Source organism: Chlamydotis macqueenii, chromosome 2, assembly GCF_036417535.1.
Source record: "Chlamydotis macqueenii isolate bChlMac1 chromosome 2, bChlMac1.mat, whole genome shotgun sequence".
In the NCBI taxonomy this organism is placed as follows: Eukaryota; Metazoa; Chordata; class Aves; order Otidiformes; family Otididae; genus Chlamydotis; species Chlamydotis macqueenii.
In genome coordinates, this window is record NC_141557.1 from 2,154,917 (window position 1) to 2,299,095 (window position 144,179).

Here is a 144,179-nt window from a genome sequence, read left to right on the forward strand (position 1 = left end):
TTAAGCAGCAAGTCATGTTGAGGGCCGTCACCATTCAGGGTTTCAGACCCTCAGTAGTATTACTTATTCTGATTACTTGAATGTCATACAACTCCAGACTTCTGGATCCCAAACTCACACATCCCACCCCTCTGCCTTGTGCAGGAGGCCAAATTCTGCTCACCGGTGCCTGTGAGGGCACACCGGAGGTGTGTCTCATTTGAACATGTCTAATACAGGGAATGCACGGTTACTTTGAGTCTTGGAAGCACCTGGAGTCATCCAGATGAGAACTCAGAGCTTGCCAGGGTCACTGGTTCAAATTTTCTGATTTACTGTATTCAGGCTATCAAACTGCATAATTATGTCTCAATCTAAAAAAAACTCTGCTTCTATGTGACAGTGACCAATATACACTTTAGCTGATGGTGGGTAATGTTGATTTCACTCCAAGCTCCTCTAGCTTGACAGAAGTTTAATTCTACATGTAGACTAAACTGAGCATCCAGCTCCGGTCTCAAAATGGGCACTTCCAGAACACGATTTGTCCCTTCCCAAGACAAATGTCTGAGTTGATATGAAGAATCACCAGCCACCAATATGCTGAGGAGATGTCCTTTACAACTACGCTTGATGCATTCCTGTTGCCCGTAGTAGGACACAATGACTTTCCTGTCTACTAAAGCACACAACCAAGCAACGCAACACCAGGAAAGCCACTAGATTAAAAAAGACACGTCTCAGACAATAAGGGCTAACAAAGCAGACATAGGACTCCCTGCAGCGGTCTTGAAATGCTTGTGACTCAATATAGTCGATACACTTCAAGACCACTTAAGAACAATGGCCTTGACTTCATGTCCTCATCTAGGGTGGTAAGAGGCAATAGGAGAATGGTCTACAAACACTTGGAGTGTTTGTTCCTCCCCGGCGGATACTTGTCACTTGGGAAGTACTTCCAGCCTTCCAGGGCATGGATGGGTAACCTTTGAAGTAAAGGTCCCCTTCCCATCTGGAGAGGCACACCAGCACGGCAGCCTCACCAGATTTTTTTGTCGTTAAGCAGTGAACATTGAGCCGGATGATAGGGAGAGGTCATGGCTGTCAGCTTAGAGAATAGGATCAGCGGTAGAACTTAGTCCCTGTCTCCAGGGACAGAATGTGCTTAACTCACATCCTAAAAATGAGAGGAATGGGATAGTCTGTAGTTTCTCCACAAGGAAGTAGACTGAGACAAACACAGACGGCCTGAGCTGGCATGGATCTTCTTGCCCTAGTTTCAGGCATGAGCTCCTCACTTGTCCTTGTGCCAGGGGTTTACGCAGTCCTGGAGGAGCTTGTGGGACAGTGCCCACAACCCAGCTACTGCAGATGGTCCCACTGCCTTGGCCGCAATAGCTGACCCCGCTGTGAGCAAAGGGTAACAAAGAGATGTTCCCATCTCTGAAACATTCAAGGTTGGATGGGGCTCTGAGCAACCTGATCTGGTTGGAGATGTCCCTGCTTCTTGCAGGGGGGTTGGACTGGATGACCTTTAAAGGTCCCTTCCAACCCAAACTGTTCTATGATTCTGTGGACTTCCCTCCTACTTTTGCTCAGGGACCATGATGCAGAAGCACTCTCACCCTGTAGTCCTGGATTTAACCTGTCTCAGCACCCTCTCCTCACCCCAGGGCAGGAATACACATGTCCTTCCTAGCAAAAAAAAAAAAAAAAAGCCATGACATGTCTCAGGCTTTCTGCTGCCTCAAGACAGGATGTGACCACTCTAGAGAGGATCAGAGGACAGCAACCAAGATGAAAAGAGATCTAGAAAGAGAATTTGTGAAGTGAAATGGAGGAACAGCCTCGTTTGGTGTAGGGGAGTCCGAGAGGTGATGGGCTGAATGTATCCACTGGCATTGCTGGGAAAGGGAGGGAATAAACTGCTTGTCTAGAGGGGAGACAACAAGGGGCTCCGAATGCAGTAACACAGGCTGGAGTTAAACATTAGTGTGACCCGTCTGCCAGCCCGGCTGGCGGCAACGTGGACCGGGCTCAAGTGTGAAGAGGTCACCCAGAAAACACCAAGCTGGGTCTCCAAGCCCAGGATCCTGAGGACACAGCGTAATGTCCCTGTGCCCACTGAGCTAAAACTCCCCCACTCACCAAGGCAAATAATTTAGTTCAACAAACCACCACGGTGGTTCCCCTTCTGAACGTCCACCACTTTCCTCTAGCAAATAGTGTTATTTTATTGCTTTCTAAGTGCTCCACGTGAGTTCTGGGGCTGTCAGGTCTGTGGCCAAAGGCAAGACTGGCAGCAACCCAGGGCAACTCATTCATAGCTAGCTAGAATGCTGCCGAATCCCTTAGGAGTGGGATTTGGCTGCACGTTAAAACACCTAAATTTTGGTGTCTACATCTGGAGGCAAATTCAGTTGCCTAACTACAGGTACCCACTGCCATCTAAAATGCTCTGTGGGATGCCCCACCAGCCTCCAGCTGCCACCCAATCTGAATGCTGTCCTCCAAAAAGTCCTGCGCCCTGCAGGCCAGGCTCATGTGGATGTCTCGGATGCCGCAGAGTGTCTTAAAAAGTGGTAAGCATCTACACTGAGGTGACTGATTCAAGCTTTGGGGTCTCCATTTAAGTCAATATCTAAGTTCCCATTAAAATCAGTGGAGATGGGAACTGCGGAGGGGTTCAGGCAACCATGTGCTGGTATCTCTGAATCTCTTGCTCATACCAGCGCCGGGGAGAGAAGCCTGGATTGATGTCAGTTAATGGGGCTCTGCTGCCATGGCACTTGCCACCATCACAAAACACATGGGCGATCACTCAACTGATCTTGGCAGACACCCAGCAGCTGCTTGTCATGTGTCTGGACCCCACCAAGCCACATGGAATGACTCAAATGCACAGAAATGTTACCTGAACTTGCTGGATTCAGCAAAGCCTTTCTTTTCTGGGAGGTTTCTGAGGCCCAGAGGTCCACAAGTGTCAGGCTAACTTGTACATCATTGCCCGATGCCCTCAGATTTGACCTGGAATGAGAAGCAAAATCTGACCTTGGAAGAAGCCACAAAATAGACTCACTGTGATTCTGCATTTGCATCCTTCCCTGCCTGCCAAGGTGGTTATGGGAGCCCTCACCACTGGTGTACGGTTTACTTTATCTCCATGTTACTTTTATTATCTTCATGTTCTGTTTTTTTTTTGATCAATGATGACCTTCTGAAAACGAAATAGTAGGAAAATGTTCCACTTTGTGCACGACAGATGCTGGATGCTCAGATCTCTTTCTTTATGTTGCTCAGAAATCATTATAACACAACACTGGACCATGGAAACCTTCAAGGCCAGGTTGGACCGAGCCCTGAGCAACCTCATCTGGTTGGAGATGTCCCTGGGTTGGACTGGATGGCCTTCAAAGGTCCCTTCCAACCCAAACCATTCTGTGATCCTATGTGCATGAGTCACAGGTTGAATGGTTTGCTCAGGAACATTTGTCCAAGCTTTTTGTGGTTGCATGAAGCTGGTGCGTGTGCATATTTGGAGGAAAGTATCACTGTATGTATGTACATGTATATGAGTGTGTAATTGTTTGCTGCGCACTCTTATCTTCCAGTGCATTTCTGAGGAAAATGTAATTTTCCCAGGAGCCAATTTGGGCCAACCACCCTGTTTGGAAGGAGGACACCATGCAGGTATCTGGATGTGCTTTGTGCCATGCTGTTTGCTTTCAGACGCAGAGAGCATGCTCCAGCTTGTTTTATTTCGTGGCACAGCAATTGCCACAGGGTCCTGGCTCAGACCTCAGGTTGTTGGGCAAACACAGTTCGAAACACCGTACGACATTTTTAAATTGCTGCAGGCGCTCACATGAGACGTACAGGGTTCACCCGAGGTTCCCCCTGCTGCCGATTCCCCATCACCTATCTGCCCCCTTCTCCCCTGTTTCGGTTGTTGCTAAACCTCAATGGGGAGCCAGAGGGAAGCAATCTGCTCTTCCCCCTAGCCTTGCACAGCTGATGGCACTGGACCAGAGAAGCAGAACCTGTCCCATGCCAGAGCACCCCGGGGGATGAAGGGGAGCGCATAGCTGCCAGCAAGCAAGGGCATTTCGGCGCCTGGGAGAGTGTGTGTGTGGGCATGCAAACCGCTCCTGGCCTGTAAATCATTGTCAGCCTCCACACATATTAGGCCATAGTTCAGGGACTAACCAATGAAGCATCCACTCTCAAACATGCCATTGTGCTGGTGATTTACAAGCAGTCGCAGCACAGCACTCCCAAGAGGGTTCCTCACACAAGTTCAGAGAGGTATCAGGATTTGGGGAGCATGAGACGTTTTCAGATGCTCCTGTGGGCAAAAGAAGATTAAGCTTTGTCACATTCAGATGCCTTACACATGGAAAATGCTGGTTTCACCAGCAAAGAAATTATAGAGGGCACCTACATCATCTGTCAAGAGGAAGCCCACCTAACCTCTTGACCACTACATGACTACGCTCTCGTTCTTGCGATTTCTGTGGGTAAGGCATGAGCAAAGCGCAGTATATCATGGTCCATCAGCTCTACACTGTGGGTCTTCTTCAAGTTATCTACTGAGAGATTTTGTGCTCCTTCAGCACAATTTTGATAGTTAATGTGAGCTGGAGCCAGGTAAACAGCAATGTGGATGGAAAACACAGAGATCATCACAGTCAACTTGCATAAGCCTCTCTTAATCCCCTTAACCTTTTTATCAGCCCAGGTCTTCTCTTTCCTCTATTCCCACATTCTTTCTGCATCCCACCTCCAGGCTGAACAAGTGTCTCCCACCCATCTCCTCACAACCTCTATCTTCACCCCTCACTCAAATGGGCGTCTCCTGAGATCCCTACCAACCTGAATCGTTCCATCTTTCTGCAATCAACCTTAATCGCAGTCCTAACCCCAACCCAGTTAGGAAAAGGTTACGACAGGGTTTCCATGCACCGTGATGGTGGCAGGAAGGGTCTGACGTGGGTGTCTCTGTGATCCCACATTCAGGGAAGGGTGCAGCAGTTAGGCTTCCTGCAGAGAGGAGTCTACGTACCCTTCATTCCTCCACTGCGGCATGTTAAAAAGCCAGAAGGCATGTGCAGCTTCCAAGTGCGTGTTTCTGCCGGCCTTTGCTGTTGGGCAGATAAAAGTAATTCTCATCTAGTTTACCCACTCACTTTAAATCCTCAAAAGTATGTAAGACTTGGCCAAGGTTTCTTGGCACTTTCAGTATAGGCTGGACCTAGTCCATCCTTCCTTCAGGTCCTGTCTTGAAGCAAAGCCATTCTGAAATTTGTAAGGGTTCATGAAATTGCAAGTTGCAGCAAAGCCTGGGACTGGCAGGTCAATCCGGAAAGCACTGAAATAGGTCGACAGCAGCAGATGGTTTTATAATGAACGGAGGTTTAGTTGCTGAAGGTGGACTTGATGCTGAAAGTAGCTTCCCTTGTAGTCTGGGCCAGAAGCAACAGTAGGAGTCTAGAACCTGGGAAGAGGCTTTTGGGTGAAGCAGTTGGCCTTGAGAGAAGATGAAGGACAAGAGGACTAATGGAAGAGAAGAATTAGGCTGTTCCTTACAGTGCAAAGTTTGGGTATTTTCTCCCTAAGAAGCCCAAGACTTGAATTTCAAGAGAGAGAGTGGGAGTAAGTTTCTTCTTTTTGGCAACCAGGAAGACTCTTATCTCCAGAAAGTGGAAGGGTTTGTTTGAAATTTCACATTTCCCTTTCTGGAGGAGCAAATGCAGTTCACTCCTCTAGGAAGGGGGGGTTTCCTCAGCTGAACATCTGTGGCGTGCAGATGTTCACAGATGGCATTGATAGGACACCTGGTCTAATAGCTACGTAAGATGTCTATATAAGTGGTGTATGTCCTGGCCATCTTGTCCGGCTGAACTTTCCTTTCTGATGGACACCAGTCCCATGCTCCTCTGTCTTGCTGTGATTTCTGAGCAACAACAGTGGAAACAGGAATATTTCCACCCGTGTGACTGCTGGTGGTCTTGTGAAAATATAGGACTAGAACTCACCTGTGCTGCTGGATTATGGTTGGCTGACTCACATGCCCTGGATTAAAACTGAAATTTGCTGAATTATTCTTTGATGATGGGGTTTTGTTGGGTTTTTTGTTTTGTTTTGGGGGCTTTTTTTTTTTCCCCTCACAGGAAACGAGTAAGAATCCAGAGGTCCGGACAATGAAATCGGCACACTGAATGGTAGCAAGCACGGAAAGCCTTGGGAAAAGCTCAGCTCTGTTCTCTGCTGGCATCTCCCACCTTGGTAGGCTAGGAAAGCCTTGCTTCTCCTCAGGAACCAATGCTACCCTTGGGGAGTTTCTCCAGGCTTTATTGGGAGAACTGGCAGGTTTTTATCATGAGAAAGAAGTGGAGCAACAGACTTGCTTCTGCCTGTCTGCTGGTCTTTTGCAAAAGGAAGAAGGTGAGTTGAGGCATTGACCTTCCTCCTGACAGCGTTTCCTAACCATATGCATTGGAATCCTTCATCCTAGGGACACAGGAACCACCATCCTAAGGGCACTAGGAGAACCTCTTCTGGTGGACCTAAAGGTAGGAGGTGTGGAAATGGCCCCATCTATTGGCCACAAAATTGATCCGGAGCACAGTGACCTTCAAACCATGCTGGAATAATACAAAACTCCTCACCTACCACTGGATAACAGCCCCCAGTTTCCCGCTTCTCCCATGATCTCTGTGGGCTTCTCAAAGCATGGGTCCATCATCTGCCAGACAGAGAGATGTACATCTCCAGTGGTTACCACTTAGCTGCAAGTGTAGAGATAAACAGCAATTAACCTAAAATTGTCCTTGCTGAACAGAATACACTTACTTCAGGTGCTTTTCTCCTTAAGAAAGCAGAGCTTTGGGATGAGAGAGGAAAATAATACTACAGGAAAGAAAAGAAGAGGCAACTTTTTAATACGTTCACAAGCAAAGAATCCACCCTGCAAGTTCTGCGTTCGTTACATAGGAAAAGACGTGAATTTTTGGAGCCTGGGCTCTGCCCAGATGAGGAGAAAGCTGCAGTTGTGTTCCCAATAAGCCAACAACACACTGGGCCCCTGGGAGGGAGCACCTTGGGGAAGGGCTTTATCTCAAATTGAGGAGCATAAGCTGCTGGGATGGATGAGGATGCACCTGTTCCCATACGCAGTTGCATGGAGAACCAGTGCCATCTTCTGGCAAGTAAGACCTCTCCCAGTCCAGCATCAGCAGCGCACGGCCCGGGGATCGCTGGTCAGCCAATGCACACCACCAGATTTTAGGGTCGCCTTGGAGAGGGAGGTCTCCAGAAGATGCACCCACGTTGTTTGTATTTCCACCACACTTAGCCCTGGATTCTGGCTGCATTTTGCCAGGCTGTGTGCAGTTGTAGAATAAAAGGCTATCACTTTTCCTGATCCGTGCAGTATTATGAGATTATATCACAGCGTTGGATTTCTCAGAAACAGTGGAGAGCAGTAACACAGCCTCACTTCAACTTTCACGATAAATGTTCCAGGGACAACTTGTAATTTCAGTCTCATTTTGTCAATCAGCTGTCTCATGGGGGGTTGAGAGTGAGGCTGAAATCTGGGGTGTGAGAAGTTGCTTGGGACCATCCTAAAGTAACTGATCTCACGGGAAGCTGAGGATGAATAGCTGGAAAATAGATTTGTTAAATCACAATCCTTCCTAAAAGTGGGTCCCTCTTACACTGCAGAAGACAACACTATTAATTAATTTAATGACTTTAGCACTCTGCTGAAGGTTGGATGCACCTTTGTGGCTCAGCTCTAGCGTGAGCCAAAGGGACAACTATACGAGCTGAAAAGGCAATAGGTGCCTAACTTCCCCAAATCACCTTCTCCGTGGACAGGACATCTTTTGCTGAGGACAAGAGCAGCCCTATCTGCTCAAGAAATGGCAAACCAATGGACAATGAAATGCTGTCTCCAGCTGCAACCCTAAATTAACTTCATGTGTGTCTACACATAGGCTTTGGGTCTTTGTCTGAGGCGGGCTGGTCGTCATCTTTTCCACAACCCCTTGCAATTGTCCCTTAGGAAGACAGAAAAGCTTTCCAGGAAGTGTGAGCTGTGTCACGGTCACTAGATGGCAGTGACCGTTTACATTTGGCAACTCTTGACAAGTGAGGGCTATCTAAGGATCGGAAGAAATCACTTGGAACGAAGATTTTTCAAAGAGGACATTTTGGTGGGCTACAGGAGCAGATGTTGACTGGTAGCCCACCAGGACAAGCTACCTAGTGAAACAGCAAAGCTCCTTCTTCACCAGTTAATAGCAATTCTGGATCAATGTGTGACATCAAGCCGGAGCTAGGGGCTCCGCACTCTTTCCCCGCTTCTGGCCATGGGTGCCACCAGGAGCAGCAGTAGCTCCAAACCACTGCCAACTTAGACCTGTGGTCTGGATGGGCTCAGCTTTTCACCAGCATAGGACACAGTGATTTCGTGTCCTTTTTGCCTTCTGCAAATCTCACATTTGTAGTCACATTCAGGACACACTTGAGGCTAAGAGTTTGGGAACCATTGACTAAAAGGTTGCAGTGCTATTCCGGACACTACGTGTGAGCTTCTTCTACACTTCTGAAGCCTTTAAAGATGAGTTTTGCTATGCAACACTCACCAGTGGAACTCACTGCTGCAAGATGTTGTGGCAAGGTAGTTGCCAATAATTTATTTCAATAGTAAAATAGATTACACTTTTCTCCTCATTCAAAAACACAGGAGATGTAATAACAATTTAAAAAAAAATAATAAAATTAACATTGTGACAAGGTGAGAAGCATTCCAGGGCAGAAAGCAACCTATTGCTTCTGTGTGTGAGCGGTCTTCCACAAGATTATTACCTAGGCAAGCCCTTAATTGGGCACAGTTTGTCGGAGGCTATTAAGTGAGGTAGACAACTAATCTGATCAATTATGGTTGGTCCAATGGTTGCATTCTCATCATATATATTTATCCCCTGAGGCAGAAAAGCCTGAGGTGATGTAAGGAAACCTTTGAGAATCTGGGCCTTGGGACATGGAGGAACCCATCTCTCCTTGGTTAACCACCACACTGACATCTTTGAAGAGCTGGATCTGAGATGCTGAAGGTAGATCCGAACATCATGCTTTGCCTTTCTATTTGAACACAGAACATTGGTGGAGCCTGGGCGTGTCCTTTCCTGAGTTCATCCTCAGCTTGGTGTCTGGCACGGGTCTTTCCAGCTCTACAAGAGATGAGTTTCCTTTGCGACCTTGAGTGGGCATCCCAAAGTCTCTGACAGTGTGAGTGACTGGGAGAAGAGAAGATGGTGTCCACTGTGTTGTCTGTAGCACCCTGGGGCATGGAAAGGAGGTGGTGGAAGGGAGTCTGCTCCACGTGTGAGGCCTCCTCCAGGGCAGCACGTGAGTACTGCAAGCCCATGGCAGAGGGTGATGCCCTAGAGGCAACCTCAGGAAAGGAAAATAATTTCTTAAAAACAGACTTTTTTTGACAGTTATGGTACATACATTCTATTTGCCAAGCCTGAGATGAAATTTTTAAAGATCATCAGAATCCAATAAATATTGCAAAAAAAACCACTTCTAAGCTATCCCACAGAGTAAGGCTGTAGCAGTGGCCAGGGCTGTAAGGGCCTGCCCTAAGAACAATGAGAATTATTTTTTTTTCACAAAATTTTTCTCAAGATGATTTTCAAGACAGTGGCACATTTTCCTGTCCATCTGACCAAGGAATAACATTCTTAAAAATAAAATTAAAAAAAAAAAGAAGAGATCCACTGATTCGGTTTTGTTGATTTTCTAACTGAATAAAAGGTTAAAATGGTTGGATGAATTGTTTTAGTCTAAATTTTGGGGATGGTCAAATCCACAAGCTTGTAACAGGAGCTGAGACCAGACCTCACTGGGAGTACCCACTGGATGGGAATAGGACAGTGGGTGTTCATCTGGGATGTGGATTTTTTAATTTTGGGTGTAATATCCATTAATATTCTACAATTATCCCTTGTATTCAATGAATGCTCATGTACTGGTACGGTGGGTGTTGGGGGGGAAGAAATATAAATTTATTTGCAAACTCGTCTCCATTTAATCTGTCTCTGTGACCAAGTGCCATCACTTTGGGAACCACAAAGCAGCCTCACAGACAGTAGAAACCAGATCCAGTGCAAGTCGAGGCTGAACATCCTCAAGGGACCTCCAGCGAGGCCCAAAACAGAGACTCCAAATCACGCTGGAGGTGTTATTAAAACACTTCTTCAAAATATAATTCCAAATTATTTGATTTATCAGAGCATAAAACTGCTTTTTCATTTCTTCTGGGATTTTTTTTTTTTCATTTGAATCCTGCTAAGTGCTTGTGCTGTCTTGTGGCAGTGAGTTCCTCAGTTTAATCGTTAGCTATGTATATAAAAGCGTCTGCTTGTGCTGGTTCTAATTTTTTTTGCTTTTAATTCCACTGGGCTGCTATCATGAGTCAGAACGAATTATAGCTTCTTGAGTGATTTCTATCCTGTTCATTATGTTGTACATCTCTTACTCACCGCCTCTCGGCAATGAAACCCTGGTATTTTTAATCTGCTTCTCTTCTTCTCTCTTTCTTTCTCTCTTTTTTCTTTTTTTAAATATTTTGACAGAGGATGATTACAGCTGAGTACAGTTTTCGTGTTTAGGCAACCTCACGAGGTACTCCCAGCATCATTCCCACTTTCTTCCTAGATGTATTCTGATTCCCTTCCTCTTTTTTTTTTTTTTTAGATCATTCCTGTGCAGGGAGCTGTCCATCGAGGAAAATAGCTTTTTTTTTTCAGCACAGTAGTAGTCCGTGGAGAAGCCCTGGGTGGTGACCACCAATCTAGGTTCTTCAAAGGCAGCATCACCTGCTACCTGCTCTGGATGCTATCAGCCAGCCTTGCTTGCCAGATGCTAATCAAACCCTAATTAGCCTAAACCATCTCCAGATTTTTACCACTCTGTTGCCACTTCCTTCTTCCTTCTTCCCTCACCTCCTTTAACAGGAACTGACATTTTCCCTTCTGCACAGATGCTTTTACCTTTCCTTTTCCTTTTTCTTTCTAATTCTTCATCTTTCCATCTCCCTGAAGAGAGTTCAGCATTTTCTTTCTGCTTTTGCTAGTTGTTTTTTTTCTTCTGGACTGAGCTACCAGTTTCTTCCTTAAGCCATGCTCCTCCTGGACCCGGGAAGTCTATCCCATATTTCGTGGTCCATGGTGTTGCAGTAATCCTCTGTCCAAAGGAGATGACAGGCCACCGTTTCACATTCAAGATGATGCAGAAAGTTTGAAAACATTTGAAAAGCTTATTTTACCTTTTGCTGTGTGTTGTCCATGGTCCCTGGGAGGAGATGTGGTGGTGTATCTGGTTAGGGATATCACTGGTGATTAACTTCAGGGACTGAGCAATGACAGCCCTGCTTCATCATGTTGTCCATGGTGGGCAATAGAACACAGAAGGGTTATCAGGCAAACCCTAAAAGACTGAGTTTAAAGTAGGTTCAAATGACATGCAGTGGTGTTTTACGGTGCCAGACTCATGAAAGCATAGTTCCTCTAACCATCCAAGGCAACGCTGCATTTCTCAGTCCACACAGGTCCAAGAGACCTCTCACTTCCTTCAAACTCTATACTGGAATAGGAGAAAGGTTTTAACCTTCTCTTGTCATCCACCTCTCCCTTGAAAAGTTGCTGATGCCCTTTTTTTCAGCTGTAACCTTACACTGGGAAATATCCCCCCATAGCTTTGAACAAGGTCACTGGGGCCTTTGCTTCAGGGCATTTTCCAACTGCTCAACTGAGATGAGAACTTCCTTCTGTCAGCCCTCCTAAAACTCACTGCCTTTTGTATCCGAGGGACCTCCAGAGTTTACCATGTTCAAAATTGTGCAGGAAGTGTCAGGTAGACTTTGGATGGGAGAAGGTATGGCAAAAAGGCATTTTGGACAATGTGGCTTTTTGTCCTCTCCCACCAGCAGCTCCCCTTCCCACTTTCCCTTAACTGGCCACACTAAGCTGGTAGGGACTTGTTGGACGGGCCTTTGAGCAACCTGGTCTAGTGGAAGGTGTCCCTGCCCATGGAAGAAGGGTTGGAACTAAATGATCTTTAAGGTCCCTTCCCACCCAAACCATTCTGATTCTAAGTAGTGCATGAAATGGAGAAAACGCCAGCTATATTTCTCCAGATGCTTGTATCTCCAAATTAAGTTACCAAATATCTCAATATTTAATGGGGATTTTTGTTTTTAATTCTCAGCTTCTGGAGTCATGTTGTTTTGTGCAAACGTACAGCAAGTTTCATGGTGTGCAAAATATTTCAGAAACCATGCTCCTCACCTAATGTAGAAGTTCAGAAACTAGAAAGCAATTCATTACTCCAGATATAATTGATTCCTTGTGAGTTCTGGGTGGAGGAAAGAGAGGCAGAAAGAGCTGACTCCTGCTGTCTGGAGTGCCAATATTTTATTGCTCGATATCTTCTGATTTTGCAGGTTCAGACTTGTGCAGCTTTAACTCCAAGGAGTCCACTGAGGGAAAGAGATATGAAGAGAGGATGAGGAACCATCTCAAGAGAGGACTCAGCAGCCATCAACTGTCTGCAGGGCTTTCCTAGCGGGTGGTGAAGATCTCACTCCTCTCTGGGCAGGAGCAAGACAATATCACCACCATGTCCTATCAGAGCTGGGAGCAGAGTCCATTTACTGGGAACTGCAGGGTTGGAAAATGATGAGCTAAATCCTTCCAGGAGAGCCAAGACTTTTGAACAGACACAAATATACCCAGCACTGTGCAGTGCCCACTTACCATAGGGCCGTGACCACAAGGTACCTCTCCCATCCAGGCCACCGGTCCCTGGGAAGTCCTGCCTGAAGCCACAGAGTCAGGGCCATGAGGAACCGATGGGAGCTCAGTAGCTTCCTAAAAAGAGAAATAACCTGTGTAGTGGACCCCACTGAGAGCTCCAGGATTAAACACTTGCTTTAGTAGGTAAAGGCATTTTCCAAACACTGGACCAGCTCATCCCTGGTGTGACACCAGCAGAGCAATGGCATACGGGTTACCTAGTGCCCCGTGAAGACCGAAGCACTTTTTCTACCTGGCATGACTGCGGAGAAGGAGTATAACTCTTTTTTCTTGGAGAAAAAAAAAAAAAATTGCACAGCTGCCAATGGGGCCAAGCCCTGCGGATTTTACTCCCTTCTTACTCCACGGAGCCAATGGGATTTCTGGGTAGGATGGAAGCCAAGTAGTGCTGTTAGGAGGTAAAGATCTTCGGGCCCTGTGATTTCCTTGCCATTCCCATGAAAAAAAAAAACAACTCCAGCAGAGCCCAGCTCTGCTCTCTTGCAGAATCCAGCCAAACAGAACCCACATTAAGGGAGTTGCTCTACATTCATATTGAAAAGCGGGCGCTTGCCAACCTTACCGTGCCTCAAACTTCTTGTTTTAAACTCCTGAGCGCTGGCCTGGGGAAAGGATTGTGTTGAGGAATATGTTCATGCAGTGCCTGGCACTGGGGGGGTTCTGGCTCAGGACTGGGGTTTGTAAGCAGCTCCTGCAAGACTTGTAAAGCGTCCTAACGCATTTGAAGTCTGGTTTCCTTGGGAAACTTGGTTTAGCTGATTATGTTGTGCGTCTCTATCCGCTCGTTTCCTCCCCTCCAACTTATGAACCCCTCAGCCAATCCCAGCGCAATTTGGCAGAAAGATAAAAGTTTCAGAGAGATTAAGTTGTATGAAAATAAGTGTACAGGTAGGGAAGAAAGACCTTGTTACTTCATTTCCCTCCTTTTCCCCTGGGAGGAAAGGGCTGCGATGTGAGCTCCACCTTTATTAGGCACCAGAGAGCCCACATGGGAAGGAGGAAAGGACAGGGGACACTGAGCATCATTAGCACAGTTTCCCACTGAACTCCTTGCTGCTGAAGCCACTTTGCCTCACATCCTGGGATTGGAAACAACCTTCTAGAGCAGTGTGAGGAATGGGAGTTAATTTTAGTCCTGCAAACCGGAGTGATGCAGTCCCTGCTTTTGCTCCCATATCTCATCACGCTCCAAATGCCCTGGCAGAAATCCCTCCCTAGGGTGTCCATTGGGTCCACACGGCCCCAAACACACATCACTCCATCTGGGATCACAGACCATCCTCAAAGCATCCCGCGGATGTCACAGACCACGCACCAGTCCTCACCATCACTTGCACTCCAGCAAACCAGGCGCAAAGAACCCAACTCGTGGCATTTTGCCCCATTTCAATACGTGGATGCTGGGCAAGAAACCATCTGCAGGTGTCACTCCTGCACATGAAGTAAATGCACCAGAAGAAAATCCGGGACAGGTGACCACCCAGCAACTACATTAAGACATCATAACTTCGACTAATTTGTAAACAGGCTGAAAGAACATCCACCCTCCCTAGAAGGGGGAGAAGTGTCTCTTTAAACCCTGGGGATATGACCTCTTGTCCTCTTTGTTTATAAGAGGGACAGGAGGGGAAGGAAAAAAAAAAAAAAAGGAGGGAGAAAGGGAGAGAAAGTCAGACTTGTTGCTGTGTTAAAACCTCACCACGCCCCCATCAGCTTTTGTGATGAAAATGGTGAGGGACACTCTCCAGTGCCTGGTTTTCTCTCTTTGTCATTCAAGTTTTGCAAAGGACAGCTCCTTTCTGTTTATTTATCAACTTGGATCCCTTGTCAACACCTCACTTGACTGAGGTTTTAGCACCTTGGTGGGGTTTTGTGCTTTTTTTTTTTTTTAACTCTCTCAACCAAATCTGTCGGTTCTTTTTTCCCACTACTTTTGCAAGAATGCATCTTCTCTCTCCATGAGAGTCTCCTACAGCAAAACACCCAACAATCCTCCCTCCGGCCCTGTCCGGCCCTTGCCAGAGAGATTGATTTTTGGCGTGTGTGCCAGATACCATGTCTTATTTCATTATTTCCATGGCAAAGCTCTGACCCAGCTCATCAGCCCCTCGGTGCTCCCCTGTCGCACTCCGCAAAGGACTGGTAACCAGGGCAATGCATCACGACGACTTTGCCATCGTGATATTTCGTATTAAGCTGTTTTAAAATAAACCCAGCGCCAAGCAATCAGAAGATCTAACATAATCTTGATGTCCTACACTTTTAGAAGACCTCTGGAGACCTTGACCAGGGCACTATTGCAATACCAGACAGTGATATGAGTGCCAGTCTAGCAGATGCTCCTGTCCTTTCAAATTGCACCCTACGTCCCCAGTTACTGATTTTAAAGCATCGTAATTAGCCTTGCTACATGGCTGAAGAGAAGCCACTCCAGTCTGAGTAGTTTTTCAGCCCAGTGCTTGTCAGCAGCACAGAGTAATCCCTGTTTAAAATGTATATTGATTTGCAAGCCCAGGACTGAATCCCAACATTCACCTCAAGCGATAGCATCACCTGGGGTTCAAAGAGGAGCGCTACGAGTGACTTCACAAAGGGATAAAATTCTGCTTTCAATGTTAATGTATTTTTTTCTTTTGTTTGCACCTGCAGCTGGAGTGTGGCTAGCGCTTTTAAAAGAAGTTATTTGAACTGTATGTTAGAATGGGATTAGGAAATTTTGACATCAGTGTGTCGACGATTTAGAAAATAACTGTTTCTGTTATTGATCTTTGCATTTCACAAACGCTTAGTTTTCCTCTGTTTTTCTTTAATCTGATATATACTCCCCAAAATATCACTTCTGTAAAGAGGATTGGACGGAGCAGAGTAAAGAAATTACAATTTTAAAGCCAATCCTTATTCTGGGTGTGAATTTGGAGGGAATCTTTCCCCAAAGCCTTGTTCTGCTCCTGTGGTTTCCTTCTGAGACCAGCAACGGTGCATTTGTAGCTGTCTAGGCAATAGTTAATGAAAGGGGGGCAGAAAACAAGGACCCCCAAAGAACATTGCATGCCAGTCATTGAAGCCACTTCACTTCCAAGGACACGAGTACCTTTGGATGTATACCCTTAACAAGTTTTCACCCCCCACCAACATTTTTGATATGGAGACTTGATGAGAAGGGATGTCTCCAGGAAAGGATGCAAGATTTGCTCCCAGGAGCCAAAATACCAGACCCTAAAATGTTTCTGTCAAAGAAAGCAAGTGATTATTATTACTCTCTTGGAAAGATTTCACTGTCCTCAGTTATCAGCATCTAAGCCCGCATCGTCCTCGGAATGGTTCTTTGGACACATAACAGCAGGTTTGGGCCCCTAGAGATCATCAGCCTCCACTGCTGATTAATAGGTTTTTAATCTGAACGTGGCCTAGAGAAATTCCACGTAAGCAAACACACACTGCACACACAGGGCTCAGGTTCTGTACACATTTATTGAATTGAAGTCCTTAGGGGAAAACTTAACACTGAACAGATTCTTCAGTTCCTATTTGGGGTTTTTCCTCTACGAATCTGGAGTTCTCAATGTGTCAGACAAGCAAGACTGTGCCTTACATACCCAGGGAGTGACGTTTTCCTTCAAATGGTCAGTAGGCCTTCAAAATAAATTAGTTTTCCCCAAATCTCATCCTGTGGGGAAGATCCCAACTTATCCTTCACAGCATTCATTTGTCAGAGGATGTTCTCCACCAAGTGACTTCACAACAACCAGGCATCTGCTGGTGGAGGCCACCTGGAAAAGTCTTCCTCACTATCAACAAATGGACCTACCAAGCGGAGCACTGATTCCTCTTGCCACAACCCTGAGGGGCTGTGAGGGGCTCTGGAGAAGATGGTTGAAGGTGATCAACTCAGTAGGTTTAGGAGGAAGGAACAACGAAAGGAAATATTTATCTGAAGGTAGACATGGCACTAACTTCTTGGCTGCTTCTGCTACCTAATAAAACCAGATAGGTGTGTTCAGTTCTCTTCTGTTGTCATCTATTAGAATCATGGAATCTTAAGGTTAGAAGAGACCTCAAAGATCATCAAGTCCAACTGTCAACCTAACACTGCCATGCCTACTAAACCACGTGCTGGAAGACAGGTTAGGGGAAATTTGGGTAAAGCCCATGTTATTTCTAATTGCCACCACCACTCTCAGAAGACACTTTGGCTGCTTATGCACCTACTTTTCACCAGGGCAGAAGGCTAGGGGTGCTGATGTCCCCACCTGCCCTGTGCTGCTGAGTGTGCAGGTGACAAGGAAATTCCTGCATGGTGGCACTGTCCCAGAGCACTGATCCCTCCTGAGCATGCATGGCGGACGCAAGAGAAGAAGTAGCACCCACAATTCATCCTCCCACCTTCCATGGCAAGACCCTACCATCCTTCTGCCCACCAGTCCTCCCTGATATCCCACACAGAGACAAGCCCCTTTCCCATCTTGGGCTCTGCCAGCTCTTCTGCGATGAGGAAAGGAAAGCAGAGCCCTCGTGTTGCAGATCCCTGGGCATGTCTGCATTTTTAATCCACGCTGTTTTCTCTTCAGGTTTGTTCTCCTGCTGTACCACTAGATGGGCCAAAGCTACACCGATGAGAGTCCTACCTCTCCTGCAGAAGACCAGCAAGGCAGGTGTCTGCCCCATCCCTGCAAGCCAGGGGACAGGCAGCTGAGGGACAGCAAATGGAGGGATGGAACAGGGAGAGGTATCAGAGAGCCCCAAGTTTCACCTTCAATCTTGTTGTTAGTCAAGCCCTAGCAGGAGAGGTGTCCTGCCCTAAAGAAGTGACCATCTCAGGGAGAGCAACCCAACCAGGACGTGACCTATGCCAGTGAAATCCCTTGCACAAAGTCATATCACAGACTGGTGGCAAAGGCAAGAGCAGAGCCCCCACCATCAGTTCAAGACCTGGCTTTACCATCTGCAGCCTTTCTAAAGTAGCTCGTTGATGACCAGGACAGAGGCTGGCATAGAAGAAAGATAGCCAGCACCAGTGCCTGCAGGTGAGAACTGGAGGCAGATGCAATATGAGAAAGGAACCCTCTTCAAAACAATGTTTTTCTTCACCCAAGATGAGGTGACAGAAGCTCCTGTGTTTAAAAGTCCAAAGGCTGTGAAAGGACTAGAGGTGATGGTTTTAAAACAGAAGGAGGTAGATTCAGATTAGACACTAGGAAAAAAAAATTGACAACGAGGGTGGTGGCACACTGGCCCAGGTTGCCCAGAGAGGTGGTGGATGCCCCATCCCTGGAAACATTCCAGGCCAAGTTGGCCGGGGCTCTGAGCAACCTGATCTGGTTGGAGATGTCCCTGCTCCTTGCAGGGGGGTTGGACTGGGTGGGCTTTGAAGGTCCCTTCTAACCCAAACCTTTCTGATTCCATGATCACCCGTGACAGATCTGCTCTACCCTGCAAAAAGTCTGGCACACTGCAGTGCAGCTCTTCAGGCACTCTGCCTCCATTAAACTGAAAGCCACGCCATGTGTCTAACCCTTCCTGTCCTCCTGAGGATGTATCTCTACTGGATCTTCTGCTTTCAACCATCCTCCTTGTCTCTCATGGGCACTGTGATCAGAGGATAACACCTTTATACAGAAAGGTTTTGATGGGAAACAAGGAGCAGCCAAAAAGCCCAGTCTGCCACTGGCATAGAATAACCTGGGCAGATAGCAGCCATAGCCAAAGGTCTTTCAGGCAGTGTCAAATGTATGCTTACATCAAGTGTTCTTGCAGCTGAGGACATCTCCTTGCAGCCTAAAGAGCTGAGAAACCCACCCAGCACGTGCTCCTGATTTGTTCATTGCTATCAATGCCTCTTTAGAGCCCACAGAAGAGGCAATGGCCTGCAGGCATCTCACCTAACTTCGGCTATCTGAAGATTAGGCACCAAGTCTCAACTAGAACCCAAAGGGAGAGAAATGCAACTCCAGAAGTAATTCACCCCACCTACCATAGACTATTGACTCCAGTGGGCTGAGTTGCTCAGGTCTCTGCTGCACCATTGACCATGGAGGTGGCCAACTTTGTGCCAGTAGGGTTTATACAGCTGCAGTCAGGCAAGGTGAAACCCACGCTATTAGTATATTTGGCACATTTCTAAAAACCCTCTCCATCTCTGACATTGGACCAGCCTCCAGTTCAGAACAACAGTGATCTTTCTACGGCAACACCAGCTGGTCACAGAGAGACTTGTCTTGAAGAGGGGATGTGAATTTAACAGCAAAATCTCTCTCCTCAGTAGGGCTGCCACTGAATCACATCATGAGCCAGCCATCACTCATTTTCTGCCTTGTTCATCACTGCCATGTGATGAGATCACTATTGACCTACCGTGTCACTATTTATACTGCTGTGACTCCTGGTCAAGACGTACGGATGACACGGATGAGATGAATCTCAGTCTTCAAGGACCTTAAAAGGCATAGAGGTAAAATGACAGAGGGAAGCAGAATGACAGGCTGCAAGTCAACGTGCAAGTGGCAAAGCCAGGCCTCCAGCAACCCCAAGCCCGGGCATCTAGGATCGCAGCATTTATATACTTCCGAAGCACCAGCGGAAGGAGGAAACACAGCATGTTTTGATGTCTGGGTCTCCAGACATCTGTAGCAACACCCACACCCACATGGAGACCACTGTTCAGAGAGTGACATGCAGGGCAGACAGTGAGTAAATTGCAAATGGGGATGATTTACCATCTTCCAGCAAGAACTAGATCCAGTTGCGATTTGCAAAAGCAGATGACGAATCGGATTTTACTAGTGGGAATTCAAATATTAAAGAGGGAAGGGGCAGAACACACTTCTGGCCTCCACCAAAAATAAGCAAAACCTTCTGTCCTACAAGGAGCCTTCCCCAGCTCTATGTTGGCTCTCAGTGAGGGTGATCTCACCCTGCAGCCGTAATGAGTCTTCTCCATCTAGGGCAGAGGGGGAAGCAGAGCAAGAGAAGTGACACAGGGAGTATTTGAGAAGGGTGACGTGCTGCACGGCACCAGTCTTCCCGCCTTCCTGTCTGCCTGGATCCTTCCAAACCTCGTCTCCTTGCCCTTGATCTCTTTACATAGACGCCTCTGTGTTGGAAGCACCCTGGACGTGCCTTTTTTTGAACACAGGCGAGTGCAGCTGTTCCCTCTTGTGACTAACTGTACCGTGAAGCAGTCATATTTCCAAATCCAGCTCTATTTACACACTCAAGTTGGCCCTGAAGATGCCAGCTGGGCCATCCCTATGAGTAAGCAAGATAGGACCAGCCTGCAATGCCTTCAGAAGGCATTCCAACCCCATGACGACGAGGTGTGCTCCATGTCCTCTCATCCCCTTTTCCCCATGCCAGTGTCATACCTGAAGCCACCCACCTCCTTTCACAGCAGGGTTATGGGGGACAAGGAATTGGCCTCATGGCTGTGAGGACTGTCAAGACTTTATTCTCCCATTCAACACTCAGGGTGATGGAACTTCACCTCCTGGGAAAGTCATGAACCAAAACTGCTGTTTACTTTGCCAGTGTAAAGATGGGCACTGTGGAAAATCTGCACACGGCAGGTTGCAGCTCCACCAGGAGTGAGACTTGGTGTCTACCACTGAGGATTCGCAACCCTGCAGCCCGGGCTTCCCTCAGAACTTCTCCGTGGGCATCAATGAGCAATGCCAAGGGCAAAGAAACCAAAGCCATGAGGGCCAGATCCCATCCATCGCGAAGCTTACGGCTGAATGTATGTCCAAATATCTGGGAGAAGGATTGAAAATGATGGACCAGCGTGGATGAGCTTAGAAAAGTTTTAACATCAGGCCCAAAAAACAGCTGTTGAGAGGAAACGCTGCAGATTCGGGCAGCCAAATGCCAGCAGTAAAGCCCGTGGCAGTCTTTTTACTGACTCTAATGGACTGCAAAATCTGGCCCTTGAAGGGCTGTGGTTCAAAGGTGACGTTGATAATAGATAACTAACCTACAGTAGTGTTCCTAGCTATGGGAATAGCTGTTCTACACCCGACGGCCTTTTTATCAGCGCAATTAAAAGCAGTTGGCGTCAGCGTAAGCAGCGGCGCTGCCAGCTGAAGGAATCCGTACGATCCCGCCCGCGTGCGCCTACGACAAAGTGGATTATCTCCATCCTCCCCCAAACAGCAGCTGCAAAGCAACCAGGAAAAGGGAGAGTGGCTGAATTTTGTACCTTCAGGTAAAATTGCCTGGTGCTTCCTGGTGGGAGGGGCAGAGGCTTTGGGGGATGCTGAAATCTCTCCCCAGGAACAAAAGGAGGGGAGATTAGCTGGACCCCTGGAAGGGATGTGTGTCCTGCCCCTTCCCCCCCCTCCATCCCCGGTTTGCCCGGGACCCCCGCGCCCGGACGGGCGCTGGTGTCTGAGGGTCTCTGCATGTGTGCGTGTGTGTTCCAGTCTGCAGTGTGAGCAATTTCACTTGAAAAGACAGAGAAATCCCCTCCTTTGAAAGTCTCAGCGTTTGGTTCTTTCCAGTAATGCTATAATTGGATGGGATTTTCTCTAATACTGAGGGAAAGTCCTTAAGATGATTTTTCACACACCACCCCCTCTCCTCCTTTTCCTCCTCCTACCTTATGCAATAAAACTCTCGTCTCCCTCCCCAGCCTCTGTGGCTCCTCTGGGGTGGGGGATCTGCTGAAGGAGGAGGTGATGGGGGGGGTTGAATTTAATACACTCGATGTAATTGCAGCATCGACATCACGGGGATTTGCCGGGAGAGCCGGAGAGAGAGCATCCGTTCCTCCCCTGGAAGCAAGGGAGAAGCCTGCTCGGATCGACTGGGGCTTGGCTACGCGGGGCGATTAGATCTGGCAGCACTTGCCAGAGCTCACATTTGCAATCACTTGTCATCCAACCCCAAAGAAAATAATCAGGGCCCGACCCCTGCCAAATTCCCAGTGATTTAAATATCCCCGAATGAACTGCATTTCTACTATAATTTCACTAGAATGAATATATCTCTCCATCTAGCTAAACACAAACATATCTTTATATATATGCATATAAAGCTCGCTGTGTGTAAATAGAAATATTCCCTACTAAGGGGAAATACATATGCAATTCTTAATGAGAAAGAAAACACATTTTGATTTAAGCTAATGCAAGGTTGCAAGCCTTCCTCCAACAAAGTCACTAAAAATTGTACCTCTCTTTGTTCCGTCTGAGCCACAGAAATTTTCCAATTCACAAATAAAATTTGAAAAATCAAATAAATAAATAAAATTTCGTCCAGTTCTCTCTCTTTCCTACAAAAAAAAAAAAGGCGACAAAAAAAAACCAGCAAAAAAACCAACAGGCAGCAGCCACAACAACCAAAAAATATATATATAAAAGAGAATCATCGTTATTCCATAGAGGAAATATCTCCTAGCTCATCCAGTGCCTCCATCCCCTCGTTTTCGCCTCTCTGGCCCCCTTTCAGATAACCCGGGCTAAGGGGAAAGCTTGTCAGCTGGGTGACACTTGCTCGCAGATACAGCGAGCTTCCAACAATATCTTCCAGAGGAGCAGCGAATCCAACCGCGTACCCCGTCTCAAGGAGCTACATCTTTATAATAATACTAATAATGTTATTTTTTTTTCTTATTTCCACCCCATCGAAAACCCGCAGATTTTTCGGAACCCCGCGATCCACCCCGGCTCACCCCCCGCCACCGCCCCTGAAAGGAGAGGAATTGTTACAAGACGTAGAGAAAGAAATTTCAAAAAGAAATCAATTACTAGTGCCCTGTGGGGTGGATCTGGAGGATGAAGTCGTTTGCGGCAGCGCCTTCGCAAAGTCTGGGGCTGGGGCTTCTGCAAATGGTGATGATCTGGATGAGCCTTACGGAGATTTGCATGGAAGAAGTGGATTTCTGAGCAGATGTCTTCAGTGGAGCTCTTGGATATCTGGCTGGTTGGACTGGTGGGGAAGGGGTGTGCGTGTCTGTGGGGGTGTGCATGTCTGTGTGTGTGCGTGCACGTCTGGATGTAAATCCTCTTTTTTTTTTTTTTTAAATGAAAAAAAAAGAAGGAAAGGAAAGGAAAAAAAAAAAAGACCCAACTAAAAGTTTCTAGAAAGTTAGTTCAAATGCATCCCGACTCTCACTGTGAGGAAACGGGGACTTAAGAAGAAGACAGAATGGCAAGAAGGAGCAAATCGATAAAATAATAATTTAAAAAAAAAAAAACCTTCACACTTCTTTTTTTTTTTTTTTTTTTTTTGCATTTTAGTAGCTTCGACCCAGGGAGTGAAATCCGGGCAGGTTGTTATAGCTACCCAAATCCACAGGGGTCCCCCCTGTCTATTTAAACCCCCTAAATCTTCCTTCCCCTTTTTAAAACTACATTTTATCCCTTGGCTTGTGGGCCAACGTGCCCCCTAATGAGTATTAAAACACTATCTCCTTGCAATTAGCTCATTCCTGACTTCGCGCTCCTGATTGACAGAACAAGCCAAAGCATCAGAATTCTCCCTTTGGCAATAAGTGCTGATTGGGTCCTTTTTAAGAGAGCTACTTCAAACTTTTTTTTTTTTTTTTTTTTTTTTTAATATTTGCCTTCAGTGTCTTGGCTGAGAGAAGAGTTTTTTACCTCTCTGAGATTTTTTTTTTCCTTGAGAGTAGTAGAGGAAGCAAGAGAGGATTTACCTGGTCGGGTTGAGTTCACTTCATTTGACTTTTTTTTTTAAATTATTGTTATTATTATTATTAAAATAATCATCCTGCCTCAGAAGAAAGGAAGGTTTTTGGCAACTCTGGTTAAAAAAAAAAAAAAAAAGAAAGACAACTTTTCATCAATGGCCTCTTTTGGATATTTCCTGTTTCTTTGTGGGTTGAGTCAGGCTCTGTCAAGTTACCCAATCTGGTGGTAAGTTTTATTCTTCTTCTTTTTTTTTTTTCTCTCATTTTCATTTATTTTTCCCCTCCTCTGTTTTCTCTGCAACCCCTGCGCTTAAGATGACTTGAAATTCTCCTTTCGTTGCCACTCAGCTAAAGAGGTGGGATTGTTCCAGCGCCAGCAAGTTCTTAGAACCTGCATTTCACCTCTTTTATTTATGCATTCACTTTGTTTATTTTGACTGGGTTATACCTGATCTCTCCTTCTCCTACTGTAAAAGAGAGAGAGGGAGCGAGAGCGATCGGAAAGTTATTTTTTTTTTTTTTAGGCGCTTTGATCCTCTCCTGTGAAGAACAAAAGGCGCTGCCTGAATTAAAGAGATAATGATACAAGTTGACATGAGCATTTCAAGGTGATTTCGAGCTAGTCAGGTGGAAGGAAGGGGGGGAAAGGATGAAAACTTTTTTCTTTTTTCCCCTTCGGTTTGAGGAACATTTAGGGAGAAAAGGGGGAGAAAAAAAAAAAGAAAAAGAAAAAAAAAAAAAGGAAAGAGAAAGGAGGTGAGAGGAGACTGAACAACCTGGAAAGGCAGAGCAAGGAGCGGGGCTGGGGGAGATGTGCCCGGCGCTGCCGCGCAAGATCAGCGGGGACTTACGCACCTCCCTTTCCCCCAGGATAACGCACTTTTTTGTCCGGGTTGCAGCTCCTTTTTCCTTTTTTTTTTTTTTTTCTCCTTTTTTTTTCCCCCTTTCTTCGCTTTGCACCCTACGCCTTTAAGAGCCTTTTCTCCCTCTCTCCCACAAAAAGCAAATGGTGCTGGGCAAGGCATGTAACTGCAAGAGCCGCTCTAATTACCCCGCGGAGCTAATTGGGCTGAGGGAGTTAGGAAAGCTCCTGCTCCGCGGGCGAGCGCGTACGAAGCGCGGCGCAGAGCAGAGCCGGGTTTTGCGCGGGGTGAGGAGCGGGCAAAGCGGTGGAGCTCCCCGGGGCTGCGCGGGTGCGGAACCGCTCGGGTAGGGAAAAAAAAAAACGAGGTAGGGAACTGCCCAGCTCCGAGCCCGCGGATGGGGAAGGCGAGCTGCGCGGCCCCAGAAGCTGTTCCGCACCCGGGAAGTGCTGTAAATAACCGAGAAGCGTGCCAAAAAAAAAAAAAAAAAGATAATAAGAATAATTAGTGTTTTTTGAAGTGCGTTTAATGCTGACGAGGGTCCGGGTGGGATCCGCGGAGGGCGAAGCGGGAGCCGCGGGTGCGGAGGTGAGGGTGTTGCAGGCAGCCTCTCCAACTATGTCAGGTATGTCTGAAAGCAGGGAATTCGCTGGGATGGGGAGAAAAAGCAATAAAATGCAAATGTGTTCTTGGGAAGAGAGGCGAGCGAGAGCACCTGGACGGGAGTCATTAAAAAGCAATCTTTTATTCCCAGCCACCATCTAACTTATAATTAGAAACTCCGGTTGCATTCCTGATTGGAGAAGGAAACGCATTCCTTTAATACCAACAGAAATATTCCCTTGGCACCCACCGAGGGGAGAAGGGGGGGGCACAGCGGCCCCCCAGTTCCCCCCAGTTCCCCTCCCAGTCCCCGGAGCTGTGGGAGAGGCGGCTGGAAAGGGGGAAAAGGCCGGGAAGGAGATGACGGAGAGAGGGGCTGGGGATCTCTTCCCCAGCCAGGGCATCAGGTGTGTGCAAGGGGACCGCAGCAGCGACTCTTTTTTTTTTTTTTCCATCCTTTTTTTTTTCTTTTTTTTTTTTCCCCTGTTTTTTTTCCTCGGGTTTTTTTTTTTCTCTGTATTTTTTCCCCCTGTTTTTTCCTTCGTTTTTTTCCCTCTTCCCTCCCCCCCTTTTTTTCCCCTCTCTTCCCCCCCTCTCTTTTTTTTTCACCCCTCTCTTTTTTTTTCACCCCTCTCTTTTTTTTTCACCCCTCTCTTTTTTTTTCACCCCTCTCTTTTTTTTTCACGCCTCTCTTTATTTTTTTCACCCTTCCCCCCCCTCCTTTTTTTTCCCTCCCTCTCTTTTTTTTTTTTTTTTCCCCTGTCTTTTTTTCTCCCTTTCCATCCTTCCCCGGTGCCAACCAGCGGTTTTAGACATTTCTTTCCCAAAGACAGCAAGCCCCCTTAGGCCATGGAAAAGCAAAGGAGGTTTTGATTGGGGTGGGGGAGTCACATTAGCTGTCTAAATTCCCCCCCTTACGCACCACACCCCCCATTCCTCTTTATTTATCCTCAAGCGAAATATAAACCCGCGGCCACCCCCATGGCTGGAGTTGGGGGTCAGCCCTGCAGACGGGCGAGCCGGGGACTGGAGGGTGGCACAAGGGTCCTCCGGACGCACCCGTGCACATACCAAAATCGGGCGTGCAGCTTCTTTTCTCCTCATCAAGGACCACCTGCTTCCAAACTAGTTGATTTGGCAAATCGATCACGCTTCTTCATTTTATCTTAATTTAATTTAGTTCCTTTTTTGTGTGTGTGTGTGGTTTGTTGTTTTTTTTTTTTTTTAAGAGACTGCAGAAAAGGCCAGGATTTTTTTTTTAGCCTGATAGTGCAAGCAACACACATCTCATCTCAACCATCTCTGTTTAAAGCCCCCCCTATATCAGCTCGTAGCAACTTGACCGCTTACAGCAGAAAATCTGTAATTTGCCACCCCCAAATCGTGCCCCTCCACAAATAATAGTTTCCCAATAAAGTGTAAACTCATCCTAAAGCGCGCAGAGCTGTGGGTACTTACGCCGCTTTCAGCTTTGAGACAGTTTGAGCAGAAGCAGGGACTGTGAAACAACACTCTCCTTCAAGTTTTGTTTAATTATTCTCCAAAATGAAAGAAAGTAGGGGAAAATCAAGTGCGTATTTGTCACGGGGAGCAAGCGGGCTTGTGTCTGTTACTGTAATTTCCGTCCACCTCTACACAGAGCTCCGCACTTGGCTGAGCTGTTCAAGCTGCTGATCCCACCATGGCATAGGGGCACCAGTTTAAAACCAGGCCGCCCAGTTCTGGGTGGGCTCCCCGCAGACCCGGGTTCCTGGTAACCTCGGAAAAAGTTCGGTGGAGCGAAAGTGAAAAGATCGCCGGGAGCAGTGATGCTCTCGCGCTCCGTCCACATCCTTTCAGCGACAATGGAGGGGAAAAGCTACAGGAGATCCTTAAAACTAGAAAATTCCCAAATAACATATTTACAGAGAAATAGGCTTTAAAAACAGTGATTTTAAAAGAATAAAAGAAGAGGGCACTCATTCTCATTGGGACTGATGTGGCAAGTTTTTAGGGATTTCTTGTGGCACAGTAACCCCACGGGACCTTCTCCAGCTCTGCTCAACCCAAAGGAGCTGCTGGTAGCAGCAACAGGCTCTTCCACACCCAGGGGACCAAATTATCAGCAAAAATGTGGTGTTCTGTTGTTTTGTTTCTTATTTTTTTTCCCTAATGTTACTGCTATTCATCTTTTGATTTGTTTTAAAAAAAAAAAAAGAAAAGAGAGCGGAGAAAGCGAAGGAAGACTGAGGAAATTCAGGAGCAGAATTCATGGGTGGGTGAGGATTAGATGTCACCTGTCCCCTGTCCTGTTGGGATCTGGGGTCCACGCGGAGTCACGGTGGCAGCACGGACAAAATTAAAACTTTTGCCAGCTAATTTGCACTGACTGGCCGACCGCACATGGAACGGAAAAAGCATTTTGTTTCTTAATCAGTGGCATGAGGGCTAACTCTGTCTGAGGGCAGGAAGAGTGCAGAAAAGATTCAGAAAGGAGAAGGTTTTGGGTCAGGAGGAAAAAACAGCGATAAAAAATTAACACAGAGCTTCAGCGCTGGGGATCTTAACCTCCGGGGGGGGGGGGTACTCAGGGAGATGGTTATGGGAGAAGACCTCTGAGCTGAATTAAAAGAACAGGCAGATCTCTTCACTGTGGGAGAAACCTGCCAGCTGACATCTCAAATGCAGTTCTTCCTGGGGTGCGAGGCAGCTCGGTGCGTGTTGAAGGATGCAGATGGTTAAAGCATGTGGCTGGAGAGGGCCTGGAAGAAGAGGTCTCATGGGAGGAGACAGGCATGAGCTGGGATCTCCTGTGGTGGGATCACTTTGGGCATCAGTGTGTGTCCCTTCTTCTGGCCCACCAGTTGTGGTGGAGCATCCTGTATCACATCCTGAGTGGGGTGGGATGAGGTCGGCCCCGTAACGAACTGGGCCAGGAGATCGCCCATAACCACTACTGGCAGAGCGAATGTAGCGTTACTGGAGCTGCCAGGTTGTATTTGGAAAGTGGACATGACGGACATGTGTTAGGAATATTTTCCTGGCTGTCACTTGTGTTTGCTCTTGGCTGCTTATTACTTATTCCCCAAGACCGGATACAGAAGCTCTATTGCTATTGGTCTACTCATCTATGTCGGATGAAGTTGACCAAAGTCTCTGACGTCCTGCAGTAGTCACTTTACAGTCCGTGAGGGTTGGAGAAAGGGATCTAACAGATCTTTCCATCTCTATTTTTTTTCAATTCAGGAAATGCAAGTGCAGGGGAGCAGGGGGGCGGGAGCCTTGCCAACAGAAAGACAAGTAACTTGGTGGCATTACTCCAGCAATACGCGGGTGCAACACCTGAACGTGTCGCTGACAGGGTTTGATGGCATCACCGCAGCGCACGGATGAAGTCCTGGTTTGTGATCTGATTTGGGTCTCTCTTAGGATCTGTCACTCTCGGGATGGGTGGATCCACTCCTGATTTGCAGTGCGGTGGGTGAAAGGCCAGGTTCTGGATGCCATGAGAAACCAGATTCCCCTTTTGTTGCAAATCGTGGAGAACAAAGCTAAGTCTTGGCAAGCTCTGTCCTTGAGAAAGCAAAGCTCAGGTTTAGCAGAGAGGAACCCTGTTAGGTGAAAGACGAACTCCCTCATTAGCCAGGAGGGAGGCAGAGCTGTAGAAGGTCACCCAAGGGACAACCTGAGCCATATGCCTTGTCACCAGAGCTCCTAAAGCAATCTCTAGAGCTCAGAAATAGGAATTGCGTCTCCCCACTTCTCCTTTGCTCGGTTAGCCGGAGTTGAGGATTTTGACGTTTTCCGAGGCGGTGGCATTCGTTATGGTTCCCTCCACTACTGCAGCGGGTTGCGGTGCGACGTTCGACAGTTGTCCTGCTCCTCTGCAGAGGTGGTTGCATTCCAGCTGGACGCGGTGCAATCCCTGTACGTGCAGCCCTCTCCCACCCTTGCCCCAAGGCTTGGGAATTGTCTTTATAGATGTGTACCCATCTTAGAACAGTCTCTTACCTGGTGCTGTTTTGCCAGGCAGCGTATAATCACGGAATGATGTTTTAGCCTATTCTCAGATATCAACTGGCTCACCAGCTTGGATTTTCCAGAGCAGAGCATGGGTGGTTTGCAGCCAAGCGATAACGGGAGTAGAGGGCAACTGGGTCGAGGGCATCTTGCTGTGTAGATGTGAGTGGTGAGAAACAGCTCTTGCCTGGTCCATGCACAGGGTTTAACATGCAAAGGGTGAAGGAGATGTTTTTCCAATTCCATTTTTTCATGGTAGGACTGAAGAAATGGACTCTAATGGTATTTTTGTTGCTTCTGGCATAGTCCAGACGTGGAGGAGCTGTGCTGGTGAGATAAATGACTGGACCAAGATCACAGAAGAAGCCTTTCTCATGGCAGGAACTGAAAATTTTGCAAGGTCTCAGCAAGAAGCCTCTGTTTCAAACACAGGAAAGGCTGGGACTCTCCCAGACAGCACCATGTGTGCTAAAGAGGAGCTGTCATCTACTCAGATTTTAGACTCGCTTTTCTAAATTGTGTTGTCCTCCTACGTATTGATTTTTTTCTTTCAGTTTTAAGAGGACTTTATTAGACAAGTTAACTTGCAAACCAACAATTTGATATCCAAAGCATTGCACGAAGGCATTGCTTCAGATGAGCAAGCCTTTCCTCACTAATACAAGGAAAACTGAATTATTTTGCTCCCCAGCCCTTTTTGGGTAGCCCCAGAGGCAAAATATGTCCTTTACAGACATTTGAACACCTCTAAGACTTCTCACCTGAAAACCTTTGAGCACCTACTAACACGACTTAAGCTCTGATACATGTCCAGGAAGGGAGAGGATGTTTTTTATTCCAACTTTGCAGGTGGGTGAGCAGAGGCAGAAGAATTTAAAGGCCCTGCCCTGGACCTTGCAAGGAGCCTGCAGCAGGGCTGGGTGTAGCACTGAGACACTTGGTTGTCCGAGGGAAGGCAGGTCTTTTCTTCTTTCTGAAGACCTTCCTGCACAGGCCGCGTGTCCTTGAGTGCTCTTGCAGTGCAGGGTAAAAGAAAAAGTGTTTACTACAGGGGCAGTAGATATTGATTAAGTAGGTGAGTCCTGTTCTCCTCTCAGAGCTCCTGTGCCACCTTGTGAACATGGGATTTCTTCTTCCAGACTCAGCTCTACAGCTAGATCTGTTGCGGGTAGAGTGGTTGGAACAGGGGGATGGCCATACCCCCGCTTTCTGTTGGCCAAAAGACTTTTTGACTGTTCCCTCTAGAAGGTCAGACTGGAAGAGCCTTGACTTTCGCTGTGAGTTTGTGGTCTCTCCTAGGAAGGAAAAGTCAAGGATTGCTGATCGTACCAGGGGAAACGAGGCTGGCTCACTGGTGTCTCCATCCCAGACCTATGGGATCCTTTCTCTGCTTGCATCCCGCTTCCTGTAACTGGGATGAGCCAACTCAACTCCAGCCCTGCAGCAATGCTGCTGCTTTTCCAGACAGGGACCACCAGCCTCTGCACCTCTTCCCGCATAGCTAGTGCTTACCAGGGGTGCAATGCAGCAGGGGAAGGAGGCTAGACCTCGTGAGGAGCAGATGTTTTTGCTTTGCATGTGTGGGAGGGCAAGAAAAGCCTAATGGGACAGTCATGGGTTGATGGCCTGCTTCCCCCTTGCTCAGCATTTATGCTTGCGTTCCTTGAGTGCGTGATTCAAATAGCCCGGCCGCATTTCAAAGGGCTTTATTGGGCATAATGACAGCACTTAACGAGCATTGCACAAGTGTGTCACAGGGGGAATCCTCTGGGCTCTGAGTCAGTAATTCTGGGTTTGGACAGCTGAGATGAACACAGTTGGCTGTGCGATGAGCACATGGTCTCATCCCCAGGGCCTTCTGCGAGCAGGGATGGACCAGCCTTGTTCCCACCAATATCCATGTTGAAATTTCCTTCCTGGAGCAGGACTGGACTCATGGTCTTGCTTTGGATCCCAAAGGAAACCCTATGGGGCAAAAGAGTGCAACTGGGAAGGGGAAAGGTGGAGCGTGCAGGAGGTCTGGAGACCATTGCTGCAAAGGAGAAGGGCTTTCTAGGTTTAGAATAGACACCCACTGTCTTCTGGTGATGTGGAGCTTCGTGCTTTCTGCCCAGTCAGATGGTGGCAGGTGATGATGCCGGTTAAAATCACTGAAATGATTTTGGAAAGGGAAATATCTGAGGGAGAAGTATTGACCAGAGCATGTAAGTCTTGTCCACATGATCAGCTAAGGCTGGATGGGGCACAGCCCCAAGGTTGCAGCAAGAGCTGCACCCATCCTGTCTCACTAAACCCGTCTCTGCTTTGCTGACACCACCGAGAGCCAAATGAAGGTCCAGGGTTCATAAGAGCTAAGACGGTTCTAAGATGGGACTTAATACTGAAAGGAGATGCGTACTCAATAAAGTTTGTAAGGGCAGGAGCCCGCCCATGACATATCCACCAGGGCTTTGCTGGATCTGGCCCAGGGTTGATCTTTCAGAAAAGCCACTCCTGACACTGTCTATGCCGTCAGTTTCCGTCTAGCCTGGGCTAGATGCTTTTCATCCCTCCTGTGCCTTTAAAAGTGGCAAGGTTTGCTTTAAGTCCTGTTACCATTTAGCACAACATGTGAAAATTCATCAGTTCGTCAGTTCACTCCAAATTCTACTGCTGCTTGCAAAAAAAAACAAGGGAAGAAGAAACGATACATTAACTCCCTTGTTCTGAACTCCTAACATAGGGCACTGCTTTTTAAAACAGCCTGTAAACCAGGGCAGAGCATTATGCATCACAAAGATGTTGTTTGTCTCTTTTCCTTGTTTGTCACCTGCATATTCACAGCCCCCTTCCCGCTTGGATGTTGTGATACCCAGAGAACGCTTTGCATTTGTAGAGCCTGGGCCATCAAAGAAGTTCAAGGTGCCTTTGGTCTTCTCCTCACAGTTTCTATTCTAGTGTAAATAATTGTCAGTTATGCTTTATACTGTTGCAGTGATAATTCTTAGCAGAGATGCTGTTACTCTTTCCAACACGGATATTCCTTCACACTTCGTCGGTGTGAAATGCTTTTCTCTTATTGCATCTTCGCACAGTCTCAGACTTCATCAGCAAAGTCAAGTTGTAGCACATGGGCTGGTTCCCGTCTCACATCACAGGCCTCACAAGGCATCCCAGGTGTTTGGGATGGCCATTTCTCCTCTTCCATGAGGCTCTGTAGGCTCAAAGTGTGCTGGAGCAGGTTTTCCTAGAAGGTTTAGGGAGTGCCTTAGGGGTTCCTTGAGCTCAGATCGTGGTAAACTCCCACATTTCTGGCCTGGCCTCATGTCTGTCACAGATTGTGGAAACTCTCCTGATCACCATGCTCTAGTAGTCAGTTTAAGTGTGTCTTCCAGGAAAGACATCTAGTCCAAAAAAGAAGATTCCTGGGTTCTCATCAGATGCCCATGCATAGGTTCTACTTCTAGTTAAGATGCCAAGAGGCATTCTGGTTGTCCTCAGAGGCCTGGCAGAGATTGTATATAGTTCACTGGTGACACACTCCTTTCTCAACAGCAGATGGAAGTCAGTCAAGAAAACCCTACAGAATCTCAGTGGTACTTGAGGCCTATTTGTAGGCAACTGAGCAAAGCTTTGGGATGGAAGTCATTTTACTTGTTATGTGTCTGTGATTTTGATGTCTCCATCCAAGACAGGAGCTCTTGGCTCCTTTCATCCATGGGGAGAAGCGGGCAATTTCGTATGGTGCAATTCATCTCTCAGTCGTTCAGCTGAGCTTGACTGGTTAAATCCTCTGCAAGTATGGAGGAGTTGAGGCAACCTGCTCAGAGACATCTCCAGCACTGTCATCCAGGTTCAACCAGATTATACCCAAGATGGGGAACCTTCTTTGAGAGTTTGCTCATTTGCCAATTTCCTAACTGTTAAAATATGAGCTCTAATTCCCATTGTCTGGCATAATTTCACATGGCTAAAATCAAGCCATGGACTTTTTCTCCACTATTTTGTCATGTTTTAATAAGCTCTTTAGTGCACAGTGCTCGCTGGCATATCAGAATGGGTGTAGCCATGGTATGCTGTTGCAGGAGCACCCACGCCATCCAGGCCAGTACTAAAAACCTCTAGACCACCCCTCTCCTCAGCATCGTCACACCACTGTGTATTTTGTCATATCTCAGCATAGCTGCTGAAAGCCTAAGCAGCTTTTGTGTTTTGCAGCTTTCTCTGTAACACATTTAATCCTGCCTCTAATCCAGAATGTTCTGGAGCACAAACAGATCTTTCTTATCCTCAAACATACCCGGGGTCTTCCACTATCCTGCAACCACATCCACAAGTCATTGACTCAAGCTTGTAATAGAGCTCTGTCTCAAAACTTTAAGCAAAGGTATAAAACGGTTTTCTTGCTTCCCTGTCGTGCCAATTATCTCAGCAGAAGACATAGTCACTCTCTTAAAGCAAGAGTTGTGTCTGTATTTCAGAGAATTCCTCTGACTTTGTTTTACTTTCAGTTCTCTGAAAGCCAACCCTTTTCTCTTTTCTCAGTCTGTGTCTTCTAATTTCACTTTCCAAGTTCCTATTTCCTCTACATCACTGTCAGAAGACACGGTTTTGTGGCAGAGGTTATGCACGTCCATGTTTCCAAGGAAGTCTCTATTATTTGACAAAATTCACCCTGTGGCAGCGAGAAAAGCCCATCCCTGCTGTAGCCAAGCTTGTGACGTGAAGCCAACCAGCACTGAGCAGAGCAGGAGGTTCTTCTGCTTCCCAAAAGGGTGCACCTTGTCTAATAGAGATATTTACTACAGGGTGGGAAGGCAGGAATGAAACTCCTTGAACAGTTGCCAAGCCTACCATTCAGTTTGTCCCTCTGCCCCTTAGAAGAACAACAATAGAGCCTGTTGCTAGACTGTGTTGTGTGGCATGACAGAAAGCAACTCTAAATCCTTTGCAGGCTGAGGGACACACTTAAAGGAGCCTTTCCTTTTTTTTTTTTTTTTTTAATGAGCTTACAGTAGCCAGGAAGAAATGGGACAGTCTAAGCTCTTGCTGGACAGGTAGGACCCCATCCAAAGCCTGGTGAATACTGGGGAAATACCACTCCTGAAAATCCTGGTGAGCGTTGCTTTACATCTTTAGTGACCAAATTACATTTAAAAACCCATCACTTGAAGTCCTGGTGTTGCATTCCACATATGTACAGAAGACCCAAGCAAAAATCCCGTATCTCAGAAGGGTGTTTCAAGGGAATTCTTATGAAGTATCAATTTCTTGCACATTCTGCCATGGGAAGAGCAGTCCAGATGCATTTGTTGTGAAATAATTTGTCTTACCAATCCAGAATAGGAGAGCTGGGTACCTCGTTAGGTCCTGCATACCAGAGGAGTGCTGCCTCTTCCTGTGGATTGGCTTTGTAATGGTGGTGGAAAGCCGCCTTGAAGGCTCTGAGAACAGCACCCATCTGAAGATGTGCAGATGCTAAAGCTGTTTAGAAGTGTGTGCTGATATAGTCCTTTACTTTTTGGCAGCTCAGGGTGGTCTAGCTCGTTCACCAGCTGGCTTGAACAACATCTGCTGATTTTTCTCAAGGTCTGGATACAGTCCCGTTTACAAATAGTGTAAATCTACAGAGAAAGCAAGTGGCAGCCTGATCTCCAGGCCCTGAAAGCTGTTTTGCTGCAGCATTAGCAGATGTGCGGTTTGGTCACCATCTGGAAAGATTTGCTGGTGGAAGGGCTCAGACAAAACAATAAGAGGCTAAGTGGAAAAGGACAGAATAAGTGAAGTGCAAGGCTATTTAGACACACAATTCTTGGTTTATGCCTTAGACTTATTGACTGCATTGCTGCAACTGGATCAATTAACTGATTTTATTGAGCTGCCCCTTGTCAGTGGATTGCAGCGACTGATCCATGCACACCCTTAGCTCCTTCTGAATGTGAGGAAAAGTGGATTAGCTCTCTTGCTTTTATAGAAGTGCGTATTTCTCCTCAAATGCTGTAAAGAGAACAGAAGTTAAGTAGCACAGATTTAGCTGCCTAACTATTAGACACCTTAGGTTAGTTGAGATGCATCCCACTGTGGGTTTGCAATAATAGGTACAACAGCTTCTACCGTCATTAAATCATTTGATCCAGAAATCATCTCATCCATCCTCTTGTGCCTCAGGCTGGATTAAATATACGTAAAGCAGAGCTGTGCAGAAGCAATGGTTCTAAGCAGTAGCTAGCACTGAGTCATTACTAACAAGAATATCATCTGGATAAGGAAGGAGCTTACTGCATCACAGCCTTTTTCTAACAGGACAGGTCATGGATATTAGTGGATTGATTGCAAAACCTAAAAATCATTTACAACAGAAGACCAAGGGCACAGTGGGAACTAGTTTTTGCCTGAAAGAGTATACGGTCCAGACAGATGGGGCAAACAACTGAGTTGAAAGAGAATAGATAAGACACATTAGCAGAAGATTGGGAATCAGACAGGGAAATGCTAATTCAGTGGCCACCGAAAGCCTTGGTGCAACTTGCCCACAGGCATATGGGAAGTCTGTGATAGAAACGAGCATCAAGTCCATCTGTCCTGCTGACGCAATGTGTAGTCTCAGTCTCCTGGTGAATGAAAGACTCAGGCTGAGTTGTAATACAAGGCACTGTGTTGTCAGTACAGCTTTCTAACAACTCCACTAAAATTACAAGTAAATTGTAGTGTTTGTCGGAAGAGTTTCCAAACCGTAGTACAGAAACTAATTCAAGAGTTATATAGTCTAGCATATATTTACAGCCACGGTGTCTGCCACCAACGGTGATGCTAGTGGTGGCTCCTGTTGCCTTTGAGACTGGTGCTCAGACAGAATAAATGGAGAAATTCTGTCCTGCACACAAGCTCCAGAAACAGGGCAATACAGCTTCTTGTTTGGATTCTTGCATGCGAGAACCCAGTTTTGTCCATCTCTAGTACAAGGAGGCAGGGCAATATGGAGACCTTGACTATCTAATTAAACTAGAGATAAATCTAAAGCCCATCCTTAGGACATGGGACATCTGGTCGTATCCCTTCTCTGACCTCCACAAGACCTGGACAGATGGGAATCAGAAAGCTGGAAAACAAGACCATTTTCTAGAGTCTCTGGCAGAGGCAGGCTGCACACATCCCATTTCAACATACAGTATGGGGCCACTGAGCAGAGCCTGAGGTACAGAAGGACAAGTTGTGCTGGAGTTACGTTTGACTACTTAAAAAAAAATAACACCAAACCACTAGGGTGAGGATAGCAGCCGAGGCAGCTGGACACGTGTGAGTCAGTACCACAGAGGCTATGAGTGAAGAGTTTAGGTTTGTTGACTGTATGACAGAGATGTACATAATGCTTACGCACTGCAGCTGTGCTGAGCAGGATTCGTCATACTCCATCTCAGAGCTGGACATCTCATCTGAGGTAGTCATCTAAGCCCCTTTTCTAGTCAATGAATGAAGGCTGACACTTCCTCACTGTGATTCATCAGACCTATCTTTGATGCCAATCTTGGATGCAACGCCTCTCTCTGTAGCAGCCCATCTCTCCATGTTGGTGATCAAGAGAACCAAGATGACTAACCAGGTGCCTAACTTCTGGATGAACAAGGTTAGGTTAAATGCTCTAACTCCATCATGCCTAAATTGTTAGGTTCATCCTACCAACAGCTGTGGGACAAGGAATCTGTATTTCTTCAGAAGTCTATCCTTTTTGGCTTTCTGTGGTGCTAGCCTACAACACAAAGGCTGATTCAAGAACGATACCCTTGCAGAAGCATAATTTGTTTAAGAAATAGTCATTTGGACTGATTTTTATGACCAGTAGTGAGCTGCCAAGTGGAGGTACCATGACAGAGACCACCCTCAAGACCAACCGTGATTCTGAAATTACTGTGGCAAGAGTCACCAACTCACATTGTCTTCCCCTGAGCTTGGGATTTTTATGGTTCTTCTGACCTTGCTGATAAGATCTGCACAAATTTATTCACACACTTGGCTGTCTAGTCCTCAAATTCCCAGACTGTTTCTGTTACTGTGAATAAGGAAGAGTTTGGCTTATCTGAAATTCCCTTGATCTTAAAGATGTCAGGAAAGATGCCTGGAATTTTCTTTGATGCCAGAAGAATATGGTGGCAACAATATAATACAGGAGTGAGAGAAGTGATGTAAATATCTCTCTAAACTGCCTGAATTTCAGGTCTCTACTTAGGTTTTGCTATTAAAACTGTCCGGGTGCGAAGTTAGGCATGAACTCAGCCTTAGGCACTACTATGCTAAGTTAAACTTTATTATTAATATTAGGAGAGAACAGATGGAAATGCCTCAGGTGTAATTTGTGTAGTTTTCAGCCAATGTTGGCCCCCTTCTCTGTGAAATTCAGGCCCTTCCAAAGCATGTTTTACTTGTAGATCTTAAATTGTAAGGGGAGAGCTTGTGCAAGGGGACTGATGGATGTCCTTCAGGGCATGCGCTTTGTGGCTCCGGAGGGGCTGGGGGCAGGGAGGGACTCAAGGAAGAGCTCTCAGAGACCTTGCTCCTCTACTCCATCTCTTACAGCTGGTTTCTGCATGAACCAAGGCTTAAACAATCCTGGAGCCTGTCTGTTTGTCCCCCTAGTGACATTTGAACCTATTACCCTAATAAGCTTCATTTGGAAGAGGTTGTTATAGTTATTGGATACCCACAAGTCTCAGAAAAATGATAGTTAAGTAGAGGAGAGATGTGACCGATGCCCTCCCAGGTGGAGAGGCTGAGATGTGTGTGCATATGTGTGTGTGCATGTGAGTAAGCATGCACGTGTGTGTGTGCGATGTTCCCTGGTCATCGTAAATCCAGATAGAAGGACAGAGAAGTCAGTGCTCACGAGTTTCAGTGCCCACAGAATAATTCCTTCCTTTATGGTTGTTTTTTTTTTTTTTTTCATCCATTCATCTTGTTTCTTCCCCATTCCCTCTCATTTTGTCTATGTATGTGATTTGTGGGAGGAATGACAACATGGAGGGAATGGGCCGTGCCATAAATCCCTTGATATCCATAGTGCATCATATGGCTGAGGAAGAGATGAAGTGAAATAACCTTCTTATTAGGTTCAAGGAGGATGGAGGGCTCCAATTCTTAGAAGGTCCATGCTTCTCAGCCACTATTTAAGGCCCATACCAGGACACCTACCATTGTGTTCCTCATCTGGTAGGTACCTGACAGCACGGCTGTGCATTACAGGCATTTGGCAGAAGGTCACAAGATAGAGTAAATGAGAGTGATGAAGAGTTTGTGAGAACGGTCAGCTTGTGTGTTGTGGGAGCAGGACAGCTGCAGAAATGCTCCCACTTCCCTGGTGAATTGACGTTAACAGCTCCCAGTGATATCTCCTAGAAAAGTCCTGTTAACAACAACTTTGAGGATTCTTTGGAGAGAAGAAGTACCTATTGTGAAGATAGTTATATATATATATAACACATATGCCTATGTATATGTATGTATATGCATAGATAGGTACACACACGTATCCCTCTCCCTAGGTTTAGCTTCTGCTCCAAAGACAAGTCAAACTCAAGGGAAACCTTCCCTTGACTTTAAAAGACTTTGGAGCAATCTCTTTGTCTCCTGTCTTAGACTCTGAGCTCCTTTAGGTCTTGATCCTGCAAGCTGCTTCATATTTTGATTCTGGGCCAGGAAAGCACTGCTTAGTTTTGTGTTTATCCTCAAATATCTGGGCAGTTCTGTTCATTTTCTATGCTCAGGCACCAAGCTCGGTCACACAGGTTGAGATCAAGCCCGAGAGCAGGGAGAGTCTTTCCTGTGTTGGGCTGGTACATAGCACATTATTATATATGCTATCAGGGACATACAGTAATAATGTATGTAAATTACAGGCATATCTCAGTCCCATCTCCTATCCCATTGCAGGAGAGAGAAGGAACCCAGTTAAGGCTTGTATGTATCTGACAACGTGCAGCAAAATTTGGCTAGGAGCTGGATGGGGTTTTGGGGCATGCAAAGGCAGAATTGTAGAAGTTTTGTGTGTATCCTAACGGGCTTCAGCATTTGCAAAATCCATCCATTTATTACCTGTCCTGATCTGCACCCAGGTCTCAGATACTATGGGTATTGAGAGCTTCTGCTCCGAAATCCAGAGATTTTTGGCTGAATCCGCAGTGTTGGCCTAGACTCAATCAATGTAATTGATTTGGTAGTTCTGTGGAACAGTGAGAGACTATTGGCTAGGGTGTGCTGCTGAGATTTGAGAAACTTGAGTTCAAAACTCTGCTTCAAATCAAGCAGAGGAAACTTATGAAGCTCATTTTCCCATACCATGGGTAAGTGCCCTAACCACTGAGTTGCTGACTCCAAGTATAAAGGGGACATTGCGTCCTCCAACTTCACTTTGGGAATGGCACCTTAGGGGATGGGCACATGAACAAATTGCCACCAGGTAAGTTAGGGTGTGATCTAATAAGATGCCAGTTTTTCTGTGGTAACTGCCTGTGTGAATGCTCTTACCCTGCAATAAATACAAGATGGTTCATATATACCAGGGGGTAAGAACGTTCACACGGGTGTTCACATGGCTCACACCCTGGTTTGACTCCCAGTAACTTGGGTCTGTGCCTCTAACCTCAGTACCCCTGAGAATCCATCCTCGAAAAAAAAAAACCAAACTCTTCTGTTTTACAAAAACTCCAAATCTGCCATTTCTAAATTTCAAATTATAGTTATTTTAGTGCATTTTTGTTTTACCATAAGTGATTTGCTGAGCTTGACTCCACTGCGCAGTTTTGGCAGAGAACATTTCCACCTGAGATCCTCGTGGCCAGCTTTAGACAACATGGGCAGATAAGTCTACTGACGCCTCACAAGCTCTGCCTGCCTCATAGTCAGAGACCTTCTGGGCACTGACATAATGTTAATATTCCCATTTCTCACAGCCAACCCCTGAGCCCTGAAGAGGTTTAAACATGTGGATATACAAAGTTAGGCGTATAAAACGCTATTTAGCCATCAGAGAAAAGGTGGTGTGATTGCGAGATGAGCAATGCTTGCAGGTTGCCTTGAGGTCACTGGGTGCTCAGCGCTTTTTCACGTGCTTCGCATAGGCCTGTGAAATAGCCAGAAAGGAAGGCAGCAGCTCTGAGGAGAAGACCTTAATTTAATTTCTTGGCCTACTGGTCTGGGAGCCTTCCAGGGTTCCAGAGGTAGACAACTTTGCCTAGGAGCAGGCTGAACATAATTGTGCACGAGTCCCAGCAACCGAGCAAGGGAAAATGCCTTTAAAACATTCCAGGAACTGGACCCAATGATCCAGTCAGAAAAAAAAAAACACTTGCATATGGGGTGGGACCTTGTCTCATGATGATCCCAAAGGCTGGTTGACTCAAGCTATCTTGAGACATCTTCTTTCAAGTTAGATTGGGAAGATCCAATTCATCCTTGAGGAAGTATTCCACCAACTTGTGACAACTGTTTTGAAAACAAGGCTTTCTCAGAAAGTTTGAGGACACCTTCTGTTTCCTACCATACAAAGAGTTGTATCTATACTCTGTTGGGTGGCAGCAACTCCCCTAACAGACCTCTGGATGGAATTCACTCACTTAATTTTAGCCGTGTAATGCTCAACTATCTGAGCTACTCATCTTACCTCCCTCTAGAAACATGGGCATCTTCTGAAGGCAATTCATCCTTCCTGAGATAGGTATCTTTTTAGTGGATGTGATGAATCACTGTCTGGAGTTGCCTATCTTTCTCCATCCACTCTAGAAACAGCCTAAACATCTAGCTTTTAAACAGCTAAAGTTGGGAGGTATGACTGAGTGCCTCAACGCCCAACAAGTGTTGTTGATGTGATGCCAGTTGGTGTCTGGAAGGTTTCTATCTGCATTTTAAGAGTGGCTGATGAGAAACCTTAAGTGTTTGTCAGGTTCTTGACCTTCCTTGGTGATTTTGACTGGAGATAAGAGGTTAAATACCCAAATCCTCCCTGGTGCAAACAGCACAATTATTTCAATTTAAGCACACAAACTGAAGTAGACACTGCTCTGCAGAATTACTTCAGGAGAAAGAAAAATGTTGCCATTAAAAAAATGAAAACTGAATGGAAAGGCAAGTCTACTCCAAACACCAAAAAGGTCTCAGAAAAAAAAAATGAAAATTACCTCCCTTTCTATGGAAAGTGAGTCTTATATTCTGTCCTGAGGTAGAAGCAGAACCTGCCAGTTTTTAGCTTTGAGGTGAACAGGATGTTAATCAGGCCAAAAACTTAACTAGCTTCAAGAAGACTTTTCAACAGAATTTTTCAAGACAATATTTGCAGAGATTTTCCAGTTTTTCAGGATTATCATAGTTAATGACCTGGCCTTAAGGTGACCTCCGGCTGTTGAAGATCAGAATGAGATTCACGCAAGGAAACAGTGTTCCACAAATGTACTGTGCAGGATACTTACATTTTCTTCTGAAGCAGCTGATTCTGGCCACTCTAGGAAATGGTTGCTGGAATCAGATCTACTAACTCGCATTTTTCTATAAGACTGGAGCATTGTCACCAGCCTGGTGTGCAAAGTGCTAATCCATTTATAGCTGCAATGGGGACACCAAGATCTTTGTAGAGAAAATAGAAGCAATTTGTCTTCACTGCCCTCTTCAGAGGGCAGCTGATGGTTTGTGACTGGCCAATGGCTCAGTATAACTTTGACAAAGTTTTGGAGAAATATTAAGCTGAGTTGCCAACAGCCCTTGCTAACCATGCTGAAAGGTGATTTTAAAACCTCTCCCTCTGAACTTGCTGTTGAATTGTGTGTGTGTGTTTATGGTTGACGAGAAGGTTAGGATTCATCTGAGCAAGCTTCTGCCATCTAAAAATTAAACATCTAGTTTATGGCTTTCATGTAGGCTCCCTTTGTAGGGACTAACTCCCCCAGAAGCCAATTCAGCCCACATATCCTGGACATCTATCTTAACACAGAGCAAGCAATTTACTTTTCTGAGATGCTTATCTCTCTGTTATGAGGACATAGGGGGTCGAGGTGATATAATTAACTGGGTTCCTAACTTTTAGGTGGCTACAGAGAGGTCAGATGAACGCTATTCCAGGTGACCAGCTTTCGTGTGAGCATTAGTTTCTGTTATGAGCATGTGAGAGATTTCAGTCTTGGTGAATCGAGAGTTTTTTGCAAACCTATTGAAGTCCCGCAGCCTTGAGAACCTGTTTAAAGCTGAAATGGTGTGAACTGGCACAGGTCTATAGCCTAGAGGATGGGGACCGCAGCTGACAAATATCACACCAACGGTATTACAGTGCAGAGATGAAATATGAGGTCATTGTGGCTGAGGAAGCTACGGTAGCTGCTTGCACAGTATTATGGCTTGAGAAGTTTGCTAGTACCTACACGTCTTTTCAAAGTCTAATTGTGCTAACGCTATAGCAACCGTAACTCCAGGGAAGTTTGTAACCAAGGTATGAATCTCTGAAAGCTTCCTTCTTGCTTTCCTTCAAACCTCTACAGTGAGCAAGTCTCTGTCTCCAAACTGACTTCATAAGCATAAACCTCGGCATTTTGTTAGGCTTTTGTGAATGTGCATTCAGTTGAGGCAACCTGGAAAAGGAGACATCTCCTCAGAATATCCTGAGCAAATGAGAGAAGTCATCGTAACTGAGAGATGATGAGAGACGCCAATGTAATGTGGCTTTGCAGGGTAAGGATCTGGTCTCCACTGACCTTCAAAGTCCCATGGCAATTTCTTTTTATGATGGCTTTTCCATCCTTACTGTAATGGCAAAAGCAATAACAGTTGAATTTGTGAGTAAATGCAAAGTTTCAGCTTTGAAAAATCTAAACAAAATTGATCTAATTCTTCTGAAGGTGTCAAGAGGGAGGGATAGTCCATCCTTTCTCTTGATGGACTTAGCCAGTTGGGGCTTCTCTGTGCTTCAGGTCTATCTGTGAGGTGAATTTGGCTAGTTTCAGTGAACCATCACTGGTGCCCATTTCACTGCTAGATTGAAGAAAAAATACTTATATAATCGAAGTGTCTGGTTGGGAGTTTGTCACCTGCTGAGTAAGTAGTTTCAAGAGTGTCCTATGGACCACTGGAGGTCTGGGAACCAAGCGGTTCTGTATTCCGTCCTGGGCTTGGTGGGGGACCTGGTCTCCCCTTATGTTGAGATTGCTGCTGAACATGTCTGTCTTCACCTGGGCAGCAGACAACATAGATGGGATGTGGGAAAACAAATGGTCAGTGTCTCTCTTGAAAGACGTGTCTTCTAACTGCAAAGAGGTTGTGTTTCTGACTTAGAGCTAGCTGGACTGTCGCAGTACCTATGAGTAAGGACCTCTGGTGAGCTTTACGTGTTGATTCCTTGTTCAGAAACAAGACTGCTATTAAATTATTTGTAACTTAATTTATTTATACAAAATAAATGCATTTTGTTGTTTTCTGTTAAGCACAACTGTTACAAGGGATGCTGGCCGCCTCTAGTGAAACAGATTTGTTGCTATTTCATACAAGTAGCTCTTAATGTTTTAACCTAGAAAAAGATTCAGAAATTTAGATGTTTTTTTATTGTTACCACTGTTAGATACTTCATTCGTGCAAAATGGAGTGTTTTGGAGGAACATGGACTGACGCTACCATGTCATAGCACCTTCCAGCAGAGAGGGGCATCAGTGTGACTCCTTCCCCTGCTTAATACAAATTTTAGTCAATTTTGTACTGCCTGGGGCCTTAGCAGAAATTAGAATCCGGGTCTAAGAGTTTGCCTGTGTGTGGAAGTTATAGCAAATTAAAGTCGTGATCAAGTTTCTGCGGTGCAACAAGTTACCACACATCAGCTGACCCTTGGTAGCTGTCTGAGTGCTCGCTGCTAGCCTGCAGCAAGTGAGGTAATTAGACTTTGCTTACCCACAATAAAAAAGGGTTAATTTACATCACATTCACGAGCGTTTGCTGTAGGCTAGGAATCCACATGTGTAGGATTGCTGTGGGTCAACTAGCATGTAGCAATTTGAGCTCCACTTGCTTGACCATGAGATTGAGTCCTAAATGGAGATCTGAATTTATCATGCAATGGTGTTTGTGTACTGATTCCTTCAGGAGGCACTCTAGGATGTCCACGTTCAGACATCTGCAACAGAGACATCTTTTTCTGACTCTTTTATCATTGATAAAGAGAGAAATGGATGTATATAGTGAGATATTTTTCTCACCCTAAAGATGTTAAAAAAAATTAAACGAAAATACATTGAATTATGCCTTTAAATTACATATTTCTTTTAATTGCTGAAAAGGAAATATGAATGACTTGCTCAGATGTAGACATCAACACTGCAGATGTCATCAAGCGGACAAATTAATCCCACCTCCCAGTGCACACTGAGGGATCAGTTTTGTTGCAGACCATAAGGGTCTAGTGCCATCTGAGGGACCTCCACCTTCCCCTCCAAAAGGGCTCAAGTCTCCTAAAGGTTCTGTGTCATATCCAATTCTACAAGCATATCTCAGAAACTATGCCCTAAATGTGAAGTGGCTTGTCCCCTTTCAAAGAAGAATTAATTAGTTTTGAGACATTCCAGTGTAGATTATTCAAATGCATGTAGTGTTGACTATTTGTGTTTCGGGGTTTGTGAGGAATAGGTAGCACTTAATATATTTACAATCCAGGTTGCTACGCGATGATGTCTCACGTAGGTAAATCATTAGTGATTTCTATACATGTCCTATAGGCGTATATGATGACTCAGAGAACTGGAGATTCTCTGCAGCATGCAGTTCCTGCCTTCACATGTGCCAAAATAATAGAACTGGTCAAATTCCAAGGTAGCTGGTACCTGAGCCCGCAAGAGATTAACAGAAAGGCTGAGAGTTGAAGGAAATCAGTAGCAATAGCTTGTATGATGCTGCACATTTCCTTCCTTTAACACAGATACTCCTCTTTGTAATCTCACTTTTATGATTCTTTATTTCTGGTACAATTCTGAGCAAAGAAAAGAAGGAGGACTTTAGTCCTATATTGCATGTAGTGAATTTTCGAGCTGAGCAGTAATAGTCCTTGCTAAAAGTTTGGTACAGTTGGTTAAACATAGGTGTCTAAAGCCATTTGAGATTTCCCTGGAGTCCACACGCTGCTCCAGAAGGGTACAGGTCTCCCATAGGTCCCTTGTCATATCTGCCAGACTTCTGTAGGTGTCTTATACAGGGTCTTCCATGTGGAAATACTGAGGCAATTAAATTGATTCCTCAGCTTCGGATTCAGATATTTTCATTTGGGTTTCTGCAGTACAGCCATCAATGCCTAGCTAGTTATCTGAGTCTTGCTACAGTCAGTGGAGATTTAAGGTTCAATACAGTTATGTATGCAGAAGTGTTTTATTGATGGATGTTTATGGATGTTTTGTGTCATTTGAGGTATCCACATGCTTTAGAACGGCAGGATGGAGCCGGGTGGATACTTTAAAGCACCTGTAATGGCACTCAACACATCTATGCTCAAGTAATTTAATTTCACCCTCAGAATTCAATATGTGATAAACCGTGGAAAAAAAAATCAAGATCATTTCAAGTAGGTACATACAATTTCTCCCAAAAAGCAGCTGTTAGCAGGCTTGTTTCAGAATGTCCGTTTCCCAACAAAAAGCAGTATTATGTGAAGTAATGTTACCTAAATTATGTGCAGCAATGAATATTTATCCTGGTAATAGGAACGATAGCTGAGAGGTTTACTAGTCTGGCCATGGAGCTCTTGACTATAACAGTGCATATGGAGAGTCATTGATCATGGTGTCAGTGGGCTGAAATACAAAATAAAAGAATTAATCATCTTCCTGTGCTTTGGTTCAGTTAATTTGGATCAGGCTTAGCCTATATTCAGGGAAGTAGAAATTAACTTTGCCAATGGACGTGTGGTGATGAAGGGAGACCGCAGTTTCTAGTGGTGCTAGTAATCTAGCACCACTCACCAATTTCAAATTAACTTTAAATACTTTTCACTTTCAAGCGTAATCTAGTATTACTGGTTTAGACCTGTGTCTGATTACTTTTGAAGATGAAAATTAAGATGTTAGTCTTACCTAGAAGGATAAGTTGTGGTGTTGCATAGGATAATCTTGATTTTACTACCACAGCAACTGCACTAAAGTTAAAGACAGGTGGGTTGTCAATGCATTTAACTTAATTTGCAATAAAAAAAAAAACAAAACAAAACATCATCTTCAGAGGACTGAATGCGATATAGTTTCTTTGGCTCAACATGTTACCAGCCATCAGCAGCACTGCAATACCTATACATGACCTCAACTCAAGCTAATTTCAAGGCAAAAGGAAGAGACTTAAGCCTATCTGCCTCCCAGTTGGTGTAGGTAAGAGCACTCACATGGACAGTTGCAGCAGCTCTGCTGGCAGGCAGGAACTTGTCAATTACTTGATCTCATTCATTGTGTGCCAATACCTCGCTTCTCATCACCTTGGTGAGTAAACAGAGGGAGGCAGAGCCCCTACCTCCACATTTATGAAAAGCGTTGCCGTGTCAACACACACAACTTCACAGGTAGACCTGAACAGACCAGCTATGCACAGGCACGCATCCTTCAGCCTAAGTGTGAAATGCAAGGTGACGGGAAAGAAGAACCGGCATGATCCAATGTGCTCAGCCCGGGAATTGCGTTGATATGATGATATGGCTCCAGAGAGAGTGCACCTGGACCACTGTATTTCATCCCAAGCTCATGCCAAGAAGATATTGACGAAGTGGAGGGTATTCAAAGAGCTGGAGGGCTGGAAGGACTGGTGCTGATGAGCAAAGATTAGCAAGTACTAATCCAGGCCGAATAATGATATGATAATAGCTCTCAAACATTTGTCAGGTGTATATAGTAAAGGAAAGGAAGGAAGTAGGAATCATTCCAGAGGCTACCGGTGGCCGTAACGAAGAGAAGGAAAGAGAGGGGGATACCAGCTGTATATTAGTCTGAGACCCTAGAACGTCAGAGTGTAGAGGAGTGTTTTTAAAATGATGGAAGTATCATCATTTGACTTTCTCAGCATGCTCCCAGGCAAAATCATGGAGAATTTGTGATGGAGGTTTCTATTTTATGGCCAGGTGGAACCAAGGTAAACCAGTAATGTTTTATGGAATGCAGTGAGAGCTTGTCTTCAGCTGGTGAATCACCATAGGTCCCCTGATTTTGGTGGAGCTGTTGCAGATATTCAAAGACATAGAAGAGGCTACTGAAGAGCTGGAATTCAGGAAATGACTGTATGGAATCCGTAGGCATTAATCTATGTGCTCACCCTGAGGACTTGGAATTCATTTATTTAGATATAAAATGGTGAAATTGCCAATTTGTGACTTTGTGTACCAGCTATAACAAAGTGTGTGATGTCATAATTTCCCATTTACTTCAATAATTTACTGTGACAAAGCTTGTGTACCTTCACAGCATTAAATGTATCATCTAACCAAATAAGTAACTGTATTCAGTTCCCCTAGCAACATCCTTCTATCTAAATTGGAGAAATATGGATTTGATGGGTGGACTGTTCAGTGGATGAGGGACTGGTTGGACAGTCACATTCAGAGTAGTGGTCAATAACTCAATGTCCAGATGGAGACTGGTGACAAGTGATGTCCCTCAGGGATCCCTATTGGGTCCAGTATTGTTTAATATCTTCATCAATTACATAGACAGTGGGATCAAGTGCACCCTCAGCAAGTTTACAGACAACACCAAGCTGAGTGGTGCAGTCACCATACCTGAGGGATAGGATGCTGTCCAGAGAGACATGGACAAGCTTGAGAAGTGGGCTTATGTGAACCTCACGAGGATCAACACGGCCAAGTGCAAGGTCCTGCACCTGGGTTGGAGCCACTCCTGGTATCAATACAGGTGGAGGGATTAAGGGATTGAGAGCAGCCCTGAGAAGGACTTAGGGGTACTGGTGGATGAAAAGCTGGATATAAGCCAGCAATGTGCACTTTCAGCTCAGAAAGCCAACCGCATGCTGGGCTGCATCAAAAGAAGCGTGGCCAGCAGGTTGAGGGAGAGGATTCTGCCCCTCTACTCCACTCTGGTGAGACCCCACCTGGAGTACTGTGTCCGGCTCTGGACCCCCCAGCATAAGAAGGACAAGGAGCAGTTGGAGCAGGTTCAGAGGAGGGCTACAAAAATGACCAGAGGGCTGGAGCACCTCTCCTGTGAGGAAAGGCTGAGACAGTTGGAGAAGGCTCCAGGGAGACCTTGTTGTGGCCTTTCAGTGCTTAAAGGGGGCTACAGGAAAGATGGGGACAAACTTTTTAACAGGGCCTGTTGCAATGGGACAAAGAGTAATGATTTTAAACCAAAAGAGGATAGAATCAGACTTGATATAAGGAAGACAGTTTTTACACTGAGGGTGGTAAAACACTGGCCCAGGTTGCCTAGAGAGGTGGTGGATGCCCCATCCCTGGAAACATTCCAGGCCAGGTTGGAAGGGGCTCTGAGCAACCTGATCTGGTTGGAGATGTCCCTGCTCCTGGCAGGGGGGTTGGGCTGGATGACCTTTAAAGGTCCATTCCAACCCAAACTATTGTATGATTCCACAAAGGGGATTTTTCTCACTTAGTTTATCGTAACTCAAATGTAGTAGGTTGAATTGCCTCCTGAAAGTGCCGTGAAATCTAGTCGGAAATGGATGAGAGGGTGAGACTAGATATCTACAGTTTAGGTGGCTTATGTGAGTGAGATGGGTCCTACCTGAGCTGCAAATGAGCATTTGAGAAGCTCTGAAGTGTATGAGAACAGGTAATAATTTGTCACAAACCCTAAGCTAAAGTCAATGCTTTAGATTTTCATAAGTGAAGATGAAGTGAAGGAGTGATCTCCTGCCACTTGCTAGAATAGGACCTAGATATTCCCCTTGTTTGGATACACCCTCAGTGTGAGATGGTCATTGTCTCAACTTTCAAGTCTTACAGAGTGTGAAAGGGCTGTACCTATAGCAGATGTTAAAGGACTCTCAGGATCAACACTATTTAAGCACTGTGCTACTTCTCTCTTTAACACCCTGCTGATAAGTTGGGCAACCAGCATGCTCATGCAATCAAAGAGTTGGTGTTAAAGAAGAGGCTCCTCACAGGACATCTAGAATGGTCAAAGGAATGCAAATATATGGGGCAAAGAGTCAGAGATTATTGATTGACCTGACAAGATAGAGTTAGAAGAAGGGAATATGTAACTTGCAAACTCATATTTGGGGTCCTCAAGACTGTGCTGAAGTTCCAGTATGCCTTAGCCATGGAGTCGCTGTCAATGCTTGGATCATTGTGTAAATGCACAGGTATGCAGCTGGTAGGAAGGAGGAGGGGTTTTGTCATCGCAGTTGAAGTGGGGTGGGTATCTTTAGAGACAGACTGGCTGCTAAATGCCTTTGAGTCCCGGAGTGCTGCTGTTTGACACCACCTGAGGATCTGTCTTCCCTCAGAGCTGATAGAGATCACTGGGTTTCAGCAGTGTTGTCATGTTACATTATGTACTGCTCCAAAATGCCTTGGGATGAGATTTATACAGAAAGCTGCAGAGGGCAGAGTCTGGATGAATTATGTCTGCAGTGAGTTCCTTCCAGCTGAGACAAGCTCAGGAGCAGAATCTCACACTTCCCATCCAGCTGGCGGCCAAATAGAAGAGCAGATTCCTCCCCACCCCTTCTCCCAGCATTGGCTGGACTTCATGGCTCATGTGTGCGTTGCACAGAGACCCTCGCGGTCCTTAGGCAGTAACTCTATTAGGTGAGTCAAAAATGGAGCCTCCACCCCGTTGGCCGAGCTGTGCTGAACTTGTCTCAGCTGGAAGTCCCTGTTTGCGTATTTTACCATAGCTACTGAAACATGATTGATTCCAGGCTGAGGCGTGACATGCGGGTTCCTAGCTCATATAAGCAAATTTACCTAGTGAATTTGGATTGCCTCCCAGTTGCTGAATTATCCAAGAGAGAGACATTTTTTTTTTCTTCACCTTCTTGATGTGGTATTCCAGGATCTGAGGTGCAGCAGGACCCATGATCTCAGGTACCCACCATTTGGGTCTGAAGTAATCCTTTTGCTCAGTTTTGGCCTATCAATCCAATCTAACTGGCCTAATGCCTCCTCTCCCAGCCCGAGGTAGAGATTGTGTTAGGCACATAGCAGGAATTTTGCCATGCAACAGCATTCCCCAGATTCCTGGGTCATTAAACAGCTCCGAGAAGCTCCAAGGTTATTATCAATTATGCTAGTATCTAGATTAGTCCCTGCTCTGTCCCCTTATCAGTAACAAGAGTCATAAAGTTGGCCTTTGTGATTCTTATCTCCTCACTTTGATCAAATCCCTGAATCTTGATTGAGCGCTAAGTTGATCCTGTCTGCACTGTATGGGTACCCAAGAGCAGTTAGCTGGCAGAGCTACACATGGGGTGTAAAAAGATGACCAAGATCCTGCTTTATTCTGTTCAAAGCCCTGGTAAAGCTCTGAAGTCAACTCTTGTTAGGCAATACTGCTTTCACTGAAACCAGATTGAAGTGATGTGTATACAATGAAGGGAACATGCAAAATGCCTTTCAATTTCCATTCTTCAGGAGCTGAGCTCCTGGGTCAGATGAGGACAGCCGGTTCTGGACTTGTTTCTCCTGGGATAACGTATGTGACAGTTGTGGCCACCTGAATCTGGCCTTTCTCCCAAGAGACAGCCTGACCACATGATGCCTTATGTGTTTCTGTGAAAAAAAAAGAGAAGAAATAGCAGAAAAGGCAACGTGAAGATTGACTTTCTCACAAATTAGGGTGCTCAGCTTGACTTGACTTAGTGGTTTCTTTTCATGCATCCTTTAAAACAGATGCAAACAGAAGCTCCCAACTGTTTTTAAAGGGGAGATGGTACAAGAAGACACTACAACCACTACTGCAACAGTGGTTGAGGAGAGGTAAAGTGAATACGAGAGCTCAGGACTCTTATCTGAGTCCTATTTGTGTGATTGTCTTGAAGATCAATGTCTGCTCAGGACTTTTGCCTTCAGCTCTGTGCATACCAGATCTTAGAGAACCATGGCCTGTTTCTTCTCTTCCTAACTACTTGTGCTTTGCAGGCTGAATTTGGCCTGTTGGCCATCCTTCAAGAAGATACTATAATAGAAAGAATAGGTGAAAACATGCCAGTTAAAATACGTACTGTGCAAAGACACAAACGTGCTGTGTTGGTACTCTCATTTCCTAACTCAGGATATTGTATCATGCTACTGTTTGGGCTCCCCTTCAAGCCAGCTTTAACCGGCTGCAGAGGCAAAGGTTTCCTAGAGGTCTCTTTATTGGAGATCTCTACTCAGGAGCAGTCTTTGGAGTACGTGGATCAGGCTATGGATCAAACCTTCCATCTAATGTAAGTGCCTGGTGTACTCACATTTGTCTATGACTGCTAAAGCATCCTTATAGATCTTTGCCGACCGATGTGAAGAAATAGCACCCTCGGTAAACAAATTTTGAATTAAACCTGTAAGTGGACGATTGCGGTTGGTGAAGTTGAGCTTGAACATAGATTCATTGGAAGTTTTACCTGAAAGGGATTTTGTTGGGCTTTTTTAACTCTTGAAGATTTTCATGTTTTTAAATTATGGAAGTCTTAAAACATTTAAAACAGAACGGCAATTTTTTCAGAGTAGGGTCTAATGTTACAGCATCTAACACAGAAAAACCTGGGTCATGTGTGAGATTACTCACTTTTATTGCATTAAATCTAATCCTTATGAAAACTTTGGTTCAGCCAAACACTTAACCACATGTTTAAACATCTGGGAGGTACTTGCTTATGTCTCGTTAATCCATAGCTCGGCTGGGGCATTGGGTAAATCAGGCACAAATATAATTGACCTAAGAGTGAGGAAGGGAAATTTCCACATTGCCACCATCTGCCCTATCTAGTAAAGTGGGTTGAAAGGCTGAAAATAAAAATCCATCAGCGATCGGGCAAGGCTTTACTAGAACCACAGAAAACAACTGCATTTGGTGTTGCTCCAAAGACTGCAAGGAGAAAACTCTATGGATGAGGTGGGGGGATTCCTACACAGAAATAGAAGTGAAGCCTCTCCCACCCAAAATGGTGTTCATAAGTGCTACAGTGACTTGGAAGTCAAGTTTGCATATTCTATCACACTTAATTAAACACCTGGTTATAGGCAGAGACATGGCGTGCATCTTTGCAGCCTTTCTAGATGAAAACACATTCAGTGATCCATCAGTTGCCTTCTGTTCTTGTGGTTGGCGTGAGACTCAGTTTACCACTACAATATGGCTCATTTATTAACAATCCATCATCTAAGTGTTAATGGTCTTTGTCTTTAATTCCTTAAATACATGGCTATTTTCATGAACGTGTATGGTAATATTATTCCCACTTCACAGATGGGAAGATGAGGCAAACCAAAATGCCTGATTTGCCTCAAGTCCACAGGGGATCTTTGTGCAATGACGTATTGAACCCACAGTCCTCTACCCATGCCTTAATAACTACGCCATCTTCTCTCCTAATTACAGTACGTCACTGATGTAATTGATCCATGTGCACACTAGAAGGATTATTATCTAAAATCTAATGTCAGCTCCACTAAGGACAGGTTCATAAATCACCTAATCTTTTGATGCTGAAGGCTCTCCATCTCAAACAAGAGGGCTGTGAGGTTTCGTTAGTCAGTGGTTGAGAAGTTCCTATCTGTGCTTAATCCAGAGTTGTGAGCCTGAAATTATCATTCTTAAGGTAAAACAAAAAAAAAAAAAACTGGGCAAAATCTGCTGCAGTTCTGATTGGCAGTGTTTGATGATTAAAAACATGATTCATCCAAAAACAACCCACGCCTTTCAGTCTGTTCCCAGAGCTCTGGCGCCAACCAAATTCTGGGTACCGAAGAGACATTTCTGTCCTGTCACAGCAAGCAGCATAGAAATTGCAGCAAGGCAATTCCTTTTCTTCTGCTAGCACAGGGTGTCTTTCACAATGACCACCCAAATTGAGTAGAGTATCACTTACAGGGAGAGTCTGGGGTGCAAAAGCCTTTCCTGAGCAGGATGCTGCAGGACAATGGAATGAAAGGGCCACAGCTCAGATGTTTCCAAACAGCGTTTTTAGTTTAGGACCTTTGCTGATAAGTGATTAGATGCTCTAAACAAAAAGGTGGTGCTAAAAGGATCAACAAGGAAAGTCAGCGCTGAGTGGGAGCAATTTGCTGGTGCGAATCAACATCCTTATTCCTGTAAGGCTGAAGAAGGCTGGTAATTTCAAGGCATAAATCCCTTTAAGACTTGCCACATCCTGGTTTCAGCCAACACTGGGATGGGTTAAAAGCAGGAGGGGCAGCATTGTAAAGCCATGATCTTATCCAACTCTCATCCAACAAGCTATTTATATGGTTGTAGATATATTACATCCCATTGTTTAAGGCAGATCTTGGTACTCAGCCCTTTGAGGGCTTGTGGTGAATGCTCCTCTGATCAGAGAATTTTATAGCACTTGGTGATAGGGGACTTTATGGCCTGAAGCCATGGACCATCTTGGGCCTGATCGTGTCAGATTCCTTACCTAAAACAATAAGGATGTTGAGTCACTACTTGGCCGGGAAGCCTTCAAGGAAATCTGAGTATGATTCTGTCTCTTCAGGACCATTATGACCGTGATATCTGAGAGCTACACCTGGTCACTCCTTCATCAGGTCTAATGACTTGGGTTAGAGCTACGGCATTTAGAAAGATGTTCAACATGGCATTCTCTAAAATTCCTGTAGTCCATATTCAGGCCACTATTCTTGGCCTTTAGAGGAACTTATTGGTGCAGACTATGGCATCTGAGATCAAGAAAGTAATGAATAACTCGGGCCAAAACTCTCTCTCTCTAACTCACTAGAAAGAGGCTTTGGTAATAGTCAAAGCACCTCCTGTATGTGACTAGCTTCAATCCTGTGTCCATTTTCTCCATTGTCTGTAAAGGAAAGAATGGTGTAGCAGCTAGGGACTGGAGAGAGTATGAATCAGCTGTTTCTCTCTCAAACTTAGACGTCTTTCTGCTTCCTCAGGCCTCCTCCAGCTTTTCAGTACATCTTGGCATCTAAGACATAAAGGTGGCTTTAGCTGGACACATCCTGATCCCCCACTTTGTGCTGATGCCCTGTCTGTATCCTACATTTTCACTTCCCCAGTGTTTTAACGTCCTACAGACTTTTACAAAGATGATGTGATGGAGGGTTTTTTAGACCTCTGGTGAGAAAGTTAAATAGCACTGAGATGGTCTCGGGGAGTTTCTGTTGGAAACAGCCCCACCTGATGATGATTGCCTAGCAGAACAATATCGGAGAGCTGTCAGCTATGCATCTGTTGCGTACTGTATTGATCCTATATATTACCACTTTGAAATCTTCATTCACTCTTGTTCTTTATATTCTGACAAGAATGCTGCATCAATAGTATTATTTTTATCACCTATATTTAACAATCTAATTTAAGAATTGGATGAAATTAATTTTCCATATAACTGTGGTTACTACCGCTAATTATGTTACAACTCTTTCATTCTCTGTGGGTTCAGTCTTGTATCCTCCATTTCCCTTTTGGGCCAGATAATAGATTTACAGTTATCCATTTGCTCTTTAACAACACAGTAGGTTCCTAGCCTCTTTGGCATTCTCTTGTTTTCCATCATCACTTTGAGATTTATTACAAATGTTAACAGCAGTTATTCAGAAATATTCTAGATTCCCTTCATTCTTTATCTCCTTGTTTATCTACGTATGGCTAATATATTATTAGGGACTATAAATGTGTGTTTCTGTATGAGTGTTTGAATATCTCTGTATATTCTCTAACACATTAAACAATTATTTTTTGGTCATTCTCATGCTCTTAACACTAGTAGCCATGGATTATTCGCTGATGGCTTGAGCTTCCCTTATCACTTATCTGCCTTACTTAGTCCTAATTTATGTTCACTAGATTCACAGTTTCTCACTCTTCTCACATCATTTTTGAGTGCACCTAGAAATGGAGTGAGTCTGAGATTCATGGGCAGTTCTATGAGCTGACGGATGAAATTTAAACTATCCCTTGGGTGTCCACTTAGTGAATTACATTGACTTTATCTAAATTTTGCATGCCACTCCACCTGGGCAGACTTTTATTTTACCCTTCTTGACCTAGACTGTAGTTCAGTGCTCCCGTGTCACAGTCCAGGTAAAGGCATTCATTCCTTTTTCCTGTATACAGCCAGAAAATATGTGTCTTTTTTTTACTATTTACCAAAAAGAAAAATATTTTAAAAAATTTTAGACCCCTGCCAGCCCCTCTCAGTCACCCTGCTGTCATTTCACACCTCAGCTTTCAAGATCCATCCAATTATTTATGAATAGCAACGCATTAGCGGTTGCCAGTTCCAAGGAAGTTGAAGGGCTCCTCGTCCTAAGCACCACATGCGCGTATAGCGAGAGACAGTCCCTGCCCTGAAGCGCTTCAAATCTAATCTAAAGAGACAGAAAAAAAGGTGGGTGAAATGAAGAATTATTAGTATGGCACGATGTTAGTAACTCCTTACCCCAGATCCCTGGCAGCTTTCCAGCCCCCAAAAGGGACATGAGTGCAGGTATCTCTTCTTCAAGGTAAGAGTAATGTAGGGGTTTTGTGGTGGAAACCTCTCCACCCTACTTTTGCCACCAAGCAGGGGTTTTTTTCTGGCCATTTGATGTACTCGGAGCAGAGCTCTGTCAGTGAAGAGGCAATGGCAGCGATCAGACCTGCACGCAGCTGCTCAAGGCTCTTCCACTGCTGTGTCAAAAAAAAAAAAAAATCCACATTTCTGCAGCTGGGAGATTCAAGGGAGCATTCCCCTTCTCCCTGCCGAGATTTGACATGTGTGGACACAGACAAGGAGCGGGGTTTGCTTAGGCAAGGCACCAGTGCTGACTCCTGCTATTCTGCTAACCACTCTTCATTTTCTACTTACTGCTGCCTCTCATCCTACCTCATTCCTGGCCCCTGTTCTCCATTTCGTTCACCCCTTCGTGTCCTGCCCGAATGCAGACAATGAGCTTTGTACAGCAGGAATCAGCTACCTTAAGGTTTCTCCATCGAGCCCTTAACACAATGGGAGCCCTAATCTTAGACTCAAGTTCAAGGCATAATAGTAATAATTAATGTTGTTATCATTATAATAACAACGATGGAGAGATTTAGAGAAAGCAGGAAAAAAAAATGTTGCTAACAGCAAGAGAAGATTATTCTGATCCTGGAAAGAGGTGTGTATCAGCAACTTTTATTCACGAGATAGTCGTCATCTTCCAGTGTGGGATGATACTAGAGTTTGGGAGCTCTGGTCGCGCTCTGTGATGGACCATACGCTGGGAGTTCTATGAATGGGTCGGTGAAGTTACAAAGAGGTGCAAGAAGCCATTTTCCTAAATGCAGGTGCACAGAAAGATGGGAAATGTGCTTCGGGTATCCGTCCAGGTTCAACAGTAGAGGGTGGCCCAGACCTCAGGCAGAGAGAGGTCAACGTTTGGCCACTTATAGGGTACGTAGTACAGGGTTAACAGCCAACATGGGCATGTAGGGCTTTCTTCCTCCCTCTTATTTCTTCTGAGCACACCAGATAAATAGCTCGAGGTGAAGGCCTGCACATTCTTTATGAAGCAAAACGTGCTGTCGGTGTAAGGAGGCGAATCTGTGGCCCGGGGCACCATGTGCAATGTAATGTGTCTCGAGTCCCTTGCACGGGCTTGTTTGAAATATGTGTCAATAACACCGGCAGCGGCAGAGCGCTGCTCAGAAAGCAAAAGGAGGTTAGCGTGGTGGGGAACGGAGGGGAAAGCAGCTTGGGGTGGAGGGGAGGTAGGTTCCCCCATCCTCCCCCACAAGCCTCCTTAAAGAGCACAAACCTTCCCCTCCTCCCCACCACCAACTCCCTCTCCAGTGGGTGAGATTACCCGCCTTAAAGTGAATACCCAGCAGAAGCCCTTCCAGGAGAGATCCAGTCTATTTGCTTACAAACTCATTTTTCAGCAGAAGGAATAAACCAGCTCTTGTAGGGAGTAGGTGAAGCCTCTAATTATTATTTTTAGGGAAGCAAATGGGAATAGGAAAGATGGGGAGAAACCCTTTAGCAGGGCCTGTTGTGATAGGACGAGGGGTAATGTTTTTAAAATAGAAGGAAGCAGATTCAGACTGGGTAAGAGGAAAAAAGATTTTACCATGAGGGTAGTGGAACACTGGCCCAGGTTGCCCAGAGAGGTGGTTGATGCCCCATCCCTGGAAACATTCCAGGCCAGGTTGGCCGGGGCTCTGAGCAACGTGATCTGGTTGGAGATGCCCCTGCTCCTTGCCAGGGGGTTGGACTGGGTGAGTTTTAAAGGCCCCTCCCAACCCAAACCGTTCTATGATCCTATAAACCAAAACCAGGTTAAAAATTATGGAGGACAGATTGTCTTCCTCTTCTTCCTTCCTATTCTAGATGAGATTCAGGTCTCACTGGTTTCAGTAGAGTCAAAATTAGCACCTGCAAGGCCTGCATCTGGAAAACCATATTCCTTTCGCACAAGTCTCTGTGCCATGGTCTATGATTGCAGCCACTACCACAAGCAGTTGGCTTTGAGAGCACTAGCAGGTCTTACCAGGGAAGGTGGTTAGCCATGGCAGCATGTCCCCAGATTGAACTGGTAGACTCTCCATCTCTGGGTATCTTTGGATCAAGACCTGGTACCTTTCTGAAGGAGGTGATTCAGCTGAACAGCAGCTGCTGGATTTGTTCCAGATGAATCTTGTGTCTGAAATGCAACGGCCAGTGGTATAGAGGAGATGAGCTAATGGGTGGCCTAGCATGGAAACTGTATACATTGATGAATCAACAAAATTACAATGCTGTGGAAGAAAAACCGGTAAGAAAAAAGCTATTCTTTTCTTGAAGAAATCGTGGCAGAATTCCTAGACTTCTGCAATTGTCTCTTACCAGTTCCCCTGCCCCAGCTGAGGAAAGCTATTTCACAAGGGGACAAATGATGGGAATGATCCTGAATCTCCAGTTCAGGATTTCTTGTCTCAGTGAGAGTCTCCCTGTCCTGGTTTAGGCTACTTTGGGAACTGCTGGGCTTGGGTCTCTGTTCCTGCATTTGTTACCCTTCCCATGGAGGGAGTTCCTACTCCACTGCAACCCCCCTTCTCCTCTCGGCAAGTCTCTCTGGAGCTCCTGCAGAAACAGGTCTTTGTTTGGCCAGAAGCTTTGGTACAGGTGAATACAAACCTCCTCTTTATCACCTGACTACATGATACTGAGTTTAAGGTGGGATTAGTCTCACTAAACACCTACAGTGTCAGTAACTTACACCTGAGATATAACTCTTTTACAGCCAGGGGACTCCAGCACATGACTTAACCTCATCTTGAAAAAGATGTCTAAACTCAGCCAAATTTCTTGTGTCCTAATTGTGCCCTTTTCTTTCCATTGGGCATATGGGAAATGTAGGATGGCTAGCCCAGGTCTATGCTGTAGCTTTCTATAGAGTGTGGAGCTGAATCCCACCCAGCTGAGCGGGCTGCATCAAGGCACCTAGTTCTGCCATAGATTCCCAGTGGTACCCAAGACATCCAAGTGTGGCTGGCAGCTACCACCCGGGTCCTACGGAAGAAGATTTGTGCCCTTTTGGGTTGGCAGTTGGGATCCAGGTAGGATCCTCAGGCGTAGCTGGAAGGGTGCGAGATGCCTGTGTGCAGTCAGCCAAACTGACCCTCCCATGTCTTGAAATACCTCCCCAGATTTTGGAGATTTAATCCACCTAGTTCTGAGCTTCTGATTTCTAAATTAGCCAGTATTAGTAGGGAAAAAAAAAAAAAAGATGTAAGAAAGAGTTCCTGGAGGGCACTCAATGTTTCAGGTTGATGCTTGGGTGCACTAGAGCAGAGAAATTTTAAATTGTGCCTCCACAGACAGGGATGTGTCAATAGGTGTGTCTCTGTGTGGGCACGTGCAGGCAGGGAAGGGAACAGAAGGTAGAAAACATCTGATGGTGCATCAAGGGTAGACATGTTCTTATGTTCATGGCTTTCCTTTCATTGCCATTTTCAGCCTTGCAGTTAAAGAGTAGACTGTTTCTTCCAAAGAAAGCTGCTTCTTTGCATTCCTAGTTGGTTATAAACAGGATAATGCCCTGTAGATGAAGTGCTTAAAAACCTTTAAAACCCTGGCATCTTTGTGCTGTCAAATCTCCAGGTGTTCCCGCTTTGTGTAAAATAACCAATCCCTTCTTATTCCTGCTAAGCTCTGAACCTCAATGAGGATTTGTGAAACTGGGTTCCATTAATTCATTAGTCGAGCATTGTACGCAATAATTTGTTGAAAATAGTAAAACTCGGAGTTGTGCAGGGCTTTCTAAGGTAGTAGTTGTAACATCTGCATACCACTTAATATGTTGTTCCTGTAAAAATCCTTGAAAATTGAACTTTCTCTTTTCCAATATGGACAGTTGGAAATGGCTTTATTTCTTAATTAAAAAAAAAAAAGTTGCTAAAATTCTGACTTATTTGTTCAGCTAAATATTTCTGGCCAGTGAAAATATCCCCTTTCCATTTCTACTTTTCAATGTTCTAATGAATGCAGGACTATAGTGAAAAATTACTATGCTAAAAGTTTTTTCAATGTGGGAAATAAACTACTTGTACAGCAACAAGACATTTCAGTTTTTCAAAATAAAAAATAAAACCTTGGCAGGTTAAACCCAACAATGGCACAGGTTCAGTGCTCTGTATACTACCTGTGCATCACAGAAGAAAATCGCAAAAACATGCAAAAAGCTTTGAGGGGCTTAGGCTTTTGAGGATTTCGGCACAATTGCATCCAGAGCTTCAGGTTTAGATTCAGCATTAATGGAAAAGAAATGCAAGAGAATATTCCTGCAGACTTTCTGTCTCTTTCCCTGCTACAATAGGCACCACCAGATATTTAGGCTCTACAGGCATGAGAAAGGCAAAAACTGGAGAGTGAATGGCGAACTCCTGCTGCAGAGGGTTGTGTGGTCCCTGGGGTAACTCAGATTCCTTAGACACGAGCAAAGTTCGCAGGTTCCACACGAGATCCATGGGTAGCTTTGATTTTCTCCGGTGGAGCTTCCTTCCCACAGCCTCCCACTGTTCCTGATCAGATCTCCCGTGAAACCCAATTATGAACATTGTGTAATCCCCCAGATACATCAGTGCGTCAATTCTGCAGGTAAACGAGGAGAAATCCAAGCTGGAAGGAATCCATCTGCTAAGCTGAGTGACCCTGCAGCTTTATTATTATTATTATGAAGAGGAGGGCTCGTCTCTGGTTTCTAAAGTAAACACAGGAGGTATCTTGGCAAAGGAACACGCAGCAGAAAGCTGGGATTGCTTTCCCAAATTCTTGGCCGCTTCCCTCGCTGCATGTCAAAGCTGGTGTCTTTGCCTAATAGTGATCACCCCTCCACGAGCTGATCACTATCTGGCAGCCTGTCTGCATTTCCCCAGCCACTTTCAGAAAGAAATCATTAAGGCTGCGGTGCTGCACAGAGAAGTGCGGCTCCCGGCTGCTGCATCTCTCTGAGAGTCCTTTGGCTGGAGGCTGCTTGCCCCAAGCATTGGGGGGTCATTTATGCTAGCCAACCAGGGAAAATAAGCCCACTGCTACGGCTATTTGCTGTGCACCCCAGGACATGGTTTAGTAGGCATGCTGGTGTTAGGTTGACAGTTGGACTTGATGATCTTGGAGGTGTCTTCCAAACTTAAGATTCTATGATTCACCCAGCATCTTATTTCATCCTCCAAGTCAGAGATTTGTGTTTGTTTCTTCTGTCCCAAGAACAACTCCCTACCCACTTTCTTCTCTCCAAATCCTACCCCTCCTACATGCTTCCTCTCTTTCACCTGAGTTTCTTCCCCATTCATCAGTCTGACCACTGCCAGCCCTTTTTTCGGCTAGGCACTGAGTCACCAATCACACTGAGAAGTTACCAGGCTGGAAAACAGTTATGTGTTTTTTTTCCGAAAAACATCAAGGCACCGCATCTGCTGAGTCACTTGGAGAAGCAGGTCTTCAAGCCACAGCTCCTGGTGTGCAAACACCAAACTCCAGCAAGTTCATGGAGAGGAGCCTGGAAAAGAAAGCTTGATCCTTCTCTGCGTGATCTGGTGATACACACATGGTGCCATAATTCACCAGCCATGTTGCAGGAAATCAGACCAGGTCTGCTGCTTGGTAACTCAAAAGACTGGAAGAGCTTTTTACCCAAATCACCTTTTTTGAGCAAGAGATCTGGAGACCTTTGGAGTGGGTGGCCTGTTGTTTAAGAGTCCACAGAGGATGGCTAAGAAAAACAAGCTGGTTGTGAATAGATTCACATTACATACATATAGAGGGCTTCCCACCTCAAAACCAGATTATAAACCATTGATTTAATGTTAGTTCCTTGCCATAGATCTAAGAAGTTGAGGGATTTTACCTAGCAGCCCAAGAAAATTAAGCTGCCTTATGGCTAAAACATCCCTGCCTGTTCCATTCACATCAGAATAAATTCTGGGCTGAAGGAGATCCAACACCTCCGTTTCAGCAGACAAGAAGTATCCACAAACAATGGTAAAAGTCAGTGCTGTGAAGCAAATTAAATTTTTCTCTTCTTTCCCTGCATCAAGTTTGTTGCTGTTGTTATTCTTTCTGTTGTGAGAGATGATCTTTGAGAGACAATTTTTCTCCCTCTCAAAGTATATACAAATGCCAGGACATACACTGGCATTTTTCCTGTACCTTTGAGCGACTCATCAGTCTGTACCTCCTTAATTTTACTGAGATCTAGCTGAAACATGTCAAGGAGCCATAAGGATTTTTTCCCATGCAAAGTAGTTTCTTTGCAAAAAAAAAAAAAAAAAAAGAAATAAAATCCAGTGGTTCTGTTGCAGCAAAAATTGAAGTTTCATTTTAAAAAACAGTTTTATAAGCAGCAATAAAAGGTCTGAGCTTTTGTCTCATTGCAGTCCTGCAAGAACTGAGCTCTAAATCAGAGCCGACTTTGCTCTGGGTTGGGATGTTCATGGTCTTCCTCTATGTGGATTCTCTGTTGTCTAACAACAGGTCATCTTTTCCTGTAGCCTTTCCAAAATTTATGGAAGGAGACATCCCCTCTGCCCTCTGCTCCTTTCCATTTTTTGTCTAAAAAAGAAAAATATAAACTTGAAAAGCTTCAGTGTATTTTTTGGAGGAAATCTTTTCTTCCTTTTCTTTTTCGCATGTCCCTTTCCCACTTATGTTTGGACCAAGATCCAGATAGATATTCTCCTTAGCCCTAAGTCCATCCTGGCTGCAGAAATGGTCCTCAAAGAGGATGTAAGACATATTCATAATTACATAATGACTTTTGAACAGTTGATTCAGGATTGACCAGTCCTTGAGCCTGTCAGAGGGATTGAATGAGATGAGTCTTGTGACATTTCAGACGAAAGGACAGGCAGATTCTGTGATGAATGGATATATGAAAGGAAGCACAACCATAATTTATTGCAAAGTAGTTAAATGGGATTTTGATGGATAGTGCAACTACATGAAAAGCTCTTTCAGGTTCGGGATCTATTTTTTTTCAGTTCAATAGTTCAAAATGGAAGAGTCTTTTTCATGTTTGGAAGATCAGCATTTGATCAGAAATTCTTTTTTTCTAAAGAAATAAAATATTTCACTTAAGTTTTGAGGTTCTGAGTATTTTAACCCTCCATAAAACTGTATTTTTGCAATGGTCAGAAGATTTAAACTGATTCAGAGTGCTTGGCAAATGTTGCAGACTACATATATATGTGAAAAATACTCAGAAGATTTCAGGGTGAGGGTTTTCATATACATGTATTTTAATGGTAAATAGATTCATGTAAAAAAAAAAAAAATCTCTTCCCAGTCCTAGCTTACAGTTTCAGTAGAGCAGATAAACTAGTGTGAGAGTTTGCTGTTCCTCAGGTGATCAGGGTTTGGACACAGTGACAATATGAAATTACAAAATTCCTGATGCAACCGGAGCTGTGCTCTAGGTCTAAAAAGGAAGCACTGTTTGAGATTACTCAATCAAAACTGCTAATTTGGTATCGATAATTAAAAAAAAAAAAAAAGCACACACGAGTATAACAGAAAGTTCCTTACTGACTGTCTTGGTGCAATAGAAGTCCCTAAAACATGCTCAGTTTTAAATATGTGCTTAAGTCCCATTGATTACAGTGTTAACTTGAAGCGTAGGCTGAAGTGCTTTTCTAAATCAAGGCTTCCTGCATTTTCCTTAACAGTATTTTACAACCAGAACGAAAAGTAGCTGTAGGATTCATTAGAGAGAGAAGATAAAGGAAAAAAGAGAGAGAGAGAGTGCAAAAGGAAGGAAAAACAAAGAGGAGGAAACTTTATGGCTTCGTAAACAGCTGTAAGCAATGTCTCTGGTCGGGTCAGACCGGTCTGAGTTGACAAGGCAGTGTCTCCAATTATACAGCATGCTGTAGCCTGTAAAAATGAAATCAATTTGTTATTTTTCTGGGAGAACATTATAGCGTGAGTTCACACATTTGGTGAGCCTGATGACTCAGTGAAAGCCAAAGAACGAACTCGCAGACGTTGTGTGTGTGTGTGTGTGTGTGCGCACACAACGGAGTGAGGGTTTGTGTGTGTGTTTGGCGTGACCCAGTGCATATTCAAAACACATCCTTGGAGGAAAAGGCAAGAAATATAAGTAACTTGGTGCATTAGAACAGTGGATAGTGAAAATTTTGTTGTTCTTATAGGGTTACCTAAATACCACGATGCCAGCGCTTTCCATCCATGGTTCTCATTTCAAAATTGGCTTCATCACTAAGGAGTTTCAGGATAAAATTCCCCCAAGCATTTAAGCACTTAAGCAATTTAGAAGTCCAAATGCAATCTTCACAAGGATCTGAGGTCTCTGAGCCCAGTCCTCCGAGGTATTTAGCACTGACATGGCCCAGAACAGACCTCAATTCAGGGGGGTGAGCATTAATGAGAGGTTTGAAACCACAACATATAACTTACATTGCTGATCATTTAAAAAAGGTTGAAGTTGGAATGCTTTAGGGATGGGGGGGAACTAGGAGGGTTAAGACTAGCCACACTCCTAATTATTATTGAAATACATTGTAGGAGCCTAAATGTCTTTAAATACTGTAGGCATTTTTCATTGCCTAATATGTTGCCTTCTCTCTTCCCTCCAATCCCTTAATTTAGCACATCTGACCTAGAACATTTGATCCGCTTTCATCCAAAACTTGATTCCGATGCCCAAGGTACAGAAGCATTATACCGGGTGGAAAGCGGCAGGTTCCCTAGCAGGCTCTCTCTCTCTTCTCATTGCGTGGCAAACTCACATGTATGCATACTTTCCATTTGTCATGAAACCCTGATAGGGGTTAGGCTGGGAGAAGTCAGAAGTAAGGCAACAAAGGTGTTTACATGAAACTTTAAATTACTCTTCTTTCATTTGCAAGTAACTGTTGTTCCTCATCCCCGGCAAATTTATCCATCAGCAATATCATTAGATGAGTTCATTATAACCACGAGATTTACAGCTCTCATAAACTGCAGTGTAGGTGGCAGATTAAAATGTTAAGGCTTATACATCTCTAATACCCTCTACTGTGATCCTGGTAAATCTTATAAGATAAAGGGAGCTGGATGGAGGCTGATGTCAGCAGTGAGACCTCCAGGGAGAAGCCCCAGATGTAGGACATGGTACGGAAAAGAATATCAGGGTCACTGTGCCCTGGAGCCAGGCTTGAAAACATGGTTTGAGGGGCCATTATTCTGCTGGATGGGTTGTTTTTCAGATGACACGTCTAACAGAGGCATTAATTGGCTAGGGTAATTAAAGAGTTCCTGAGACTTTTTGCAAGTAACCAGGTTGTTAATACTCATATTCTCTCCTCTTCTGTTCTGTTCTGTAGATCCTAAGGGAAGACAGAGTCAAAGGACCATGTCTTGCACTTAGAGTGGAAGGTGCTGAGTGTTGTGGTGTGCCTTAGTTCCTATGGGAATTCACTGTTCTGGCCAAACCTCAACTCAGATAATTACACTCTTCTTTCTTAGCATCCACTCAAAGTTGCTATAGAGTATGTTGTTTTCCAAATCCAGACCCAGACTACTGTTGGGTGTTATGCTGCCGTGGTCCACGTTAGAGATAACTCCCATCTATCTCTCAGCAAAGACTTTCCTTGGTGTCCTTTTACCTGTATTTCTGAGATTCAGTAAAAAAAAGGGTGAGTTCCCTGGTCCCTACCTCTAGCTCGCTGAAAACAAGGTGTCTAGTTTATGCTCATCACTTTTCCACAGCCAGTGCCGCCTCCTAGGCATCTCCAGTGATTCAGCCCACCTATCTAGGCATCTATCTTAGGATGGGCTGAATTGCCCTCTGGAGATGCTGATCTTGCTCCACGGACTCTAGTAGACAGCTAACTTGGCCAAGATGCCTAACTTTTAAATGGTCAAAGTCGGGTGAGATGAGTCCCACGCTCAGAGATCCTCTGATGAAAGGTGCGAGAGAAATACAATGCTGCATCATCATCACCATCGTTATTATTAATGCAGGACAAGGGTGAGGGAATTATTCATAGGAGAAAAGTTACCTCCATGTCTGCATGTTTGCAGGATCAGACCCAGCCGCAAAGTTATGTACATACTTTCTGGGCTAGAAGAGAAAAAGAATTTAAATATAGCTCCTGTGCTCCATTTAGGATGAAAGAAGAGATATCTAACAAAATAAGTGGAAAGAACAGTTAATTCAATAGGTTTCAGTCTTTTTTTTTTTCCAGACTGGAAGAATAAATTTCTGGAAGGACAGATACGTGCACAGTGAATTTGATCTATCTAACAACACACTTAGATTTCTTAGTTCTTTTTGTAAACTTCTTAGGAATAATCTGTTGGAAGGCCAGATGCTCAGTGACCAAAAGCTGAAGACACTGCAGTCAATGTTACAGACGGTCATAATTTCTGAATTAAGATATGCCACTTCTCTAATTAATGTTAGACTGCTTTGACCTAGGTTTGATTGTTACAGGACAATAGAAAACTAAAAAAAAAACCAACCCAAATCTCAAACTGAAAAATATTCTTCATTATAATCAGTTGCTTGATGTATGTCTTCTAGAGCTAAATTTATTCCTTTGCTGTTCTATGTTAAGGTAGTTTTCAAATTTTCCACTAAAACTTTAATTAAAAATTTCATTATTGTCCACATTTTGTAATTGCTTGGGTTTGGGATAATTTTAGTGTCATAGAAAATCACTTCCATCCAGGAGGGACATTAGTTAGCAGAATTATTTCCCCTTCCATTTCAAATGATGTGGTTTGACAAGTTCCATTACCTTTCTTTCCATTACAAAATTCTTCCAGGTTTTATTTCCATTTTCTTAATAAAACAGAAAAATAATCACACCAAATACTAGAACATCGGTGTTTTTCTGTGAAAAAGAATCCCATTAAGTGAATGTAGATTTTAAAATTTGTCTGCCTGTCCACCCACCTGGACTCCAGGCTGGTGGTTCAACTCTACAGAAGAGTTTCAGGGAGATGCATGCTATAGGAGTGCAAAAGAAGACACAGCAGGGTCAACTACATCTCCTATACCTTGTCCCTAGCTCTGGTTGAAATGTTCTGCTGTATCCTTCCCAGCTTCCGGTTGTCCACGTTAGGTGGGCATAGCTCTTCAGTCATATATGCCACCCTGTGTGGTGAGGGTTTGTGGGAACTGAATCAAGGCTGACTTACAGATCCTGTCCCTCAAGCCTCTTAAACACTCAGGTGCCATTGGCCATTCACAGAAGTCTCCATTTTTTGAAACTTCACAGCTTCCTCGTAGCTCAGTTCTCATCAAATATGTTTTCAAGCATGCTCATGAAGTTAATGCTGCTCAGCTTTGGTAGTGCACCAGAGAGGGCCTAATTCTGATGCTCCAGGATGGAGTAAGGGCTGCCCACTCATCACTTGCAAGCAGCTTCCCTGTGAGCCTTTCTGGCCTAATACGAGGAGGTGTGAGACAACCCTTGATGGGTTTTCCTTATAGCCTGACAGGACCTACGAACACTTCTCCAGCCAGCTTCTTTGTTTCCGTATTTTAGTGTCATAATACCAAGGCTGTGTTCTGAGCATGCACTCTTTTTAGATAGGCAGCTCTGCACAACTTGTCCCTTCTTCATACTGTGGCTGAGATTCATCTTCAAAGAGCTAGATGTGGCAGCATCAAGAGGCAGAGGAAATGGGTAAGAAACGAAAAGAGAGTGAGGTGAACCTCTGGAGATCTGAATGGATTATGAGAAAGGATTTGGAGGAGGTGTGACATTTTCCTGTTGGGGGATCCCATGCAAAGGAGCGGCATAGAAGAAAACCTAGGGCATCTGCAAGCTAACGTAAATCCCCTCTATTATAAGCAGATGGACATCCTTTGACTTAACTTCTGCAGCAGGACTGGCTACCACCTTGCATCTGTGTGAGGTGAAGTTACTGCCATTGCTCAGTGCTCAATATTCAGTGGGGACTTAAGTGCTCTCTGGGTCTTATCCTGGGTCGTTAAACAAGTTACACTCTTGCTGTACAACATTAATAAATGCACTTGTTTCATTTGTGTTGGGGAGCCCAGAAGGGCATCCACTGAGGAAGTTCTCAGCTGCACTAGGAGCCGGCAAAAGGCCTCTCCAAGATGAATAGCAAAATAGAGCTCCTACAGAGTTCAAGAATAACCAAATTCAGGAAGGAGCATGTAGGTGTACGCACCTCTACATGCTACTGTTGATGTGTCAAGGACTTTTGACAGCCATACTGAGAAGGCAGGAACCTTGAAAAGTCGGTAGAGTGGTGCTGTACGGCAAGGTCATCCAGAACTGAAGCCTTCTCTTTTTCTGAAAAAGCCATAAGCATGTATTTCCTGCATATTTCTTCTTCATAAACTAACTGGGGTGTCCATTCCAAGAGGGAGGGTACATGTAATTTATTAAGAAGGTGGCCAGGTACTTATTTACAACGGCTCTGCTGAAGGAGCAGATAGATTGAGATAAGGAAAATGAAGAGCTCTCTAGGTGTGTTGGCAAAGAAAAATTCTTACTGAGGTTGAATTAAACACTTCAGGGCATGCTAGGCTTAAAGATAAGCCAAGAACTTTGGCTGTGGACATAGAGAATAGTGTTTTCATGGCTCCTCCTAACTAATGGGAAGAAAAAGCTAATTGGTTTGAGAAGAATAGCTCTTTGACCCTTTCCCTTGGTTCAAATTTGAGCTGTGCCTGTTCTGGGGATGAGTGTTCACTTGAGTGCTCCAAGTGAAAAAGAAAATTCCTCCACTGAAAAAGAAGAGATTGGTGTCAATGTACCCAGGAAATGTTGGTGCTTAAGAAAGTTGAAGATGGTGCCTGGTTAGATCACAATAGACAACTCTTGGCCCTCTTCTTGACACCACATTTTCAAAATCACCCACGTGCAGAATACAATTCAGAAGCAGATCGTAAGAGAGTGGAAAACGCAACAGTGAGAAAAATGAATGATGGGAGCTATTAGAGAGTTGAGTAACACCGAAATGAGATTCTGATCTTTATAGACTTTCCCAATGTTTTCTAAAGGTTCTGGTTGTTGGGTTGTTGGTGGTTTTTCTTGGGGAGAGGGGAGGGTTGGAAGGTTCATAAGGTTTGTATCTCGTGATCAATAAAAATGACAGGAAAATGAAAGAAGCTGGTTCTCCTAAAGATAAATTTACTTTAGAGAGAGGGAGAAAGCTGGAAGCTGGAAGCAAAGTAAAGACCAAAAGAGGGTGCTCTGATAGATGTTATCACGCTCCAGGGTCTGCAGGTGAGCGAGGAAGAGGACTGTGCTTAGCTCTGTTTAACAGCAGAGGCACTGTTCTTGGCGCGATGTTTTGACATTCCACCCTCTATCTTCAGCTGAAAGTCAAGTGACTACACACTCCTCCATAAAGTGCCAAATTTGCATTACACTGTCTCAGGGCCTGATGACGCCTTGAGAACAAGACTCTTGCTGCAGATTGTCTTTTGCAGATTAAACTTTCCAGACTGTAACATAGATCAAAGCAAGGTGTGACTGTTTCCCTCTTGTATTGAGAAGGGAGCAGTGTGAAATGCAATTAAAAGTATTTCTACACGTTTTGTTTTTTTTTTTATCTTAGATGATCTTCCCAGCAATGGAAACAAATCGTTGAGGGCACCAACCTATAAACTCCTCTTCCTATGGCTGCTGTTTTCTCTCTACCACTGTAGTAACCACCAAAAACCATATAAACAGGCATGAGTTTGCCTATTCACATAGATTAAAGTTCGTGAGACTGGAACCCTAAAACTTCATTCAGGTCCTAATGAAACAGCTCATGAAAGTCCTCCTGGCTTCATAACGTGATGGATGAAGCCTACAGCAGGTTGATTCCATCTCAGTGGATACTTCGTCTTTGGTAGGAACTGGATGGGGTATTTTAGAGGGCTTTGGGAAGGATGCTGGTGACTCTAGTTTATGTAGGAACAAGCTCTACAGATGTTTCCACCAAAGTTAACTTTAGACACTGCAAGTAGCCATCCTGGACTCCTCGTATAGTGAGTGACTGAACTAGTCTCTGAAAGATTAGTCAGGGCAACTAAGTTAGTGCTCTTCTCTGGAGGCTTCGATGAAGACATCTATTTCTACCCATTGTTTATAGAGATAAGGTTCAGCTAACTTACGGCTTAAAGTTAGCATCTGTGAATACCTCCTAGCTCCCAGTCCTCAGGGGGCTGAAGGGGTTGATATCTGATAACGTGGTACCCTAAGACTCGCATTCCCAACAAAGTCACAGGGGCAACACACTCAAAAAGTCCTCTGGAGTCTGAAACAGTGTTTTAGAAGGTGTCTTTAGTCCAAAACTGTGAGCCAGTGTTTTTTATATAAATTAGCGATGAAACAAATATGTTTACAGTGCAGTCAAAGTGAAAACACCCTTTGGCTTGGCACGCGCTCAATTTCACAGGTGCTTTTCTGCCACCCGTTGTTCTCTGACTTAATCTAAAGCTTGATAAAACCCACATCAAGCCACTTATATAGGGAAAACAAGTTAACCAGGTCCTTTCCTTGGTCTTCTCCTATGGGTTCCTGCAGGTTCCTGCAGGAACTTGCCTCCTTCTTACAGCTGAGCCCTTTGTATGGGTTCGATACAGCACTTAGCTTTCCTGAATGGGACTTTTTCAAGGAACTTAGCCATCCCAATCATTAGGTATGATGGCATGATTCATCTGGAGACTTACAGTGCAGACATATCGCACTCAACCAGTCACCTAGGCTGTCCTGATAGTCTAGCCAATACAGTCAATGGAGGCAAGGCCATGATTCACCTCACCCCACAGCAGGCGTCTAAAATGGGGCAGATGAATTGTGCCCTGGAAGGGCCTGTTTCTCTCCACTGACTGATTACAAAAGCAGACTGGGGTGAGTAGATCAGCTGGAGATGTCCATGTTGCAGACATCAGAATGTAGATGAGATGAACACAGTTCCTGGTGAATGTTCCTGCCTTCCTCCTTCTTTTCATACAACAGAAAGAGACAGGCACTTCTGGAGAGCAGTTCATGCTCTTTGTCTCATCTTCCCTCCCTGGGGTAGGATGAATTTTCCTCTAAATTTAAGTGAGATTAATCTTCTCCCAAAAGTGCAACTGTGGTGGAAAGAGTTTAGGATATCAGTTGAAAATCCTTCACTTTCCCAGGCATCTCTTAGCTTGTCCACCTGAAGTTCATTTACTGGAGGGTACATTCTTGACAAGGCTGATTATCTTCGTTCTAGACTTCTACCTAGAGTCTTTTGGGATCCAGAAATGGATGTCTCTATGTCTCACTTGCCTAGAAAAAGACTGATTTGTAAAGCCTGGTCTATGCACAGTTAGCAAAGCCACTGATACGTGGTACCTGGCCACCTGAACGTCCATCTTCTTTTCACTTTTGTCCCTCTTGACCAGGTACCACCAGGAAGGGTGCTAACTGGCTGCAAGGGCCCTTCTCCCATAAAAAGGAGAGACGCTTTGAAACAGTTTTTATCCTAGCCTAGAGAAGTACTAAAGCCAAGCTAATTTTCTTGTGAACTCCAGTAAAAATAGAATTCTTGTACTTTTTTTCAGTCAGAGCAAAAGCGAGTGAAGGCGTATTCCCTGACTGCTGTAATTCAAACACACCAGCCTGTTCCCAAATGAAAACCATGCAGCAAAGTGAATGTAAATAGAAATACACACTGCCCAGGCAGGTTTCTGTTTGTCATTAATTCTGAGCAGAAAAGTCAATCAAGATATTTAATTAGAAGAAAAGGAAATTATACTCTAAAAATCCCTTCAGTTTTAGTAATCAAGGTTATTATTAGAAGCACCAGTAAAAACACTTTAAAAATCTATCTAATTAGGTACATATCTGCAGATCTCTCTGCATAGCTGACTTGTTTGTCTCTAAGGCTTCAACCAACATAATGGTTCACGGACACTCCTTTCAGCTGACTTCCCTTTGGCTGAGCACAGAGTTTGCACTCAAATTTTGTTGGGTTTCTTTTTTTTCTTTTTAATTATTTCACTCTCCTCGCTTTAAGCAAAGCAATTTGCAGATTGATGGTCGAAGCAGACTCTCCGTATCCTTGTGACAGTACAGCAAAGCTAGCATTGTTTTGTGAAAATACAGCCCTACGACTGAAAATTCACAAATTGAAACTGGTATGCAAGTAAAGTGAAAAAATGTGCTAAACTAATATCCAGAAGGATATTTACAGCCATTTAATAATCTTTTTTAAAAACACTTCAACCTGATTAGAAAGCCCAAGCTTTGCAAAGCACACGCTTGAGTTAAGCAGATGTGGAAATGCTTTGCTAAACAGTAGAAAATCTTTTCTAGACTATACTTTCAGGGTTGTTACCAATATGCCAGGCATGGCTCCCAACTTGCATGCACCTGTGCATGAACGTTTGTAGTAACACGGGTACCGTTGTTCACACAGGAGAACAGCACTGATATTGGACCAATGGTAAGCCATAGAAGAGTTTTTCCCTAAGTTGTTCCTGTTCCAGCAGGACTACATTTCCAGCCCCTTTCCTCTATAACACAGGAAATGAAACTGCTTATGGTAGTGAATTTCTGTAGCGCTCCTGCAGCATTTAGCTCAGTGTTAGGTTTTTTAAGTTCTGAATGTCCAAACTGGTTGAGTCTTTAGCTTTAGTTTCAGTGCCCAGAAGTTACCTGGGAAGGTTAAAATATATAGAGCACACTGCTGAATTGTATGATGGTTGTCAATTTTCGATGTTCCCCTTCCAAAGACTTGGAGCATGATGTTTTCTACTGTTAGAGGTATTACTTTGTGTGGCTCTGAAAGTGCTTTTGACTGTCTAATCCCTGGTCTTCCTCAGCTGCCAAAACTTCTTATAAAACCCACCTACTCTTGTATAGGTGTGCTTAGATTTAAAGAAATAAATATGAGTTTGACCATCTGGTTGCAAAGGAAACTAGCTGTATGAGTTGAGCATCTTTGGGAAGAGGCAGCACAACGATGGATTAAGGCTTTCAGAGGATGAAGAAAAGGGAAAGAAGATATTAAAGGTGGAGTTGCTTGCCTTTTTGGGCTTGTAGAGAACTTCAGGAGGAGAGACACAATGTTGTTTTGGGCAAGGATGATGGTGGAAAAGATGTTTTCTAGAGAGAGGAATGCAGAGGAACTGACGATGTTGATTTTCTGTCCCCATTCTTGTGAACCAAGTACAAAGCTGAAAGCCAGCTTTACAGCATCTCTTTTTCCTTGTTTTTTTCCAGGTCCTTGGCAATTGGTCACCAGTATTCCTCCCTGGGGACTCAGCCCATCCTCTGTGGCAGCATCCCAGGACTGGTACCCAAGCAGCTACGCTTCTGTCGGAACTATGTGGAGATCATGCCCAGCGTAGCAGAAGGGGTAAAGATTGGGATCCAAGAATGCCAACACCAGTTTCGAGGGAGGAGGTGGAACTGCACGACTGTCAATGACAGCTTAGCCATCTTTGGGCCCGTGCTAGATAAAGGTGAGTGCAGTGCTACGGGTTTGGTGACAGCAACACCCATGGTGGATAGCAGCAGAGATCTTCAGAAACCTGCTGTGACCCTCCCAGGGTCCCTTTCAACATGAATTGTCCCATGATCCTATGGCCCTTGGAAGGAACACAAAGGATTATTGTGTTTTTAGTGGTCAAGTTGGACATCTGGCTCCTTTTCCGACCCCATGGCGTTTCGTGGCACATTTTCAGCTCTCTGGATGATTGCAGAGGGGAAATGATGGGCTGTTGGGGTGGTTCCTAGGACTGTAATTATCAGATAACATCAATTTTGGTACTGTAATGGGATACAATGATGATCAAAGTCCCGGGGAAATTGCCATGAACAAATGGTTCTGCTTTCATTGGTTATGAATGTGGCAAATTAAGACAGGATGTTAATTCAGGCAACTAATTCTGACACATAATTTATATATATTTATATCCACACTCATTGATATAAGCGGGAGCCCATGAGAACTGTTTTATCCTTCTTTGCCCTTGTAGTATGCCTTTTAAGGTCCAGCCTACTCCTACTGGTCTCAGTAAGCCTGGGTCAAGCTCTGCCTTTCTCTTTAACACAAAGGGGTTCATCCAAGAGACAGACTCGCTTTGCGTTTGCTTCCTGCCCAGATGTTAAGTCCGGGTGCCCTGTGCAGATCTGTGCAGGCACACGTCTGCTTTCTCTTAGGAGAGAACCAGCAGAAAAAGCTTGGAAATCCTTTTTTCTTTCTTTTCTGTCCTTTTTTGTTTTGCAAAAGAGTAACAGTTCCTGACAGTCTGAGAGTTGGACTTACTTTGTTTGGAATAGTGGAGTAGCACTGTTTGACCTCATATGAGGAGGAAGCATCTGGGATAGTTTCAGGGAATCTCCTGAGTTGGTGTACGTAGAAGATCTACACCCACCCTGCGAAGCGTTCTTCCAGTGCTTGCCACCTGGAGACAGGTGTTTTCTCTGGTTTTGCCTTGCTGCATTACTCAGAAGAGACTTGGGCATTTCCTCTTGTGTGAATTTTGAAAAGTAGGAGAGCCAAGAGAGAGTAAAACCTTGATTTGTGTTGTGGCCAGGCCTCCACCAGCAACTATAGCAGTTGAATTAGGCCAGCACAGCCAAACTGAGCATTTTTCCCATACACACAAGCCCACCGTGACTTGCCCAAGAGATGACTGGGCTCAGGCAGTAAGTGAACCAGAGAAGCCAATGTCTTTGCCTCCTCACGAGGCTGGATGTCCTCAAGGACACATGGAGCACCTCAGGCTCCCAGATGGTCTTGGATTAGATGCTCCAGATCTCCTGTAGCAATTATACCCTGTCCATGAGGAAAGCGATCGTCATCTCCTTGCTGCTGAAGGAACCCCGATATCACAAGCCGCCAAATGCTCTTATCTCGCTACGGTGTCGACACAGAGGGTCTGTCCCTGCTTGAGACTGCAGGCTTTTGGTAGATGGGCTGAGAGAGGGAAAGAAGGCTGGGACGATTTCATAACTGAAGAATGTTGTTCCTTGAGGGAGAATCAAACCACCCTTCAGTTTTGCTTCACCTACAGCAGGAGGGGGGAGAAAAAAAAACAGCTCAGTCGCATTCTTGTGCGGCAGATCCCCCAGGGTAGGAACATATTTGAGCTCCTACCCAGAAAGAGAGAAGGAGAAAAGGAGAGAAAGAAGAAAGAAAGAAAGCAAAACTCTGTTTTGCAGCTTGAATTTTAGGTCACACAAAATTTAACTTCAGCTTCTCATCTGAGTCAATAGGGACCCCATTGTCCTTAATCACAAGCCAGCAGAGTCAGTAAAGCAACTTTCTTTTCCCTTATGTGATTATCTACAATTTTTTCACTGAAAATAACCAGTTTTAATGCTTAAGGAAATACTTTCTAGGCCTAAATCTCACTAAGGCTGCCTCACGGTCTGGGCTGCCCTTGCTGCTCTGGTGTCTCATTGCGGATTCAGGGCTAGGCTTGAGCTGTGACTGAGCGGTGCCAAACTGTCACCAGACTCTTGTCCCACTGAGAGCCATATTCTGATATCTCACCTAAATCTGGACTCTTTTCCCCCATCAGCTTGTTTATGGAAAGAAATTCCACATGTTTTAGCTACAACTATATTTATGGGTTGTTTTTCTTTTTTTTTTTTGCATTTCCATAGCCAGGCCTAACGAATCACATAAATAGCAATAGTATTCATGAGCCCAGCTACAAGTGAATTGTGGTGGTCAGGGGATCGACCTGCTGCTATGTGGAGGCAATAATTGACAGGCTTAGTTTTACGTCCCTCTAGCTTTTTGTCACTCAGCATATAGGAAGAGCAGAAGTCCCCCATCCCATCCAGCTTTTCAGTTACTCAGTTTTGCCTGTCCTTGGCTGTGGAACAAATCTTCCCTATTCAAAGGGAAGAGAATTACCTTCCTCCTTGTGCTGTGCTACCCAGATGGGGAACGATTCAGGCATTAGCAGGAGGTGAAATTGCTATGGGACTGGTGGAAGAGGGTTTTTCTCCTTCTTTGTGGTCTTGGGAGCATATGAGCAGCTGTGGAGCTCCATGGAGAAACATTCAGATAGGTGCCACTGTTGGGTTTTTCTTGCAAAGCCCTAGGGAATAGGTGGCTCAGGTACCCTAAATTATTGGGAATGCAAAAAGCAGAAACAGGTCTTCCAGGGAGATCTTATTGCAGCCTTTCAATACTTAGAGGGGGCTTATAAGAAAGACAGGGACAAAATTTTTAGCAGGGCCTGTTGCCACAGGACAGGGGGTAATGGTTTTGAACTAGAAGTAGGTAGATTTAGACTAGATATAAGAAAGAATTTTTTACACTGAGGGTGGTGGAACAGTGGCCCAGGTTGGCCAGAGAGGTGGTGGATGCCTCATCCCTGGAAACATTCCAGGCCAGGTTGGATGAGGCTCTGAGCAACCTGATCTAGTCAGGGATGTCCCTGCTTCTTGCAGGGGGGTTGGACTGGGTGACCTTTGAAGGTCCCTTCCAACCCAAACCATTCTATGATGCTATGATTCTATATAAGGAAAGAAGTGAGCCTGCTTTCTTTTCCTCTACCCAAACCTACCTATCTATTCATCAAATATAAGGACCTACAGTTCATATAATTTCTAGTCTCCTGAAAGTTCAAATCTCATCTACTGAACAGCAGAAAGAACCTCTCACTTGAAATTTTCTGAGAGTCATTTCTAGAGGAAAAAGGTTACTCTTCACCTGTATTGTGTGAAGCAGTGGAGCAGAATGTGACCATAACCACACGACCGTGAGTGATCACCTTAGCCACAGCTCATGCCCAGCCACTTACCTGAGAGTCTGGCAATTTGTAAGGAAGGCAGCTGCTGTATCTTTCAGTTTCTCAAGTACAAGGGAAGATTTTCAAGTTACCTTTAAAGACATACAGGATAAAACCTTGGAGGATGTAGTAGAGGGACATGCCATCACTGGCAACAGAAAGTGAATGCTGCAACCCAACAGGCTTTTTCCATCTCATACTTAAGCGTTATGTGTTGGGAATTGTGTCTTTCACCCTGGTTTTAGCTTTTGTGGACTGAAGACACTGTTCACGTTTAAGTTGTGGTGCATTTCATAGTCTCTCAGCACTGTGCGAGCTCTCTTTGAAACTCCTCTGAACAGGAATATGAACTGAACTCAGGAGAAGTAATTCAATAAAAGCTTATCATGGCCCGGTCTCTTTAAAGGACCTCAGCACATAATTGAGTCAAAATAAAAGTTTCCTCCTTCTCCTCCCCCCATTCAATAAAAGTAAATTACCTCAAAGTATTTAAACCTCCAGTTCGTTTAAATTTTAAAAGGGAGCCCTTGTCTATCTATTTCTTTCACTCACTCCCACCTCCTTCTGCTAAAGACTGACTGGGGCTTTAAACCTGCCAGCTGGACTGAGAAATGGTTAATAGTTATTGTGGAGGAGCAGCTTTTAATGAACTATTGAAGAATGATACATTGATGGAGTAATGGGAGTTTAAGTCGCTCTGTAATGAAACAGGTTCTCAGCGCCGACCCATTGTGGTGTAAATACGGCACATCTCTCCTACTGTTTGGTCGGGACTAAATAGCAGAGGCCAGAGGGGGGTCAGCTTATGGGGTCTCTGCTTTAGTTAATCAATCTGATTGGATTAGGGTCACTGCGATCCCTAATAATGTCAAAGGTTACGCCAAACTGGATTAAATGCTTTGTTGGGGAGGGCTCAGATTCTTTCAGCTTTCGCTGACGGGGCTTGTTTATTAGAGTTTAACACTCGTGCAACCTTGGGAAGCCGCACCGTCCCTTTTTTGTACATCGGGGTGTTTGCCGACGTGCGAGGGGGTTTGAAGGAGCCGGGGCGGGTGCACGTGCATCCCATTGCTTTGTCAAGTGTCTGCGTCCGTCGGATGTGCCCTCTGAAGACATATATCAAATTCCTCACTGGACAAATGAGAACCTAATGGGTGATGCAGAGGCTTGGAGGCATAAATTCGTTCCGGAAATAACTGTTGGCCGTCGACCCTGGTAGAAGGCAAATGACGAGAGCCACAAAAGCAGTCAAGTGACCCACCGTTAGTACCTCCCTGGGTTAACCCCGTTCCTGTCCAGCAAAGAGATTTTTTTTTTTTAATATAGCTCCTGTTTGTGTAATTACCAAGATGAGCATGCATGGAATTAAATATGAAGTAGTCAAGATCACTTGTTTGTTTCATTGTTAAACTGGATAGATGTCTTGCCTTCCAGCACTTCCAACTCAAATCTAGGTGGGATGGGATGGAATGGAGTGGTATCTCCCTGTCATCTTGTCTAGGCAGACCATGAAGACTAAAGAACTACTATTACCTTCACTCATGATGTTCCTGCAGGTGACACTGTCCTATGGCAGAGTGTCCTTCAGAAAATGGTACCAAATAATCTCGTTGAAGGCCACTTGGCAATGGAAAGGGGCAGCAATAATAGTGTGTTATTGGCAGAGAGATGAAATCTGTGGATCTCAAATACCTCTTTCCTCCCCACAGCAGAGCATTCACTGTATGTTTATGGCCTGACAAGACTGTTAGATTATCTAAACAGACTTCTTGCATGATGCAGACTGGAGAATTTCACGTCGACTTCCAGAATGAAACCAAAATCTGGATTTGACTATGATATGTGTTTCCAAAGGACATCTTGCCTTGACATACCACCAAGAAGCAGACGATCTGTCTACCTCCCCTGTTACAAGTCCCCTAATTTCTAGTGTGACATGGCTCTGGTGTTGACAACCAGCCACTGTATTTTTCTTTGCTAGATGCAGAATAACTCTCCCAGAACAGAGCATTTTCTTTGCTGATTATACTTGACAAAAAGTTAAATTTGAGGCCTGCAGAAAAGCAATGGGTCAGCAAAAGTTTGAGTCCTTTATGTCAGACAGCCAGACAGGTTGAGGGAGTTCCATTTGATGATGGGATCCTCTGGGGCATTATTCATCTGATGTATTCTAGACAGTTACAATAAAATTATTCACACTCTGACGTTTCTACATCTCTCCATCAATCACTGATGGAATCCAGGGAGACCAGCTCTTGGTGAGAAGACTCCTGCTCCCAGGGACCACACGAAAGGCAGAGTAGGCATTTGTCTAGCTCATGAGAGATGTGGGATTCAAGTCACATCCAGTTTCATGTGGGATGCTGGGCACTGTTACCTTCACAGCTAGGCTTACTTTGGACTCTATAGCTTTTGGGAGTAAGGCCCATCTCTCTTAAGAAAGCCAAAATGGAGCTGTGTTGGTGGGCTGACTCTTGTCCCTGTTGCTACTGTGGATGAGAATTCTTATCTTGTGTCTAGCAAAATCCATGTGAGTTCTTCCCTGGGTTTAGCAGAAATGGAACAAGACTTTTAAATTCAGTTATAGTACCTGGGAGACACAAGTCTCCTCCACATTTTTTTTCTTGCTGTGTCGTAACAATATAGCTCCACAGGCTCTCTGATAGGGCTGATCTCATCTACCAAAGTTAGATGTCAAAGTCTGAGCTAGTCACCCCAGGCTCCCTTTGTAGTCAGTGGAGAGCAATCGGCATCTCCAGAGAGCAATTCATCTGACCTATCTTAGACACCTATCTCAGGATAACATGAATCATACCAAGATGTTTATTTCTCTCCATTGACTATAGAGGGAGCCTAGGGCTACAGGCTCAGACTTCCATGTGCATTTCTTAGAGGCCCGGTTTGGGGGCAAATAGTTCCCACCCCCTGTCTTTCTCCTGTTAGAAAGCAGCCCTGACATCCAGCCTCCGTTGGAGAGGGCATTTTACTAATGTAAGAACATAGCACTGAAAAAGATCTTCTGGACTACTAAATACAGGCAGTCCCTTGCTGTTTCAGGAATAATCACATCTCATAATGTCTAGCATGCTTTAAAATTAATATGTTTAGCAGATGTTATTGTATTTTCCTGATAGCATTCTAGCATCTCGGTTGTCTCTGCGCCAAATGCTTCCTACCCCCTTCCTCGCTCTAGATCAGACTTCTGCACTTCTGCAATAAAATAAGGCATGAGCAGAAAGCCACAAGATACAGATCCATCCAGGAGGTTAGTTACATGTAGGAGGTACTCTCTGCTCTCTCATGAAACTCTTCCCAAGAGGATCTGATTTCCAACCACACCCCGTCTACCTCTCCGCTAATGGCAATTTGGGCAGCTGCCCTGGTATCAACAACGGAGATCTACAAACTCTACCCTGTAACTATGGGGAAGGAAACTGGAAGGATCAGGATTGAAAATGTGACTATGCAAGCTCCACTCAGCTGTCAAGATGCATAAATACTGCAGGCCAGAGATTTGCCAGCACTGCCGAGAAAAAGACTGGCAGATCCTGGCTCAAGACAGAAGCATCGGTTGTGCTTAGCGTCAGTGTAAATTGAGCTTGGAGCTGGGGAGTGCTGCAGGGGATGAGACCGTCGCAAGTGCCAGCATATTGCTGCACTGCCTGAGTCCGCATTCCAGCCCACAGGTACAAAAAACAACCCGTATCCGTGGTCACAGCGTTTCTGAACGGGCTAGCTCTGTACAGGCAGCAGCACAGTTTGGGGAGGTCTAGGTGATGGTTTGCAGCCCACATCGGTATGGGAAGATTAGCAGCATCCACTGAGCCTTTGCAAGAGCAAAGTGACAACAACAGCAAAGAGAGTGGCTGAGGGAACTTGCCAGCATGATAGTTCCTCAGCCTTTAGGAACAGAACAGCAATGAGGAGGTAGAGGAGCTCCTTCTCTTAACGGTGGGGTTGCTGATAGGGCCAGGTCGCTATCAGAAGGGGTCTCTCCAACCTCTTGTGACTTTAAAGGTGTTCAAGGGCAAGCACTGGGCAGCCCACTGATACAGTAAGATAGCACCCAGAAGACCACGGTTAGCACCACATCTAGCTGCATTTGCATCTCCATCCCCAGTGCAATCAGATGAGGCAACTGGAGGCTGTGCATGGCCTGGGTTTGGTGGAGCCTGGGCTTCTTAGCAAGAGGCCCTGACCTCGTCACCTCTCCACCTGCAAAGTGATCCCAGGATAAAGATTTGGCTCTTGTGCATCTGTACAGTTTTCTGGAGATGAGGCAGCCCATGTAAACAGCTGTAAACAGCCAACACCCAGACGCAGGCTGCAAACCCGGGAGAGCAGTGATGGTGAAAAGGAAATGGCAGCGGTGCCAGGAGCCGATCCTGTTTGCTTTCTGTGCTCCCTCTACCTCCCACTGCACCAACCCTCATCTGTCAGCCCTGACATGGAGATTTTTTCTGGCGACGAAAACATTAGATGGGGGATCGGGGAGGGGAGAAGGAACAAGACAGCCCGTGGCTACAAAACCGGTGGCATCTCTCCCGGCGGCGGGAGGCGCTGGAAACTTCTGCCTCGGGCAGCGCGCACAATGCCACAGGCTGGCAGGGAGCGGGGCTGAGCGGAGTTACAGATTTAGATTTATTTCCTTCCCCCTCCCCTCCCCTTCCTCCCCTTTCCCTGCTGGGTGCATCGCATTCCCCAACTGGGCTCAGGCTGGTTGCAACAAGGAGCTCCCTCTGCCGCATCCCAGAGTGCCAAGTCCAAGCGTGGGAGCTAGTCCTAGACAAAAGGGAACAGCAGAGGGAGCTGATTAGCATCCCTTTGTCCCTGGAGAATCCCAGCCCCAAATGGGCCCTTGGCGAGCAACAGCCGGCACAAACACACACACACACATGGACGGGAGCCAGGGAGGGAAATGGGGACGGCGGACGCTTGGTCGCCTTCATCCTTTGCACTGCAGGGAAGGGGGATGCGGTGGGTTTCACCCCTAAGCACCACTATGGGATGGGTCCTGAGCCAGGGTGCACTGTCCTTGAGTCCGCAAGAGTGGTTTTCACCTATTGAGGCGCTAGACATGCATCTGCCCACGCTTCTCGATACCAAACAGCCAAAACAAGCAAAGTCTTCTGACAAAGAGGGATCCAAGCCCATGAATGTGGCTTTTCTTCCCTGTGAGATGTGTTACGAGCTGGCAGTGCTGAATAGACACAGGGATTTTAAGGCCAGAAGGGGCTGTGGGATCATCTGGTTGGATTCCTGTATAACAAATAGAGAATTTCTTCCTCTTCCTCCCCAAGTAGATGTGACAAGGCAGCAAGAGGAAAACCAGGGTGTATAAAGATACCCTGCATACTTCTTTCTGCACTACAGGCTTGCACGACAGGGAACAGACAGGGCACAGTCAAGTCATTTTTTGGCAGGAGAGGTTGGCATGTTCCCTTCAAAGGTCTGCTGCAGGAGGAAGCGTGCACCTTGATGGATCAACTTCTCTCGTTCCTTGCTCCCTCAGCCCTGTCTTTCAGGGAGCACTTCCTTCACAGGAAGGACTCGTCATCCAAGAAAATCTACAGGATTAACAAAGAGGAAGGGGTCAGCCACCAGGAGGGGGAATGGTCAAAAGGATTGCTATGACTGCGTTTGTGTTTCTTCCGCGGATGTGAATGATTAGGAATGTGCTCATAGGAATGATTAGGAAACAGTTGACTTAAGACTGAGCAACAAGGACAAAGCAGGAATAAGAGGAAAGCAGACTTTTGGGGGCTCAAAAGCCTTGGGAGGTGCAAAGTCACAGAATCAGAGAGTGTCATGGGAGGGAACACCCAGATGAAGTAGGCAGGGAGTTCCACCACACCAGGGAAGGCAGGGGTGCAGCACAGAATTGGCATTTTTTGGAAAAAACAGCATGAAATGGGTGAAGCCAAGGTAACTGAGGACTGTGTGAAGTAGATCCTAAGACGTTAAGCAGAGAAGTGTATGGTACACTGTCTCCTGCTCGTCTCCAACGTGCTCCCATGGGGCACTGAGATGCTTCTAAAGAGTTGCCTACAGCAGATCGCTGTAAGATGGGCTCATAAAAGGGGGCTATAGTTATGTCACAGTATGGATATGCATCCACATGGCTTGAGGTGGAACTCAAGAGTGGGTACATGTCATGGGTGGAGGAATGGAGAGTGTCTTTCACTTTTCATTTCATCTTTACTCATCTCACCTTTCTCAGAGAAGAAAAACAGTTCACAAAGCATACATTTTATTTGACTGGCTTCTCCAGACCCAGTCTGGACCAGTGATGGGGAGCAAGGTAGAAAAGAGAGAGGTTCTGGTTCTGCTTCTGGCTCTGCTTTAGGCAGAGAGACAGCGGTGACGGAGACAGCGGAGTAAGTCCTCCTTCCTCTGCATCTCTGCTTCCCACGGAGTGCACCACAGAAATGACTGGATACTTCAAAGAGAATGATATCAAAGTAGGTCAGATGTAGGGCCCTGCAGCTCTTGCAACATAATTTAGGTCGTTTTATTGGCCTACTTATGACTGCTGCTCTCAAGTTTGATCGACGGGGCTGTAATGCTTCATGGAACGCTTCCTGGTAGGCTGCAGTTTGTTGACTAAGCATCTGGCACAATTTCCTCTCCATTATTTCCAGGTGCTAAATCACATTAAATGATAGCTAATAATTATGGCTTATCCTTTCCTAATCATGCTACTTTCCCAGGGAAGCTGTTGCCACAGGGATGTTGTGGGAGTGTGAATGGGTGGGGAGGGCACAAGGAGATATTTCTATTCACCTGAAGCCATAAAAAAGTTGGAGACCCTTTAGGCTAGGCATGCAGGATCCAGCCTAGGAGACATCATATCTTGTCAAAAATGTATTTATTTATTTTCTGGGCCAGTTTTCCATCAGAAAAGGCAGCTGTATCAAAATGGAGCTGTTTGGAAGGACACTCTCAATTTCAAGGCAAAAATGCACAGCTTTGGCTTTCTTGTTTTGTTTCGCACATTTCAGAGCGTTCCATGCAAGCTCTTGAAAAGAAGTCATTTTACTTCTTTTTGCTTTTGAACGTGATCTTATGTCAAAATAGAAAGTCATTAAACTATCAAGGAAGCGCACTGCTGTACCTTTACTATTTTATAGACTATTGGAGTGTTTTGATATTATTGAAGCTGAAATATTTTATTTTGTCAAACAAAAAAAATCCTGATATTAACAAGATAAAATACTTCAAAAGTCTAAAATATCTGGTTTTCCCAGTGTCTTATCACAAGGAATAATTCAGACTCTCGTATTCACCATCCGATTTTCAACTCTTAAAAATAAAACAAAACAGAATTTCCCATAATATGGCAATTTTATTTTTTTTTGGCCCTCATAACTAGCCTTAGGCATGACATGCTGTCCAAACTCCTTCATTCTGACAGGCTGCCTAAATCCAAACTAACTGAGAGCTAAGCATTAGCAGTGCTCTCCTAAGGACCCTTCTAAATTCATAAAGCAGCTGTACAGCTCTGTAAAACAAGGACTGTAACAGATAGGCCTGAAATTCATCACTTATTCTCCCCTGTTACAAACACTGAGTTTTCTCATGAAGATGCTCCAACAGGAAATTGTACGGATTCTTCTTAGAGAAGAAGCCAAAAGTGGAAAAGTATTTTAGTGCTGTTGGTTTTGATGGAGAAATATGTTTCTGTTCATATAACATTTTCAGTCTGCTTTCCTAACTGCATTTTGGATATAGATTCCTTGACAGATTAATTTGAAGACGTGGATGTATCTTGAGAGAGGTAGATAGGAGCTCTGTGGAGCCCGGCCAGTCTATGTTAGACGTTCGGTCTGTGTACGGCACAGCGGCACTCTGGTGAGATTTGTAATTGAAGTATCATCTGTGCCCAGGAACTGAAATTAGAAATATTCTCTGTATTTATCTCACCTGAGCACAGTGTCTTCTCAATCAAAAGTTCATGTGGAGATCACTTGCACCTGAGCACATCAGAGATGACTTGGTCAGCAGCTGAAGGCAAGACTCTGGCAAAAAACAGGCTTTGTAAAGTTCTGTTTATGGCTTTATCAATTACAACCTTGGTCCAAACACACACCCATATCATGTCACTGATCACTGTGGACCAGGAAAGAGTTGAAGAGGATACAAATGTCTTATCATAAAATCCTTTTTATTTCCATTGAGCAAGACAATGGAGCCTTGCCTTCTTTTGTTGGTTCTCAAGAGGCCAGATGGGCACTGAAGCTTTTGAACTTCTCAGCAGAAAAGCACTACCATGGTTTTCAGTTGCACGTTCCCAATGTTTGTCCAATGTTCCATGTTTCCTAAAGTTCCATGTTTCAGAAACTATATCAAATACTATGAAATAATTTATAATCGAAATGTAAGAATAATCAAATATAAGAGTTAAAAACTTCCCCTAAAACCTTCTCACTTCAACCAAAGCCAACCACTAACCTTCAGAACATTCCTGTCCCGTCACTGATTAATACTTTTGTTCATTATTCATGTTAAGGCTACTGTGACCTTCCAGAAATCTTTACATTAACTTGACATAAAACCAGTAGTTTTTTTCCAGAAAGAATAGTGAATGAAAAGTGAAAAAGGTATTTGTTTGTGGGTTCATTTGTTGTTTTTTTTTTTTTTTAAGGAATCCAAATATATCTCCATTTTTAACCTGCCTTTCAAAGTAGGTACTTTATAAATGGATGATACTCCGCTCGAACAGCCGTACTCACCGTTACAACTCTGGTATAAGGCTATTGCACTTGTACTGGCTACAAAATAATGGTTATTCAAAGTCTGCAGAGTAGGATAGACGCAATTTAAAAATATATGTATCAGCATTACAGTTCTACTGGAAAAGAGACTGTAATCACCAGTGTTGCAACTCAGTGAGGTCACTGCATCAAGCACTCTGAACTATTAACTACACTTCTTTGCCTGTTTTGTGGGGTTGACCACTAATGGGGTTGACCAAAAGCTGGAAGCACACAGGACTTTTCTTGCTTGGTGTGGGTCTTCTGATATTTGAGAGGCTGTGAGGCTGACTGCTAGTTTACTAATCCAGGCTGCACTTTCTCTTGTGAGGCTTATGGCTGCTGATGTTTTAGACTTTCCTTTGGTTCCATTAGCCCTGCCAGAAGAAGAAGGGTATTTTTAATTTAGCCTGGGCAACTGAGTCAGGTAGTCTGGCTTTAAATAACAGAAGAGCTAAGCTTGGTACTGATTGGGATCAGACAGCTTGTGATAAACCCCAGTGTGGGACGGTGGATCTTCTTCACCCTATGAGCCACATGTGATGTACATTAGAAAGTCCAGGGTAGCGGTGTACCAGGACTACATCTGAGGAAGATGGTGGCTCCTCTGGAGCTGGCCTGGGCAAGCAAGCCACATCCTGGAGTAACACAGCCCAGTGATATTGAGCTTCTAGCCCCCATGCAGCATAGCCCTACTGCTAACCAACCACATGCCATAGCCTGGGCAAAGAACCATATGCAAAACGCTGGAGAACCACATGTGATTCAGGAGCTTCTAGGGAGCCACTCCTGCCCTAACAGCTTGAACTTAAACTACTCAGCCAAGCTAATATCCAAACCTGCCTTGAACTTACGCTACTCACCTTGCCTTAAAAACGGTTTTGACCTGACTTCGTCAACTGAGGTTAACCAGCCTGGGTGATGTACACATCTTCTTTGTGTAGGGCTCACCTGCTGGGAGCTCTTCTGTTTTTCTTCTCTGTGTGACTGTGAGAATTTGTAGATCATGGGTATTTTGTTTCTTAAGTTAAATGCATTTACTCAATAGGACTTTGAGCTTCAGGGACTGGCATGTTGCTCTTAACATTAAAATAAGGGCAAACATAGGCCGTGAAATTTGAAGAAACCTTGTAGTTCCTCACCAAGATCTCTTCTCTTAAACAAGATGACATCTCCAGGGTGAAGTGGAAATCCATTCTCCATTTGCTCAACTCTATGCTCAGTCCTGAACACTGCACCAATCCCCAAAATCAGCACCAGCTTTGATGGTGATGCCCATAGTGCCTATACTTATCCAGAACATAAGACCAAACATGTAGGTTAGTAAAAAAGTATGCCAAATTTTCACCATAGCCAAGAAACACATCAGAAAAATTGCACATATTCAAGAAAACTAAGAGGATGGTGGGACTTGGAAGTGATTTATGGGAGATAACATTTCTTACCAGCATTGGTATTGCTCTGCTGAAGAACTGGGCAGTATCTGGGTGCCCAACTTCAGCAAATCCAACTGGTTCCCTGCCTTCCACACCAGGAGGTCCAGCAGTGTCCACAAGAACCGAGCCCTATCGCTGGTCACCGGTGACATACCGGGTGTGGGACCCATGACTGAATTCCTGAAGAGTAATGCTCAGCTCAACAACAACAGTGTGGTCTCCAGGAAAAAGCCAGGAACCAAACCTGATTTCCTCCAGCCCACTGACAGCTTTCCACCCTCCCCAGCTCATACCCATTGTCAGCACATGCAAAGGCTTCATATCCCTTTGCCAGTTGCTTAATCCATTCCTTCCCGCCCCACTGTCAATACAATAATACCCCACTGAGGAGACCCACCTACCAGGAAATCCCCCTTTAACACCCTGCAAAGGAGCAGCCAGATTTATCTCTGCCGTTGTTCTGGAAAACTAAATGAGGACTCATCTGCTCTAATCCCCTCTTAAGATTTCAAGATCAGGCCTGTGTTCCCATATTAGCATATCTAACAGCTCCTACGTGTGCACTGCAAGGCTCCTGCTCCATGGAGGTAAATCACGTACCAACACATGCTTCAGGTACCCTACTATCTCCCTCTGAAGACATAAATGACTGAGCCTTTGCAACAACCTCATAAAAATGCCTGAAACGAAGACTTCGGTTAAATGGGTTCGGAGATCTTCCTGAAGAATGAATCTCATGACTCATCCACAGCCTTCTGCTAAAGAATTTGGGGACCGCTCCTTACACGTGACGCCCAGTGTTTCCATTGGCCTCATTTCTGGCATGTCAGCAACTTCCTTGGTGTAGGTAAGAAATAGGCACTCCAGTTTGCGGAAAATTCTGAGATTTCTGCAGCTCCTTAGCACTGGAATTACAATGAGGCCTTCCAAGACTTTCACAAGTCTTTAAAAGCCTTGAAAAGACCTCAAAAACCTGTAGGTAGATGTCAGCCATGAAGGTTTGGGGTGAACGAGTCTGTTTTGGATGTGAGTAACTGAACATTTTGGTTGTTGTTGTTCTTGAGACTTTGCTATTTCATGCTGAAAGTCTTAAGTTTCTTAGGGAGCACCAGGAGTGTTAGGGAGCACAAGTTTTTGTGGCTTGTGGTGGATGACAGGAGGCTAGGAAGGGGTAGGGAGGCCAAGGGCCACCATCAGTACAGGTGTAGCACCTCGCTGTGAGTCACACAAGACTTTTGTGTCTTCACTGTTATACCACCCATTGTGCACTGCGCACAACACACCCAACCTTGTTGTGGGGAGTTATCCTGAGCAGACTTTTGAACAGAACCACTATTACACAGTTACCTGAAATTGCTGGAGACAGGACTTTCTGACCAAGGTTGTGAATCAGATCTGGATGATGCTAAAATGAAGACTGGGTGATTTGATCTCAGCCTTTTCCCAAGACCCAAACCAAGTTAGTCCTCTTAGGATAAACAAATTCAGATGTTTGCTGTGGTTTTTTGGGACATGGTTTCCATCTAACTCCTTCATTTTGGTAGTCCCTGCCTATCTGGAAGAAGGAAATGCTAATACTAAGCTCCTGAATGACGTTGTCCACTAAGTAGAGACTTGTTGGGCCATGTAATATGCAAGCTCAAGAGTTTTTACTCCTCCCAGCTAGCTTGGGAGAAGCATCTATTCAGAGGGATGCATTTTCAGGCCCATAACCATCAGAAACTTTGTTGTGCCAGCACAAATCCCAATTCCCCTTCCCGTACTCAGTTCTGCAAACCTTTTGCTGGCAAGTCTGGAACTGCACTGAAAACCTGAGCCATTTGCATGATTAAAGGTTGCAGGACCAAGCTGATTAGAAAGATTCAGCAAATTCTCCAATCACAGCATTAGCCCAGATCCACTAGGTAAGGAGCTGGCTCTGGGTACATAGTTGGCTTCTCCTCAGAGTAACTTCCACTAGTTTCCACAGAGAGCTGGAAGTTCTCATCTTCTCTCAGGATTGATCTCTGCACCTGCAGAGCGAATGCCTGTAAATATTGTTGTGGTTTTGGTGGCTTTTTCTTTATAATATCAAAACCTGCTGCTTTGATTGGAGATGGGGGGGGAAATCTGACAGTGTTTTCTGGCACTTAGTCCCTAATTGGAATATTCCCTTTGGGTATTTAAAAAAAAAAATTAAATTGGCCCAGATTTTTTTTTTTTATGAATAACACTTTAATTAAATTTTTACATATTAAATGTACATCAATCGGAATAGTTAGACAAATAGCATGAGTGTTAGTCATGTACAAGCAAAGGGATGAATCAGTATTCAAGACTGCGTATGTTACAGCAGCCTCTCCCTCCGACGCCACATGTGAGATGCTGAAAGGCGAGGAAAATTAACATGAGAGATGGAAGAGGGAGCGTAGGGAAAAAAAAAAAAGCCAGGAGAAAGATGAGGAACCCAGCGGGATTAATAAGGTAAGGGCTCCCTCGCTCACACAGATGTAAGTCACGGAGTCAAGGGACCTGAGCTCTATTCCCAGCTCAGCCACCGAGGTGCCACACAACTTCACAGCATTACTGTGTTTTCCTCTCTGCCTTGCACTTCCACCTCCTCTTTTGATTTGCCCAGGTTAATTTGACAAGTTCTCCTCCATGTCAACTTCAATCGCAGCCGGGAGACTGGGGCTAGACATTAGGAAGAGCGGTCTAACGGTAAGGGTAGTGAAGCATGAGGACAGATTGCCTGGGGAAGGGGTGGGAGCTCCGACCTGGGAGGTTTTCGAGAACAGGTTAGACAAACATCTGTCAGGGATAGTTTAGGCAGAGTGGATCCTGCCTTTGGGCAGAAGGGTGCCAGGTCCAAGTCTGGTATCTATGATTTTAAGGTTTTCTGGAGCAGGGGCTGAGCCTGACAGTGCATCTAGATATCAGTTTCATGCAAAATAAGAAGAAGTGAGGTTTCTCATTAGAAAAATTAAGCCTTTTGTAAGAAAAAGAAAATCTCGTACACCAAGATGCACCCATAATTATGCTGGCTTAACTTTTTTGCTACGCCCACTGGATTAGATAAAGGTTATTCTGACTTACACCAGCCAAAGAGAAGAATCGTGCCCCATGTTGTTCTGCTGATGGCCAAAATATCTTCTTTACTTTACCTGATTTATTCAGTAACTGATTTTCAAAGACATTTCCTAAGGGCTCTTGGCTGTTTTTTTGTTTGGTTTGTTTTTTTTTCCCTGCACTTCACATATCATCTACTCCCACTCACTTCATAGAGCATCAGCAGTGCTGCCGTCGAGGGAGCTTACATTTAACAGCAAGAGAGGAATCTTTAGCAGCTCCCATCCCAAAAGACTGCAGGATGTGTGGCTTTGATTTTGTTGCTGTAAGATAGGCAAGGATGAAAGCGATGTGCAGTGTCAGTAAACCCTTAAGGTACTGGGTTCCACCAGCAGTTTGGCATATGCCTTCCCCTCCCACTAAAATCACCGAAGATGCCGTGGGCAGAACAGGTCATCATTCTTCCTTACCCCCTCCCTGCAAGTTAATATGCTGGATAAGGAGCCGTGCGTCGTTCCCACCAACTCCAAAGTGCACACACCCATAGCTGTGGGGCGTGGATGCTCTTTAACAACCTGCAGCAGAAACTATCGGAGCATTTAGGATGCAAAATCAGGAATAACGTCGTGTCCAGTCGCCCAACATGAAGGGCTGGTGTAAGAGCAAACAGGCATTTGGTGAATTAAAAGCAGTGAGAAATAGAAGTATACGCTGGAATTGCAAGTTTTCTTGCAATCCGGGTAGCAAGGCTCTGGAAAAGCTCCGTAACGTGAAAAAGAAGAGGCACAAGTGCCATAATGAAGTATAGCCTGAGGAAGGGAATGCTTCGTCAGAGTAAACGTTATCATTTGGCTTAAAATGGGTTAACATAGACAAACCCAGAGACAGAGATGAAAGCTGGGTCAAAACCCATAGCACCTGCCTCTTCTTCCCACTCACTCACAGCCCCATCTCTCTTCAGAGAGACTCCGATCCCCACCCGGAGGTTATTCACGTTCTGGGTGCCCATCGTTTTCCTTGCCTGGGAAGGCAAGGCATACACAGTTCAGACTGGAAGGGTTCATCTCCATAGGAGAGAGCATCTCTGCACACTTCCAGCTCCTCTCGCCACGAGGGCTGACGAGCGTGTGGCACGGGGCTGGGCGAGAAAACTGCATCTCTCTAATTAGGTAGGTGGGCGTTATTCCAGCTTAAGAAACCTGGGAAAAATAAGGTAAGCATAAGATTAATGAAATTGGTTTGTCTTATGAATACACATTTTGTCTGGTTGAGGAAGTTATCTGGAGGTGTTTGGTATCCTTTGCTTCTACAGCAGGTTTTCTTTTTTGAGGTAAAGTAGCTATTTCTTGCTGCAACAACTGTGCTGCCATTCTGATTATGGAAGAGATTATGTGGCAGCAGGAGAATTGAGTTTTGACAACTCTGTCTTCAATTTTGAAATCATTTTGAGGTCACTGGTTCAAAAATCGGCACGGTTCAGTGAGGAACAGAAATGTCTGAGAGTTTCTCGGTGGGCCTCAGAAAACCCAGACCATTTCCCTTACCCGGGCTGGATGTTCCAGTTGAAGACAGCTTGCTCCTTGAGTTGGCTCCTCATCGCTGCGGTAAGAACATGTGTCTGCACTGCAGGATGAGAACTGCGTGATGCCCGCTTCACCGGTGTGGGCACGGGCACGTGGGTGGACGGTTGTCCATGACAAGTAGCCCATTCACGTTGGCAAGGTAGACACTGTTTGTGTGTGTGAGAGCTTCACTCTTCTAAATCGTAGGTAGATAAAAGTTATGGCTCTTTTATTGTTGATATTATTTAACCCCTGTCTATCATTTGACAGTGAAGCTGACAGAAAACTTCCATTTATCTCATTTCTGTGGTCTTACTCTGACAAAGAGCTCATGCTCTTTGTCTTATTCTGGGGGTGGCAGATTGCCAGGTGGTCTCCTAGTCCACGATTCACCTTGTATGTTTTCACTTGGCTTCCCAAATCAAACTGATGGCACAGTCCAGCAGAATGACAGAATTACTCTTGTGGTTGCTAAAATGAACTGTCATTAGGACATCTGCCCAGCAAAGGGTGAGCTCTAGTTTGAAAGCATCGTGGTGCAGATCCTTTTCTTCAATTTTTGAGTACTAGGACTCATTTCTCCATGTCTGGGACCAACACCAGGCTGATCACCAGTTCACAAACTTGTTTTAGCCACGCTATCAATGCACAATGGTACATGGATGGATTTTTTTTTTCACTTTTTCTGTTGTGTTTAAGCTTTAAGGCAATGCCTTTCTAAGAAGCATTGGTCACAGCTGGTCAGAAGAGTTCAACCAGTAGTTGGTCTGTTGGTCATAAATAAGAGTTCCTGCAAAGGCTTGGCCATAAAAGGTCTATGCATGACAAAGTTCGGGGTCTGCACCAACTTATCTAGCAGATGTGTTTACAGAAGGTATAACTATTTCTTTCAAAAAAGGGTGGTGTATTTCAGCTCTTGTGGTTACTGTTTTGGTTGGGTCAGCAGGTAGAGTTCTTCGTTTTCCCAGCCTTAGAAGATACTCTCCTTGCCGTAGCGTCCTCACATGCACTCCCTCTGTGATGGACAAGTACTGAACACAACTTTAGACAAGTGTTCAATATATTTAGCTCCCTTTTCCGCTTGCAAATTATACAAAAGCTTCAACCATAATCAGAATATCTGTCATCCGGAGCTTATCTGCTGACTTATAATTGCTTGCAAATCATCATCCAGTCTGTGTCCGGGGCTTTGCAGTTTTCTTATTCCTCTCTGTCTAAACAGATCTGCAGTTCCCATTGCTTTAGCAGCTAGCTGCATTCTCAAGTGCTTGGGGTTACAAAGCAGGGAGATAACGATTGCTCTCCTTTTCACAGTTGGGCAACTGGGGCAAGGGCAGAGCAGATGAGCAGTTGGAAAGTCATCTTGTTTAGATCTGAGCCCCTTATTCCTCAGAAACCACAGATCCAGCCTCCAAAAAAAAAAAAAAAAAAGATTGCCAAAACCTGCTGCAGGGTGAGCAGTTCCCCCAGCACTCAAAACCCCCTCCCTTCTCCAAATTGAGCCTGTGAAGCAAAAACTTCTGCGAGCCGAAAAAAAAAAAAAAAAAAAGCAGCTTAATTGCCTCAAATTGATTCCCTGGTTTTATTAAGATATTTGCCCAGCTCTATTATAGTTAATTATTTGTATTACAGCAGACTGTGAGGCCCCGAGCAGAGATGAGGGCCCCATTGTGCTAAATGCTGTGCGAGAACATCACAACAAAATCGCTCCTTGCCCCAGATAGCTTAGGATTACGGGCAGAGTTACATTGGAAACACACCTCAGCTCACCCAAACACCTTTTAGGAGAGCCTAACGTGGATTCTGAAAGCCAGAAAAAGGGTCCCATCCTGAGAGCCTGGGCTGCTTTTGTGGTGCTTGCTGCCTTCTTGCTGAGATCCAGTGGGAAAAAAAACAAGGGAGAATATTGAGAGGCAGCTAACGGAGGAACCCCCGACTTGGCCAAGGCTTCATGATGGGAAGGGTTGGGAAATAGAGAAGAGGAAAGAAAAGTGGGGGAAACAAAACAGGTTCCTGTGCTGCTTTCCCCTTCGCCTTTCGTTTCTGCTCAGAAGCTCAGCTGCGGGAGGTTCCTGAGGGAGCTCTTTCCCCCGGGGATTTTCAGGCTCATTTTGCAAGCACAAAGCGTTCCTCTCTGTTCGGGTGAGCACTCAGATGAGCACCCGGCTTTCAGCTAGGACCTGGACCTGCTGCCACCGCCTTCCTCCGCTTCCCAGCCCAGGCGAGGAAGAGGAGCAAAAAGGGCAAAAGGGGAACATTACGCTTCTCCTTCCCCCTCCTCCTGCCCCGCTCCGCAGCCAAATCTCTGCGGCTGCACCTCGCCCACGCACATGGGAGATCTTGCTTATCAAGGGGTCAGCACCGGGGGAGCTTTTCCACACCTGCAAATGAGCGGGGAGAGTTTTGAGGCCTTGGCGCCTTGCCGGAGGTGATGCTCGGGGCTGGGAGCGTGGCAGGTTTTGGATGAAGTCCTGATTCCACCGAGGGTCTTGGCTGGACCCTGGGCACGGCTGAGCTCTGGGTGACCCTCTGAGGATGCTCAGGAGGTGCCTTGCAGAAAGGCCGCGCATCTCTGCATCGCCCACCTCTTTCTTACAGCTTTTCCCTGCGTCGCAACCCAGGGCTGAGAAAAAGGCAGCAAAGGACAGCCCAAAACCGAGGGAAAATCCAATTGTTTCCAAACACTAAACTAAGGACTCAAGCAGAGCAGGAACCTCTGGAGATAACGCGGTGTCTGTGTGTGTGTGTCTGTGTGTAAAACGGCCTCGCAGAATCCCCCAGCTTTAGCAGGGCTTTGAAAAAGATCTGGGTGGCGATTCAAAATCCAGGTTACGACCTGTGACCTTCGGATGAGAAATTGTTGCCATTTAGGATGTGTTAGGAGGTCCATCCTTTTCATCAAATGCGTGTTTCTTCTTGCTGCGGGAGGCAATCACACCGGTATATCATTAACTCGCAGAAAAGGAGGCTGTAAAAGAAGTTGATGGGGGACCTTAGCCCACACCCTGCTGGGGTCTGCTCGGAGCACAATATCCCAGCGACCATGAGATTAAGCTAAAGAGAAAAGTGAAAATGCTTTTCACGATTCACACGCCCTTTAGATTGTTTTATTAAACCATTTGAATAGGGATTTCCCTTTCGGCCGACAACGGGGCCCGGCCAATGCATAGTTCTAGGTTGCTATGACTTAGTTGGTGCTGGCTAATCACAAGTGAGGGCAAATTTCATATAAAATATCTCGGGCCATTGTCAACCTAATGCGGCGTGACAGTGCCAGCACAAAGGGGGATTCATTCACCCCAGCAGGTAATAAGGACGATTTGCCATACCAACCAGGCAGTCTCGAGGGGGGCTGTCAAATACGATCAGAGCAGCGAAATGGAGCCTCGCATTCCATTCTCAGGTGGGCGAAGGCGATCCTTTTGTTTGGCCATGTTGCTTCTGATAACAGAATACAATTTTTTTTTTTTTCTTCGCCATATACTATTGACCAGAGGGGCTGTTTTCCATAGCGGTCTTTGGGGCTTGTCTTTTTTTCTTGCCTTTTTTTTTTGGAGGCCAGAAGGAACCTCGATGATTCTTTAACCTGGAACGCACCCTGGAGAATTTCACCCCACTCCTTTTCTGCCTTCCCCTTTCATTAAGGACTCCATCCTGCCACAATGGGCACGCTGTATCTCTGCTAATAACCCCCAATTGGCACACAGCTTCCTTTTGTCTAAAGCCTCCCAGGGACATCGGCCATCGGGGAGACGGCAGGTCGGGGTAATTTGGGGCGGTTCGAAGGGCCGAGAGAGAACCGTGCTGTTTCAGGATTCGAGACGGCGATGAAATATTCAGAAGAAGGCATTTATGGGATGGCGGGAGTGGGGGGATCAGACACCCAGTGTTTCACACATGACCAAGCCAACATAAAGGTAGATAAAACGTGCTTGCATTAAGCAGGGTAGGTAGGGAGGCATACATGGCAATGATTAGATTGATGGAGAGATAGGGCAATAGAGAGATAGAGGGATGTGTGCTTTGCAGGCATCAGGCTTGGGTTACTGATACCAGACTGTCCTGCTGATTTGCCTATCTTGGGGGTCTGGTTACCTGCGATCACCTGGGGTTATTTTGACAGTAGCTAATTAGCGAGAGCATTCCAGCCCTTGACCCACCCTCGGCTTGAAGGGCAGTGGGGAGCACCATCCCTGCTCCCAGCGATACGCACCAGGCTCCCAGGTTTCTCTGGCAGCTGACAATCTGGATCTACCTGTTTTGCGAAGAGCCCGAAAGGTTTGGAAGCACGAGCACCGCACTGGAAGTTGCAGCTCTATTGTGCTGGGTGCAATGATAACCATAAGCAACAAACATAAAAAAAAAAAGTGGAAAAAAAAAAAAAAAGGAAAAAACCCCGCTGTTCAGATGTTTTAGGGGAACTTGGCCTTCAGGATTTTACAAGCTGTGTTAATCCAACCTCCTTCAATCCAGCATTCCCTCTTATCTGTATCGCCTTCATGTTCCCTGGCAGGAATTGCCCATTTAATAATTTCCCTCCAATGATCTGAATCACAGCTAATCTGATCAAATGTCTTTCTAGGGCCTTTCATCTTCCCAGGGATGTGTTGACACTAGCACGCTGGTTCAGAGGAAACAAGAACTCAATCAGAACTTCGTTCAAAACACAGATGGGACCCAAACCTAACCTTTCCTTTAAGATATGCAAAAGTGCGGTTAGCTTCTTGTTATTATGCTTCGCATTTGCATAAGTCTTTGCATTTTGGGGCCTGATTTTTAAAAGGATAAAAAAAAAAAAGTCAAACAAACCCCGGAGCTGGATTTTGATGAGAAACAGTGCAGAATCAGCTGGCCATGGAGTTAGCATGGCTCTCTGTGAAGAAGGGCATAGGCTGTGGCGTCACAAAGCACTTTGTTGTCCAAAGGCTCCTGTGCAATCGTGCTCTTCTGTACAAGATTGATGAGGGTTTATACGGCTCTGGACACATCTTCTCTGCGCAACGCAGAGCTGCTCTTCAAAGTCCTGCAGCTCCTGCTAAGACCCACAATGGTCAATATGAGGTGCTGATAAGAAAGTGGCCATGTCCACACAGCTCAGCACAGAGGCAGCTCAAGGTACTGATGTTGTACTCAAAGACCCTATGGAAAAAGAGTGATCTAAGCATAAGCATCACTCCTAGGGTAATCATGCAGTACTGGCTGAGGAGAAAAGTCCTCCCTTTTGCCCCTCTCCTCGGTAATGTTCTAGGCCTGAAAGGATGCTCAAAGCTCAGGCTATAGGGTGTACGTTGAGATTTCTGTCTCTATCCTATATAGACAGTATGCCAGATGTTATTTGTGGTGTCCATCAATAGTGATCACTATCCGATTGCATCTATGAGTGGTTTTTTATGTGCCATGATACGTGATTTTTTGTCCATTTTTGCAAACCGGGAAACTGAGGCAGAGTTTTGGAGCCACTCATGTCCAGAGAGGGACTTTATGCAGCATTTGTAGCCCACTGGGTGAGGCAGTCACCAGGCTCTGATCTTCCTAAAACCTCCAGAATCTTCTCAGAGTAACAACAACGACTTCCTGACTGATGAGGCTGTGATCGAGCAGAAACCCAGAGTCGGGGAACTTGGCTGCTTGGTGTTTAGACTTGGGAATGACACCAAGAAAAGAAATGAAAGGTTTAAAGAAGCTCAGGATCTCTTCTTAAAGCTTTGACTTTGGAAAGCATGTTCCAATATTCTCAGTATGAATACAGCACATGCTGTCGAATTTGGGAATGTGCTCTGTGGAATGATTCGCCCTCCCATTAGAAGCCTGACTTGTGCCTTCCTCTTAGAGTTCTTGTGTTGAGTGCATCCAAGGCCACAACTTGCTCCTCTCCACCTTCGCTAAGGGTTAGCAGATGCATCTTTGAAAGCAAACAGCAAGTGTGGCACAAAGATCCATTTTTGGGGTAAGGGGGTCATTGAGGAGCTTTCAGTGGCAGGCCAGGAGATGCTGTTGCAGGAGGCCAACATGTTGAGGTTGGTGAGGATGCGTCAGGGGAAATATGAACACTGGAAACAGGAGCCTCTCCAGAGAGGAGCTGGAGGAAGCTTGAGGCTGAGCCAGCCAGCTTATGTAAAAGCCTTTCAGTTGGTTTATCTGAGATGGGATCCTCTATTGCTACAATCGAGAGGAATGTGGTGAAACTGAAGTTCGCCTGCCTCCAAGGCCAGGAAAGCCAGTATTTTGTTTCCAACGTTCCCAGTATTTTCCCCACGAGCGATGTCAGGCTCACAGCAGTCGTGACACCTCTGTGATCCTCCTCCTCCTCTGCGATGGGAACAATGCTTCTTCCCCTCCAGCGCTTGGGCACTGTCTCTGCAGCGTGGATGGATCTGTCAGCCGGCGTGTGCCAAGGGGTTCCCTGTGCTCCTTCTTCGTCTGGTGCTGTGCCAATATTTAATAGTTTTGATTGGCAAACGGTTTTCTTCCTTGTGATCATAAAAAAAAAAAAATTTAACATTTCTTTTCCAACCTTCCCTCCTCCTTTCCCTGGGGAGAAATATGTCCTGTACTCTGAGATATGACCTTTCATTCCTTAGAATCATAGAATCATAGAATGGTTACAGTTGGAAGGGACCTTTAAAGCCCATCCAGTCCAACCCCCCTGCAAGGAGCAGGGACATCTCCAACAAGATCAGGTTGCTCACAGCCCCGTCCAACCTGGCCTGGAACGTTTCCAGGGATGGAAAGTGTAAAAAATGTCTTCCTTGTATCTAGTCTAAATCTACCACCCTCTTTTAGTCTGAAACCATTACCCCTCGTCCTAAAACAACAGGTCCTACTGAAAAGTCTGTTCTCATCTTTCTTGTAAGTCCCCTTTAGTGTGAAGAGCATCGTAAGATGGGGGACATCATCCTCACGTCCTGACGTTCTTGGCTGTGAGGGATCTGCTGGTGGTCAAGTTTATCACAGAGGCTAGCAGGGCTGAAGGGGCTGGACAATCTTCTTCTCCTGGTATCTGGGACAATTGCCTATCCTGCACACAGATTTCAGGGCCAGCAGGCAGTGGGGTTCATGTTCATGTAAGCCAATAGTGATTTCTGCACATGTTTTTCCAGCTCCCATGAGCTCTGACTTACCAGTCCCATTGGATTTCACTTCTGCTATTCAGAAGGTAGCGGTGCCTGCAAGGCTGTCAGTGTCAGCCTAAGGAAACCCACTTCCCCTGAGAGCCACCATCTACTTAACATCTGATGAGGCTTTGGCTTAAGGTAGCTCTGAGAGGTACTCTTCAGAGCTGAGATCCAGCCTGGGCTTCAGTGCAGTTGCAAATACTGAGCAGGCTCTGACTTTTACTTCAGCTCCCGATTCCATCAGGAGGAGCATTTGGTATTGATCTTTTCCGGCCTCCTTCTTTTCCACCCAAAATGGTGCAACACGACCTTTCATTCAAGCCTTTCTGGCTTACCTTTCACCATCAAGGTGTTTATGGGTGACCATCCCCACAAGGGAATGCCACAACTCTCCTCTCATGTCTAGGTAAAAGTGGCTTTGTTGATGGATTCAAGGAGGAAACCACAATGTGTTGATAGCAGCTGGGTAGTCCTCTTTACACTCCAGTCAAAAACAAAATTCACTTCACCTGGAGTAAAAGACTGGGCTTCCAAAACTCCCAAAGCTCCCTTTACAATTTATTCACCATCTTCCTCCATTGAAAAACACCTTTCTCCCCTGCAATCCCTGTGATGTTTAACCTGCAAGAAGGACCCTGACCACAGTAATCAGGGGGAGATGAAGCTGTTAGGACAGGCCTCCAGTGTAAGAGACAGGGCTGTACTAGCTCCAAATACCAGAAACTCTAGTCTGCCACAAGTTTTATTTCCAGTTTCTTGGTTCTTGGGGTTTATTTAGATTTTTTTTTTTTTTTAATCCAGAGTCAATGTAGTGTCAACTGTTGTGCAAATCCCAGCATGAGAGCTGTGGGTTTGTATCCCCTCGGGCCAAGGAGGGAATTTAAACCCTTTCTCACACTCCCTGGGTACATGCCCTACCAGACAAATGTTGGAAAGGTTTTACACCTTCCGCCCCTCAGAGGTGGATGTCTGAGTGTCTGAAAGAGCTGACACAACAGGTAGCTCTCTCTTGTCTTTTAGCTTTGAAAAGCTAAGCTGAGAAAAAACCACCATGCCTGGTCCCTGCAGTCCTGCTAAGCAGATATGATATTTTCTCCATTTTAGCCCACATTGCTAAGTGACTTTCCCAAGACCACTCAAGAAATCTTCAGTGTCAGAAGTTCAAGGCTTGAAGCCACACCATTGCAGTGTCTTTCCTAGCGTGGAACGGGGAGTAGGATCCTCTGTCCAAGAGTAGACATGCTAACGATGGCTGGGAGGAGTGGTTCAGATGTGGGAACTCTTTCCTTCACTATCATATGTCTCCTGGAACAATCTGTGACAATTCTATGACTTTCCATGTTGTTTATACATTGTCCACCCTAAAAAGGCATTAAGACATTGCTTCCCTCCAAGGGCTATGTTTCAGAAAGGATGGTGACAAGGTCCCGGGTAGTAAAGGGCTGTTGTCATGGGAGGTTTGTCTCCACACAGTAGAGCCAGTAGCTGTCCTGGAAACATTGAGGTTCCCTTTGCAAAGGATCTTTCACACCTTCAGGAGGACCATTTAGAAAAGTGTCATGCTGATTGGAAAACGTAGAGCAACGTCCATCTCCACTGCTTGTCTATCTGTTCTCCAGCTGCTGAGGTCTGCTGCCTTCCTCACAAGATGTACAACCTAGAACCACCTCAAGCAAGACATCTTGCTTCCTTCCTTCCTTCCTTCCTCTCTTTCTTTCTCTCTTTCCTTCTTTCTTTCTTTATTTTTAGACTGCACAGATCTCACTGCTTTCTTTTAAAGAGCAGCTGGAAACAGCAGTGCTCCATCTCTAAAATACCACCTAGTTCTTCGAGCTGTGCTCCAGGACACAGGACTTCCAGCTTCAGCTCCCAACACTTCCAAAGTTGGATTGTGTTGCCCTGTCCCAGGAACCTGCCGTTACCACCAGGCTACTGTGCAGGGAAGAAAAGAAAGATGTAGGTTGTCAAGAGTGAGGACAATAGGGCTCAGTACTATGGTACAAAGGTGGTAAAATGGGATGGTATTTTGGTCTTATTTAAGACCAAAATAAACCATTATGTTCTTCCTTCTATATCACCGTAGTCCTTCCTCTCTCATATTTGGGATATCTACCTGACCTAGGGTTAATCATTTAGTCATTCAGAGAAGGAGTCAGGGAAAATAAGTCACTGTCTGGGCAGAAGAACACATGAGAGCAGGTTTCCTATATTAGACAGTCAAGATATTTATGCCATTATTCATTTGCCTTCCTCGTCCCACAACCTGATGATTCTGTTTGGCTCCAACACCTTTTGCCCACTCTCCAGACAGCACTGGATTTAGTGTTGCAGGCTCCTGAGGATATAAGCAGGGTTGTCCTCAGGTGTATGGATAAGGAAGCAGAGGCATGGACTGACTAAAGGATTTGCCCAAAGTCAGGTAAAAAAGCCCCGCAAAAGCAGGAAAGCAAATCTTATGTTACCTCATCCTCAGACCTCTGGATTCTTATACTGATGCTGACCAGCCATGGGTTTTTGCATCTCAAGCTGTTTCTGCTGCTGAGGCAGAGTGGTCAGAGGTCTTCTGCAGGCGACATTCAGGTTCCCAGCTTCACCAACGGGGCTCCTTAGGAAACCATCTCCAGAAGTGACCAGTGACTTGGAGAGCTCTGCATGAGCGGGCGGCTCCAAAGCATCCCTAAATGCCCTCTCTAAGTCTCAGTGCCTTTTTCACTGACAGCCAACCGTCTGCAAAAGGGTCCAGAGAGGGGTACCTTGGAGCACCAGCTCTCCAAGTCTCTAAGAGCCCTGCAGGGAAACTCAGGAGTGGGCAGGAATTAAACAAGCTGAAGCCAGAGCTTGGGTGACCTCGTGTTGCACTGAAAACAAAGTGGTTAAAATGCTCTTAAGTCAACATCCCCATGAGGTATTAGTCCCTATTAACCTCCTCCTGCCAGGTGACTTTCCAGAAGCTCTCTTCAAATCATAACGAGCTGCTTGTCTCCTGCTACCAGAACCACCCAGAGAGGAATGAGGCGACCTGACAAATACACTGCGCTTTTCTGTTATCTTTGCTAAGTCTCTTGCATTTTTATATGGCACCTTAATAACCCCTCATTTCCATTACAAGTGCATGCTTTCCTTCTGCTTATCGGTATCTCTGTACACTCATTCTCCATTCCTGCAGCCACGCCGCCTCCGGCTACAACCCGGGGAGCTCTTCAGAGCTCAGCAGGGTCAGGTCCGTTTCGTCACCGGAGGACAGTCCTGTAACTTAGGAGGTGGGGGGATGTGATTCACGCGAGGGTGCCCTTCCGTCTGCGTCAATATTGAACTCGCTGCCTTCAGTCAGGGGTAGGAGATGTAAACCCAGTGCCCTAATTTCGTGGAGTCATTAAGAGATCGGCTGCAACTTTCTCAAGAGACAAACTCCTAACCTCAGTGCCCCGGGGCCAAATTTCAGCTTCTTTGCTCTGCCTGCCTACATTCCCCGGGTAGTTACCATCAGATACAACGCTATTTTGCTTCCTGTTGTGTGCTGTTAAGTGGTGGCTGCACTCCACCCCGGGGGTGGCTGCATTTCAAAAGCAGGGGAGTGATTGCTTGGTACGCAGGCTGTAAAAGGCATTGGGCTCTTTCTGGGAAGAGGAGAGCTGAGTATAATCCGTTGCTTCTTAAGGCAAATCCTATCAAAACCCTCCTGGAGCTGTAGGCTTTGAGTAAGGGCTAGGGCTAGCGAAGAGTTTAGGTAACGGACCTGGGATTTAGGCAGAAGTGGGTATCTACAACCAAAGCAGTGCTCCTGTAACCCCTTGTTCGGCTGCAGCCAAGTCGTGGAAAATGTAGAAATTCTGCAGACCCTTTGGCTGCGTTGCCTGAAGCTCCCTGGGTTTTGGTGAGCTCTGCACCTGTATACACAGAGAAACACCTCTGTTCTGACCTAACAGCTCCTGCTGATGCCCAAGTGGGATCCACAACCCATGGACTCCTAAGCCAAGGCCACCCTTCTCATCCCCACCCAGGAGAAGGTTTTCTGCACAAACGCTATGGCTGTGGATGCTTTTCAAGGCACAGGGGCTCTCCATGGCACTTGCAAGCATCAGTTCAGCACCTACAGCACCTTCCCAAGTAGCCAAAGGCCTGGATCAGGTCTCTCCTCCTGAGCAGAGGAGGAGGTGATTACCAAAGTGATGAAAGCTAATCTATCTAAGCAATGTGCTTGAGCCAAGATAACTGTCAGATAGAAGGGGGAAGAAGGAGAATGATTGTCTTCTTCTCCTGTCCATGGCATAGCAGCACATCAAAAGGTTTCAAGATTAGCTAGACTACAGTGGGAGGAGGTGGAAGGTGTGTCAGCTGTTCTCTGGTCAAGCATTATACCTTCTACCTTCCTACCAGCGAGTAATGACATTCATCCCACCAGTTGGTTTCTACAAGAAGCCCTTTACAGATCCCAGCAATGGTCATCAATGTTCTTGGAGACACCACACCAAGATCCTCACCCCTGAGGTCTGGTTTCTGGATCCCACCTGGGCTTAGGCAAGTGCAAGATGCCAAGTCTCCAGTCTTGTTAGAATTGGACCCATCTGTTAATGCTCAAAAGCTGAGCTTTCACACAACTCAGGAACTGTGTGGTCATCAGTTGCAGGAAGCTGAGATCCTCCAGGCTGGACAGATGCTGAACAAGAGTTTTTCAAAATCACATTATGAAACTCAGGGTTCCTGCATTTTCCTTTTTGGGTTCTAGCCCTCAGTGACTTGCTAACCTCACGATGCGTATTGACATCATGTTTCAGGACATTGCTCATACCTACGGCTTGTAAGTTCATGCACGGTATTTGATTTGCATATTGTTGTATTTGGTAGTCTTCCCAAAGCAAAGCGGTGCTGCACAAGTTCTTGCTTAAGCCTTCAATCCAGCCGAGACTGCTCTGCAAGCATGCAGTTTTGTTTTCTCCCTGAGAACATGTTGGCTTTTTGGCTTGGCATATTAAACTCTCCTCATGTTAGTAAAGCCTAGAAGCATCTAGAAGGTAAAAATTAAGCCAAAATGCTCAGGGAAAGCTCAGATCAGCAAAATATGGTGCAGAGAAGGTTTGAGTGGTTTTGATGAGGCACCTCGTCAGCTGATGCAAAGCTCAGTAGAAGCTGGCCAACCTGCATCACCTGAAAATGTGACCTTCTGCCTTTATGAATCCATTAGTATTTCAACAGTGTCCTAGCCTAATAATCTGAAAGGTGTCAGAGACAACATGCTTTCTTGGCTAACTGGTCTATAGGCAAGAGGTGAGCTCCTGTGGGGAATGGTACAGGAGGTTAAGGGAGGCCAGCGATCAGAATTGTTGTGTCTTCTTAGAATTGCCTCAAGGGTTTCAGAACAGCCCTATTCATGATAAAAATGCTATTTTACTGAAGCCAAGAAGCATTGCGGTGGTATTTTCTGAGGTGTTGTGTTGAACTCCAGGCTAATTTCTCATGAATGAAGAAACATAATGAGACTAAAACCGGAGAAAAAATATATATATATATATATTTGGTATATTCCTTATTTGCAGTGCAGTTTGAAATGTTTGGTTTTAATTTTGACACACTGTAGAAAAAAAGCACTGGAAACTAAGAGAATCAGGCTAATGTTGCCCTGCCCTTCCTCATCCAACTCCAACTAGGATGAAAGGCTGTAAAGGAAGGTCTCCACAGAAACCAAGGCTCCTCAGTCCTTAACCATGAAATCTTTTTGCTGATCCTCCCCACCATCCTGAGGCAATGGGCAGAAAACGAGAGCTCATTTCCTGTCCCTTTCCTTGGCAGGGGCCTTAGTTTGGCAAGTAAGAAAAATTTTGGATAGATGCAAGATGCCATGCATTGAACAATGTCTCTAAGTGAGCTAAACAGCCTAGGAAAAAGAAGGTGGCCTCAGGATGGGGGGTGGAGACAATGTTTACTTTACATAGTGATGATTGGGGAGTATCTGGCCATCTTGGCATTTTCCTACCTTCTAGCCATCAGCAGCTCTCCCAGTCGAAGAGGAGGAGGTGCTTTACATGGTGCTGGTCCCACCACTATGGATGGAGGTTGTCATTAAGCGTAGACATGCATTTTCCATGTTATGGGAATATGGCCCAAATTCTGTGCATCTGACACCAAAATTGTAGCTTAGGGTATGACTCCAGGGTGCCATTGCCTGCAAAGTGCTGTATAGTATCTTCTATACGGCCTCTGAAACTCAGATTTGCACTGCTTTTTGTTTTGCTGTGACCCCATCCTAAGACCTTACGATGACCTTAGCCAAAATTTCTTGGCTGACCTCAGTGGGTTTGAATCAAGCCTAAACCTGCCTACACAGGAGCTTATTTCCTAGTTCAAGAGAATGTCTTTGCGGTAGGTCCAAGCTGGCTAGAGGAAAGACGAGTGTTTCCTGGCCTGCCGTGACCTTGAACAAGGTGTTCACGGGGCGGATCATAGTCATCCATGGTCCCTTCACTGGCCACTATTCATTGATTTCTCTCTTTCACAGCTACCAGGGAATCAGCCTTTGTCCACGCCATTGCCTCTGCTGGAGTGGCGTTCGCGGTGACCAGATCCTGCGCCGAGGGCTCGGCCACCATCTGCGGCTGTGACACCCGCCACAAAGGCTCTCCCGGGGAAGGCTGGAAATGGGGGGGCTGCAGTGAGGACGTGGAGTTTGGGAGCATGGTGTCTCGGGAATTTGCAGATGCCCGAGAGAACAGACCAGATGCTCGGTCAGCCATGAACAGGCACAACAACGAAGCTGGAAGGACCGTAAGGACATTTAGTTTCACCTTTCTTCATCTCCTTTTCTTACCTACCACAATGAACAGTGGGAGGGAACTGAGGGGAATAACCAAACCTAAATCTGGGCTGGTTTACATCATGAAATGATGATACCTACCTGATAGTTCTTGCCAGGGAGGTGACCTGTGAAAGCTCTATGTAAATTTACCCACCCATATGTAAATGTCTACCTTGGTGTCAGTGTTCAGATGTCTTTATAGAGAATGGGTTAAGACAGACAGGTCTAGGATGAGATTTAATTCCAACTTGAAGGAGTCGTTAGAAATAGCTCAGTTAATGACACCCTGACTGTGCCTGTCCACCTCAACTGCCTGTAGGAAGAAGGTGAGCTGTAAAGCTGGTGATGTCTGTACTGTAGACATCTGAAGTTAAGAGAGATGGACCAGAGTTTATGGGGAGGATTCAGCTTAACCTAAGTAAATGCATTTTAGTATAAACTGAGATATCCTGAAGTATCCAGCCTGTCCTTTGGCTACTACTGGGAAAGACTCTGTGTCTCCTGCAAGTCCTCTGCCCTCTTGGGACTGATGCCTTAGAATCAGAGAATCACAGAATGGTTTGGGTTGGATTGGGTTGGAAGGGACCTTTAAAGGCCATCCAGTCCAACCCCCCTGCCAGGAGCAGGGACATCTCCAACCAGATCAGGTTGCTCAGAGCCCCGTCCAACCTGGCCTGGAATGTTTCCAGGGATGGGGCATCCACCACCTCTCTGGGCAACCTGGGCCAGTGTTCTACCACCCTCATTGTAAAAAACTTTTTCCTTAGACACTCCTGGAGCTCACAAACTGCATTAGTTGCATGTTTTTAGGCCACTGAATCCTAGTTTAAGTGCAACTGTCCATTCCTCTGGGGTCACCACTCTGCTCTGTAGGCCTGAGAGTGGGGAAGAGCAGGAGAGCATTTCCCACCACCCCTCTTCTCAACACTCTTCCATTTATCAGGGAATATTTAAAGAAAATGAGAGGCAATGTGACCCTGGCCCCTCCCAGTTAAACTTGGACCATGCCTCAAAGCCAGCTAATGTGTTTTCATTTCAAAAGGTCACAGAGCAAAATGTATTAAGGGAACTGAAAGCACAAAGTTTTACCCTCATCAGAGTGACTGTCTTCCACACACTGAATCTTTTACATAAGGTGGAACAATCCCATCCAGTAAGAATGTCCGGTAGAGGACATTCTCTTTTTTACACCAAGAGTAGCCCATAAATGCCAGAAGAACGTAATCTATGGGAAACAATTTGTGAAATTCAATCACAAAGCTCCTGCTAATGGAGACCATGCCACAGCTCCTCTGAGATAACAGCATTTTTTTAAAACTTGAGATAGTTCATCCATCAGTAGAAGAAAGATATCTCTCTGTAATCAAAAGAGATTTATATGGTCTTGCTCCCTCAAGAGCAGGCTTTACACATGCTGAGGAGGACATTTGGCTGTGCAGTGAGCTATAGCAAAGCCACCATGGTTGCACTCTGCTAGGAAACAGCTGCCCTCGGGCAGGCTAGAACTTTGGTGTGAGCTCCTCAGGTGGACACCATCAAAACCCAGCAGAGTTATCCCACCTCATACCACAGGAGAGCTGGTCTGACACAGGGAATACAACCTTCCAAAATGAAATACCATCGGAAACAAAAATTGTTCACAATGGAGATGACCACAAGCAATAATGTGGTTTCCTCCAGCACAGGCCCAAATTATTCCAGGTACGCCAAAGTATTGTGCATTGCTGGTGGCTGTTGCTGGGAGAGATAATGAGATGAAGGGAATTCTGGAGAAGCTAGGTAGAGTGGAAAGAGGAGATTTACCTTAAAGTGAGAATCCTTGGAAAAATTGAGCTTTGAGCAAACACCTCTATGATCACAGGCCTGCAGAGGTTTTTTTTTATTGTAAGTCCTGTTGCTTGACATTGATTTATTCTTGGACATTTTAAAGATGTCAATGACTAGAGAGCAGATGTCACACCATTATCTGAAACCCTTCAGTTTTATAAGCCACTAGTGTTTTCCATTCTCACCGGCACTCATAGGGTAGCTCTTCCATGACTCCGTGCTCAAGACTTTCCAGCTAAACCTGAGCCATAGGCGATGTTTCATATTAGTTCCCATAGGAATTAAAATCCTACCAGCAGGCCAGAAGCTTTGATTAAGTTCAGCATGATTATATGAACCAAACATTTTGTGGTTCTCTCTTATTGCTAATTACAACCTCCTTTGTGGCGGGTGATACTCCGTAAATAACACAGGAAAGCACCTGGTGAACACCAAGGTGCTGATTCATGGCAAATCTTTTGGACTCAGGCTGGCACTAGTCTGTTCACGTACCCAGAAATTTGCTGATCAGTCTGAAAATGCAGATTATCAAGTTGCATAAGGCTGTCTCCCACCTCAGAATACTGGAGGGCAACACCTCTAGAAATCTTTAGACTAATTTCATAAGAGGTAAAAGAAGATAGTAAACTTCTGGGATCAATAATCACCTTTCCATTTATTTCAAGACAGTGTTTTATGTTGAAGTCTAAGCCTTTCAAAATCAAAAATTGGGGTCCCACTTTTTTCTTTGAAATGGTTTTAGGAAAATGACGTCTGGCTTAAAATTGAAAATACATTGCTTCTCAGGTTTCTGAACATAGCGACAAGGAAGGCTAGAATCTTATTTGCTTAATGAAAACATATATAAAAGATAGAATTCCAGACTAAACTGTTAGGTTGTTTCATCCTTTAATTTCCAATGGAATAGCTGTATATTTCACTTTTGAAAACATTGTTTTAGAATATTTCTCTCTCCTTTGCTTCTCTGCCTTGGTGTGTCTGAATTGTGTTCCTGGGTGACAGGACTGCAATATTCACCCATGAACGTTGATAAGAGAGAAGCCGGTACACACAGAAATCACTTCAACCCTTAGTGAAAGCTCGTGGTAGATGCTTACGGTTGGACTGGGCATCAGAGGTAGTTACTGAAAACAATAAAGTTACAGAGGTTTTATCTGCCTTAGAAGCAGCATCTGTGCAGGGCATTGGCTGGAGGATAAGGTGATTTTTGTCCACAAGTGTGTAAATATATATGTGAAAACACTGTCATTCTTTAGGAAATCCTGGCTAAATAGCAGAATGCAATATGTGTTTTGATTGCAGGCTAACGTCTTCCTTCTTCTTTGCCTTTCCTCTCCTCTTTTTCAGTCTATTATTGAACTCATGCATCTTAAGTGCAAATGTCACGGCCTCTCAGGCAGCTGCGAAGTGAAGACCTGCTGGTGGTCTCAGCCAGACTTCAGGGTCATCGGTGACTACCTCAAGGACAAGTACGACAGCGCTTCTGAAATGGTGGTGGAAAAACATCGAGAATCCCGTGGCTGGGTTGAGACCCTTAGGCCCAAGTACAACTTCTTCAAGGCGCCAACTGAGAAGGACCTGGTTTACTATGAGAACTCACCAAACTTTTGTGAGCCCAACCCTGAGACAGGTTCCTTTGGGACCCGTGACAGGATCTGTAATGTCACTTCCCATGGGATTGATGGTTGTGACCTTTTGTGCTGTGGCCGTGGACACAACACGAGGACTGAGAAACGTAAGGAGAAGTGTCATTGTATCTTCCACTGGTGCTGCTACGTCCGCTGCCAGGAGTGCATACGAGTCTACGATGTCCACACATGCAAATAAAGGAGGCAAAACCCTTCACTGGGCTCCAAGTGGAGAAACGGTTTCGAGCCTACTTCCTCTGAGGTTGCAGACATGAGAGAAGTCTACTTTTTTGATATTGAAAGAATAAAAACTTTTAAAAAGGCTAAAACTGGTTGGATAGAATAGGTCTAATGACTTCTGGGCTATCCCGAGGTACATCTGGCAGTCACACAAGTTACGCCCCAATGATGCCTCCTGTAGGAGACAGCGGTTTTTCAACCAGCTGGCAACACGGAGCAGGAAAGAAGAGCATCAGCAAAAGCATGGATTTGCTCTGCTCTCTCCCACCTGAAGTGACTCGTGTGATTAAGTGCCCTTTGAAAGACTTGCATCTTCCTAAGTATCTCCTTTTCCCTCAGCCGGGCAGAGGCTGTGTTGGACAGCAGCACTAAGCTTTCTGAGATCTATCTACGTACCCAAATGGCCAGACTCTGTATAATATGAGCAACAACAAGAGCAGCAAAAGAAATAAAAGCAGATAAATTAATGATTTCTTTTTTAAAAAAAAAAAAAGCAAATCCTCCTTTGCTTTTGCCCTGGAACCACAGAATTATACAAATATATAATAGAGCTGTAGTTTGGGCAGGCTCTTCACGTGAACTTTTTAGCACAGTAGTTTCTGCCAGTTTTGACATAGGATGCAGTGACACCTGTAGAGAGGGAGGGAGGGAGGAGGAGAGGGAGAGAAAGAGGGAGAACCGCTGATGGTTTCCTGCAAATACCCTGTTGGCACACAGGTGATGTGCACAGTACGGAAAAGTTCAGTGCCTGATATGTGAAGTGAAGAGGACTCGATGTGTGCATTGAGAAGGAGACAGTCCCACGAAGGGAGGTGTTGCTCCAGCTGTACCGGGGTACATGGCTCAGCCAACAAGCTTTTTTTTGGAGACATGGGGTGCAGAGCAAGTCTCCTGGGACTGGACACTCACTGCTGGGCACAGGACATCCAGCTCCTCAGCATCCTAGCTTGTTCCCACAGAGGAGGAAAGGGAAAGTGTTCATCCCTCCCACCTCATTAAAGAATTCCATCACCAAGAGTGGAAAGTGCACTTAGTCCATCCGCTCTCTGCACCTGATGCAGGCTTCTCCCTGGGCACTTACCAAAACCCTTAGACCACAAGTCTGCCGGGAACGTGACTCTGAAGGACTGCTTATGACACATTAATTTACATGATAGTGAACCAACCCACCACCACCACTCTCTGCCAACTGGAACTGTTTCAGACTCGAGCCAAATTTTGTTCCACACCTAATTTCTACAGCCATTCCTGTGTCTGAAAGTGGCACAGATTTAAATGCACAAAACTCAGACTCTGAAACAGACAAGAGTTCTGGGCAGTTTTGGACACAGAACCAAACCCTAACTTTGCAGCGCTGGCCCATCTCTGCCGTTCACCTCTGACTCCCTGTCTTTGTCTGCTGTTCTACTACCAGTTTCAGATCAGGATTGCCAGTTTACAGAAACAACTCTCACATCCTCTGTGTGCATCAGGACTTACTTCAGCCACGTGGGTATCACGCATGAATCTCAGCCCGTCACCTTGGTATTTACAGCATTGTAACTCTGCTTCGGTTATTCCTGGTCGATCCTGGCATAAATGAGTGGTGAATCAAGCACGGAGTTGTAGCCTGTTTAGCCTCAGATGCACTTGTCCTATGTCCTCTTTGCCTTACCCATATCTTTGGGTTCTTATCCTGGGAAAAGGACAATGGATTGGCATTTTTTCTCTCTCTTCAGTACAGGAAAGGAAATGGGACATGATCTAACTCCCAGTGACCCGTAAGAGTCTTTTCATGGCAATGTAATCATGGCTGTTGGCTAGTTCACACCTGGACATCTACGTAGAGAAATCGGAGTGCTCTTCTCTCCCTGCACGTCAGCTTATTCCTGGGAGCCAAAGGAGGGAGTACGCAGAAGAGGCAGGGAACAAACAGGGTTTAATCCATTCAGAGAGAAAGCAGGAGGAAATTATGCCTCCGAGGGTTGACTCTGACTCATGGCGTCTCCTGGGACTATTCCTAGACTGATGCAGTTTATGCATCACCCATTTGTCTCAGGGCTGTGCCCAAGGGCACAAGCAAGCTTTGCCTACTGATGGAGGCACTTCTATCAACCTGCTGCAAAGAAAAAAAAAGGTGGCAACAAAATGACCAGAGACACAGAAGGGAAGGAAGGGGAGAGGAAGAGATCAAGAGAGACAAGGAAAAAAATGAAATAAATGGAAGACAAGCAATCGTACCTGTACATACAAATATTGTACTCAATGGATGGCCACACATCAGCTGCTAGAAAGCAATAGATCACTGCAAGTTGAGAGAAAGATGGACCAATTAAGGGGTGCATGATTGATTTTTGTAATATAATCTGAGAAAAAAAGGGAGATCTGATCATTATGGCAAATAGAGAAGGAAGCCACTATGGGAGAAAATTACCACAATAAATAATATCCAAACAAAAACTGTAAAGAAAGCTAACGCTGAAGGAAACCACATATGCAGTGGAAGTTATTGATGACTTGAAAAAGACAGGACAAGGGAAGATATGTCTGGTTTACTTAATATCATGCAGTGCTAGCAGCCCCAGCCTGAGACATTAAACACGTCCCACCAGATATTTCTGTCAGTGAACAGCGAGGCTGCAAATCATTGCAGGTCGTGGTCTTTGTCAATCCATTGACTTCAGAAGGGTCGCATCAGAACTAATTTTACTGTAACATTTTTAAGCAAGATGGTTTCAAACTCCTTCTTTTACACCATAACAATGGTGTAAAAACCATAACAATGAAAAAATGGGTTGAAGGATTTGGTGCATGGGAGTTGGACTCCGACCTCAGCCCATCCACAGCATGCTAACATCCACAGGTGAAGCTCTTCAGGAAGCATGGCGGGGTGGGGGGGAAGAAAACAAATTAGGGATTTACTGAGCAATTGCCTCTTAAGATGAACAAACGGATTTTGACTGCAGCAGTCAAATTTATCTCATCTGGCCATACATGTAGTCTAAGCTATTTATCTAGTCTTCTGCTAGGGTCAATGGCAAGAAACAAACAAGTCCAGAAGGTGATTCATCATAGCCTGGGATAGTATCTAAGCTGTGTTTGGTAAATTGCCCTCTGGACATACCTGTGTCTTCCTCCAACTTTAGCTAATGACTTCATAGTAGATGATGAGCTCATAGATGAGTACAGTCTGATGGTGTGAGGTCCATCATGAGTCAAGGAGGTGAAGCTACAATCCGATCAAGCTGAGATGGCCTGGAAGTTGTACTCCTTCATTCAAAGTTGGACTCAGGCTTAAAACATCTCAGTCGTTGGGGACTTCCACCCCACTCAAGGGATTTTTAATGAAGCCTATACATTCTTGTTTCATTTTATTATGTAATTAGTCATCCATTGTGATGGTATAATGTAAGGGGTTGAGCAGCTGCTACTAAAGCCAATCAAAAATGCCTGCATGAATTCTGTTAATCACCCCAAGTGATCCAGCTGTTGCTTTAATGACATAGGATTCCCACAAGTCTTAAACATGAGCAGATATGTCAGAGACTGTACGGTGTCCAAAATAACACAAGATGCCTATATGTAGACAGTGCCAACTCAGCCTCCATGGCCCCTGGTGCCCTTCCCTTCAGTCTTCACTTCTGATAAGGTTTGTCCTCAGGCAGATGGTTTGTATCAGGGATGTGTCTAGCAGTACCAGGGAAAAGGAGGAAGATGTCCAACCAAGTAACACAGCTATAAAAAAAAAAAAAAAAAAGAAAAAGGAACATAATTCCATCCTCTTACATGCTGCTATCCAACCTTTCCTTTAGCTGAACAGATGGGTTTGATGAGCCTCATCAGTTCCACCTCCAACCTCATTAAAGACAGTGGAGTTACCTGTGAGGAGTGAATTTGGCCTCATCTCTTCTCTTTCTATGAAAGAAATGGAAAGTTTAGGAGTTTTTTCTTGTTTTGGTTTAGTTTTAGAACTTGGGGAGCTTCTCTTTCTCAGAGAAAAGAAAAACATGGGGAGGAAAGTGCATGACATTTTGTATTACTTGACCCCTGATGTATCTCTTGGCTAAGATTCAGCACCGACAGTCTTCTCCAAAGCATTTTGAAGTCTCCAGAATTGTTTCCACTCCTTATGAGGGGCTTCATGTGCAGAACTAAAGCAGTCAGGATTTAATCTTGGGAGGGGATGGCAGAGACAACCACACCACAAAATGCAGTATGGTACAGAAATCTCTAAGTTGGCACCAACCACATCAGCCCTGCAGACAGAAGTGCCATAGTCTTAGCTGAGCATCACGGAATTTCTGTTTTATCAAACCTCAGAGAGCAATTTCTTTTGCCACTCAATCTAAAATATTTTTGGTGTTTTCAGTGCATTCAGATATATTGCCATAGAGATGTTCATGGATTATAATATATTCATCATGTGTGTTCACATGCTTGTCATGCCCTGATCCTTAAATTCAAATACAGGAGAAACACTATGAGCTTTGGGTCACTTTTTAAGCTTTAAAGAGAATTGTCAGTGCTGAAAATTGGGGGTTTGATGTTTCTGGGGATATTCAGGGTTATAGCGTGAGCACTCTGCAGGAGCTAGGGGTTGTGAATCCAGTCCTAGGTTCTGCACTATGGAAATTACTCCAGGCTTCCCTTGATGCCTTAATGCTGTTGCTTTGGGAAGACAGAACAGGGCCATGAAAATGCAATGAAGCAAACTGCCCTGCAGACACCAGTCATTGCTTCTCATTAAATAGATTGCCCGTAGGAAAATGACTCCCGGCTCTTCCAGAGACCTGCTCCAGAGCTGAGAGCCAAGAAGGCAGCGCTCTGCCATCAGTGGCATAGTGAGGGAGTTCACTCAGATCTGTCAGTCGCGTGTCCAAACAGCTGTTTTGATGAGAAGCTGTGGAGAGAGTGTTAGATGATGGGAGAGAAGGTGGGCTGGGTGGGAGGAGATCCCATCTCTTCTTCATAGCTATATGTCTCTTATTTTCCACTTCTCTCCAAGCTGAATCTTGGCTGTTGTAGTAAGGACTTCTTAGGGAGATTCTCTTTTCTAGATTTCCCCTCTCTCACTGGACAGCAGCAGTGGAATCAGCTTGCTTTCTCCTGAATTGTTTTTTTCACGGCTTAGCCCCTCCATGCTCATCTTTCCTGCTCTCTCTTGTGCTTCTAGAAGCCACTCTGGAAGAGTGTGGGCTTCACTTCAGTCCTATGGCGTATTTGCCAGCTCCATGCAGATGCTTCAGAAACCCCAGGGCGTCTCAGATGGCAACAGATACCTGTGCATGAGCAACTCAGTTGAGTTCCTAGTCAATAGGCAGTGGAGCCTGGAGAACAATTCAGTTGGCCAAATGTAAGTGTCCCCTGTAGCGTGAGCTGAACTGCTTTGACTGTGCTGACTAAATCTCCATCATATATGGATGCTTAGTTGTCTAATGCACATGGAGACACGTGCTTGTGGACATCTATAAGTGTGTGTCTTAATCTACGAGCTGGACCCCACTCCAGATGCCTAACTCTCATGTCTTTAGGGACTTAAAGATGGAAAACTGTATGTGGGCTTAATTCTGCTCTCATTTAAACTGCTGTGAATCAGGAGGGTTAATTTCCACAATGCTGGACTTAAAAATGTGTCAAAGGAAGAAGAGGGTGGACCTATTCTGTAAGAATAATTTTTTGAATTCACTTTGCTGATTGGTATGTAGTGGGTTTGACCCCAAGGGAGTATCTCTCCTCTTCCTGTTCGGAAGCACACAATTAAAATGGACAAGTTCTACCAAGTCATCTACAGGAGAAATCCTCCTCTTACGTGAATACCATCCAAATAGAGAAAGTTCCTGGAGCACAACAGTCACAAGTGTCTTTTCCACATGACTTGGTCTCCTTCTCTGTCTCTGTGGACTTTGCTTTTCTTATACTTGTTCTGTGGACCAAGGGAGGTCTTAGACAGCCCTGCGTGGAAGTGGAGAGTGTGGAAGGTGTGGGGAGATGCTTTCCTCATTTTCCTTTCTTTTCCAAGTTTCTTCTTATTATTTATTAGTATTTATTTATTTCTCACCACTCATTCCACTCCACCAAAAATCCTGAAGGCACGTCTGCTACAGACATAGGCTAGCAAGCAGCTGAGTATCACCCATGTTGTTGAGGGAAGTCACCCTCTTGTCAGGGCTCCTTTCCAACATGCACTTGTCACCTGCTGCTACCCTTTGGAAAGCACAAGAGGCCTGTACATTCCCAAGGCAGGCTCCCAAGACCTCCAAAATCCTCCTGTGTGTGATGCATTCCTCCCCACTGAGAACCCTGGTTCACACTGATGCGCGTTCCTCCAGACCTGGTTGCCTCACTGCCCACCTGTGCCTGACTGACTGCAGCTCAGCCTCACGCCTCTTAGCCTCTGTGGAGACCCACTCAGTCTATCTCTTATGGCATCACTTTCTGTCACTCCCAGGCCAAAACCTGCTCAAACAAGACCTGTCGTAGCTTTGGACTGTCTGACGAGCCCACCAGCAGTGTGGAAGACATGAAACACAGCCCCGTAGCACCCCAGGGGATTTCCCCGTGGTACAAAGCATGCTTGTCCGGCAGTCAAGGACAAGTATCTTCTTGTGGGTGGGTTTTTTTTTCACTATTGCTTTCCCTTCCCACACACTGTCTGCCTGACTACATTGCCTTCTTTAAAGCTACATCACTGTCTGTAACCCTTCCCCGGCCTGCCCCTGCCCTCACCCCACCTGAGCACCCGTTTGTACAGATTGCATGTATGATACAACCTGAAATTCCAAAGCTATTGTACAAAGTAGGATTGTCACCTTTTTTTCCTCAGTATTTTGTTAAGTCTGATGATTTTTTTATGATTATTTATTTTATGAATAAATGTATATATTAGTAAGAGTATATATTTGCGGAAATAACTCATCGGGACAGTGTTGTTGCTCTGCTGTTGTGCTTGTGACCTCATTGGCTTTTACCCTATTTTCTACTGACGGCACACTAGCGATATCTTGTAACTGTTTTTTGTTACCAGTTAAGTTTGATAGATGTGTTAACTTTATAATGAAAATTAAAAAAAAAAAAGCATTAATTTTAACCTGTCTTTGGGTATTTTTCCCACCATTCCACAGTTTTGATGAGATGTTATTTCGCATCACAGGCTGAAATACAGCTGGGGAGAAATAGGGTACGAATATGTCTTCCTCTTGTAGTACAGAAGTTGAGTGCTTTGGAAGGAGAAATGCCACCCTAGTTGGCACCGTTTAACCTATGCCCAGCTGCTATGGTAGATGGCAATTCAATCATGAGTACACTTAAACAGCTACAGGCCCATTTCTCAGCTAAGCATTGATAGGACAGGGACTCAGTTCCCTCCAACAGTCCAGCTGTAATGTGAAGAAAGATGGCCAAAAGACACGCATCTTACTTCAAAGGTGGGGAGGATAAAGACTTTGTTGGGGACATGGACAGTGGGATTGAGTGCACCCTCAGCAAGTTCGATGACGGCACCAAGCTGTGTGGTGTGGTTGGCACGCTGGAGGGAAGGGATGCCATCCAGAGGGATCTTGACAGACTGGAGGGGTGGGTCCCTGAGAATATCATGAAGTTCAACCAGGCTGCACCAAAAGAAGTGTGGCCAGCAGGTTGAGAGAGGGGATTCTGCCCCTCTACTCTTCTCTGGTGAGACACCACTTGCAGCACTGCATCCAGCTCTGGAGCCCCCAACATCAGAAGGACGTGGAGCTGTTGGAGAGGGTCCAGAGCAGGCCATGAAGATGATGAGAGGGTTGGAGCACCTCTCCTGTGAGGACAGGCTGAGAGAGTTGGGGCTGTTCAGCCTGGAGAAGAGGAGTCTCCAGGGAGACCTTAGATCAGCCTTTCAGCACCTAAAGGGGGCCTACAAGAAAGCTGGAGAGGGACTTTTGACAAGGATATGGGTGACAGGACAAGGGGTAAAGACTTCTAAGAGAAAGAGGGTATGTTTAAATTAGATGTAAGGAAGAAATTCCTCACTATGAGGGTAGTGAGGAACAGGTTGCCGAGAGAAGTTGTCAATGCCCCATCCTTGGAAGTGTTCAAGGCCACGTTGGATGGGGCTTTGAGAGGCCCAGTCTAGTGGAAGGTATTGGAACTAGATGATCTTCAAGGTCTTTTCCAACCCAAACTATTCCATGATTCTACGATAAAGATCAACCATATGATTACTCATGGCTGAGAGCTGGTACATGGTGAGCCACTACAACCATGGTCTGTGACTGCTATAAAAATTCTTTCTCCAGAGCAAGAAAAGCCCAACATGGGCAAGACTTCTCTTTACACAATGCCCCTGGAAGGCTCTAAGAAACTTTGTGTTGGTTCTGCCATATCCTGGCATTTTCTCCCTCTGTTAGTACATTAGTGCATGCTGGGCATAGTCGTGCAACCACCAAGGCTGTAATCATGATGGAAAAGTGCATGGATTGCAGGGACAGATCAGGATGCAATTAGGTCTTCATCATCCACCTAAGAGAGATTCAAGCCACCCATCTTTATCCCTCATAGACCAGGTGTCTCCTCTAAGCTCCTCCTTGATGACTCCTTTATAGTCAAAAAAGGGATACAAGCACATCCAGAGATTTACCCCCCTTATTTGAAAAATAGAATTTAGTTGGTATAAATCACTTTCTGAAGATATCTGTTTTTCTACAGAGGCTCTAAATGAGCACATCAGCACCTTTCCTATGAGAAGGGACAGGGAGGCAAGTAGCATACTGTGATGTCCCAGACAAAATACACACCCTTGCAAACACACACCCATATCTTGCTTTGAATGACACTTGGAGAGCTTTCAGCATACCAGACTCAGCATGTTTTCCAGAAATAAATGATGAACATTCTTATTAAAGAGCACTTGAGATAAGTTTATTTGTCAAGCTGTGTTGCCTGCTTCACCAGGTTTGAGCAAGAGCCTTTCTTTTTGGCTTAAATAGGGAAATCTAAGAAATGAGTGGACATCTCAGTCACTCTTACGGTATGCCTGCTATTAACATCTACAGACTCTTTTCTGAAATAAAGAAGAAAATCTGGTGTTGATAACTCATTGCTGCCCCATCACCTGGACTTTTCACCATTAGGGAGACTGTAAAGTCCTCTCTTTTGCAGAACAGTCCTTTTCTTCTTTATGGGTAGGCAGCACAGTCTAGTCATGGTCTCATTTAGCCGTGGCCGTGGGCTTTGCTCATGACAGCCTAGCTCATAGAAGTCACTTAAAACTGTTCCACTACCAAGTGGCAGCTATTTGATGCTCAGAGCCAAGGTTCTAACCTCATTCCCAAGCAGAATTTAAGGATTGACGTGCACATGGGCCTTGATGCAGAGAGGTGATTAGGCACCTAGCTTGCTTGTAGTCATCAGAGTTGAGAGCTTAACATTTCTTTGAGAAGCAGTGCACTGAACTTGGCCGAAGGTTTGGTTCCCAGGAAAGATTCAGTACTGACTAGACTACTCCTAAGCAAAACGGTGGCCAAGTTCACATGTCACATCGCTGGTAGTACTACACCATTTCTCCTAACTGCTTTGCATACTCAGGCATCCCAGTCGAACTGTAACTCAAATCCATCTGTGCAAATCAGCTTGTACGCACAGAGTGAGCCCAAGGCTTCTGAGAGCCCCTGAAGTTCTTGCACACCAGTCTGGTGGAAATAAACCACTCACAGTCAGACAAATCTGCATGTGAACAAGGCATCCAAGGCCTCCACAAACTTGCAGACTTGCCACACAGGCTTAGTTGATCCCAAGACACAAATGTAGGTGCCCACAGAACCGCAAACAGGCACATCGATGCCCTCTAGGCGTTCCAATCTAGAGCATCCTGCCTGTCCTCCTGGTGCTCTTCCAGAACCACTGGGTCACCAGGTCTGTGTCATGTCTGGCAGCTCCAGGAAGATGTCTCAGACAACCCAAGACATGTCAAAAGGCACCAGACGCTTTAGTCAAATGAATTGAGCCCAATATGTCTGAATTTGAGGTCTGGCTTTCAAGTTCTTCTTATTGTTAGTAAAGTCTAGAGCAGGATTAATTTCACCATGAGGTCTGAGCGCTGCCTTAGATCACTTAAGGCATCTGCAATATCATATGGGCTTGGCACATCTAATGCTACAGACCCTTTAGGAGACCCATGCCCTTCCGGATTGACAAGTGGATACCCAAAGGAATAACACTAAGATATCTTAGATGGTACCAGACACCTGTGTTTAGGCATGCACTTTGAAACTTTGATCTCCACTGGTTGTACTGGGAGCTTAGATTCTCCGAGCACACGTAGGCAGCACACTACATATTGCTGCCTAAATGAGGATGTCTTAATCTACAAGTTGAATCCCGTTTGAGCAATCAATCCAATACAGCATCCTTTGAAGCTGCAAAAACCAGCTGAAAGCAATTCCTGACCAGCAGCTAACCAGGCCATAAATAAATAAGCTGTGATCCAATATAATTTGAAAGCTTTGCCATCTCATCGCTACCCAGCCTGGCTTTGGAATTTGCTTACTGATCTCTTTTATTTGCAGGTGTGGATTTTTTTTCCCCATCGTACAGTCATTTGGAGGCACGTAGCCAGATTTGCATTCCACAGGGCTACAAGCTGGTGTGGGATTTGCCTGCGAGTGTCAACAGGTGAAGTGTTAACTAATGAACTTGGTGGTAGTGTTAAGGTGAGGTCAGCTCAGTTTCTTTGCAATTTGGTTTCATACAACGTTAAATAGACTTTAACAATTATCTAAAGTAAAATGTGCTCTGGACCTGACCCTTTGAAACCTTCTTCCATTCGCCCTGGCTCATGCACATCCCAAATTTTATCTGTTCTTTTGTCAAAGAGGAGGTACAGCAAGGCTGTGTTGAGTATGTCTCACCAAGCATCTGAGCTCTGAGAAACACAGTGGCTCTATGATATTTTTTTCCTGGGATATGTGAGGCTGTGGTCATTCTCAATTCTGCAGCATCGGTATGGTGTGGGAAACAGCGGTGGTAGTGGTGGGCTGCCAGCTTGTTATAGTCAGAATTTATTTCACGCAGGCATCCAAGCAGAGTCTTGAACCTGTTTTTTCTGTCCCAATCAATGCTGTTGGGTTAGGCAGGCAGTGTCTTTCCTCCTGGGAATATCAAGGTCTTTATGCAAAATGGGATAGCTTCAGTGAGAAAAGTATTCCAGAAGAGCCACAGCAAGGACAACTGGCAGCATATGGAAATCCAAGTGCAAGCCTCGCCTCCCTATCAGACAGAGACTTGAACCTACAGCCAATGTCCTGGCTGAGTCACCAGCCGTTTCTGAGTGACTGATAGCTCCAGTCCAGTCTTGAGCAACCTCACTGAAATCCTGGTTTCAACAATCTGCTGCTTTCCAGAGAAAAAAAAAAATGCTTCCTCTAAAATTGTTCCTCCCTCTCTGTTCCCCATGCTGCTCTCTCACAAGCAGTACACCTGAATTCCAAGCGCTCTCAAAAATAAAGAAGTAGCTTAGACCCCACCCACTTTTTAGACCCAATTTCACAGTAGAGACCATACGGTAGCCTTTGTGTAGTCAATGTTAATGAAGTTGGGTGAGTTTTTTGATAAGGACTTACCCGTTTTCACACAGACTGTGACGAGACACAGCCCCTTCAAACACCTAGATGATGGTTTTATCTTCCACATTGCTAACCCAGGCTGGAATAACAGATCAGACTTTGCAGGAGATTTCTCTCAGGTGCGCTTTCCGCAGTGTCAGTTGGGACAGTGGAGTGTCTCAATGAAGTGGAGAGGGCAGGACAAGTAAATAGCCCTGAAGTGGGTAAGGGAAGGACTTTGGCAGATATTAACAGCTAAATCAACAAGTACACTTGTTACTGGTTCAACCATGGAGTGGGAACACAATCCCCCAAGCACGGCAGTCGCTGAGGAGTTTGGCACATGGAGGACTGGCAAGGAGCTAAGCTTTAGACTTGTTAATGAATTATAATGGAGTGGTCCTCAAGAGCCCTGAAAAAGTTCCTTGGCTACCCAGCTTCTTTCACAGGCTGGCAGGGACTGCTTGACACACCTCACCTCAGCAGCAGATGTTGTTCCCGCGAGGAACAGGAAGGTTACACATTAAAAAGCAGCAGACACTCCAAATTCATATGGAATAAAACACAACCGAAAGGCTGGCTGTACAACTTCGTTGGATTATTTTTTCCTCCCCTTTAATTAGAATGTTTTGATATCTGAGGAACACAATGAGATCCAGGTGTTATTGTTATGAGCATCTCAATCATAACCATGTTCCTTGACTTGTAACAGTGTATCTGGTGCTCGTCACAGCTGAAGGCCACCCTTAGTGCTCTAATATCGAACAAGGTGGTGGACTCTGTTCTAAAGAACTTCCAGTCTGAGTGATCTGTTTCTACGTAACCCCGTTTACATCCATCATGATGCTGATAAATAAAAATAGCTCCTGGCCATTATAGTAGGCTGCCCGAGCCAGTTTGCCTGTAGACACAACAACCATACCCAAAGAGGCCACCAAGTTGTAGTATCAAGCAGAAGTCTTGCAAGTCACCTGAATGCAAAAATAACATCAAGGTAGTAACAGAAACAATGTCTGGCTTCACTAGAGAAAAGTGAGGTCCACCTTTTAGCATCATTTATCAAACATGTCACGTCAAGGAAATTACTTTTTTCATTTGTGGCTTGGAATTAGTACAAGCCAATAAAAAAGTTACAGTTCTGCTAGCTCACCAAGCATGTGGTTATACCTTGCTGGCATAAAGAAGGTGGGAACTGCTCTGTAAGCAGAGGCCAAGAGGTGCAAGCTGGCATGATCTGCAAAAGAAATCCTTGGAGCAGCCTGGGCTAGAGAGACGATAGATCTGAGAAATACATACAGAACAAATATCCACCATTTCTCATAATATTAAAACTAGGAGACATCTACTGTAATTAGCAGTTGGAGAACAACAGAAAAGAGTGTTTCTTCTCACGGGAGATTGTTTGACAATAGAATTCTTTGCTGTGCAGAGATGTGGATATTTAAATTTACCTGATCTTAAGAAGCAACTAGACAAAATTCACTGAAGAAAAATGTATGAGGAGTTTTTACACTCAAAGATATAACCCCTCAATCAGAAATCCCACCCAAGGGTTGCTGAGAGTTGGTCGTAGGCCAGTCAAAGTATCACCCTGTGTCTGTCCTATTCTTCTGCTCTTCCACAGAGACACCCACTCTTGGCCTCTGTCAGAGACAGGAGACGGGGCCAACACAACCTGTTGTCTGATCCAGCACAGCTGATTGTATACTCATCGACATGTAAATGTCCATAAAACAAATGTAGGAGAGACTAATATTCTTTCTGCACTTCGGAGGGGAATGACTTCCAGGAAAAAGGTTATTTATCCTTTCAGTCTGGCTAAAAATCCCAAAGACAGTGGTCATTTCACTTAACTTTAAAAGTCTGACAAATCTTTACAGCCATGGGAGAGAACAGGAGATGTCCAGCAAATGATTTGCATGACCAACCTTGGATGTCTGTTTTAAGAGATGAATCTCCCTCTAGGGGTGACTCCTCTCCCTTGACTACGATGCAAGCCTCTGCTGGACCTGGGCATCTAACTTTTAGAGGCATAAATTAGGGCTGATGAAACCCTCACAAAACTGCAAGCCTCACCTCAAATTTGCAAGAATCTCAACTGTGAGGTAGAACACAGAAAAAGTACCAAAAAAAAAAGTTATTAAGCAGTAAAGAAAATGCATATATATTTCAAAACGGTTTTGTATGGGCTAAACGACTTTTGGCATCAAAATTTCCTTTGAACTTCTCAGGTTTATATGCCAGGTCCTGGCCCAACAATAGTTCTGCCTGAGAATTTTAGAAGTCTAAAGTATTTTCTGTAAGAAGGAAAAGCTCTTGATAATAAGAGGAACTGAAGGAAGAAGGCCACTTCTAACCAGGGAGAAACCTGCAGCTGAAGACACCAAATCAAATTTCATTCCTGATCAAAAAATGACCTTAATGACTGTCCAGACCATGAAAAAAAAATATATCTTTAATGAGAATAATCTGAACAGACTCTACTTAGCTGCTGAAGAAGCACAAAAGGGTTGAGTTGAGTCAGCTGGATTTTGACTCTGTGGTTGGAAGGAATCTAGGTAGTTCGAACCTAGCGCTCGTCTTGCTAAGCCTTCCTTAGCAAGGAGTCTTTCAGAGCATGCCAGCAGTGGTGAGTAGATGCCTCTTTCAGATCCAAAGTCATAGGAGCTGTTGTCTTTTCACTTCCACAAGTGAAGGGTTTCCTGTCAGATTCAGGAGCCAGTAGTAAATTTGAATTGGGGATGACTTTGAAAAGTACATTTAAGGGGCTGTTAACTCCACAAATGCCACAACTCAACTCATACTGCAGTTTTTAAAGAAAAATATGAACGTACTCTGGAAAAAGGGAGAAAATGCTTTGGGACATTTCATTCCTAACCTGCTCTAAACTGACTACTAAGCAGAATAAAATGATCTATCCCACTGGGAACTGGAGTCAGTCACAATTTGTGAAGAAAGAGTAAGTTGTACTTACTTATTCCAGGTCCACAATCTCTTAGTGTCAGAAATGTCCAGTTGTCCCTTTTTGTTTGGAATACTCTAAAACATCAGGCTGACACGATGGTCTCTTAAGTGTGAAGTTCCCAGAATAAATAGGAGGCAAAATTTGCTTCAGGTTGTTTGAGTATAGGACACTTGAAGTATGGAAAGCTTGAGAATCAGCAGTTTGGAGAAACAATGCATGTTGGAAATGATTCCTCTATAGGCTTCTTCTCCATGATATAAATTCATGTTTGGATGTTCTTCCACTCCATCTTAGACACCCTCCATTCTGAAACTCCTCCATTAAAGGCCATCTCTTCCATAAAGCTCCTCTGACCTCGCAAGTGACCTTCTTAGTACTAATCTTTCAACAGTGCTTTCATGTATAGCCACAGGCAGATAAAAACCTTTGATTTACAAAGCTCCAGAAAATATTTATTCCAGTTCCCTCAGCCCAAGGAGATGCATCAGCATCCACCCCTGAAGGAGGGTATCTCTTGAGCTGGTGTAAAGCCAACTTCAGGCAGAAGATGTTTAATGAAGGCAAGAGTTACAAACTGTAAACGAGCATTTTTCCATATGACTTGAGTTCCAGTCTTGGCTTCCTTGTTCACCAGGGGAGCGTGGAGAGACATCTGGTGGCTGAAGAATTATCTGCAGGCAAATACGTCCTCTCCGGTTAGGTCTTTGCTAGGGCGGTGTCTCGAGAAGAATGTGTATCTCTAGAGACACCATGCCTTTCAGTTCACTTAAAGAACCATCACGCACCACCACATCTCACACTTCAACAACAAATGTGCCATCTGTTCATTGAGGCAAAAAAAAAAGTGCCAAAAACATGTCTGACAAGACAACAGAGCTCTTCTTGGTGCCTCAAACACTGGATTTCACTGGAAATTTCTGACATAGCTCAAATGAACTGGACATAGAATAGTTCTCACTTCTTATTCCACCAAGACAATGGTAGAATTGAGATTGTAGATTTGAACAGGGGCAAGTCTAGGTCTGTAACGTTTGTATAAGCAGCCTCTTGCAACCACCATATGCAATTCCTTGTGCTCTAAAAATTCTGTTGCCTGCCACTTGAGCTCAACGGTCAATACCCTGGGCAACGCACATGAGCGGTTGCATGAGCATTGTCCTGGTAGAAGACAAGGGCCAGCAGGTGCATATTGTCCCCTACACTGCAATGGCATACTGTTCAGCTATTATGCTCAGACAGAGCCTGAATGCCACAATTATATTGTCTGCATTGTGCTAGGGGCTATACAAACACAAAAGGCCTCAAATCTCACAGGTACATTGCACAGCTTTAGTGCAGCAAAGGTGTTCAGTGCAGTTGGCACTAAGGAGTTTTCCTGCCAGAACAGTCTCAAGGAAAATCTTTTTTTTTATTATTTTGTTATGACACCAACAAAACTTGGCTACTGTGCATGCACTTAGTAATAGGCATTCTGTGGCCCATGAATGTCAAAAATAGATAGGAAGGATAAATCATGTGAAACCAATTTACAGAGGAATAAAATTATCTCAGAGAAGTGTTGCAGATAAACAGGGAATAGAAACAAAATCTTATTCATTCCAGTCTTGACTTCAAGCCCATATCTCTCATCCCAGCCCTCTCTCTGTCATCTCTCATTTCACCTCAGAAGATATCCAAAGGATAGTGATCAATCAGGTCTTGATTTCTCCTTTTCTCAACAAAATATTAGCAAAAGTATTTTTTTCTCCCACCAGGCCTCATACGAAGCTCTTCTTCTGCACTTGGTAGCAGAGGTTCGAGTGAGGCAGAGGGTTAGTTAATCCCAGAGCTGCTCACTAAAGAGAAGAGCTACAGCATTCAAACCAGCAGCTGGAAAGTAATCCAACAGAGGTATTGTCAATAATTTCTCCTAATCCTCTACTGCATTATTAGTGTGGAAACCTTCTCAAGACCTTCAGATATTAGGCTTGAGGCATTGCTGGAGATGACACACCTTCACTGGTTTTTATCCCTCCAGACTCTAAACCTGAAGAATCACCAGCATAGGAATTTGTTCTGGAATTGTCTGCTCACGGGATGAAATAAAAGGCAATAAAAAGATGACAAAAACGAGCTTCATTCTTCACTATTGCCCCACATTACATTGTTTTCCCATGGTTCTTGGTTCCTCAAGAACCGAAGTACAGCACAGAGCTGGTTGACTGTCTCTGTTTTACTACGAGGTTCACTAAAGTGCACGGATCTGTAATAGCTGTTGTAGGCTGTAAAGTACCCATCGTCAAAAGTGCTCCCATAGTGGCACACACTCTTTGCTTGTTTGTGTTGGACAAGGTTTTTAGATCAGCACTTCAGTCAGGTTCTCCTGACTGTCCAAAAGTGACAGCACAATTATGAGCTGACCTACTCATGAGGTCACACTAGACATCAACGGTAAAACTGCGACAACGATTGTCCGTGGCTTTTCCACCCCTATTTCTTTTACTTGTGAATCAACACCTACAAAAATTCCTTCAAGTCAATTTTACTTCAGGTAAACTGGAGCACTTCCTGAAATGAGGATCAGATTGGTTTCTTCATCAACTGTAGTCCAAGCTCATGAGTGTAACTGAACTCTCCTGCCAGTGATGCCTCCCGGTGGTGACATTTCATTTTGGTTACTGAGCGTACAGAAATAGGGATGAGGTTCACTGTGTAGGTTGCCTTCTCTGAACTGGCTGCCTTCACCCACTGTCCATCAAAATATAAGACAGCAGATGTCAGGATAACTAACCTACACAGCTCTTCCAGCTTTGTGACCACAGCATACACACACCTTATGGTCTCTAACGCATTTCTATCCACATCTTCTCTATGGTGGAGTAGAGTCCACTTATCTTTATTTTACAAATGAGGAGCAGAAGCACAAAGAAACCAAAAGATGAGTCATTTCACCTGACTTTGGTCTTCTTAAATTTAGGTATCAAACCTCTTGCTGTTCTTAGGAAAGACAGATGGGCACTCTCACTCTCCAAAGCTTGCTGAAATGAGACTTGTCATGCCTTCTGCTCACAGTCTTGCTCTGCCCCTGACATGGATGGGGTAAATAACTTTCTAGACAACCAGATCTCTCTGGTAAACTGTAGAAGGTGAAAGACTAGCTTGGATTAGACATTAAGTTTTGATAAATAATGGGAGATGAGTCCCATATCAAATAACTTCCCCAATATTGCACAAGGAATTGCATCACAAGGATTGAGTCCCCTCACCCCAAGGGCTAGTCTTTCAACCCAACTCTTGCAAGACACCTCTTGGCAACAAGGAAAAACATTCAGTCAAGGTATTGAGTAGGGAATCAGCCTTGCAACACACTGACCTTGTAGCCCATGCTCTCCAGAGCTGCCCATTGACATCCTGAGGAACTGTTTTTCACATAAGGCCAACCTGTACGTATTATTGTAGCTCAAAAAGGCCCCCGAGGTTCATTCTGAGCATAGCTTGACGAGATAAGGCTCAGACTACATCACAGCTAGGAGGCTGAAAACCATTCACCACCACAGGGCACAGTCTAATCTACCTACTTCATTTGTCTGATCTCTCCTAATTTTGACTAATCTAGATGAGAAGATCTTGTGTACCTGGAAGCACACGTCTCTGCTCCTGTTAGATCAGATGGCCTAATAAAAGATTCCCTGCAAACTCTGAGTGACCTATATCAATTGTAGCATTGATTTTTCCCTGCGTTTATAGAAAATCTTTCACCACAAGGTCAAGAGCCTGCAAATTTCCCCAGCAATACCTGGCTAGAGGAGAACATCCTCGCTCTCCTCTCCCCACCAAAAGATTCCTTATTTCCCTTTGAAGCAGTAGAATCTCTCTTCTAGGGTAGCTGGCACAGAGGCCCTGTGGCTCAGAGATGATTTCTGATGCTGCCTCAACACGATGTGTTATTTTGTTTTATCACCCCCCATGGGTCACACGTGGTTAACGGAACAGAAGCATCACCTTCACCAGAGATAGGATGGATGCCTCTGCTGGTAGGTCGCTGCCAAGCAGTGGAGGTCAATTTCCCAGCTGGGGCCAAGGGCCAGTTGATCCACTTAAACACATATTAAACCCAACAAGGAATATACAGGCAGTGGGAGCTGAGCCACACAAAAGACCGTGTATGTCAAGAGCTAATGGTGTGGGGAAATTCATGAGAAGAGGGCAACTTCTAAGAAGCTCAGATATAGAATCATAGAATCACAGAATATTTAGCATTGGAAGGGATCTTTAAAGCCCATCCAGTCCAACCCCCCTGCAAGGAGCAGGGACATCTCCAACCAGATCAGGTTGCTCAGAGCCCCGTCCAACCTGGCCTGGAATGTTTCCAGGGACGGGGCATCCACCACCTCTCTGGGCAGCCTGGGCCAGTGTTCCACCACCCTCAGTTTAAACAATTTTTTCCTTGTATCAAGTCTGAATATACAACCGAATTCAGGTGCAAAGATTTTTTTCTACAGGTGACCCACTGGCAGCTTAAACCTTTATCACAGGGACTGCAACAACTTTTGTCTTAGGTGTGTTCATCCCTGAAAAAGTAACGTGTACCCTGAACTGAACTGGTAGGATGAGTCCCACCCCCTGAGGTCACGTGAAAAAGGATTTGTTTCACCACCTCTTCTGTGAATCTGCATGTAGATTAAGCTCTGAATTTTGGCTTCCTTTCTAATCAGCAGAGAGGCAAATGCCTACACAAAGCAGTTTGCCCACCCTTAGATACCTAAGACAGCTGAGACCAACATCCTTCTGGAGGATCCGCTCACCTCATTAGCTGCAGAGAGAGATGAGGTGGCCAACTCACACCGGCAACTACATTTTAATGAGGAATACCCAATTTTTCCTGAGTGCTGCAGATAAGAGCATGACCTGAGCATGGTATTAATGTGGCCATATTGCTTCTGACCCTCCTTGTATCAGGTATCTCTGTACGTTACCATGCTCGGTTCTACACGTACATAGTCCAGTTGCAAAATAACAAGTACTTTCCTAAACAGGGTAATTCATCCGGAATAAAATCTCTTCCTCCTGGAATAGTTGCACTATAGAAAGCTAATTCTAAAATAGCTATTCTGGTCACATTTGCCATGAAGACAAGTCCTGAGGAGATGTAAAAGTGGCACCATAGACCTTAGCTTCATATCCCCTGTAGTGAATTTCTCAAAGAATATCTATTGTCTTGCTTGCCTCTGACTGAGAGATGATAAAACAAGGAGCTGAGGGGAGCGCAGAAAGGAAAAGCTCTGCTGTGCAGACAGTATTGCATGTTGCATGGGAAATCTGGGCTCTTTTCTGGCAAATGTGTTTTAATTACCTCCTTTTGTTTACGGGACCATTTCACGTAGCATACCACAGCACGGCCCTTGCCAAGCAGCCCAGCCTCTCCAGTCATTTCCCTGCCAAAATGATGAGATCTGTTTAAAAATCATGACAGCTTAGAAATAGTTCATGCTGGATTCATGTAATTTATTTTCTGATTTCTGTGTTCTTGTGGGGATGATTCTCAAACCTGGTTCTGAGTACTAAAAATCCAGAGAAGAGGTTTTGTTTCTTTTCAACTAATTTATCAGGTGACTGAGAATAGGAACACTTGGAAAAGTCCCACTATAAAAGCTCTGCAGTGCAATCATAATTTACCATTAGTAAGCAAAAAAAAACACCAGCAAAAAGTTAGTAATAATTCAACATTTTGCATGAAGACATATAGAAAAGGCGGCACAAGTAACTTATATCATATTTATTCATCGTGATGTTGATGTAGGTAGAGGAAGCACTTTTATAATTCACATCTAGTGAACACAGCACACAAACATATTCAAGAGCCTTTGAATGAAACTATTAAACTTCTTCTAACACTTTACAAAGCATTTTTTTTAACATTGCAAAGGGCAGTCTGCAAGCAAAATGCGCATCACAAGTGTTAGCAGAAACTCCATAAACTGTCGCCTTAATGATTACGCATTACTGATGACATTACAATTTACACCAAAAAAAAAAAAATCTCTCAAATTCACTTCTACAAAAGCAGTCAGAGGCTCTGTGCAAGGGGCACACGCTGAAGTATAATTTATTCCAGCAAAATTCAGAAGCCATCCAAATCGAAAAACATGTTTGCATGAACAAACAGCTGAATAACTTCTGGCTGTGAATTATTTGCTTACAGACTACTCACAAATGAAAAAGAAGGAAATTTGTTGGATTATTTTCTGCTGTGCAAGGTCTGCCAAGCATGTCTTACTATCCTTGCAATTTTCCCGTCACCTTTGCCATTATATTCTCTTTATCCAAGACAGTCCTTGTGTATGCGGGTAGCTGTATCAGTTTAGTAGGAACCTTGCACGAGTAAGGATTACTTGTGGAAAGGCAGCCAGAAAAAGGTCTGATCCTCCACTTATCTCCAGGCAGGGACCTTTCATTTTTAAATTGTTAATAAAGGGACGTGCGCACCACCGGCAACCACCACCCACCTATTTAACAAACTTAACTGTGAAATTGGATCCTTCCCATTTAGCCTGAATTTGCCTTTGATGCAGTTCCAGAGCTTAGGTTGCCTTATTTGCCTTTAATTTCTAATCCAGGCATATAGCCAAGTTTAGGACATATTGTCTCCTGTATTACAATATCTTTAGCACCGGCTGTAGCAGTTATACGAGCATCCTCCAGCTTGAGAACAGCTCTAATGGATCAGACCAAAAGTCCCCTGAGCCCCAGAACTTGTCTCCAAGAGCAGACAAAAGAGGACAGTTAGAGATGACCACAAGAAACAGGACACTTTGAGAAGGATCCCTTCTCCTACTGACCTGCCTTGTGCAATCTCCAAGCTTGTGAAAAGGAAGGCTGTGTGCTACCAAGATGAGACATGTCCTTGAGAAGGTTTTGCTCCACCAAACACCATTGTGGAAGCCATCCCTGCTTAGCCCCATCCAGGTGTTCCTCCTTCATCCTGATCTCAGATGTCCCAAAAGAGGGTATTGGGGAGTGGTTGTGGGGTCAGGAGTGGGGATGACAGTGGAGAAAGTCATGGGGCACCTGATGGACAGTGCAGGCTGCTCTCTCCTGCGTGTCCACAGGAGGTGGCTTTTCAGTGAGGTATAGGCGATATTTCTGTACGATGCCTGCAAATGGGCAGAGGAGGATCCAGGACACCAGCCACTCACTCATAGCAATGGAGATGAGGTTTGGCTAAATAGGAAAATGGGTGTAAGACCATGAGCTAATGTCTATGGGACCTCTAGGACAGGGTAACATTATTCCTTAGAAGGGAATATTCTTATCAACTACCCTGAAAGATTTGAGGATGTTTTTAAACTTTAAAACTGCCAGGAGCAACATTACACAAAGGTGGTGCAAGTGTTTTTCTGGGACATTGCACCATGATCTCAGATGGAAAGCATGATGATGCTCTGTCCTTCCCCGAAGGAGACAGTTGAAAGGAAATATCCTAGGGTGGGATGGGGAATAAACATCTTCTCTAAAGGAAGGTAATCAACAGCTTCTCTGAGCCTGGCTCATCACAAGACATTTTAGTGTCTTGGACTGCAGTGTAATATCCACCTACACTGGCAGTGACTCACCTGTGAGATCCCTCACCACTAGCAACCTCAGCGCACATCCTCCATTCCTCTCCAACTGTTGTAGGTGATTCAAGCAAACAGGGGTGGACTTGTCCTCTTGAGGAGTGCCAGGAGAATAAAAAAAAAGTCCTTTTGCACCTCCCTCCCAAGCCAGTGTTATGCTGGGGATGCGGAGAGACAACTCTATCCCCAGGAGTGCACCAAAAATAGACCCAATTCAATAAAATACTAAAACAATGCAACGCCTCCCTCCTCCTAGCTGGCAAGGAAGCCCTGGATACCCTCGCCTTTCCCTCAGTTTAAAACATCTCAGGCTTCCTGACTGAACTTGGCTGAGGTCTAAAAACATGAATAAGCTCCTCTTGTCTGAAAGCCAACTGGCAAGGACGGCTTGGAGGGGACCCTCCATTTGTTACGGGAAAAATGGCTGGTCCAGTTCTCTGTGTTAAGCAGCGCACTGCTGGTTGGGAAATAAAGACAGAAGGTCTGTTTGTAACACTGAACACACAATCCCTTCCAGCCTCAAAGAAACTGAGGCGGCAGAAAATCTACCCTATTCACCAAGATGACCTAGTTCTGTTGTCAATAGGTTAGAGCGGAGCAAAGTTGAGGGAGAATATCCTGATTAGAGGGGTCTCCCACAATGGGACAGTGAGTACCCTTTTGTCCCTTAATTTTCACCCCCGTATCCTAATACCAGGCTTGCTATCAGCATATAACTCAACGAGTTATGGGCTCATCCCATTTCTCTCCGCCTAATTCTGCTGGCATCAAGTTCACATCCGGAGCAGATCCAGCATCACGCTTTGTCACCTCATCCTTGGTGCCAGCCACTTGGTATGGAGGGGATTTGTTTTGGCAATTTTTATATTTTTTTATCCCTTCTCCTTTTTCTGCTCCATCCCTGGGAAAGCCTTGAAGAGGTTGCAGTGGCTTTGCCTTCCCTACACAAAGGAGCCGTGGCCGCAGGCTTTCGTTCCCCCTGCAAAGATGGGGTGCAGCCAAGATCCCTATGCCCAGTTGCTCTGCATCTCTGGAGAGATCTGCAACCCAGCTGGGCTCAACGTCCACACCACAGTCAGGGGCCTTTTCCTCCCATCGTCAAGACAATGCTGCTCCTCAATGCATTTGGGATCAGCGCATGCAGCGGAGAAAGAGTCGAAAAACGATATAGCTCACAAATGGAAAGGTACTTAGTCCCTAAATAAATGAGGAGAAGGGTGATTAAATTGTTTGTTGATATCTACCTTGATGGATTGAGGACGGACAGACAGACAGGCAGACATTTTCTTTCTGTTCTTTAATGACATTACAATGCCCCAATTAAATACTTTTCTAAACTTAAAAGGTATAGCCAATTAAAAACATGACACATTATATAGCCAGCCTATTGAACAACACATTCATGATTTATTAACCACTAATAACTGTTAAAATTAGAAGATTGAAAGTAAACCTTTCCCTTTCCTCTTCCCTTTTCTGATGGCAACTGTTAATAAAGGATTTAACCACCCATTTTACATCCTGCTTAAAAAAGAAGCTTTCCTGATAACAGATGCCCCTCTGGCCAAGTGGCAAGGAAAAGGGGAATGTATGGGTTATATAAATGTATTTCAGAGGACAGCCAACAAAAAGAGGGAGAGGGGGAGAGAGAAAGGGAGAGAGAGGGAGGGAGGAAGAGGAGGAGGAGGAGAAGGGGGGAAGAAAAAAAAAAAAAGAACCTGAAAGGATTAGAAATGAAAAAGAAGGTATTTTGTGCTGAGCTAAATATTATTTTGTTTCCATTGAAAGGGTTAAGAAAACAAAGACAGAGTTGACAATTTCTCCCGACTGGAAGCTGGGAATGGCCCATGGTGGCACAATGCTATTATTCTTGCATGGGCCCATTCTCACTGGATTTTCCACAAAATCTTTAATAATTTGATTCTTTTCAGCCTCAGCGGCCAGCTGAGCTCTTTAAGAAACAGTAACAAAAACCCAGAGAAAAACCCACTACTGAGAGGGGAGCTTTGGCGGAGAGCTGAGCTGAAGCCGATTAGTTTGGCCTGAATAGAGCCGGCCGGGTCCTCGAGCTCTTGCTCAGCCTGGAGTCCTCTGTTTCATTCATTGCAGTACAATATCACCACCAGAGCCCGGGCCTAGACACTAAATTACACTATTATAAAACTAGATTGATACACAAACTTTCCCTCCCAGGCTGAGTAGGGGACTTTTTCAACAATGTTTTTTTTGGGGAGGGGGGTAGGGGGGAGCTCTGGGCCTATTCAGGCCGTTTTGAAGTATCGCCATTCATATCGAGCATATCAATTCTTAATGGTGCCACACACACAAATTGCAAACACGGGGGATACAATTCCTCCAGGTTCCCCCTGGGGTGGGGGAGGGAGGGCTGTAGGAGGCTCGCGGGGGTTTTGTCGGGGTTATCTCCCCGAAGACCCAGCGGGACGGGAGCCTTTCATCGGCTGGGGGCGGCTCGCATTGTCCCCAGGAATTCAGGTCAGAGCGGTGACGAGCCTCCAGCATTAAGCGGGAAACGCAGACGTTTTGCCCTCATCTGGATGTCCCCGAGCATCACCTCTCCCCGCTCCTCGCATCCCCCAGATGCACCCCTTGGGCCGGAGACAGATGCGCTTTCTAAATGTGTATTTTTTGGGGAAGGGAAGGGAAAAACAAACATCCTCGAGGTCCGTTTTAGAGACCCTCCTCTTTCATTTCGAGAGGCAGGTCTGGATTTGGCCACGCGCTCCCAAAAACCATGGCAAAGGCTCCCGAGAGAGGGTTTGCAAGTCTGGCTCTGGGTGCAGGTGCATAGTGTGTCTTTGAACCACACCAGATCTCAGCAGCTCAGGATGGCAAAATCTGATTAGATCACACAGCCATTCCCCACCCAGAGACAAACCTTCCTCCAGCTGTTTTTTTCACCTTCAAAAAGCACTAAATCCTTCTTTAGGAGAGACAAGGGTCCTCAGCAAGAAGTCCTCAACATTATCACCTCCTTCTTCAGCCTGGAGGAAACCCCTCCTAACACATTGCTCATTTCGGGCTCTAAAACATGCAATTAGAAATGCCAGTTTGGAGAAAAAAAGAAGAAGCAAGTTTGAGAGGGAGAGGTAAGAAGTGATCTGGAAGAAGTAGTGTTTTATATATCAGAAAACTTCCTACATAGATGAGTCCCCATCCCACGCACCCTCATCCTCATAGAGAGACCCCAGTTTGCAAAACAAAACACCATCCAAACGTACACAACCCAATGGTGCGCACGGGGAGCTGTGCATAACCCTCTCCATATTAATTTTCCAGTATATTTGTGAGTGGAAGCTACGTATCTTCTAATTAATCTTTCCTTGGGACCTATCTACTTTAATCCCTGCCTAGGTTGGTTTTTTTTTCCCTTCCCATCACTGCCATAATTTTTACCAAAGCAGATGCCATTTGGGAAAAAAAGAAAAAAAAAAAAAAAAAAAAAAGGAGGAAGGACAGGCTTTTTTCTGATTTTGGCTGGGAAAAATGCAAAGAAGATATTTCTCTGTTTCCTTGGCCATGCTGACTCTCGTAGAATTTATTTTCCCCAACTTTTTCATTTCTTTTCTGAAAGCCACATTCATCAATGGAAACAATCTCACTCTCCACTGCCTCCAAACCTCAGCCTCCCCGAAACACTCTGAATATATTAAATGCTACACAAAAAGAGCAGCAACCCAACATGCAAATTAAATTAAAACTCACTCTCCGCAAGAGGGAAATAAACAAACAAACAAAACCCCCACAGCTTACATAGACACAAAGAGGAGAAATTAAAAGAGATTTAACCGTTCTGAGGAATTTGGACTCTTTTCAACAGCTTTTCTGAATGGGAGCTGTTACATGACATCAGCACCAATCCTGATATCGGTCATTTCTGGACCAGAGCTTTCCACAAATCATTCATTAACTGGAAAGTCTTTTGAGCAGTTTCCACTTAATGTATTTTGGATGCTGCGGATAGGGCATAATAAACGTCAAGAAAGGAAGTCTTGGCAATTATTATCAATGATATCTTTATAATTTCAAAGCATTCATGGGCCAAATTTAGTACAGCCGCACCAGATTTCTAGCTTCGGAAACCCTCTAATTAAGATGGCCCAATTACGAAGCGACTGCGCCATGACAGAGACCGTGGTTTGCTCTCCGGCATCGGGATGCTCCGGCTTTGTGTTGTCCTGCGTGCGTTTGTGGGGAGGTTTTATCACGCGAATGCAGAGACCGCACTTGTGCGCGCTACGTGGCCTGTGTGGCTGGGAGCGATCTGTAAAACTGAATTAGGGCAGAAGGAATAATTAGCATTGCAGCACATGGAGGAATGACCCTAAAACATCTGAAAGCTGTGGCTGCTTGCAGAGAGAAACAAAGGACCCGGAGAAGAGAAGAAAGTAGCAATTAGAAAGCAGAGAATGAGCTGGGGTGTTGAACCACAGATCTATAAATGGACACAAATTGTCCTGATTTATTTTTTTTTCCCTGCTTTCCATACAGGGACGGTTGTTTCAGGAAAAGTCATCTCGGAAGGATTATATCAGCCCTGCAAATCCAAGGGCTGGAGTCCAATCTCTGCATTTTAAGGCTGGTGCATGTTCTTGGATGTTAATTAAAATCCGATATTCACCAAGATCAATGAAACAGATGACTGGGAAATAACTAGGTATTTTTGGACACAGTATAATTGCAAATTTCTTCTGAAAATTGGACATCCCCTGCGCTCCAACGGCTCTCCAGTACCAAGAAAAAAATCACACCCAGCAAAAGGCAGAGAAAGAGATGGCTGAGAAGCGGCTCATCAGCTGTTTGGCAGCAGCATGAGCTTCCAGCCCGGTGAGAAAGCAGCATCACTCCATCAACGGGCTGGCTCCGAATCAAACGCGCGAGGCGGCTTCCTCCTCCGAGCGGGTGACAGACAAGGAAGTTGGGAGCAGCGCCTTCGCTATCGAAAAGTATAGCTCGACATCCAAAACGGCTGCTTCAGTTCTCTGATAGCGGAGCTGACATCCAGCCTGGGCTGTTTCCAACCTGCCAAAGACAGATCTTGCGCTTCAGGAGGGGAAGAGCATGGGAGAGAAAGCAGAAGACAGGCAGCAGATTGAGATGATGTTGGTGGCTTGCTTAATAATTAGGGGTGGGTACCACACAAGACTCCAAAAAAGCAGGAAAAAAAAAATCCCTCATGATTTCTGGACATCCCTACAATTATATGATGCCCATCAGGAAGTATGTGACATGCCTCTTGTCTTTTGCTGCCAAAATATCCAGTAGCAAGCAGGTCCCAAGCTAACACCTTAGGGAAAGCCAGCGGTGGGAACCAACAAGTGTGAGCAGGACAATGTGGGGCTGGAGTAAACCAAAGGGTTTCACTCTCCAAAGAAAAGCAACAGGAGACTACAGTGCCCTACCCCATGGGGGACGGAATGCCAAGCAGGAATGTCTCATGTTGCTCAATCCTCACCAACCTCTGACACCCAACTTCCCTGGCAGGGCATCATCGTGGCGAGTTGGACGAGTGCCCAGAGAGGGAATAAGGGGGTTATTGTGGAGACGTGGTTCAGGCCCAGGGCGGATGCGGACTATCTGCATGTGTCATACCAAATCGCTCAGCCACGTCCTTGCACCTCGGCTCCCCTCTCTGTGCAATGGGCTTCACAGCACCGCCATCCCTCCAAGGACATCCTTATGGTGGCAGGGATGTTCAAGCTTCAGAGATGCTCCCATGCCGAGGTGGCTGTCTACCTTTATCCTCAATGTGCAAAATTAGAGTTAGTTGTTAAACACTCCTACTTCACCTCCCTATACCCTGAAACATGAGTGTTTTTAAGTCCTCATGTTTTGTCCAAGTAGACCTTCAGAATCTTTTCTCATTCCTCTAAATCATTTTATTTCCTTGTTTTTCTTTCTTCCTTTCTCCTTTATGATAGCCCAGCAGCATCCTGCAGCAAGGAGTTCCCCAGGTGGGGACCTTACACGATGGCTGTGCACAGCTTGCATTGGGCTTGCATCCTTTGCTTTCACCTTGATGGAAACTCAGGTGATCCATCCTCGGCACGAATGCTTGTCATACCACAGTTGCGCCTCTCCTTCCCAGCCCCGACGGGTGCTTTCCCCAGGATCCTTTTGTGGAGCTGCAGCACCACAGCAAGCCAGGTCGTGCCCTGCATGAAAACCCCCAAAACTCTTTCGTCTCCAGGCAGCCGGTGGAGTTGAGTTAAGGGCAGAATCAGGCCCCAGGGGTGCTGGGTAGCCCTGTCCAGGAGCTGAGACCTCTTATGTGACCCCTGAACAGAGCCCAGCTGTGGTTCCAGGCTGCTTCTTCACACCACAACCCACAATTTCTTCTTTTGCTGCATTTTTCTGGCATTTCCTAACGTGTTTTTTCTTGCGTTACATTTCTCAAGGAAGGCTGCCCGATGAGCAGCAAATCATTATTAATTCCTCAGGTATTCACTCTAATATGATTAACCCCCTGCACGCCGCACCCTGGGCTGCTCTTCCCACAGAGCCCCTGTCCATCCCCACCACCTCCACAGTGGTGACCAAAACCCAGTCTGTGGGCCAAGAAACGTGTGACGGGTGATCTGCTGCTCTCCAGGCAGCAATCGAGAAAGATCATTCATCTCTGCTGGGCATGGATATTTAGAGACCTTGTTAAGAGTCCATCCTCCTTTTTCAAGGTTTTTAGGTGACAGTGGACCTGGCCTCGTGTCCACAGAGGTGTTATCTTGCACTACCCTCAACAGGAGGCATCTAAGCTATTTGGAGGGTCTTCCAGTCTAAAAGGCTGAAGGAAGTCAAGGGCAAGAGTAAAATGCCTCTTTCTCTTCTAGGGCAGCCAATGCAATTAGAGAAGGAGTGACACTGCCAAGCTTTTGTCCCTTGCTATCTTGAAACCAGCCTTATCCAGCTCAGAAAGGCACTCTTTTAGGGTTCCCTGATGAAAGGATGTTTTAATAGCTCTTCACCACTGTTGGACTGGTTAGCTCTTTTCTACAAGGTCTAAGGGTTTCTGTAGGAAATTTCTACAGGTGTCCCTCAGGAGGACATTTTGATGGGAATTTTCCAAGCATCACAGAGGGAATTTTTTTTCCCTGACAACCCCTGCAAGGGGTTTTGGTGTCTCAGCCTGTCACTGCAGCAGGGCAAGGAGGGTGGATGGTACTGTCAGGAGGGGAAGAGGTGAGAAGCAGGAAGAGTCCTGGAGATGGTGGCTGGAAGGGACCTCTGGATGTCAGTCATTCCCCCTCCCAGTGTTACAAACAGAATAAGGAAGAGTTAAAAGTCAAGTCTGCAATGAAAAAAAAAAAACAAACCTGAAATAGAAAATGTCTTGAGGCCTGATTCCTCTCCTGCAGTGGGGTGAAAAAGACAGTGTAACGTAGGAGGGCAGAGAACTTAAAGCTCTTTCAAACAACACTGTAATGCAGTTCCCAAAGTTCAGCCTAGAGCTGTGCCTCACCGTCCCTCTTTTGCTAGTGGGGAAACTGAGGCAGGGGGACTTGCTAGAGGAAGACATCAGATGAACTGCATGACACACAGACCCGATGGCTCACAAGTACTCTTCTGAAATCGCCCTGCACTCAGTCACCTGAGGAGCTGCTGATAATGTGGTGGTTGGAGAAGCCAAGGCATTTACCTGGTGCACAGACCATCAAATCCTTCTCTCCCATGGCCACAGGTAAGGACTCAGTAGGGCATCAGAGCTACATCTCTCCATTGCCTGGAGAAGACCAAAGAGGCAGAGCAGCCCTACTGCTTTCCAGCAGCCAGAGCATGGAAACCAGGTCTTTAGAGATCAGAGCTCAAAAGACCTCCTCTGAAGGAGGTTTTTGCAAAGCTGATTAGCAAATACCAGCTTTTTCTCAACACCATCCAGTAGTTCCTACTGGGAAAAGGTAACACTAAAGGACATTCCAGTTCAACCTCCATTGGTTCAGGAATAACCCAGGGCAGGAGGTGGAACCCAGCTGCCGGCCCCCGACTCTGCTCATGGCCAGGTTGCCTTCAGTTCAGCATCTCTGCAGCTTGTCATGCAGCATTTCTTGAGCTGCACCACTGCAAACCGAAGGAAAATGAGGATTGGCAGCCCTGTCCGGCTGCAATCTGCCTAATGGGGACCCTACGCCAAGCTTGGGTATCATCTGCCACAGCAAAAGGTGGGGGAAGCCCCTGGGAATAACTGGAAAGACCCAAAGGATGTGGGACTGCCACCTCCTCAGCAATGTGGATTTGCTCCAGCATCCCAGGGAAAAAGGCCAGCCCTGAGATAAAGGGGCTTGTTGACTTTTAACACCACCTGGGGCGGGGTGGGGGAAGGAAGCAGAGAAACAAACCCAGAGAAGGAGGAGGAAAACAAGAGGTTTACAGCCTGCCTTGAAAAGACTGGGGAAAAAAAAAAAAAAGAGCGAAATTCTTGGCTCCCTCACACCTATTAGCCTAGGAAATGGTGCCCGGTCTCCACTGAGACCTGACTGAGACCAAAGGGAAGTCAACCTGTTAGCAGGTACTTGAGAGAGGGGCTGCTGGCTGGATTGGGCTGGAGGCGTGAGAAGCCCCTGTGGTCTCGCCCATTCACGTCTCCTAATGACCATATAAAAAGGTGGAGGGCGGCTTCCAGGGCAATCAGCTCCTTCCAAGGCATCCCCGAGCACAAAACCCAATGACCATAAGACCAAGACCGCTCTCCCCCTACCAAGGCGAACAGCCTGGAGGGACTGCGTTCCTGCATATCTATACATCCCTACCGCTGCGGTGGGGGCTATTTGAACTGTTTTCCCAAGCTGGGAACATTCCTCCCACATGTCACACTCCAGGTCGAATAATTTGGCCTTTGATGTTGGCGAGCGTCGCAACATCACACAGGGGCTGGGGATGTCCAAGTGGGGTCTGTTTGGGCAGCAGACGGCCGTGGCATCCCGTATGTACGTCCCCAGATAAAGCAACCCCAAACCCACAGGTTTCGTAGCTAAATTCCTCTTGTTTTCCTGCAGGCAGGCTCAGGTTGGGCACTGGTAATTCTTGCAGTAAAAACAAGAGTCCAGCACAGTTACTTCTCCTCAGCCATCATCTTTTTTTCACCCCATATCCCTGGTCCTGAAATGTATTGCAAGGTTGTGTCAGTTTAACTGGTGGTTTTGGTTTTCTTTCACGTTGTTTGGCAGGAAAAAAAACTTTCTGTGGATGGTAGGAGAAGAAAGGAAATGTTTCATTTCAGCATTTCCAAAGGAAGAGGTAGGGTTTCTGCTCTTCAACATGACTCAATGACATTTTTGTTATGAAAACTATTTTTTTAACACTTTAAAATACTTTTTGTAAAAAAAAAAAAAATGAAGGCATAAAATGTTTGAAAAATCGAACCAACTTTGTCTCCATCAGTTCAGAGTCATTTTCTTTCCTCTCATTTAGTTGATTAAGAATGATGCTTTTGGTTTTCACAGTGCCACAGCCCTTCTTATTGTTCTTTCACTTATTTTGGGGGTGGACCTTTGCTGAATGAAGAAAATCCTCTGTGTTTCACCATAAGGCATCACGTTTGCAACTGGATCGCTCCCACTTGCACAGAGTCCAAGAGGCTGGATCCAGCATTCACCATCTAAGGTCCAACCTCCTGGATCTGCTTAGGCTCTCTCTGTGTTTGATGTGAAGACCCAGGCATCCCAAGTAACTCGAACACCCTTCTTTCCCAATCCCCTCGTCCCCAAATTTAAGCTGAACCTTGAACTTTAGTTCAAAACTGAATGCTTTTTACCACAATATATGCTCATGAGTCCTTAGCACAAAAACATACCCCCAGTTTTCTCTTCCAGAGAGAAGTCAAGGTTGCTCTCAATGGTCTACAGATCCTCCCCACACATTCCTGAGTTCACCAGGGCTTTGGAAAGGCCTGCCAAGTGGCTGGATCACTGATCTCTTTCTCATCCTTTCCTCTTGGTTCCAATCTCCAACCCCTTCCCAGGTCAGAGTATTTGATCTGATTTATTTTTTCTTTTCTTTTTTTTTTTTTTTTGTCTTTGAGCCTTTTCCAACATTCTGACAATGGCTGTTGCTCTTCTCCCTAATTTTCAACCATTCCATCTCCCATTTCCTATGAAAAGGGGTAAAATAATTCAACACCCTCTCCAGCTTTCCTCAAGACCCTTGTTCCAGGCAGTGTTAGTGCCTCACTCCAGACCCGCTCCAGACGCCCGAACACCTTCCCTCTCCCAATAAGCCCCACATGTTTGCCCTTCCTTTCCCCCTCCACAAACACTTCATCTCTGGAGCTGGGAAGTAATTTATCTGTCACAATCAGATCCCTTAACTTTCAAATCCCCTGGTTTTATTTCTTTTGACTGTCCGCAAGCAACACTTTCTTCTCAGGAAACGAAGAGAAAAAAAAAAAGGAGAAAAAGGAGAAAATAAAAGCAACTGAAAATGAAAAAGGGCAGCATGTCTCTCCAGTCACAACATGCAGGCAGCATTTATTGAAGCTCTGATTTCAAAAGAAATAGCTGCTGCTTTCTAAGTTATTCCTACCTCACGCCACAACAACCTTAGCAATTATTTAAGCAACAGCAGAAAAAGCTGTGGATTTTCCCTGTGATAAATCACACACTTCTGCTTTCCTGGCTTCCTAAATAATTTGGCCTTCCCCAAAAAAAACCCACATGCATCAAAGGTTCTGTAGAGACAGTGAGGAACACTGTCTTCACACAGTGACCCACCAGGTGAGGTGGCTCCTCGCTGGCTCCAAGCCCCTGTACAGCCCGTCCACCCTCCCTGTCTGAGCCTTATGGTCTCAGTTGGTCATCCTCACTCGACCTTTCCGAGCTGAGGAAGCCCTACCAGCTCCCGTTTTTAAAATGAATACACCAATTGAGGCTAAGTGACTCCAAGGTCACCCAAGACATCTGTGGCACAAAAGTCTCTCTCTCCTCCTCTCTCTCTCACCCACAGGTAGTGCCCCAAAGTCAGAGACAGCTTTTGCTTGTCTTTCTCAGCAATTAAAGGGTTGATTCTGAAACATTAATTCTTATAAGACAGTTCAAGCACCTGTGGGAGGACCTAGCAAAGGTCCTTGCGCAGTGCAATGTCTCTTTGCACGTGGTTGTGAGGCAACTGGTACTGAGGTGTTGTGGAGGCTTGAAGAACAGTGATAGATGGAAAAATATCTTACATGAAGTTTGATAAAAAGCCAGGCTATTGCAGAAAACAGGAAATTCTCCTGAATTCCCATGAGAAGGTGCACCGGCCCTATTCCATCCTGCAGTTGAATTTCTACCATGTTGCCATCTCTTGGGGTTTGCAGAGCATCTCCTAATACTTGCACCTGTTTGCAAAGCCCCATGCTCCTTGCATCAAGGGATAAGAAGTATGCCAGGTGCCATCTTATTTTTTACTTCTGTCTTGCCTTCTTTCTTTCTTCCTCTCTCTCTTGCCCCCTCCCTTTCTTTTCAAACAGCTAATGGCCAATCTTGATAACCACAAGGAAGACACAACTTAGGATCCCAAACCATAAAAGGGTTTGGGCATAAAAAGGCAATTGACTTTAGTCTTACAGATTCAAAACCAGCCTTGTTTTCCAGAGGGAGACAATTTCACGGCTACAGAAAGCTTGTGCTGGGCAGCAACAACCAAAGCCATCATCACTCTGGGGACCTCCATGGATTTAATGTCAAAGTTGGATCCAACTGGGAGATTGGTCCTGCTCTGAGTAGGAGGTTGGTCAGGGACCTTCCAACATCCTTTCCAGTTTAAATTCCTCTATGAGCGTGTCTGTCTAACACAACGAACTTGTAAGCAAGGACATTAAATTTCTTTAGCACTTCATAAATGTATATGAATTGAAGATCAAAAAAGACCATGAGGTTTTCCAGCCCTGCACATTGTATTTCAACCAAACACAGGAAGGCTGAAAAACCACCATGTGCCACAGAATAAGTTCAGGAGAGTTTGTGGTGTTCCATGCCACTGCAAATATTTGCTTCGAACAAAAATCTGTAAAGTCCAAGATGAAACTGGCATCCCAGCTTCAAGGGGGTGAAGACCCCGCTGGCAGCTTTGTGCAATCACAGAAAACTCATTGCCGCCTTAATATGCAAATTGCTATCGCATTATATACAAGTGTTTGGATGCATTTGTTTTTTTTCTTTTGGTGGAATTCCCTGTGATGTATTTTCTTCTCTCATTACTAAATTCAGACTCTCACCCTCCCTGGTTCCCATACACAGTCTCATGGAGGCACCCCAGGAGAAGAACAGAGCCCCACTCTGCTCAGGTACGCAAACAGCCTTTGCAGACACATCTTTGATGTTCCTTCTCTTCCCAAGAACAGCTGGAAGTTCAAAGTATTTATCAAAAAGCCAAAGGAATTACATCATCATGTAGATGTATGCCTTAAGAAAAACCTTTCTTGATAGGAGTTGCTGGGAAGGCTTAATCTAACCTTCTGTTCCCACTTGAAATCCCAAGTATGAACTGTGTCCTGCTGATAAAAGGGCAAAAGGCAGCACTGAGTTAGGAAAAGTCTTCCACTGGAAATCCCTGCTGTGTAGGAGTAGTGATCAGGTGGCATTTTCTCAACAGTTTGCCTGTCCTCTGGAAAACTGGTGCAGGAAAAAAACCCTCTGAGATGTGTCCATGGGACATTCAGCTGTTGGCCATTCCAGCTGTTGGCCACCTTCTCACTCTTGAGTTCATGAGCTGAAGTTCACATACTTGACTTCCAAGTTTTCAGCTCTCAACAACCAGAAAAAAAACCAACAACAATATTTCAGCCAATCTGCTAGAAGGAATAGTCCCACAACGTAACACCACCCAACCTCTCGGATAGATCAAAATTTTGCTGAGATGGAGACCTATGGGTTTCATGGACGGACCACTCGGTGGATAAGGAGTTGGCTGGATGGCCGCACTCAGAGAGTGGTGGTCAACGGCTCGACGTCCAGGTGGAGACCGGTCACGAGTGGCGTCCCTCAGGGGTCCGTGCTGGGCCCGGCCCTGTTCAACATCTTTGTCGGCAATATGGACAGTGGGATAGAGTGCACCCTCAGCAAGTTCGCCGACGACACCAAGTTGTGTGGTGCCGTCAACACGCTGGAAGGGAGGGATGCCATCCAGAGGGACCTTGACAGGCTGGAGAGGTGGGCCCGTGCCAACCTCATGAAGTTCAACCAGGCCAAGCACAAGGTCCTGCACATGGGTCGTGGCAATCCCAGGCACAAATACAGGCTGGGCGGGGAATGGATTGAGAGCAGCCCTGAGGAGAAGGACTTGGGGGTGCTGGTGGATGAGAAGCTTAACATGAGCCAGCAATGCGCCCTTGCGGCCCAGAAGGCCAACCACATCCTGGGCTGCATCAAGAGGACCGTGGCCAGTA

The 144,179-nt window shown here is 45.1% G+C and overlaps 1 protein-coding gene and 1 long non-coding RNA gene across 2 annotated transcripts in view; one reads left to right on the plus strand and one right to left on the minus strand.

The window, feature by feature from the left end:
* The window catches only part of LOC147601569 (uncharacterized), an 8,175-nt gene extending 5,177 nt beyond the window's left edge, over window positions 1-2,998 (minus strand). The window contains exon 1 of the long non-coding RNA XR_015257859.1: window positions 2,894-2,998. This is a non-coding gene — a long non-coding RNA (uncharacterized LOC147601569). The remainder of the gene's footprint in view (window positions 1-2,893) is intronic.
* A 17,945-nt stretch (window positions 2,999-20,943) lies between these two features.
* Window positions 20,944-111,439, plus strand: WNT3A (Wnt family member 3A). The gene is made up of 5 exons (XM_086741698.1): window positions 20,944-21,066; window positions 22,500-23,737; window positions 72,764-73,005; window positions 104,704-104,969; window positions 108,175-111,439. Exons 2-5 carry the CDS (start codon window positions 23,667-23,669, stop codon window positions 108,652-108,654), a joined length of 1,059 nt encoding a protein of 352 aa, XP_086597824.1. The 5' UTR covers window positions 20,944-21,066; window positions 22,500-23,666; the 3' UTR covers window positions 108,655-111,439.
* Window positions 111,440-144,179: the final 32,740 nt, after the last annotated feature.

Bases quoted from the DNA above. Each gene is read 5' to 3' on its own strand.
- WNT3A (XM_086741698.1), top strand. From the start codon at position 23,667: ATGGCCTCTTTTGGATATTTCCTGTTTCTTTGTGGGTTGAGTCAGGCT. The intron at 23,738-72,763 runs GTAAGTTTTATT...GTTTTTTTCCAG, and splicing joins TCAAGTTACCCAATCTGGTG to GTCCTTGGCAATTGGTCACC. The intron at 73,006-104,703 runs GTGAGTGCAGTG...TCTCTTTCACAG, and splicing joins TGGGCCCGTGCTAGATAAAG to CTACCAGGGAATCAGCCTTT.